The sequence below is a fragment of the Trachypithecus francoisi genome, unplaced genomic scaffold, assembly GCF_009764315.1.
Source record: "Trachypithecus francoisi isolate TF-2019V2 unplaced genomic scaffold, Tfra_2.0 Lachesis_group15, whole genome shotgun sequence".
Classification (NCBI taxonomy): Eukaryota; Metazoa; Chordata; class Mammalia; order Primates; family Cercopithecidae; genus Trachypithecus; species Trachypithecus francoisi.
The window spans coordinates 66236162-66380340 of NW_022681460.1; the positions used below are offsets into that span (position 1 = coordinate 66236162).

Genomic DNA, 144179 nt, shown 5'->3' on the forward strand with positions numbered 1-144179 from the left:
ATTCTGTAGGCTGCCTATTCACTCTGATGGTAGTTTCTTTTGCTGTGCAGAAGCTCTTTAGTTTAATGAGATCCCATTTGTCAATTTTGGCTTTTGCTGCCGTTGCTTTTGGTGTTTTAGACATGAAGTCCTTGCCCATGCCTATGTCCTGAATGGTACTACCTAGGTTTTCTTCTAGGGTTTTTATGGTATTAGGTCTAACATTTAAGTCTCTAATCCATCTTGAATTAATTTTCACATAAGGAGTAAGGAAAGGATCCAGTTTCAGCTTTCTACTTATGGCTAGCCAATTTTCCCAGCACCATTTATTAAATAGGGAATCCTTTCCCCATTTCTTGTTTCTCTCAGGTTTGTCAAAGATCAGATGGCTGTAGATGTGTGGTATTATTTCTGAAGACTCTGTTCTGTTCCATTGGTCTATATCTCTGTTTTGGTACCAGTACCATGCTGTTTTGGTTACTGTAGCCTTGTAGTATAGTTTGAAGTCAGGTAGCGTGATGCCTCCAGCTTTGTTCTTTTGACTTAGGATTGTCTTGGCAATGTGGTCTCTTTTTTGGTTCCATATGAACTTTAAAGCCATTTTTTCCAGTTCTGTGAAGAAACTCATTGGTAGCTTGATGGGGATGGCATTGAATCTATAAATAACCTTGGGCAGTATGGCCATTTTCACGATATTGATTCTTCCTATCCATGAACATGGTATGTTCTTCCATTTGTTAGTGTCCTCTTTTATTTCACTGAGCAGTGGTTTGTAGTTCTCCTTAAAGAGGTCCTTGACATCCCTTGTAAGTTGGATTCCTAGGTATTTTATTCTCTTTGAAGCAATTGTGAAAGTCTCAGGATACAAAATCAGTGTGCAAAAATCACAAGCATTCTTATACACCAGTAACAGACAAACAGAGAGCCAAATCATGAATGAGGCATGATTTTTAAAGAGCTTCAAACATTGCCGTGGTGTTGGCAAGGATGCCGGGAGGGAGCCCTTCAGAACATAGGACTCCACTCCTTTAACCTCTGCAAGGCGGGAAGAAAAGCACAATAGAAATTCTCTGGAGGGGAAGGCATTGGTTTGCTTCAGCTAACTGAGAAAGGAGCTGAGCAACTGTAATCTGCTTCGGTCCTGAATCCTTTTTTCTCTGTACACAGAGTGGCTAGAAACAGACTACCCAATTACAACTGGTGGTGTCCCTTCAGACCCAGGGACGCATGTCAGAACCAGAATCGACCAGTAGGTGGCGCCATTGTAACACAACAGCATTGACCTGGCTTGGCGACTATTCTGAACCCGCTCGCAGTGGAACTGCCACTGGCTCTCTCCCGTGTCATGGGGTTCCCACAGGCCTAGCAGCTCGGAGCCCCAGGTCAGCAGCCAGTGAACAGCTGAGGATGATGATGATAAAATACAGGAAAAAACACTGGCACTTGCACCCTGGCAATTACAGCTCTATGTGATGGAAGATGTAACAGCTAAGGCAAATTAAATATATTTTCATTTAAAATTCATAATAAACTATTTTGAACATACATAAAATTATGTGTATGTATGACTATTGTAACAAATGCCTGATTTTTTTTTTTGAGACAGAGTCTTACTGTGTTGCCCAGGCTGGAGTGCTGTGGCGTGATCTTGGCTCACTGCAGCCTCCGTGTGCCAGGTTCAAGTGATTCTCCTGCTCAGCCTCCCGAGTAGCTGGGGCCACAGATGTGCACCACCACACCTGGCTGATTTTTTTGTATTTTTGGCCATGTTGCGTAGGCCTGTCTCAAACTCCTGAGCTCAAGTGGTCCTCTTGCTTCAGCCTCCCAAAGTGGCTGCCTGACTTGAATTTTAACACCTTGCCATGTTTGCATTAATGTTTTATTTCTTTTAATAATGATTTGTAATTTTCTTTATAAATGTACGAGTGTATACTTTATTAAAATTATTTCTGAGTACCACGTAGATTTCTACCACTATTGTTATTATGAATGGGTTCTTTTTTCTTCACAGTCTGTTATTGGTGTATTTTTTGTGTGTGTGAATAAACTTTGAATTCCCTGAATGCTTTATCTAAATCTATTGAGATCATTACATTTTTCTCTTCCATCTTTGCATATGGGATAAGCCAGTTAATTTTCTCCTTTAGCACTGATAAAAAAAATTCTGTTTTTAAAAATAATATTATGGCCGGGCATGTGGCTAACCGCTGTAATCCAGCACTTTGGGAGGCCGAGGCGGGTGGATCACTTGTGGTCAGGAGTTCAAGACCAGTCTGGGCAACATGGCGAAACCCCGTCTCTACTAAAAATACAAAAATTAGCCAGGCATAGTGGCGGGCGCCTATAATCCCAGCTACTTGGGAGGCTAAGGCAGGAGAATTGCCTGAACCCGGTAGGGGATGGAGGTTACAGTGAGCCGAGATCGCACCACTTCACTCCAGCCTGGGCGAAAAGAGTGAAACTCTGTCTCTTTATAATTACGTGAGCATTTCCTCATCTTATTATAAACTCTGTAAGGCTGATCTGTGGAACTACATTTTCCTCAGTGGAGAGACTAAACTTATTGCACATTATCTCTTTTTTTGCTATTATAAATAAAAATACCTTTGGCATAAATTGACCCAATTAGATGCAAGCAAAGTATGTGATATTTTAAGGCCTCTGATGCCTGTTCTCAAGCTGCTTTTGTGAAAGCCGTGCAATTGCATACCATCACCATCACCAGCAATGCACGTCATCACTTCTTCACCAGCAAGACTTCATTAAAAACAATCCCCCAAACTACTGTCATCAGCACCACACCAACAACGTGATAGGTGAAAAGCTTCAGGTTCATTTCTCTAACTTTTTTCCCCATTGGATAGTTAACACGTTTAATTCCTCTTTGGTGAATCATTTATTCAAGTATTTTACCTGCTTGGTGATCAGAATCTTGGTGTTTTTAATTTATTCATGGTAAGAACACTGTAACTATTCAGAATAGCAGTCTTTTGTCTGTTTTATTTGTTGTGAACCTTTTCCTCTGCTTTTTAAAATTCGGCTGTTTTGACGTAGCGATGCTTCCAATTCTCCTGTTTCCAGCACTTTCTCTTGCTCTGCCTGGCTGTGAGTGCCGCCGCGGCTCTTTTTGTCTGGCCCCCTCCCATTGGCCATTTTACTCTGTGCTTGAACCATCATTGACAGATGGCTGCCTCTCTCTGGGAACACACCTCAGGGGCCCGCTGTCTCTGATGGCTCTATTGGATGTCCCCCTGGCATTGCGCTGCTCCTATGTACCCACTGCTCTCTGTGTTCCCTAAATCCACCAATGCCACAGCCATCCACCTGGCCACCCCCACCAGTCGTGGGCAACACTCCTGATTCCTCCCCTGTCCACTTTCTCACCAAACCTCCTGGTCGTTCTGCCCTCACCTGCCCATGGCTTCGTCCCCACCATGAGTTCTCCTGTGAAATTCCCTCTGGATTATGTAAATTGTCTTTTTGCCCCCCATACTTTCTTTAAAAAAAGTTTTTAAACATATAGAAGTGCAGAAAATGTCATAACATATACCTATGTGTCTACTACTCAGATTTTATAAATGCTACCATTAGCCATTACGTGCTTTGAATTTTTAAAAGAATGAGACTCCTATAGATGTCACTGAAGCCCTCTTTACAGCTTTCTGGATCCTGACAAGAAGAGTGAGGATGACGGTAAATCAGAAAGAGGGTTTCTTAGCAGACTCCTGATATGGTAATGAGCAATGAGTCTGGGCTTGTTTGCATTAGGGAGGATGGGGAAGGAGGAGGAGCCCGGAGCCAACTTCCCCCTGCTGCTGTTTGAGTGCTCCCCCATCACAGGTATTGTGACCAGTGACTTCCATACATTACCATTTCATCCTTGCAGCCAATCAGAAAGTAGGATTTAAGATGAGAACACGAAGGCAGGCAGGGGTAAATGACTTGCCCAAAAATCTCTTCTTTTCAGACATCACGGCTACTTTTACAGCTTTCTCTGGATCCAGAGCATTCGTAGGAATCGCCATCCAGCCAGTGCCATCCTGTGCCCTTATGAAGCCCTTTCTACCTACTGCCCAGGCAGAATACAGTTTAGGCCATGATCAGGCTATGGAGATATTTGAAATACATGGGGGGGGGGGGGCACAGCGGCTGCAGGGAGAGTGGAGTTGCTGTGACTGCTGAGCTGTATTGAGCCCCTGGAAAGGATAATAGAGCAAATGAGCAGTTTGAGGCTGGGTGTGAGAGCCAGTGGTCTCTCTGTAGCTTCCGAGGAGGCTTTTGTCTCCTGTGGCGAAAGAGCTGACACAGCTGACCAGTGGATTGAGGATCTGATAGTCCCAGGACTTTGGGGATGTTTAAATACTCAGTCAAGGCAGCTGTGTTGTGCTGAGGTCATTCATCTGGCTGGGAAAACACAGCCTACAAGCATGGGATGGGAGCATATACATAGATGCCTCCCAGGACATGGGCTCTGCAGACCCCTAGAGCTCTCGGAGCTTGCAGATTTGGCCCACCCTTCCCTAGTGAGAGGTGCCCTGTGCTGGGAGACACTGCAGAGGCCTCTGCCCAGCCACAGGTGCCTCCTTAGGAGCTGCAGTCACCTCCTCTCCTGGCTGCCAAACTGCAGACAGGCTTCAATCCCAGCACACACCTGCAGCTGCCCAGGGAGGACAGCAATTGTCCTCTAAAGGATCTGAGGGGTTGGCCAGCATGTGCCTGCAGGAGTCAGGAGAGCACCTCTGAGATTGCATTTTGAGGGGGCTTGATCAAGGAGGCCAGAATATAAGATTGGATAAGCAAGAATCCATCAGTTTGGGGGTGTATTTGGGGGACACAGGATTTAACACCCTGGCAAGGACTCCAGAGGACGGGGAAAACTCCTGCTATGTGCTGTTGGGAGCCTGGAAGTGTGACAGCCAACACAGAGAGAAGTGACAATGCCCACGTGGCTCTAACAGATAGATAGGAAGGAATAAAGAGCCTGCGGGGGCTCACACCTGTAATCCCAGCACTTAGGGAGGCTGAGGAGGGAGGATTGCTTGAGTCTGGGAATTTGAGGCTGCAGTAAGCTATGACTGCGCCACAGCACTACAGCCTTGGTGATAGAGTGAGGCAGAATTAAAATAAAAAAGAACCTTAGGGGAGTGGTCATGCTGTAAATCATCTTACTGAGGCCAGAAGACCCCTAGTTGTGTTCCACAGAGGGCCCTGGGGCACACTGAGGGCGTCAGGAATGCCCTGATGAGAGGGACAATGATGTCACTCGGGTGATCTGTGGTGGCTTCCTCTGCAGCCCAGGGTTGGTGGTGGAAGGGGTGGTTGCAGAGCTGTGCTCATTCATGGTCATGCCCCACCCCATGGTGTAAAGGAGCTGTGGCAGCCTAACATCAGGCTGCAGTGACCCTGGAGAGCAGCAAGATGGGAGTGGTGGAGGTGGTTATCACAGCATGGTGACCCTAGAGGCCACATGGACGGGTGGCCAGTGGGATGCTGCTTAACACCTACAACTAGAAAAAGACAAAAGTGGAAGAGCAGAAAGCTCAGGGCAGCTGTAGCTGCCCAAATAAAGTAATGAGCCTTTCCTCGGTCATGGACCAGTGTCTATTTTCAGATCTGGGACCAATTAACTGAGGAGGTGGCCACATTTCTAGGAAGGAGGATCTCATAACACTGTGTCACATGCATCCCATACTAAGCCCCTGAATTCTCCCCCAAAGGGAACCGTGGCCATTGACTCAGGTGGCTGGATGCTGGGGAAGGGGCAATGCTCAGACATTTTGAGGACTGGTGGACACAGGGTCTGCACTGACACTGACACCCATGACCCCGAGTAACTCTGGGACCCTGTTGTTGGAGAGGTGACTTACTGGGGTTGGGGTAAATAGATGGAATCTCGGCTACAATTTGGCTCTCAGTAGTCCGCTGAGTCCACAGTCCCACCTGTGACCATTTCTGCAGTCCGTGAGTGCGCAATTGGAATGGATGTATTTGGCAGTTGGTGTCACCACTATCTGGGGTCCTTGACCCGTGGGATTCTCTATTCCCACTCCCCCCCAACCCCCATCCCCTGCTGAAAACATACATCAAAAACACCATTGCACCCTAGGTGCAATTAATGGTGGAGATTAATAACCCCAGGAAAGATGTAAAGAGTAAAGAGGTGGTGGCCTCATCATACCTCCCTCCATTTCACTGACTGGCCTGGCCCCTGTGGGAACTGGATAGATCCTGGAGAGACAGCATGGACTACTGCAGGCTCAACTCCATAAAAGCTCTGATGTCAACTGCAGCGTTGGGTACGGTATTGTTAAAGCGCAATGAGAAGGCCTGAGGGACAAAGAAGGCCTTTGAGTTGGCAAATGTATCCTTTCCTATTCTAATTGGAAGAGAGGATCAGAAAGTTTGCATTCATGTGGATGGACAACAATATTCATTCACAGTTTACCTCAGGGCTATGTTAGTTCTCCTGCCCTCCCTCATAATCTAAGCCAGCGCGGTCTGAACTGCGTGGCCTTCCCATAGAACAGCACAGGGCCCAGTGCACTGATGACTTCACGCATGCCCATTGGGTAGGACGAGCTAAAGGTGGCGAGTGAGCAAAGCCTAGGTAAGACGCGGGCCCACTAGTAGGTGGGAGGCAAACCCCATTAAGACTCAAGGACCTGCCACTTCAGTGAGCTGTTCAGAGGCCCAGCAGTCAGGGGCATGCCGGCATATCTGCTCCCCAAAATTAAAGACAAATTGCTGCATCCTGCATCAACGATCACACAGAAGAAAACAAAGTGCCTGGTAGGCCTCTTTGGGTTCTGGAGGCAACACGTTCCACACCTAGGAACACTTCTGCAGTGCACATACCAGGTGACATGAAAAACTGTCAGCTTCACGTGGGCTCAGGAGCAGAAAGGGCTCCCTTGCAGGTCCAGGCTCCCGCTAAGCAGCCCTGCTGCTTGGACTGTAAGGCCCAGCCAACCTCGTGGTGCTGAAGGTGCAGGTGGTAGAAAGAGATGCTGGGTAGAGCTTACAGCAAGCTCAGTGGGAGAATCCCAGCGCAGAGCTCGGAACTTTGGAGAAGGCGGTGCTATCCATAGCCAAGAATTAGCCTGCTTTTGAAAAGTAGCTCCTGGCATGTTACGGGCCCTTGATCACAGGGTACCAAGTGGCCAGGCATCCAGAAGTGTCTACTATGAGCTGGGTTCTGCCAGATTCACAAGTTGTAAAGTTGAATGGCCCCACCATCAGTCCATTTCACGGGGGGCATGGTACAGGTAGGGTCAGGCCCAGCAGAATCAGATGGCACAAGGTTGCATGAGCCCGGGAGGGGGTCCTGACCTCCTGTCACTCCCTTCCTCAGCTCACACCTATGGCCACCAGGGAGGGTCCTATACAACCAGTTAAGGAGGGGGACAGAGCCCAAACTTGGTTTAAGCGTAGGTCAGCTCAGCATGTGGGTGCAAGCTGAAAATGCATGGTGACTACATACCAGTGACGTGGGGTGGCTGTGTCAGTGGAGGGAAAACTTTCTCTCTGGGTGGGACAACGAGCAGCGCCTCTGGCCATCCACTTTGAGTAGAAAGAGAAATGGCTCAAGGCGAGACCCTGCTCACCAAGGCCAACTGAGCCGCTCCTGCCTCTGACTTCCCAGCCCGCCAGCACCAATGCCAAGCCTCTTGGTGGGACGGCTCTGCGAGGACAGCCACCGGCGACTCCATTCGGTCCAATCTGCTCATACACCACCCCCTGCGACTGCTAAGCTGGGCAAACTGCCTGTAGAAACTCCTTCTGCACTCGGTCTCCGCTGCTGGGCAGGGCAGTGTGGAACGGGACCTGTGAAGTCACTATGAAGGGGATGCCATCCCCTGCTGGGCAGTGAGGGTGTCCGTGCCTGTGGGTAGGGCACACAGTGCCATGTCTGTGCCCAGAATTCCTGCAGGCTGTTTCTAGCCATGGACCGGCACAGTGGGTGCTGATGTAGGTCACCTATAAAGACGCTGGCCTCTTCTGATAGACACCTGCAGCTCGAGGGCTCCCACAGCCCTTTCTCAGCCTGGCACAGCAGCCCAGGAGCCTGTCCATCTGGTCTTTCCTTCTCCCATTCCCCATGTACCCCTTCTCTCTGTGCCTCTAGCCAGGCCTCGGTGGCTGCTGCAGCTGAGCTGTTTTTCGGATGTAAAAGATCCATCGCCGGCCCATTTCTCAAGGGGTGTGGGTCTATAACGAAATTTGAAAATGTTCAAATAAAAGACAGCCTTAAAAAATCAGTTAAGCTGGCCAGGTGCAATGGCTTATGCCTGGAATCCCGGTACTTTGGGAGGCTGAGGTGGGCGGATTACCTGAGATCAGGAGTTGGAGCCTGGTCAACATGGCAAAACCCTGTCTCTACTAAAAATACAAAAAAAAAAAAAAAAAAAAAAATTAGCCTGGTGTGGTGGCGTGTGCCTGTAATCCCAGCTACTCAGGAGGCTGAGGCAGGAGAATCACTTGAACCCAGGAGGCAGAGGTTGCAGTGAGCCAAGATTGTGCCACTGCACTCCAGCCTGGGTGACAAAAGCGAAACTCCACCTCAGAAAAAAAAAAAAAATCAATTTAGCTCTGTAAGAATTCAGTATTTTTTTTTTTTTAATTTTGCTACAAATCACTGAAAAAAAAATCAGTTCTGGATTGGGGATGATGTGAAGTCTGGCCTCTGAGAACCACAGGTATAAAACGCACTGGGCACTCCTGGTTTCCCCAGCACAGGTGGAAGTTTGCACTTATATGGTGGTAATTGATGCGTATTTTTCTCATGTCTGCTTTGTAGATGGGCACACGTAAGTGTAAATGCCCTAACACAGCAAATGGAGGTGGTGGGGAAGAGCCTATTTTAGGCAGAACTTCATTCTCATGCAGCAAAGGTGATGGCTTCACTCTGGTTTTCAAACAGCCTCTTCCGAGACAGAGTTGGGAGAGGATGGCAGGAGGGCTTGGACCCCGACTGCTCCCTGCAGCCCAGAAGCCCTGCAGTGAAGCTGTTGCTTCCTCTGCTTGGCACTCATGTCCTATGATCAATATTCAGGCGCTTTGAAGTTGGCTGGACCTCATTTGTGCTGTCTTCTGGAATTAATTGAAACCTTAATACTCTGCTTTAATAGTTTCTTTTGAACTATGGAAATAGCAGCCCTGTAAGAAAATATTTCTGAAGGGAATGCTGAAAGTAGCTTAAACTTTTCTCTGTAAAGTTTTTCCCGGTGAGCAATGTTTTCAACTGAAAATGTTCCCTTGTAATTATGCCTCTGTCTGTATTTGTGCTTTTCTTTTGCTTGACTTCCATTCTGTTTATTCAGCAGTTAAGGGCCATGCCACAGTGATCAGCTGACCAAAGGACAGCCTCGTGATGTGCTTAGAAAGCAAGAAAGTGGAGCCCAAATAAAGAAACCAGATGCACGGCTTCCCTCCCCAACACAGCAGTTAACGTGGAGAGGAATGATCTTTTTGAGATGCCCTCCACTCTCCCTTTCCTATTAAAGATGGGAGAGAGACAGAGAGAGAGAGCGTGAGCGCGAGCGAGAGAGAGCAAGAGATCAGATGATCAGATTTAGGAATGCATCCAACCTACAACAAAGAAAAAAGAAATCATCAGATGCGGCTGAGGTACCACAACTGCAAGACGCTGCTAGTGCAGTATCTGGAGCCGAAGCCGCCAGTCTTCAGGGAGTTGTGGCCCAAAGCTGTTACTTCCCATTTCTCTTTCCACCCCACCTCAACAATAGCAGCAACATCACAGGCAAAATCAGTACCAAGTGCTTAAAAGCTAATTTTTATTTATTTCTTTTTTTTTTTTTTAATTTTTAGCATTTAGCAACACCCCTTGACTAATGAGTTTCTTTATTATATCACAAAAAGCAGAAGCCAGGAAAAGCATTAAGGTTTTAGGTTTATAGTTCTTTTAGTAACGTTCCCATGCATCTATTTTTTGTTTATTATTAAGACAGGGTGGAGTGCAGTAGCATGATCATGGCTCACTGCAGCCTCAAACTCCCAGGCTCAAGGGATTGTCCCACATTCAACCTCCCAAGCAGCTGGGACGACAGGTGCACCACCACACCTGGTTAATTAAATTTTTTTGTTGTTGTTTGTAGAGACGGGGTGCTGCCCACGCTGGTCTCAAACTCCTGGGCTCAAGCAATCCTCCCTCCTTGGCCTCTCAGTGTTGTGGTTATAGGCATGAGCCACCGCACCTGCCTCCCTCTCATTTCAGAATTTTATTTATTCTTCTGGATTTGAACATATGCTACTAAAGAGGGAATCTACAATGAAAATAAAGCAAGACCATTCTCAAAGCACATGGCAGCACATGGAGCAGGGTCTTCAGCGTGCACAGGGTCTGACAGCCAGTCCAGGCCCGGGGGAGCCAGGACGGCAGGTGAACACAGGGGTCTTTGGGTCTTGGTCACTGCGGTATCCCCAGAACCCAGGCCAGGCTTGGCACATGGGATGGCACTCTGAGTGAAGCAAATAAAAGTAAGATTTCTAAATCAAGGCTTAACTCTGGGAAGCAGAGGTGTCTGATAGTTGTCTGGGATTTGTTAGGCAGCATAAGATGCTACATAGTGAATGTGACCAGAGTTAGTTTTATATAAAAGAGAATCACTGATATACAGTCAGTCAGCCCTCTGAATCTGCGGGTTCTGCATCTGTGGATCAAACATATTAGGAAGACAAACATATTAGGAAAAAAATACCATAATAGAATATAAGCTGGGTGTGGTGACTCATGTCTGTAATCCCAGCACTTTGGGGGAGGCTGAGGTGGGAGGATTGCTTGAGGCCACGGGTTCGAGACCAGCCAGGGCAGCACAGGGAGACTGCACCACTGCAAAAAATAAAAAAAGTAACTGGTGTGGTAGTGTGCACCTGTGGTCCCAGCTGCTTGGGAGACTAAGATGGGAGGATCACTTGAGCTGGGGAAGTCGAAGCTACAGGGAGCCATGATCATGCTACTGCACTGCAGCCCAGGTGACAGCGCAAGACCCCATCTCAAACAAAACAAAACAAACAAAAAAAATAAAGACCAATACAGTATAACAACGATTTACAGAGCATTTCCATTGTATTAGGTATTATAGGTAGTCTAGAGCTGACTTAAAGCGCAGGGGAGGATGGGCATAAGTTATATGCAAATACAACAATGCCATTTTATATCAGGAACTTGAGCATCCGAGGGTTTGGTATCCATTGAGGTCCTCGAGTAATACCTCTGTGGATTCTGAGGGATGACTGAATATTTTAATGGAAAAGATACTCGAAAACAGAACTAGAGGTAGGCAGCTCCCTGGAGAACATCTCTTTAACCCAAGCTGTGAGGAGGCCAGAGGCCATGCCTGCAGGACATCCATCCCTGACGTTGGTATCCCTTTATCGACCATCAAATAGTGGTTGCATGGGAGAGTGGGCACCACTAGAACAAGGCAGCTCTTTCCTCCCTCAAAAGAGTGATCCTCAGCAAGGACCGGAAGACCAAAGTACCAGGATGGCACGGATCTTGGTGTACATATGGCAACATTCACTTGCACAGTCAGTGGGTCACACTGAGCTCCCTGGAAGAAAATGATGACAACACAATGCTCCTAACACAGGGTGACCACAAGCAGTTATCTTTCTTAGCATTAATTCAGTAGTGTTATGGTTGGAGAAGAAAACCATGCAGATATGTGGTGATATATTATAGAGGAACTGGCATTATATATTACTAGTAAAAAGTGAGTTTTAAATAAAACCGAAGTTAGCAACAGTATGGGTAATGGACTATCACACAGGAGGGCGTCTCGTAGCTTTGGCTTTAGATACGATGAGGTTCTGTTTCACATCTGATCATTACTAAGGCAGTACCTCGTGGGTAGCTTGTTTTGTGTTCTCCTTTTCCCCTCATTGGTCTTTCTCATGGATGTAAACACAGTAAATGTTTCGCCTCCTAAAGATTTTTAAAAACATTATTTTTATTAATTTTTTTGAGACAGGGTCTCACTCTGTCACCTAGGCTGGAGTGCAGTGGTGCAATCTCAGCTCACTGCAGCCTTGACCTCCCTGTTCTTAAGCAATCCTCCTGCCTAAGCCTCCAGAATAGCTGGGACTACAGGTGTACAGGTACCCCATACCTGGCTAATTTTTTTTTTCTTTTTCTTCTTTTTTTTTTGTAGAGATGAGGTCCCACTATGTGGCCCAGGCTGGTGTTTGTTCCTTTTTACTGCTGAGTAGCATTCCAATATGTAGACACACCAGCATCTGTTTACCATCCACTGTTGATGAACATTTGGGTGGTTTCCAGTTTTTGGCCACTATGAATAAAGCTGCTCTCAACATTTAAGTCTTTATATGGACTGATTTCTGCATTCCTCTTGGGGAAATCATCCCCAAGCTTTTCATGGCTAATTTTTGCCCGTTTCATTAAGTACACTCTTACTTGTCCTCCACAGAATGTACGTTTTCCATCTTATCTTCCCCAGCTTTTAGCCAAACAAGGTTACCTGCAGATCCCTATACCACCCCTAGAGTTTCTAAACTCCACCATGGCTCACACTGTTTCCTGTGTCTGGAATGTTTCCCCCTCTGTCAGAGTCTCATCCACCATTTGAGTCTCATCTCAAATGCCTCCTTTTCATTAACTGTCCCTGACTCAACCACGAGAAATTGTCTCTCTTCACTGAACTTTGTAGCTCTTTGTACAGCACCTGCCCACAGTTAATCTCATTATTCATAAGTGGTAGTTATGTTCTACAAAGTCTCCACAAACACTGATTTAGCAAAGAGCGAACAGTGACTTGCTCCTAGGGGAAATGCAGGGTTAGGTTCCCATGAGCCTCTGCCCATGATATTTTCACCAGCCCATGAATACATGACCTTGTTTTATGTGTTTCTGTTTAAAGACACTTTATTCATGAACATTGAACTCATAACCATCGGGGCTATAACTTGCACATGAAGTTTTCTAACACATGTATTTTCTCGCTAAGGCCCATCCTGGCATTCTTGGGCTTACACTAGACAGCATTGCAGCAATGTTGAGGGCGTTTTAGACAGCAAAATCACCAATAAAAATGCAAAAAACGTATCCCTAAATAGACCGCAGAAAGGACACTTGGTTCACAGTACAGGAGCTGACACAAGAGGCAGACCATTGTGTGGTTTGACCTGAGATGGGAATACGAGCATTGGGTGACTGAAGTTTGTCACTGTTCTACACATATCTGCAAAGGACTATGAAAGTGCCATGAAAATTTGTAGTGAATAGGCAAATTCACAAATGAATCCACAGATAATGATTGACTGTACTTGCATGCTTACTTCTCCTTTATAAGCTCTAAGATGGTGACTGTCTCTCATGTCATCAAACACACTGCCTGACTTATGACAGGAATGTGATATTGAAAAGCATTTGGAGAAAATCATAAAAAAATATAGACCTGTCATCAAATTTATAACATAAAATTTGTTGCTCACGTACTATGTGCCAGGCCTAAGCTGGGAGCACGGTACAAAGCAGTGAAGGAAATGAGAGAATGTGGCTAAGATTAGGAAGACTAGCAAACGGAGGAAGTAGCAAAGTTGAAATGTGAAATTTTTGAAATATAAAGATGATTCTGCAGATTGAGAGCTGATAAATTACTATTGCTACCTTAGAACAAACTGGAATCAAAGGGACAAGATGACAGCTCACCTAAGGTTTTCAGTGAGTACTACTTATTCTTTACTTGTTTCCAAATTTGGGAGCCCCTTGTTTCTTGTAATGTGAAGCCAGTAGTTACCTGTTAACTGTTAGCATATTAATAATAAACAGTAGATGCTGGGTGCAGTGGCTCACACCTGTAATCCCAGCACTTTGGGAGGCTGAGGCGGGCAGATCACCTAAGGTCAGGAGTTCAAGACCAGCCTGGCCAACATGTTGAAACCCTGTCTCTACTAAAATACAAAAATTAGCTGGGCATGCTGGCAGGTGCCTGTAATCCCAGCTACTCGGGAGGCTGAGATGGGAGAATCACTTGACCCCGGGAGACAGTGGTTGCAGTGAGTCAAGATTGCGCCACTGTACTCCAGCCTGGGTGGCTGAGCTAGACTTTGTCTCAAAACAAAACAAAACATAATAAGCAGTAGAAAAGAAAGAGATTGTGGTTAATAGAGTTAATACAGGTGGAAGTTTAAAAATCTTTGCTGCGTGTTTTTGTCATTTTATATTGAATATAATCATGTTTTGAGATACTTCATAACAAAAATCACCTATTGTCATTCATTGGAATGGAAATTGCATATATTGCTTCTCATTCATTACCTTAGCAGAGGTTGGTTGTCTAGGTTAGCAAATTGGTGTTCTAAGATGTGTATGCTGTTTTATTACAAAAATTATTTGGCAGTTCAGCAAAAGGGCATGTGAAAGACTTCTGTTAAAAACTAAAAGGTAGTAGTTAAGACTTCAGGCCAGATAATAAAATGTAGGCTTGTATCATGTCACTCACCATCAGGCAATGTTTTGGTTATCAGACCCAATGGAGTATAACCAGTGAGTCTCTGCTCTCCACTGCTAATCCTTTAGTCAGAAGCCTGTCTTGTCACCTTTCTTGGGAAAGAAGACAGGATTATTACATACTTTGCATTTAATTTTCTTCTTTCTTTCCTTTTCTCTTGACCAGTGTTCTCCAGAAAAATATTCTCCCATGTCCCTGTGCTTCAATTTTGAGGGAAAAAAAAGGACATTCATTATGTCTAAGAAGAAGCCACTCAAACACTTAGGTCCATGAAAAAGCAAACTTTAAACTTTGAAGTAAAGTTAGATGTAACAGAGGCCTCAGGTTGAAATGCCAATTTCTGAATTTTCCAGAATATCCACAAAGATCTCTACTTCTTCATCCCCCTCTGGCACCACATGGAAGATACCAGAAACATTATTTCTTGGTTTCATTGTTACATTTATCTATCCCAATAGTATGCCTGTGCTTATTTCAGTTTTTCAAATGCAAAGCATTCCAGCTAATTAGTGGGCTGGCCTGGGAACCTACTGCTTGTAATACTAGTTCTAGGGGAAAATACACACTACATTCAAAATGGCTGTACACATTGGTTAACTTGAATAAATGTTAGAAATTAACTTGGACTTCACGTTAAGTAAGAGTCGTTATCATCAAGTCTGGGTGTGGTGGGGCGCGTTTGTAGTCCCAGCTACTTGGGAGGTTGAGGTGGGAGGATAGTTTGGGCCTAGGAGTTCAAGTCCTGGCTGGGCAACATAGTGATAACCTATCTTAAATAAAAAAAGAATCATCATCAACTACTGACCTTTTGCCATGTATGAAGGTATTTGCTATAGGGACACAAAGACACAACTGCCCTGACAGTCATACCTTGGAGATATTGCAGGTTTGGTTCCAGACCACCATAATAAGGTGAGTATCACAATACAGTCACAAGAATTTTTTGGTTTCCCAGTGCACATACAATTATGTTTACACTGTACTGCAGCCAATTAAGTGTGCAACAGCATTATGTCTAAAAACAAAATACACATTCCTTAATTAAAAATACTTTATTGCTAAGAAATGTTAACAATCATCTGAGCCTTCAGCAAGTCATAATCTTCTTGCTGGTGGAGGGTCTTGATGGTCGCTGAGCGATCAGGGAGGTGGCTGCTGAAGGATGGAGTGACTGGGGCAATTTCTTAAAATAAGACAACAATGAGGCTTGCTGCAGTGACTCTTTCTTTCATGAAAGATTTCTCTGTAGAATGTGTTGCTGTTTGGTAGCATTTTACCCACAGTAAACTGGAGTCAATCCTCTCAAACCCTGTGGCTGCTTATTAACTAAGTTTATGTAATATCCTAAATCCTTTGTTGTCATTTCAATATGTTCACAGCATCTTCACCAGGAGGAGATTCCATCTCAAGATACCACTTTCTTTGCTCACCCATAAACAGCAACTCCTTATTTGTTCAAGTTTGATCATGACAGTGCAGCAATTCAGTCCCATCTTCATGCTCCACTGTTAATTCTAGTTCTCTTGCTATTTCCACGTCTGCGGTGACTTCCTCCACTGAAGTCTTGAACCCCTCAAAGTCATCCATGAGGGTTGAAATCAACTTCTTTCAAACTCCTATTAGTGTTGATATTTTGACCTCCTCCCATGAATCACGAATGTTCTTAATGTCATCTAAAATGGGGAATTCTTTCCAGGTTTTCAGTTTACTCTGTCCAGATCCATTAGAGGAATCACTATCAATGGCAGCTATAGCCTTATGAAATGTATTTCTTAAGTGATAAGACTTCAAAGTCTAAATTATTCCTTCATCCACAGGCTGCAAAATGGATACATTAGCAGGCATGAAAACAGTAATCTCCTTGTACATCTCCATCAGAGCTCTTGGGTGACCAAGTGCATTGTCAGTGATTTTGAAATCTTTTTTTTTTTTTCTTTCTGAGCAGTAAGTCTCAACAGTGGGCTTAAAATAATTCAGTAAACCATGTTATAAACAGATGTGCTGCCACCCAGGCTCTGTTGTTCCATTTCTGGAGCACAGAGAGTGCATATTTAGCGTAACTCTTAAGAGCCCTAGGATTTTTGGAATGGTCAGTGTGCATTGACTTCAACTTCAAGTCACCAGCTGCATTAGCCCCTAACAAGAGAGTCAGCCTGTCCTTTGAAGCCAGGCATTGATCTCTCTTCTCTAGCTATGAAAGTCCTGGATGGCATCTCGACACCTTCTTCCACTTTAAGGCTGTTTCATCTACATGGAAAATCTGTTGTTTCATGTAGCCACATTATCTTAGTTTGATCTTCTGGATAACGATGTGGCATCTATATTGGCACTTACTGCTTCACCTGGCACTTTTATGTTATGAAGATGGCTTCTTTCTGTACATCTCATGAACCAACTTCTGTTATTGTCAAACTTTTCTTCTACAGCTTCCTCACTTCTCTCATAGAATTGAAGAGTTAGGGCCTTTCTCTGGATTAAGCCTTGGCCTAAGGGAATGTTGTGGCTGGTCTGACTTTCTATCCAGACGATTAAAACACTCCATATCAGCAATAGGCTGCTTCACTTTCTTATCACTTGTGTTCACTGAAGTAGCACGACTAATTTCCTTTGAGAACTTTTCCTTTGCATTCACAACATGGCTGTTCGGTGCAAGAAGCCTAGCTTTCAGGCTATCTTGGATTTCAACATGCCTTCCTCACTAAGCTTAATTAACCATTTCTAGTTTTTAATTTAATGTGAAAGATGTGTGACTTTTCCTTTCACTTAAAGTTAGAAGCCACTGTCGGGTTATTAATGGGCCTAATTTCAATACTGTTGTGTCTCAGGGAATAGGAGGCCCAAGGAGAGGGAGAAAGAGAGGGGAATGACTGGTTGGTGAACAGTCAGAACACACACATTGGCTGGGTACGGTGGCTCACGCCTGTAATCCCAGCACTTTGGGAGGCTGAGGCAGGTAGATCATGAGGTCAGGAGATCGAGACCATGTTGGCTAACACGGTGAAACTCTGTCTCTACTAAAAATACAAAAACTTAGCTGGGCGTGGTGGCAAACACCTGTAGTCCCAGCTACTTGGGAGGCCAAGGCAGGAGAATCACTTGAACCAAGGAGGCGGAGGTTGCAGTGCACCGAGATTGCGCCACTGCACTCCAGCCTGGTAACAGAGTGAGACTCCATCCCAAAAACAAACAAACAAAAAAACACGTATCACCAAGTATTGGTTAAGTCTCACACAGACTTGGTTCAAATATCAATTAAGCCTTAATGTGGATATGCTTCGTGGTGCCCCAGAACAATTACAATTATAACATCAAAGATCACGGATCACAAATCATAACGAATATAATAGTAATGAGAGTTTAAAATATTGTGAGACTCACCAAAACGTAATACAAAAGACACAGAGGTACATGCTGCTGAAAAAAATGGCACCAATAAATTTGCTCAATGCAGGGTTACCTCAATTTGTAAAACCTGCAATTTGTAAAAAACACTTCTGTGAGGTGCAATAAAGTGACACACAATAAAACAATGTATGTCTGTATCTAAGTGGAGAGGTCAAAGTAGCAATGAGTGCCCAGTAGGCAGAAAATATAGCAAGTGCTACGAGAAAAGGTGCAGTTTGGAAAGGTCTCACGATGGTGACCCTTGATCTGATCATTGGAAGTTAAATTTAATACAAAGACGAGGCAAATGGCATGGACAAAAGTACACTGGTGGGGAGGTGCAAGGCCTATTAAGGGAAGTGATTAGACCAATTTAGTTTTAAGAGGGCTCTGTTGGAAAGTAATGATCCTGAAGAGATGGGTAAGGAACAAACAAGTCTTACAAGTAAGCCCAGTGAACAATGGGGAAATAATAAAGATTTCTGAACAGGAGCGTGGGCATAGTGTTATTTCTGTAATATACTGTAATGTAGCTGCAGTGTGCAAGGAAAGAGTAAGAACTTGGAATCAATTAGTCACAGTGTGAAAGGGACAAAGCCTACCAACAATCTATGGATGAGTTCAAAGGTGAAAATTAAAAAAAAAAAAAAATCTGTAGCCAGGTGCAGTGGCATGCATCTGTAGTCCCAGCTACTTGGAAGGCCAAGGTGGGAGGACAGCTTGAACCCAGCAAGAGGCCAGCCCAGGTAACACAGCAAGACTTTGTCTCCAAAGAACAAAACCAAAAACCACTGGAAAGCATTTCCATGGTGAAGATATGGCAGTCTTTGTTCATGGCTATGAGGATCAATAAACACTTCTGGAATAAGATCAGTAAGCTGTATTGGTTCCACAACATGTCAGAGGAAGGCTGCCCTCAGAAGAGGAAGAAGGGAGTAAACAAGGGAATCCGTAAAGAGCAAGGCACTAGAGAGAAGTGTGCTTTGGGTTCATTTTAGGCTTAAAACAAATATGCAGACATGCAAACACTACAGTAAGTTCTTTATCATGGAGAAATAATTTGTTATACTCCATCATAAAATGTACATTCTTTAGACAGCTGAACATATAATAGAAATATAAACATACCTGATCTTCAGGTCAGCCTTCCAAAGTTTAATCTTTTCAAATCTACCAACCTTTGACATTAAGAGGGAAAAATTCAATCTCAGTGATTGAAACATCAAATTCTGATCCATTGAGATGTGCCTAGACCAATTCAGATAAATAGCAAACTTACCTGTTAATACTGTTGAGAGAAAAATACTTCAAAACCCATTCATGTAAAAACACGACCCACTTTTAGGACAACGCAGTTCCTAGTCAGAGAGAAAGGGTTGGCTCAGATGATAGTTTCACATTAATCCTTACAACACCCCTGTGAGGTGGGTTTAGCATTAATTACCTTCGTTCGACAAGGAAAGGCAATGCAAGCAAGGAACTGTGCCAGGATTACAGAGTAAATCCATGAAGACATCTGAAATCACAGCATTTTGGGCCATGAGGATCACTTGAGGTCGGGAGTTGAGGCCAGCCTGGCCAACATGGTGAAATCCTTTCTCTACTAAAAATGTAAAAAAAATTAGCCAGGCGTGATGGCGTGCGCCTATAATCTCAGCTACTGGGGAGGCTGAGTCAGGATAATTGCTTGAACCCGGGAGGTGGAGGTTGCAGTGAGCCGAGAATGCTCCACTGCACTACAGCCTGGGTGATAGCGTGAGGCTCTGTTTCGTAAAAAAAAAAAAAAAAAAGAAAAGAAAAATTGGTTTTCTTCGGCCTTTTCTCTCAGTTGTCTAATTGTATTTTCAGATGGAAGCAATACAAATTAAAATGCAGCTGAGCCATTTCAAGTAAATGGATATAAAATTGAAGCACCAAAAAAGCTGAAGCCAAAAATATATTCATCTGCCATACAGGAATAGAAGTACTTTGTGATATTATATGGGAAGCTATGCTGATATCCAGCATATAGTTATTAAATCTGGAGCAGTCCCTGGTGCCACTACGTTATTTTCTAGGGCAATATGGCCAACTTACATTACTCATGGGCTGAATATTTTATCTTTCTTTTTTTGTTTTGAGACAGAGCTGTGCTCTGTTGCCCAGGCTGGAGTGCAGTGGTGCACTCTCGGTTAACTGCAACCTCTACCTCCTGGGTTCAAGCGATTCTTGTGGCTTAGCCTCCAGAGGATCTGGGACTACAGGCGTGTGCTGCCATGCCTGGCTAATTTTTGTATTTTTAGTAGATGGGGTTTCCCCATGTTGGCCAGGCTGGTCTCAAACTCCTGGCCTCAAGCGATCCACCCACCTTGGCCTCCCAAAGTGCTGGGATTACAGGTGTGAGCCACTTGTGCCCAGTCTGAATATTTTCTCTCATACTGTTAACCTCTTAAACCTATCCGTGCTCACTAGAATTGCTTGTCAACATTACACTGGGATAGACAATACTGGTGACACATCAGCTAGTTTTGCTATTTATAGTTGCTTTAATTAAATAGGTTTAAAGCTAACAATGAGTTTTGGACTACCCGTGGAGCTGATTTTCTGCATGATTTCCCCAATATAAAGTTAATTAATATTAGATCAAAGGTGACACAGGTTGGTCATTTAAACAAAAATTTTAAAACTAAAATTTCAAATTTTTTTCCCCATAAATATCCGCAATGTAACACACATCTTTGTCTAAAGTATTAGTTGTCACAGGAGGCATTACGCTGACATTTTGTTAATATAAAAATTTTCCTGAGAAGTCTAGTTTACATGAACTGCCAATTCCTCTACCCCCGAACCCCAAATGACCAACATGTCCAGTCCTCATATTCATTGACAAAGAGTACTTCCTTCCTATTAAGTTTAAAAGATCACTTAAGGAAGACCTTTCTACAACTGCATCATGGCGAGATCAGCAAATGCTAGTTTGTTCTTTTCAGCCTGAGAAAAACACCTGAGTTTTTGTAACTTTTTGAAAACTGTAAATATAAAAGGTCTCTTCAAGAGAAGCACCACCATCCTCATGACCTGCATTATACATCAAGGGACAGAACTAATATTAACTAAGTGTTAACTTCAGGTTAAATGGTCCAATAAATCACATTTGTCTTTAACAATGGAGTAAGTTTTGAAAAATCCAAAGGAAATTAAAGGGAAAGCTATCACAAACTATGAAAAAAGAAGTCTAGGGAAACTGATAAAAATACTCCAAGAAATGCAGCTGAATGTCATAATGTCACAAGGAGACTCTAGAGAAGAAGTTTTCTCTGATTTCCATTAATGTTTAAATGATCTGATGTATAAATTATCTCCTGTCCCAAAAACTGAAAACAAGTCACAAAATCCACATTAGAATATAAGTTTTTTAATTTTTATAAATAACTTATCTGTTACAAAGATAGTTTACCCAGCTAAATCACAAAACCATCAACTCAAGATATCCAAATTACGTTTTATTAATAAAACAAGTAAAAACTGATTTATCAATCTTCACATAGAACTGCAGATGAAGCTGAAAAACAAGGCCTATTTTTAAAATAAAATGCATCAAACCTAAGGGCTTTGGGTCTACGGTTTAATTACCTAGGATTGTCTTATTTCTTCCCATATACAAAATGCAAAGCCTGAAAGTTAAGGCTCTGACATTCATAGAGATCAACTTTAATAATCCCATTTAAAACACAGCCACTTGCAAACATTTACAGTGGGTGATAGTCTATATTATCTTCCATCCTTTGCTCTATTTCAGCACTTCCCTTATAGCCCCATTCTAAGCACTCATATAATTTCATAATTCTCTTTTTAAATGCATACTGTTATTTTTTTCTTGATTTCATTTAGTTATATACATTCCTGATCATCTGAATATTTATTTTCCTTACAAAAATATATCAGCAAAATAAAGAGATGCTTGAGGTTGCTTCAGTGTTCAAGTTTGCTTGTTTTTCTTTTTTTCCAGCTTTTCTTCAGTTGTCCTAAATATGGCTAGCCTTGTTTTATAAATACACATGATACTGTCACGAAGTCAGGATTAGAAATGGACTGCCCCAACAGTAAAGCATTTAAACTTCTCTCCAAAAAAAGGGCTGTAGGTACTGCTGCTGTTGCTGGTTTTGAGACTGTACTTTCCCAATAACAATCGCTTGTGCAAGTTCTGTGGGACACCAAGCAGATGAAGTTTAACCTTGTTGTTCTGTCAGTGGGTTAAAAATCTCTTTTGTTTTAAGCTTCCCTGTGGAAGAAAAAACACTGTGTTGTGTCGCCCACTGCTCAAGTCAGTATTTAATGTGACCTACAGGCATCACTTCTGTAATATCATCTGCAATTCACTGTGCAGTATCTCCCTGTCTTCACACAACATTGGAACTTATGAGGGCAAAGTACAGAATAAGTAGAGGAAAGTTATTCTGTGCATAGTTTCATCTCATTAATGCTTTTTTATTTTAAGGCATTGTTCCTCTCAGGTAAGGCGTAAAAAGGGACATGATCGTGCTTAATTACTAAAAGGAAAAAAGAAAATTAGTTAACAAAAGGCTATTACACTATACATATAGAAATATAAGAAAATAATCAAGAAGAAAAGAAATCACTTAAAGCAGACTCGAGAGATCTGTACAGTAGGAAAAGCTTTGGGGGTATTTCACTGCACATTTGTACAGACAATGCATGCTGCTTTCCTTTGCATCTTTAGCCCCTAGATGCTGGCTTCACAGAGTGGAGACGTGTTCAGGGAAGACAAAGACAAGGCCAAAGAGTACCACAGATTTCTGAAGTTCTTCCCCTATCCAATGGCACTATGCGGCAGCAAACAGTTCTTAAATAGTTAAACCTTGTTCCTTTTCTTCATGTATGTAGTGTTTCACTGAAAGCTTTACAAATAAAACAAGCTATCATTCTATTCCTTCCTCCTGTCAAAATTCAGTAGTGACATGAGGGGAAAAAAGTATTGGGAACACCTAGGCGTTAACATATTGAGAATTATCCATAATGGGATACTGGTAACACTGTACACAGTTAGGCAGTGGGCAACCAAGTCTTTCAGCAGATTACTTTTCATGTGATGAATTTCAACTGCTTATGACATTATACTGAGGTATTATTAGCTCTGTGGACTGACATTTAACATTAGCACAACACCATCTTGTCACACCTTCAATTTGACAAAATCCTATGTAGCAGTGAAACTTTTTCCCGATGACAGACAAGTTTCTTGAAATTTAGATGTGGTTTTAGAGAAGATACAGGGCCATTTGGCTCAGAAATGCCTGGGCATCTCACACTGTTCACAGCGAATTAAGGCTGGATGGTTCAAAAAAGTACAGGCAGTACAATTCCACTGAGCTCCCTCATCATCTTCTGTGTCTTGAGTCTTTGGTGTTTTGATGATGGACCTTTGATCTGTAAGAAAGAAAAGAAATTATTTTATAAGTAAGAAATCACAAAGTCTAAAACATTAGACAACTTTAAACACCATTTGTAGTGCACAGCCTGAGGCAGCTTGCTCCCTAAATGAGGCATCTAGCTGAAACTGACACACATGCTTGATCACTACCAACCTCTATCGAGTTGGCACTTCTCCCTCTGGGAAATACAACATGAACATGATGTAATCACCTCCATGTCTCTTAAAGGAGAAAACAGCATCATTATCTCTAATTTATAGTCAAAGAAACGGTATCTAATTGCAAAGATTCCCATAACACTACTCAAGATTGTAAAAAGGTGTCCTGCTGCAAAACAATACTGTCAGTGCACATAAGTCTCATTAAAGTTAGAGTTTCGTTTCCCACTGCAGTAGTATTTATATTTGTTTTCTACCAGAAGGGGAAGTTTTTTGTTAATTCATGTTCTCTATCTGCTAAAAATGTAAGCCTTGGATGACACAAATAAATATAAACTAGTATCTAACGTCTTATCCACAGACTCTGGAAAAGTAAATCTATATAAAAATTTTACCATACTTTATGTTTAAAAATCACATTTGGTATGGTAGAGTAGAAAGAACATTAGAATTGACAGTTGTGAGAATGGAGTTCTGTTCCAGACTCTGCTACTAATTCCTGAATATTTTGCTCCGTGATCTCAGATAAATCATATACATTCTAGGTCTCTTTGTTTCTTACTTATAAAATAAAGGTCACTGGAACTCTAAGAGACCAATGTTCTAGAATGTTTATATGGATAGTGGTATCTTAAACACAGAAAGTAATTATATTCCTCAAAGATTGTCTCTAACAAGCGATCACATTTATAAAACTACTTTTAAAAATTTGGGTTCCACAATGAAATTAGAACAGTATTCCTACAAATTAATTTTGGGAGGTTTAAAGTAAAAGGAGTATGCATTGTTGAATTTTTCTTGTCAAGGTTATTAATTCGAAGCATCAAACCTATGTTAAAACAATGTATATTAATATGCAAATTCTACTTACCCTACTGATATCTTTTCTATTTTAAAAGAGAGACATTGTAACAAGTAGATAAAAATATAGAAGTCAAATTTTATGACAAATTTTAAATAATTAAATGATACTTGGTACTCTGTATCCCTTTAGCATCACCTTTCTTACTCATTATATAGAAATTTTCTTGCTAAGTCCTCAACTTTAGGTGTTGGCTTTCCATTGTCACAATTTTTGCCACATGCATAACCAACTTGAATAGTATTTATACAGTATTTTCCACAAACTGAATAATTTTCCACAAACTGAATAATTTTAAAACAAACATTGAATTAAGTCTTATCCTAAGTAAAAATATCTAAAAAAATCAAGGATCTGACAATACCAGTTACTATGCCCTGAAACACATGAAAAGAAATACTTTTTAAAAAACTGTGACTTTTTACCATGTAAAATCATTTCACATTCCACATCTGGGAAACATTTTACAGAATAATTGTTTTAATCTGGGGATCCATCCTACTTATTAGAATTTTGGTCTCAGGCATTAGAAAACATTTTCACCTAGCACGTTTTTAGTAAAACCTTGTTGATTCTGTTTAACCACAAAGGTTAAAATTTCAGGAAGAGTGATCATAAAGAAGTACCTTTTTACACCTCAATGAATTATTAAATGCCAGCATATTTTTCATTATTTAAGTAATATCTAAGGCAATCAATAAGGGATCTATAAATTTTTTTTTAAATGAAAAATCTCCAATGGTTTTCTTATAAACTCACTTGGTACTTAGAATTATGATTTTTTAAAAAAATTAGAGGTGTTTGGAAACTAAATCACCAAAAAATTGGAAAAAAGAGGAAATTAGATCACAAATAATGGTCTAAACACATTTAATTTTAGCTGTTAAAAAAATCTCTATATTGTGAAGCAGAACTGACTTCAAGGACTAAATAAATTTCTATTCATGAAGTTAATGTGTATTTTAGCCTTACTGCAAAAAATTACTGATTCCTTATTTCTCCCAAAACAGCCGGCATACAAACTTCTATCTTTCATGTAAAAACTTTTAAGTAATGGATGTTTTTATTGGAACTTTCGTATTTATTATGGAAAATTTCAAACATATATAAAAGTAGAGAGGATAGCAAAATGAACATGTACATGTACTCATCCTACTTCAACAACTGTCAAGACCAATTTTATTTCACTTATGTGAAATAACAGATTATTATTAATCTGAAGTAACAGATTATGTCGAAGCAAAACAGGAAACTTTTCGTAAGAAAAAATTCTTATTTTTCAACAAGAGTAGGAAGATTGTATTAAGGAAACTCACTCAGTGTCTGAAATACACATCTTGCATATTTTTTAAAGAGTTAGTGCTTCTACCGCTGTCATCTCTAGTGCTTTATTCAGTTAACATCCAAATAGCATCTAGTCTCTGAACATTTGCTTACTGTGTCAAATGCCCTAATCTCACTCTGATCCTCTGTAATAACTGTTCATTGTATTCTAGCTAGATTTAAAAACATTTAAATAAAATACGAGGACAGAGCTATGCCTAATTATACATAAAAATGCAGGTGGCTGGGTGAGGTGGCTCAAGCCTGTGATCCCAGCACTTTGGGAGGCAGAAGCGGGTGGATCACCTGAGGTCAGGAGTTCGAGACCAGCTTGACCAACACGGAGAAACCCTGTCTCTACGAAAAATACAAAATTAGCTGGGCACGGTGGCGCATGCCTGTAGTCCCAGCTACTCAGGAGGCTGAGCCAGGAGAATGGCTTGAACCTGGGAGGCAGAGATTGCAGAGAGCCGAGATCGTGCCATTGAACTCCAGCCTGGGCAACAAGAGCTGAAACTGTGTCTCAAAAAAATAAAAAATAAAACCAACAACAAAAAAATGAAGGAGTAGAGAGAGCACAATAAATGAGAATGTGAAAGGAGAATGTGAAAATTCTTGTAACAAACTGAAGACCAGTAATATACTAGTTCTTCCTTGTTCCCATTTCTTTTTCTTTTCCTGCAATAAAACTTTATTGACAAAAACAGATGGCAGGCTGGATTTGGTCCATGGGTCACTGTTTGCCAGCCGCTCGTCTAAAACCCAATTTAACATGGTACTCCTACCAGTATGTAAGCATGTGAACAACTGCCTGATTCGTAAAATGTTTTAATTTTGTTTTTCTCAACCTCTCCTTTTCCTCCCCTATGTAAGGCACTGAATTTCTCAATGACAGTAATCATACATTTTTTTTAGGGTGTCCTGTTCAGTTTCACAGGAAAAATGTACATTTTCCTATCCACAATTCATACTTTCCTATTCCTACAAACCATAATGTTTCTTATGAAGGAAGAAGTAACACAAATAATTTTTATCTCTGAAGACATTTGAAAATACAAACATATGTGGAACAAATTGTAAGTCTGGAGTATTTGTTGCAGCACACTAGTGAGGATGATGTAACCCTATATGAGTGCTGACCTGATTCACCACATGTCTGCTGACTTCCAGAATTTGTGTGAATGAAAACTGTTGTTTTGCTGTCTTTGTTTTGTCTCCCCCACAACTTTATTGATGTATAGTTGACAGTTAAAAACTGTAAGCTGTACAACTTGATGATTCATGTATATACTGTGAAATACTTATTACAGTCAAGTTAATTAACATATTCAACATCTCACATAGCTTATCTCCCTCCCACCCCACTGTGGTGAGAACACTTAAGATCTCCTTTAGCAAACTTCAGTTATATAATAAACTACTGTTAACTAGTCACACTGTTGTACATTAGATCTTCAGAGTTTATTTATCTTACATAGTTGAAACTCTGTACCCCTTCGAACACAATCTTTCCATACCCTCTTCTCCCAGGCCTTGGTAACCACCGTTCTGTTCTCTGTTTCTAGGAGTTCGACATTTTTGAATTCTACATACAGGTGAGATCATGCAGCATGTGTCTCTCTCTGGCTTATGTCACTTAGCATGACATCCTCCAGGTTTACCTATGTTATCACAAATGAAAGGATTTCCTTCTTTCTTAAGGCTGAATAAATATTCTACTGTGTGTGTGTTATGTGTATACTGCTCACGTTTTCTTTATCCCTATATAGACATTTATGTTGTTTTCATATTTTGGCTATTGTGAATAATGCTGAAAGGAACATGAGTGCAGATATCTCTTTGAGATACTTACTGAATTTCCTTTGGATATATGCTCAGAAGTGGGATTGCTAGATTATAAAATTTTAAAGTTTTTGAACCTCCGTACTGTTTTTCATAATAGCTGCACCAACTTACATTCCCATGAAAGTGTACAAGGGTTCTCTTTTCTCCATGTCCTCATCAATGCTTGTAATCTTTCACCTTTCTCATAGTAACCATTCTGATAGGTTTGTAAGGTGGTATCCCATTGGGTTTTAATTTGCATTTCCCTGATGATTAGTGAGGTTGAGTACCTTTCAATATACCTGTTGGCTATCTGTATACTTTCTTTTGAGAAATGTCTATTCTGGTCCTTTGCCCATTTTAAAATCTGGTTATTGGTTTCTATTACTATTGATTTGCATGAGTTCCTGATACATTCTGAATATAAACCCTTTAGGAGTTACATAGTTTGTGAATATTTTCTCCCTTTCTGAAGGCTGTCTTTTCACTGCTGATTATTTCCTTTGCTGTGTAGATGCATTTTAGTTTAATGTAATCCCACTTGCCTATTTTTGCTTTTGTTTCCTGTGCTTTTCGTGTCATATCCAAAATATCACTGCCTAGACCAGGTCAAGAAGCTTTTCACGTATGTTTTCTTCTAGGAGTTTTATGGTTTCAGTTCTTATGTTTACATTTTTAATCCATTTTGAGTTTATTTTTGTATATGGTGTGAGGTAATGATTCAATTTCATTCATCTGCATGTGAATATCCATTTACTGATGAGACTATCCTTTTCCCATTGTGTGTTCTTGGCACCGTTGTCAAAGATAAGTTGACCATAGATACATCAATTTATTTCTGGGCTCTCTATTCTGTTTCACTGGTCAATATGTCTGTTTTTATGTCAGTACCATATTGTTTTACTATAACTTTGTAATATTTTTAAAAATCAGGGAATGTGATGTCTCCAGCTCTGTTGTTCTTACTCAAGATTGCTTTGGCTATTCAGGGTTTTTTCTGGTTGTATATAATTTTAGGATTTTTTTCTGTTTCTGTAAAGACTGCCACTGGTATTCTGATAGGGATTACATTGAATCTGTAGACTACTTTGGGTAGTAAGGATGTTTTAAGAATATTAATTCTTCCAATCCATGAACACAGGCTATGTTTCTATTTATCTGTGTCTTTAATTTCCTTCATCAATGTTTTACAATTTTCAGTGTATTCCTAAGTACTCTTCTTCTTGCTATTGTGAATGGGATTATTTTCTTGATCTCCTTTTTTTGATAGTTCCTTGTGTACAGAAACACCATTGACTTTTGTACATTGTTTTCGTGTCTTGCAATTTTACTAAATTCATTTATTACTTTTAAAAGTTTTTGGTTGAATCTTTAGGATTTTCAACATATATGATCATGTCACCTGCAAACAGGGATAATTTTACTTCCTCCTTTCTGATTTGGATACCTTTATTTTTCTTGTCTAATTGCTCTGGCTAGGTGATATGGTTTGGATGTTTGTCCTCTACAAATCCCATATTGAAATGTAATCCCCAGTGTTAGAGGTAGGGTTTGGTGGGAGGTGTTTGGACTGTGGGGGTGGATCATTCATGAATACCTTGGTGCAGGTTTCTCAATAATGAGATACTGCTCTGAGTTCAAGCAATATCTGGCTGTTTAAACGGTGTGGCACCTCCCCCCATCTTGCTCACCATGTGACATGCCTCTGCTTGCTTGCTTCACCTTCTGCCATGAGTAAAAGTTCCCTGAGGCTTCTCCAGAAGCTGAGCAGATGTCGGTGACATGCTTCCTGTACAGAAAGCATGTGGATGTCCGTGACATGCTTCTTGCAGAACTGTGAGCCAATTAAACCTTTGTTCTTTATAAATTACCAAGCCTCAGGTATTCCTTTACAGCAACACAAAAATGGATACTACATTAGAACTCCCTGTACTACACTGAAAATAGGCGGTAAGAATGGCACCCTTGCTTGTGCTAGATCTCAGGGGGAAAGCTTTTGGTTTTCTCCATTGTTATATTACCTATGGGGTTTTTATATATGGCCTTTATTCTGTTAAGTTCCTTCCATATATATACGTTTTTTTTAGACAAGAGTTTCGCTCCTGCTGCCCAGGCTGGAGTGCAATAACGTGATTTTGGCTCACCGCAACCTCTGCCTCCCAGATTCAAGCGATTCTCCTGCCTCAGCCTCCTGAGTAGCTGGGATTACAGGCATTGGCCGCCATGCCAGGCTAATTTTGTATATTTAGTAAAGATGGGGTTTCTCCATGTTGGTCAGGCTGGTCCCAAACTCCTGACTTCAGGTGATCCACCCGCCTCGGCCTCCCAAGGTGCTGGGATTACAGGCGTGAGCCACTGTGCCCGGCCTGAGAGTTTTAATTATGAACAATTGCTGAACCTTTTCAAATGCTTTTTATACATCTATTAAGATGACTACATGGTTATTCCTTTACTTCAATGTGTGTGCTGTATCACATTAATTCATTTGTGTATGCCGAACCATCCTTAAGTCCCAGGGAAACCCTCCACTTGGTCATGGTGTATGGTCCTTTTAATGTGCTGAGTTTGGTTTGCCAGTATTTTACTGAGGATTTTTTGTGTCTATGTTCACCAGGAATATTGGTCTGTAGTTTTCTTTAGTTGCAGTGTCTTTGTCTGGTTTTGGTACCAGGGTGAGGCTGGTCTCAGAATGAGTTTGGAAGTGGTCCATCTTCTCATTTTTGGGAGAGCTTAAGAAGGGTTAGTATTAATTCTTGTATGAGTGTTGACAGAATTCACTCATAAAGCCATCTGGTTCTGGACGTCTCTTTGTTAGTTTTTTTTTTTAATTTCTAAATCCATGCTGGGTGTTTGTTAGGAGATTTTTGATTACTGATTCAATCTCATTTGTTATTGGCCTATTCAGGCTTTCTCATTCTTCTTGATTCAGCTTTAATAGGTGGTATGTTTCTAGGAATGTATCTTTTTTCTAGGTTATCTAGTCTGTTGGCATAAAATTGTTCCTAATATTCCCTTATGATCCTTTTATTTCTGAGGCATCTGTTGTCTCCATTTTCAGTTCTGATTTTGTCTTTTCTCTCAATTTATCTAGCTAAGGGTTTGTCAATCTTGTTGATTTAAAAAATCACCTCTTAGTTCTACCGACTGTTTTCTGTGTTTTTAAATCCTCTATTTTTTGCTGTAATCCTTATTATTTTCTTCATGATGCTAACATTAGGCTTAGCTTGCTGTTCTACTAGTCCCTGGGGTATCAGTGAGCTCTTTTTCTTTTCAACGTATGCATTGTCTCTATAAACTTATCTCTTAGTACCGCTTTTGTTGCGTCCCATAGGTTCTGGTATGCTGTGTTTTCATTTTTGTCCGAAGATACTGTTAAGATTCCCTTTTGATTTCCTTCTTGACTCAATGATTATTCAAGAGTGTGTTTAAGTTTCCACAAATTTTCTGGTTTTCTTGCTGTTACTAATTTCATTCCACTGTGGTTAGAAAAAAATACCTGGAATGATTTGTATCTTCTTAGGTTTGTTTAGACTCGTTTTGTGAACTAACATATGATTTATCCTACAGAATGTTCCGTGTGCGCCTGGGAAGAATGTATATTTTTTTGCTGTTGGCAGAGAGTTCTGTGTTTGCTATGTCCACTTGGTTTAGCATTTTGCTCAAACCAGCTGTTTATTTGGTTTCTGTCTGGATATTCTATAATATTGTAAGGGGGGTACTGAAGTCTCCTACTATTGCTGTCAATTTCTGTCTTCAGATCTGTCAATATCTGCTTTACATATTAATGTAGTCTGATGTGGGGTGTGTATATATTTATAATTTTTGTATTTTCCTGTTAAATTGATCCTTTTACCATTATATAATAATCCTTGTCTCAACAGTTTGGCTTAAAAATCTATTGTTTCTGATATAATTATAGCCACTTTTGATTTCTTTGAGCTACCGTTTATATATAAAATATTTTTCCATCCCTTCACTTTCTGCCTGTGTGTGTCTTTAAATATAAAATGAGTCTCTTGTAGATAGTGTATTGTTGGATCCTGTTTTTATTTTTCTTATTTCATTTTAAACAAAAAGTTTATTTAAACAAGAAGCTTGACTTGAAGGGAAAACTTTCTAGGATTCTTTCTTTTTTTCAGAGTAATTTATCCCTACTTAAAGACAGCTTGCCTTACATGTAACAGCTACATACACAAAAAGTTATAAAACTGTCCTTGGTTTTACAATGATAAACGGAAACCATTAAAATCCTCCAATTGAACAACGTATATGAGAATTTTTTTTTTTGTTAAAATAGTAAGAGCAAAATAACTTACTGGAATATAAAGATAGGAGCTGAATGAACATGCCACTAATGGAGAAAGGGGGTATTTTCACAGAATCACTATTTTTTTCCCATCCTGTCTCTACTTGATGTCAATCAAAACATACCACTGGCTGTTTGGTTTGAAGAAAAAAGCAATATGCTTATGCACATATATCAGTTATGTCATGGATAACAAAGGAATGTGGAAGGGGAAAAAAAGAATAGAGTAAACTATACTCTAGCAGTCAGAATGTGGTGGAACCAAACTGCAGTTTTCTAATTCAGAATGTAATAATCTTGGTCTTTAAAGAACAGCATTCTGGAGTAAAGAAGTAGGTTCCCTTTTCAGTAGACACCTCCCGTCTGCTGTTGAAACACATCAATTGTGTCTTCACCTTCCATTTCCAGCTGTGCAGGTGTGTCTGTTCCACTGATTGGTTGGCCATCAAATTGGAATCTGATCTGCTTCACTGACAATCCCTGTCGTTCACAATAGGCTTTCATTAGTTTACTAATTGGTGTATGCCTCTTAATCTTAAACAGCACCACAGAATCATCCTGTCCCACCACCTTCAAATTAATATGGTCCTTGTTCTCAGTCTTGATTCCTTCTGTGGGCTTTTCGTCAGCCATGGCGAGCACCGGAGTCTCCTCAGCTGCTGCTTCACAAAAGAGATGGCAAGTCCGCAACTAATGAGCACACAAGCACCAGCAGCAGCAGCAGCAGCAGGAGGTCACAGTGGTGGATGAGGGAGAGGGTGCGTGCACGTCATGGGCTCCCTCCCCTCCCACTGTGTGCACTAGCAGGAGTTCTTGGGGCCTCCTGTTGGCTGCTGCCAGATCCTGTTTTTAAAATACATTCATACAAACTCCTTGTGGGTGGTGAGTTTAATCCATTTACAGTTAAGGTAATTACTGATAAGTGAGGACTTACTATTGCCAGTTTGTTGCTTCCTGTCTATTTGACAACTGTTTTGCTCCTCTTTTCCTCTTATTGTCTTCCTTTGTTATTTGATGACATTTAATCGTCATTTACTTTGATTACATTTGGTTATACTCTTCTATTTTAAGTTGATAACAACTTCAATTGCATACAAAAATACTATTGTATCTTTACAACCTCCACCCTCCCACACTTATGTGCTCTTGCAGTTTGCTTCTTTTAATATTATATATCCATTAACAAATTTTTACTTTTTAATTAGAGTTGAAAGTAAATTATATACTACAGTTAAGTGTTAATCTATATATATGTCTATATCTTTACCTTCAGCAGTGATATTTATGTACCTGTTTCCATTTCTATGTACATTTTAATGCCTGGATCAAAACACACAGATATACTTTGACATGTCTTAGTTTGGTGTGCATGTATTCTGAGAATATCAATGATGTAAAATGATAGAAGGTAAAAAATTATTCATCTGGAATTTAGGGTATTTTGCTTACTTAAAGTTATATATAAATTAAACTGAATATTCATGGGGGGGAAAAAAACTTCCCTAAGGTATCTTCCTTATCATTTGTCTAAAGTTTTAAATGATACAAATTTTTGTACTTAGTAATTTTTTTAACCAAGACTTGCTATTATTGGTTGGGAGTATATACTGCTTCCTAAGCTCGTGCATATTACTCTTAAAAAGCTAAGAAGATTACATCTTTGCATCCTCCCCAACCCCAAGCATGTAAATGAAAATAAACAAACATCTTCTTAATGAATTCATTTAAGAATGCCACAGTTTGAAGCAATTTTAGAGAGGAAGGTTGCTGAACAGGAAAATTTTTCTAAAAGTTTGCTTTTCAAAAGTAACAGTTTTCACATTTAATGGATACACTAACCTTTGGGTTTTGGTGGCACAGGACCTACAAATCCAATATTGTCATAAAAGTTATGAATAGCACTGGGATTAAAATGTGGTCCTGAAATATATAAAAAGTAAATATATCAATGCTTATAGTTCAAAAACAACTTTACCTTTTAAAACAAGTATTTCTTTCTAAAAAAAAATCACGCTATAAGAAATGCTTTTCATTTATTTTGCTCCTCTAATCTCCAATTATATGTAAGATTTCAAAACATACTCAAATATATTATCTTAGGTATAACGTAGTACTCATAAACACGGGTAAGTGGTAAATTGCGAAAGAAGTCAAACTAATGCTGGTAAGACATTAACAGAAGTAGAAGTAGACCCTTGTTCTATGTGGCAAGTTAAAATAACTTAAAATTTCACAATTTAAAATGTAATTTTAAATGATCAAATACGGACTAAACAGCTTTACCTCAAGTAAATATAAAAACCTTGCACTCATGTAATAGAACGGTTAAAATTTTACACAAAAAGAGTAAGTTCAAGGATTGTAGTTTCTAGAACAGCACGAACTTTTTCTCTCCAGAGTTAAATTATGGTATTTTTCTATGAATGTTTAAAGATAAACAGCTTAATCAACATTTAAAAATAATAAAAATAAAAATAATCATCTTCCAGTTTTATAGATTCTGGAACACAGTCCCAAATGTATTAAAGACTTCTCTTTCGGTTAGATTCCTTCCCCTTCCTGTCTTTTCCATTTTATATCTTTTTATTATTTATCCAACTTCAGAATTAGGTTTAAGTGATAACATTTCCTTTTAGTTCTCTATGGAACTGAATTAAATTGTAAACATTACTTACTATAAATCATTGCTTGTCATTAACAGCTCAAGTATAAAAAACTATCATTGTCTAAAGAGTATATAAACCTTATTTTTATTATCTTCTCTATTTTATCAGTTAAGATAGTGCCATTGAGATGGGGGTGACTTTTTAAATATATTCTTAAAACTGTATCTGGTTCTAAAGCCACATGTTCTGAGGCAGTGAGATTATGATTGATAAATCTGTTTTTAGCCACAGGAAAACTGCTGGTGAATTAATACGATGAATTTCAGCTACGTATACACTGAACTTTACCTCGGGCTTGAAAAAGATCAATTTCTTTGGTTAGGCAGTCAATGTCAATCTGGAGTTGTCTATTACAACTTCTCAACTGCTGCATTTCTTCGAGCTGAAAAATAATTCTATGTAAGTAAGATTTGCACTGAATTCTTAGTCATTAGTTAATAAAGAATGGAGTTTGGCAGGGGAAAGTTAGGACAGAAAAACAAGTAAGAGTTAAGAACATCTGAAGAAAACTAGATCGAGATATTACACTTATGTTAGATGGCCTACTCTCACGTTCAAGCAGAGAGATCACAACAGTTACATAAAGACTTACGGAAGGTATTTGGGATATAGAATTTGATCTTTTCAGGCGCCTTCGAGTTAGATTATTTTCCATTTCATTAACCTCAGATTTTAATTTATCCAGCTTTTTCTTTTGAATCTCAAGTTCTCTTTGAAGTCGTTCCATTCTGGCCTTCTGGTGTACCAACAGAGCTGCAATACATATCAGTAAACATGAGGACCTACCCACTTTAATCAATTAACCTTGAAGCAGACTTGGAAAAACAAAATAAACAAGAATTTGTCAAAAATCCCAAAGCTACATTAAAACAAAATATTGTACGTTTAGGCATTTAAAATTTCAAGTTTTTTTTTTTTTTTTTGACACAGAGTTTCACTCTTGTTGCCCAGGCTGGAGTGCAATGGTGCAATCTCGATTCATTGCAATCTCTGCCTCACGGGTTCAAGCAATTCTCCTGCCTCAGCCTCCCAAGTATCTGGGATTATGGGCAACTGCCACCACACCGCACTAATTTTGTATTTTTAATAGAGATGAGGTTTCACCATGTTGGTCAGGCTGGTCTTGAACTCCTGACCCCAGGTGATCCGCCTGCCTTGACCTCCCAAAGTGCTGGGATTACAGGCTTATGCCACGGTGCCTGGCCAAATTCCAAAAATTTTTACTTAAAAACTGCTTCTTTAAATAAATGCTACTTTTAAAATGTTTTTTAGGATTTGGAGAAATTCACTTTATGAATGAAGACAGCATTTTTAGGCTACAACTTCTCTAAAGGTTTTAGTATTTTTAATTAATCTACTTACTGTATCTAATTCACATCTACCCTCGGAAAGGACAAGCTCTCTTACTTCAGAGTGTCATGTTTGGTCTATGAATGAAGCATTCTAATATGAAAATGTTATAGATATTTTAGAAGGGAATGTAGAACAGGTTGAATCCATTTTGATGTATGCAATAAATAAAACAGGAAGATTGATTTTACTCCAAATGAATGTTAACATTAAATTATCCCAATTGCCACTTATATTTTTGTATATTCAGATTATATTCTGTGAAAATATTTTCCAAGATCTTTAAAGAAACAAAATAAGCAATCAATCCCGCAGCATGAATGAACTACTTGGGAAACCATAATAAACTACAAATACTGGTATATGTTTTTGTGATCTATCCCTGGACATGAATCTCATCCTTTAGGATACTGGACTAGAAGTGAAGATACTGGAATCTACTTTTTATAAAGAAACAACATGGGATGATTCTATCTTGAGAAAAAAAAAAAAGGCAGGTTTGGAAAAGCACTTTAAACAATCTCTAGAAATAAAAGTCATTGAAATGAAAAAGCCAGACAGATTACATACAAAGACAGATGGTGACCTGCCAGATAGACGTAAGAATATTACCCAGAATGCACAGATAATGTGACAGAAAACATGAGAGAAGAGTTGAAAGGTCTCACATACATCTAAGAAAAAAATTCCAGGCTGGGCGTGGTGGCTCACACCTGTAAACCCAGCACTTTGGGGAGGCTGAGGAAGGTGGATCACTTGAGTCAGGAGTTCGAGATCAGACTGGCCAACATGGTGACACCTCATCTCTACTAAAAATACAAAAAGTAGCTGGGCGTGGTGGTGGATGCTGTAATCCCAGCTACCTGGGAGTCTGAGGCAGGAGAACTGCTTGAACCCAGGAGGCGGAGGTTGCGGTAAGCCGAGATCATGCCACTGCATTCCAGCCTGGATGACTGAGTGAGACTCTGTCTCCGCTGGGGGCGGGGATGGGGGTGTTGGGGGGGTGTGGGGAAAGACAGGGAGAAAAGAATTCCAGAAGGAGACAATAGAGAGGATAGACAAAAGGCAAGATGTGAAGAGATACAGGCTGAAAATGTTCCAAAATTGAAGGAAAAAAAGGAAGTAACAAATTTTAGAAGATAAAATAATTTGTTCACCTAATTAAATTATCCAAGAATACAAATGAATAAAGGTATTTCCAGACAAAGTCTGGGGAAATTCAACAATCACAGATAGCTGCTGAAATAACTACTAAAGATGTGTTTTGATAAGAAGGAAATTAAATACAAAAGAATGGAATAAGATGAGTAAATCTGAAAAAAAAAAAGCTCTGACAATAAAACAAAGGAAAAGACTATGGCAGGGCAGGGGAGCAGCAGACATTGTCTAAAACAAAGTGAAAATAAAATACAGGAAAAGAATAACAAGACATTGAAGTGCAAAGATCAGAGGTGAAGTATTCTAAGGTCTTGAAGGTATTTAAGAATACACTTAAATGTTGCTAAGCCAAATATACATGCTCAGTATTTAGGGATCAGTACTAAAGGGAAGTTCAACAGAATGTGTCGTTTCTAAATTAAAAGAACCTAAGGAGAAATGAGGGAAATTTAATTAAACCCAGATAGCAGGAAAGGAGGGGACAAAGGAAAGAAATGCAAAACAAAAACCCGACTGGGATAATTCCAAATATACTAGAAATAACAATGAATGCAACCTAATGAAACATATCTGTTGAGATGAGATCAGTAGACTGAATTGTAAAAACTCAGCTATATGCGGCTTATGAAAAACACTCAAAACATAATTCACTTATCTATTCTTGTAATAAGTTGAGGGTCAAGGTTTCAGGTGTTGCTGTAGGCATTTTGGAAGTCCACAAACAAAATAGGAAAAAATCAATGCCCTTGCGGAGCTCACATTACAATGGAGCAGAGATGGTGCCAGGGAGTAGGGCAAGAGAAAGACTCTAAACAAAGGGCAAACAGGTAGGCAAACGATGGCCCAGGGGCCAAATCTAGCCCACTGCCTGTTTTGTCATTACAGTTTTACTCGAAAATACAGCCTTGCTCATTTGTTTACTTGTTATCTATGGCTGTTTTCATTTTACAACAGCAGAATTAAATAGTTGTGACAGAGATTATGTGGCCTACAAAATCCTAAATGATATACTATCTGGCCGTTTACCAGATCATGTAGAGCCCTGCTGATCATATTAAGGACTCTGAATAGAATGGGGATCTATCATAGCACAGAAGGGTTCAAAATAAAAGGACTCAAGTAAAATAAATATCTTGCACTTCAGGCACTATTCTAAGAAGCATAAAGTAATAGCAGTCAATTGCTGGAAGTATCTGAAGACTGTGGTGCACTGAAGGCAACAACAAAACCCAAACCCAGCTCCACTCCTGACTAAATTGATGCAATGACTCATAATAATAACCTGAAAGAAAAAGAGATGTCCTCATTTCTGGGTATAAAATCCCATTTACTTTAGTCTCCTCTGTTCCTTTACATACAATGTGTGGCATTCAATAAAAAATGAGACATACAGAAAAGCAGGAGAAAAATGGAATTTATCATCAAGAGATAAAGTGATCAACAAAACTATAGTCAAAGATGATGCAGCTGGAATTACCTGACAGAAAACTTAAAGATTTAACTATGATTAGTATGTTAAAGGATCTAGTTTAAAAGGTGGACAGCATGCAAAAAAAGATTCACAATTTGAGGAGACCGGTGGAAATCATGAAAGGGTCAAATGCTAGAAATAAAAAATTATTTATCAGAGAGAAAGAGTTCTTTGGACAGACTGAGCACACTGGACACAGAAGAATCAGTGAACTGAAGACAGAAATTACCCAAACTGAACACGCCAAGAAACAAGTGAAAAAAAGAACAAAAAAAACCTTAAGAGTTGCAGAACCAATATCAAACAGTCTATGTGTAATTGGCAAAAGAGGAGGAAAAAAGGCAGGAGAAATATCTGATGTGATAAAGACCAAAAATTTTCCAACATTAATGAAATACAACAAATCACAGATCTAGGAAGCCTATAGATCACCAAAAAATGCTAAAACAAAACCCCTAGACACATCACAAAGTGCTGAAAACCAAGATTTTCATATATTTCAGAAAAAAATCTGACTTTAGGGCAAAACATATGAGATAAAGATGTTCTTTATTTAATGATAAAAGGAAAAAATGCTAGTATACAACTCTGCATGGAAAATCATAAAAATAATCTAATTTATTTTCCAACAAATACATTATAGAGTATACATTCCAGGATAAGGTTGAGCATTCTCCCAGTCACAGATCCATCAGCAATCCCCAACCCCATATCCCTAACGTTTTCTATCAAAACAAGAAAGTAAATCATAGAGTTTGAGAGAGACACAGAAGGCCAATATTAGTAGGAGCCAGACTTTAACAGCAGGCAGAAATCTGATTCAAAGATGATTTAGGAAACTTGAAAGAGCCACAGTTGCTACACATATGGTTGTGAGGTGTTTTGAGGTTCAAAAGTAAATTTTTCAGAATATATCTGAAATAAGTATTGCATCCTTAGATATTCAAAGGGGTTTCTGCAATGGCTGAAGATGTGGTTTACCTTTGGGAGTAAAGGCAAAGTATCTCTTATGATTAGTCTGAAGCTCTAAAGTAAAATATTGCAACTCTATTTACAATTACTTACAACTTATTTAGGAGGCATTTCTTTCCACTTTAAACAAAATTATAGAGTTATAATGACTATATTACCTAGAAATGACATACCTAGTTGGTTGACTTGTCTAGGTATGGCTGTTATAAACAAGCTAAAAATGCTATGAATATACTAGGAAAGCAGTTCTCTATTTCTTAGCAATTTTTTCTTCTAAGTGGCTGAATTTTTATGTGTCTAGTTCACTTTTCATTTGTGGTTTGAGATCTTTAGATAGGAATCTGAGAAAGATGAATTACAGAGAAAAAAGGGATCAAAGTGAATTTCTAAAAATCACTGTAAAAATTCGGCTAAAGTCGAAACTCTAGCTGTGAGTTTTGTCTGCAAATTTAACCTTGACTATACAAAATAATACCCAATATTTGTCCATTATGAAACAATGTGATTAGATTCGATATGAAACAATGTTGGTAGATAAACAGCAAAGACACTTTTGCTCTAATTAGCCTCCACTAAATGAAAAAATCTTCTGTCTCCTGAAACCCCATAAAAATGAGGTATGAATGAAAAAGGTACAATCTACCAACAAATAAGAAAAAGAAGGCAATTAATTGACAACAGATGTCAACAAATTTCTACAAGGCTAGAAGCAGATGAAATGACAGCTGAATGAAGGAGTGGAGAAAACTGAAGTCTCATGGACAAGGAGGGTGCTGTAGACAAAATGGCAGCTCATCTGCCTGGCAGAAACCTAAAAATGCTCTTGACTTTGGAAAAAGGAGGTAACAACAGAAGGCAGGAGTTAGGAAAGGGCCAGAACACAGAGACTTAATTAGCTATCTGTATATGGAACAGTCAACCTCTCCCCATCCTAAAGGGATGGTAGCTGTAGGTTTAAGGATCACCTCATAGTTGAAGAAAATCTGATACGAAGGCAGGTGGATCATTTGAGGTCAGGAGTTCAAGACCAGCCTGGCCGACATGGTGAAACCCCATCTCTACTAAAAATACAAAAATTAGCCAGGTGGTAGTGGCTCGTGCCTGTAATCTCAGCTACTCAGGAGGTTGAGGCAGGAGAATTGTTCGAACCTGGGAGGCGGAGGCTGCAGTGAGCCAAGATCGTGCCAATGCACTCCAGTCTAGGCGACAAAGTGAGACCCTGTCCGCTCCCCCCACCCCACCAAAAGAAAAAAAAAATCTGGTATCAATGTGAAAGATCTGCATAAACAGAGAAAAAAACTAAATCCAGATGAAGTGAAGACAACATAGTAGAGAGACGAGAACTTAAATTCTGATTATTATTATTAAGAGATTTAAGACACTACTGTACCAATAAAACAACAATCTTCTTCGAAAAGCAATCAGAGAACTAGCTCTTGGAAATTAAAAACATGAGAGTTGGAAAAAAACTTAAGGAAATCTACAATGTAGAATGGAAAGATAAGGAGGGGCCGGGTATGGTGGCTCATGCCTGTAATCTCAGTACTTTGGGAGGCCTAGGAGGGAGAGTCATTTGAGCCCAGGAGTTTCACCAGCCTGGGCAACAAAGGGGGATGCTGCCTCTACAAAAAAATTCAAAAATTAGCCAGGCGTGGTGGTGTGCACCTGTAGTCTCAGCTACTTGAGAGGCTGAGGTGGGAGGATCACTTGAGCCTTGGGAGGTCGAGGCTACAGTGAGCTGACAGCACCACTGTACTCCAGCCTGGGCAACAGTGACACCCTGCCCCTGCCCAACACCTCCAAGAAAGACAAAGACGTGAAATATACTGAAGATGTAACGAGAAATAGACAGAAAGCTCATTCAGGACATTAAACAGCTAAACAAGAGGAGGTCTAGAAACAGACAATAGAGAAACCATAGTGGGGATCAGAAAAGAATTTCCCAGGGCTGAAGGGAGACACTAGCCTGTAAAATGGATGAGTCCACTAAATGTGGGACAGGATGATTAAAAAAAAAAAAACAAACAAACCCTATACCATTGTAAAATTTCAGACTACTAAAGACAAAGAAAGATCTTAAAAATTTCCAGAAAGAAAAAAAGTAGATCACATACAAAGATACAAGAATCATATTGACATCATATTTCCTCAGTGATAAGGAAATCACTACATTTTTCTGTGGAGAAATGATATTCAACCAATAATTCTATATCCAGCTAAAAGTATGAGGGGATTTCCAGATATTTAAGGACTTAGAGAATTTACCTCCCAAGTCTCATTAGGAAAAGACTTAAAGACATGTTCCAGCAAATTGAAGGCATAAACCAAGAAAGAAGACAATATAAGATCCAAGAATGGTGACTTTAATTTATAACAGGGAAGAGAGAACTCCAGGAAAAACGAACAGATGGTATCTTGGAGGTGCCGAAAAGATATGATGAAGGCAGAGAACAACAACAAAAATTAACAATTTCAAGGAAAACAGATAAATACCTGGGCTTTGCAGTGAACAGATGATGAAGAAGGAATTACAGGTAAAGAAAACAATATTCAGTATCCTTTAAATCCTCTTTCAAAGTTAAATTTTAATGGATAAAAGTAATTTAAGCATGCAACTCTCTCTTGTGGTTGTTGTTAAAAATAAGTGAGTACTAAGTGAATTCAAGCACCAGGGCTCTTAAACCACTGCTACAAGCATTCTAAATGGTTTATACAGAAAGCTCAGTACTTACCCAACTTTTGTCAGCTCATGAACAATGGAGAAAATTTCTTCGTTACTCAATTTTATTTGAAATTTAAAAAACACACTTGAAGTTCCAGATGGTGTTTTATTAATTTTAGTTATTCTTTACTGTAAATAATGTCAAATTTCTCCAGAAGTTTAAAAACAAAAACACGAGAATTTGCTTACTGAAAAAAGACATACGTCATTGGAAAATATACTAGGGACTTGTAGATACAAAGATTTTAGGCTTGTTTAAATGAAAAAAGAAAAATTTTGCTATTGAACAACCTAATAGGTACTTACTTCTGGGATCTTTTTGTTTTTTGTCTGTAATGACAATTTTACATGTCTAAGTCAGGTACATGCCTAAGCCATGCCTAAGTCATTGTACCTAGGAAAGTACAATGTCAGCTTCTAAAATAAATCAAGATTTTTCTACGCTGCAACTTTTTGACAATAGGAATCATATCTGTTTTATATATCACTGTATTACCATAGTCACTTATTTGGTGATTGAGTCATAAAAGATTTAAAGATGGCAATTATAACTTTAAAGCAAACTGTTTTAATCTATTTTGTCATTTTTAAAGGCAATTTGAAATCAGATCAGTGCTGCAACTGGGCCCACAGTTTGCGCAACAGATGTAAAACAAAAGTATGAGGAATGATGCTTAATCTCTGTAACTATTTTTAATAACTTAATAAGAAATGAATTTTAGTCATTTTAGCGTAACTGGTGAGACCTCTTGCTAGATCATTTGCTGGCCTTTATTTTACACAATTAAGATTCTGCATGTAATCTTACAGCATTAAGATATAGATATTATCTAAAACTTTTATTTTAGACAGAAGGAAAACAGGCCTAGAGGCACCAAAAGGGCCTCAAAACAATAAAACTGGATGAATCATTACGTGACGTGGGCGTGTTTATGGTTTAGAAAGGTTTATACTTTTTTTTTTTCTTTGACGCAGAGATTGGCTCTCTTGTTGCCCAGGCTGGAGTGCAATGGCGCGATCTCGGCTCATGGCAACCCCCGCCTCCCAGGTTCAAGTGATTCTCCTGCCTCGGCCTCCCCAGTAGCTGGGATTACGGGTATGTGCCACTACGCCCAGCTAATTTTTTTTTTTTGAGACGGAGTCTCGCTCTGTAGCCCAGGCTGGAGTGCAGTGGCCGGATCTCAGCTCACTGCAAGCTCCGCCTCCCGGGTTTACGCCATTCTCCTGCCTCAGCCTCCCGAGTAGCTGGGACTACAGGCGCCCGCCACCTCGCCCGGCTAATTTTTTTTGTATTTTTTTAGTAGAGACGGGGTTTCACGGTGTTCGCCAGTTTGGTCTCGATCTCCTGGCCTCGTGATCCGCCCGTCTCGGCCTCCCAAAGAATTTTGTATTTTTAGTAAAGACAGGGTTTCTCCAGTTGGTCAGGCTGGTCTCGAATTCCCGACCTCTGGTAACCCACCCGCCTCGGGCTCTCAAAGAGCTGGGATTACAGGCATTAGCCACCATGCCCGGCCAGGTTTATACTTTAAAAGAGGATATGGTAGCTGTTTTCAAGTTTTTGAAGGGATGCCATGAGACCCGTTCAATATGGTTTCAAGGCAATACTAAAGAGAAAATATACCGTAAGATTTCTGGGGCGAGGTGCAGGGGCTCACACCTGTAATTCCAGCACTTTGGGAGGCCGAGGCTGGTGGATAATTACGAGGTCAAGAGATTGAGACCATCCTGGCCAACATGGTGAAACCACGTCTCTATTAAAAATAAAAAATTAGCTGGGCGTGGTGGTGCGTGCCTGTAGTCCCAGCTACTTGGGAGGCTGAGGCAGTGGAATCGCTTGAATCTGGGAGTCAGAGGTTGCCGTGAGCCGAAATTGCACAACTGAACTCCAGCCTGGGTGACACAGCAAGACTCGATCTCAAAAAAAAAAAAAAAAAAAAAAAAAAAAGATTTGTTTTTGTTTTCAAAATCTTGGAATATGGAAAGGCTTTCTAAATAAGACACAAAACCCAGAAGCCGTAAGAGTCAATTCTGAGAAGTCTGAATATGTACAAGTAAAAAATTTATAAGGCAGAAAAAATTTTATTGACTAAATAAAAGGTAGTAACAAAGTAGAAAGAACAGACTAGGCATTTTACAGAAATAGGTAAGTTCACAAGATGAGAAATACAAATGGCTGGAAAAAGAACACATGAAAAGATGTTCAACCTCAATCATATTTAAATATGCAAATTTAAGCTCCCAAGAAAAAGATGAAAATTTAAAAAACCCAAAGCAACAATATAGTTTTACCTATTAAACTGACAGATATACTTTTTTCAACCACCTTTACAAAATATGATGAGTGGAGAAGGGGAGGAGGAAAGAATATTCTTATAAATGTTACCAAAAATGTTCCCCATTTATAAGTACGGGAGTATAAACTGGTAAAACCTCTTTAGAGAGCCTCAAAATTGAAACTGGCAACATTTACTGGCCGTCATCAGTGTCCTTCCCCACATTCTTCTGGCTGTCTGTCTCCCAGGTATGTGGTAGAACTGTGCCTCCCTGTTGCTGAATTAGGTGTGGCTGTGTGCTTTGCTTTAGCTACAGAGCAACATGCATTGAGGCAGAGGCTTAAGGAGCCACTGCTCACCCTCTATGTTTCCTTGGTCATGGAAGCACAGAAATGGAGCTTCCCTTAACCTGGGTTGCTGGGTGAGGGTGATGCAGAACAGAGGCCACCAGCTAACCTTATGGGATAAGAAATGTGAGATAAAAATAAATCTTTGTTTTTAAGACGTGGTTTGTTACTGCAACATAACCAAGCCTAAATGATACATCTATCAAAATTAAAAACACATATATCCTTGGACACAGCAGTTTCACTCCTAGTAATCTCACAGTCTGCCAAGATACTTGGACATGGGTACAACTATGTATACACAAGGATTTTTATTGTAGCACTGTTTGTAAAAACAAGATTAGCAACTACTTAAGGTCTATCAAGAATGGACTGGTTAGATATTACGGTACACAACACTATGCAGCCATTTCTTAAAAAGCAGATCCTGCTGACATGGAATTTTCTCAAAGAGATAAAGACAAAAAAAAGGAGACATAATCCTAGAATACAAAATGAACTATTTGAGAAACTAGTTATCTCTAGTGAGCGGATTTTTTCATTATATACCCTTTAGTTCTGTTTTCAGTTTTTTTAAAAACCAAGTATGTAGAAAAATATTTTAACGCAATTCCTATTAGAATTCCAGTTGACTTCTATGTAGAAATTGACAAACTGATTCTAAAATTTACTTACAATTTCAAGAGACTCTAAATAACCAAGCCTACCTTGAAAAAGAACCAAGCAGGAGAACTCACATGTCCCAATTTAATAATAAAATAATTATAGTAATTAAGGCCATATGGTATTGGCATAAAGAACATATAGAACAATGGAAAAGAATTGAGAGTCCAGAAATGAACCCACACATTTACGGTCAACTGGTGTTTTACAGGGGTGCCAAAATCACTCAATGAGGGGAAAAAGTCTTTTCAACAAATGGTGCTGGAATACTTGGATAGCCACATGCAAAAGAATGAATTTGGATCCTTACCTCATGCCATGATACATCAGAATGGATGAAAGATCAAAGGTTAGAATATAAGAACCAAAATTATATAACTCTTAGGAGAAAAAACAGGGGTAAATCTTCATAACCTCACCTCACAGTTAGAAACTGATTCTTAGGACACCAAAAGCAAGAGCAAGAAAAATACATAGAGTTTGGACTTCAGCCAAATAAAAAACTTGTGCTTAAAAGACACCATCAAGAAAGTGAAAAGACAATACACAGAATGGGAGAAAACTGCAAATCATGTAAGGGACTTATTTCTAGAATATATAGAGAACTCACACAACTTAACAATAAAGATCAATAACCTAATTTAAAAGTAGGCAAAGGATATGAATAGGCATTTCTCCAAAGAAAATATGCAAATGGCCAGTAAGCACACGAAATGATGCTTGACATCATTAGCCAATAGGGAAATGCAAATCAAAATCACAATGAGATACTTTGCAGCCACTAGGATAGCAAGTGACACAAAGTCAGATAAAAGTGTTGGTGAAAATGTGGAGAAATCAAAACCCTCATACACAGCTGGAGAGAATGTAAAATGGTGCAGTGACTTTGGAAAACCGTATGGCAACAATTCCACTGCTGAAAAGGTGGAAAAAACCAAAACGTCTATCAACTGATGAATGAATAAATGAAACGCAGTATATTTATATAACGGCATATTTGGCCATAACAAGGAAAGAACATCTTGCTACACCACAGATGAGTCATGAAAATCAGATTCCATTTTATATCAGGTGTCCAGAATATGTAAATTTATAGAGACAGAAAGTAGATTAGTGGTTCCCTAGTGCTGAGGGTGGGGGGTAATGGGATAGGGAGGTGATAGCTTACAGGATATGGGGTTTCCTTTACAGGAGATGAAAGTATTCTACTGGCTGGGTGATGGTTGCACATATCAGTGAATAAACTAAAAACTGACGTTTACTCTAAGTCAATTGCACTGTATATTAACTATATCTCAATAAAGATGTTAAAATAATGTCTGAACATTTAAAAAATTTAAAGGATCTACAAAACTTAGTGTACTGTTCTCACATTTAGTGAATGTCTGTCAGACATACTGTAGAATATGTATATATTATATACACCCACGTGTTCACAGACCCATGTGTATAGTGTGTTCCTGCTTTAAGAAGTGTGTGTATACACATATATACACACATGTATGTGTATGTGAATATAATGTGAATGAATGTAATGGGAAGGGGAATATAATGGGAAGGGGATAAGTAACTGTTAATGGAGAATATCTCTCATAGTTAAATAATGGAAAAGCTAGAGGAAGTGACAGCTCAAAGGTTGAAAGGAGACACATTTTTATTGCATTTCTGTTTTTTATAATTTCTTTTACTGACTGGTATTTTCATAATACTTTTTAAAGGTATTGATTTAATGTAAGAAATAACCAGCTAGTAGGTAGAGCTCTCCAAAACCAGAATACGCTACCTTAGGAGGCAGTTTGTGTCTCATAGGAATTTAAAGTACAGAATGGATTTACACTTGATAGGCTGGATGGGTACGTAGACTGGATAACCTCTGGAGTAGAATTCTTCATGTCCTTTAAAGTCTCTTCCAACTCTGACGTTTACCCCAAATTAAAAAGGTATTTAGTCTTAAGACTGAGAAGAACCTACAAGTAGTAGGGCTAATTTGAAAAAAATATTCTGTAAGTGGTCCAATGTCAACTAATCTTAATTACTGAGTTTATTGTTATTATTTTAGAGACAAAGTCTTGCTACATTGCCCTGGCTGGTCTTGAACTCCTGCACTCAAGCAGTCTTCCTGCCTCAGACTCCCGAGTAGCTGGAACTACAGGTACATGCTACTGCACTAGGCTTTTATTTAATAATGTGATTTCAATGTCGACAAAGAACAACAAAACGCATTTCCAATCAAAAGATACATAAAGTTAAACAAAGTACATGTTTTAGAATCTGAACTAAGTAAAATTATATTTCCTGTTGAAAAGAGTATCTTACTGAATTTGTGCCACAATAAACATTTTTTATTAAATCTCATTAAAAAGAAACGTGTTGTGATTTGGATAGATGTACTAGTGAAAAATGGTAAGGAATGAGAAATACAAAGTCCAAGAAGCTAATTTTCAACTCATAATTTTTCTTCCTTGTATTTGTATTTTAGGTTCAAAGTCAAGGCTACTGCTTAACACTATGGTAGGACTTTAAACATAACTGAGGAAAAACCGTATTAAAGTATCATTAAAAATATTTATGATTTTATATATGTAATTTTTTTCTTTAAATAATAAAAACAGTTTACCAGCTAAGTCAATACTACAGATGGAGTTCTGTGGAAATCGTATTTGGCAGCAATCTTAGTTTTTTAAGAGTTCCTGGCTCCTGTAACAAAGTAAGAAGGCCCTTTTCTCTCCACCACGAAAATTTGTTGGAATGCGTAATGCACTTTGTCCTCCATACCTATAAAAGTTGCCAGTGTTATAACAGGTATACCACTATGAAGACACTAGAACGTCTCAGAATATGCTGAATGATAGTTTTCAATATTTTTTGGAAGCTAGAGTTGGGTGGTATAACTTAAGGGGGAAAAAATGTAGCTATATGTGACCACTGACTATCAGCAAGAAAATTTCACTTCTATACTTGTTCTTAATGGGTAACATAAGAATTTCCTTCATACCTTTAAACTGAAAATTTCTCTCCAACCTTAATTTGTTCTTTTCACTTTTGTCTCTGATTCCTGTAGTACTTTAAGGAATCAAGTTTCATTTATTTCCTTTAGGAAGGATGATGGTGCTCATAGACTTAGTGCTGAGATGAGTGGGGTCTTGATGTTTCATTAATTTACTTCTTTTGCTTCTGATCATTCTATAGTAGAGGCTGTATCAAACAATGTATCTTTCATAAACAGAAATTCTCACTTTTGATAGTTTTTATCACAGTATTTTTAGATTTCAAATGGTAGATTAAAAGAAAAAAGAAAAAATGCATTTTGGTTACCAAATTTATGTATGTATGTATGTTCCCTTCTCAATTTGGAAAAAATATTTTCCTGTGATTCTAGTGCCTGGCTCAACTTATTTTTCTACTCTAAAACGGTATTTCCAGGAGCATTAGAAAAATCAGTTTCACTGCAGGAGACAGAGCTATTTCTTTCCTTTTTCTTACCATACCACACAGAGTTTAGAAAAGATACTTGCTTAAAGATCGGGATTACCCAGGCCATCCCATTTAGTAACTGCAGAGAGTGTCTGTGAACTATGTAGGGTGAAAGCAGAAAAGATGCATTTTCCAGCAAAGGCCTCCTTTGTCTTGAATTAAGTGAATGAAACACTCGATCAAGATTGTGTCACTGAGCCAGGCGTGGTGGCTCATGCCTGTAATCCCAGCACTTTGGGAGGCTGAGGCAGGTGGATCGCCTGAAGTCAGGAGTTCGAGACCAGGCTGGCCAACATGGTGAAACTGCGCCTCTACTAAAAATACAAAAACTAGCTGGGCGTGGTGTCATGTGCCTGTAATCCTAGCTACTCAGGAGGCTGGGGCAGGAGAATTGCTTGAATCCAGGAGGTGAAGGTTGCAGTGAGCCGAGACTGCACCACTGCACTCCAGCCTGAATGACAGTGAGACTCCATCTCAGAAAAAAAAGACTGTGTCACTGGGTGATAGGTCCATCTGGATCAATACCAGTTCCATAGTAAACAGAAACAAGGAGAAAAGTTGGAGAACACTACCAACCCCAAAACTGTGCACACACACACAGATAATGCAAGACTATGTAATCATACAAATGTTATAAAATTCTGTATGTATGTAGGTATGTTTAAAGGAGGTGATTATCAAGGTTGTTAGAGCTGTCCGAAGGCTGTTAAGCAATTTGAGTGGCAGATTCTGGAGATATCTGCTTTCTTGGTAGGCTTAAACTCTCAAACCAGAGACTTCTCTCATCAGAAAGTTTTTTTATTTTTACTTTCAGGTACCCTCCAAAGGTGCTCTCTACTTCTATCCAGGGTGTTACTTTATTGTTTTTTTTTTTTTTTTTTTGAGGCGGAGTCTCGCTCTGTCGCGGGGGCTGGAGTGCAGTGGCCGGATCTCAGCTCACTGCAAGCTCCGCCTCCCGGGTTCACGCCATTCTCCTGCCTCAGCCTCCCGAGTAGCTGGGACTACAGGCGCCGCCACCTCGCCCGGCTAGTTTTTTGTATTTTTTTTTAGTAGAGACGGGGTTTCACAGTGTTCGCCAGGATGGTCTCGATCTCCTGACCTCGTGATCCGCCCGTCTCGGCCTCCCAAAGTGCTGGGATTACAGGCTTGAGCCACCGCGCCCGGCCTACTTTATTGTTTAGAGTTCTTTCTTTCTTTTCTTTTTTTTGAGACAGAGTCTCACTGTGTTGCCAGGCTGGAGTGCAGTGGTGTGATCTCGGCTCACTGCAACCTCCACCTCCGAGGTTCAAGCAATTCTCCTGCCTCAGCCTCCTGAGTAGCTAGGACTACAGGTGCATGCCATCACATCCAGCCAATTTTTGTACTTTTAGTAGAGACCATGTTGTTTCACTATGTTGGCCAGGCTGGTCTTGAACTCCTGACCTTGTGATCCACCCAGCTTGGCCTCCCAAAAGCTGGGACTACAGGTGTAAGCCATTGTGCCCAGCCCCTAGTTAGAATTTTGACTTTGCCACTTGTCCTTTGACAAGTTCCTTAACCTATCTGTTCTTCAATGTTTTAATCTAAAAAATAATACTAGTGCAAGTAAAAGGGCCCTAAGGTTTGCCTTCTATGTTTAAGGAAAAGAGTAAAGCAAGGAGGGCTGGAACACAGTGAGCAGGTTGTGAGCAAAGGGAAAAGAGCTGGGGGGAGAAGCTGCTGATCCTGGAAGGCTTCATAGCTGTTACGCTGAGTGCAATAGATAGTGATCATGTGCAGAGAAGTGATATGATCTGATGCATGTTTTTAACAGTATCTCCCTGGATGCTGAGTTGAAAGAAGACTGCAAGGAGGCAAGGACGAGAACAGGTAGGTCACTGCAATAATCCATTTGAAAGGTGATGATTGCTCAGACGACAGTAGTGATGATAGGGGAAGTAAGAAGTCACAGGCCACGTGTGGAGATAATGCCTGTAATCCTAGCACTTTGGGAGACTGAGGCAGGCAGATCACTTGAGCCCAGGAGTTCAAGACCAGCCTGGGCAACATAGGGAGACCTTGTCTGCAAAAAAGTACAAAAAGTTAGCTGGACGTGGTGGTGTGTACCTGTAGTCCAGCTACTAGGGAGGCTAAGGTGGGAGCATCACTTGAGCCCAGGAGGCTGAGGCTGAAGTGAGCCGTGAACATGCCACTGCATTCCAGTTTGGATGAAAGAGCAAGACCCTGTCTCAAAAAAAAAAATAAATAAATAAAAAAAAAAATAGGAGGAGGGGAATTGGAGATAGCAAGTTTATGAAACACTTTATTTTCACATTCTAATGAACATGAATATAATATCTTTTTAATATCATTAAATGTGAATGCCTACTTTACTTGAAAATTTCCCTTATCAAATTATCTTCATAAAAAATTTGGTACTTAAGAATCAGCAACTATCCAACCATAGGACACCTAATGTTTTGATGGACGGAGAGGAAGAGAAGACGATTTTGGGAAAAGAGGAGAAGTAAGTTATCAGTGGAAAAAATAATAGTATATAACATTTATAAACTGCAGAAACTAAACAAAAATGTTTGTAGTTAATCACAGATATATGGAAAATAAAAGTTTTAACATAACTTCCAGGGCAACTGAAATCACTCATGTACTCCTAAAATGCACACACACAAATACATGCACACGCATACCTAGGATTCACTTTAAGTTTGGGTAGAGCCCTGGGTACTTTATTTTTGAGATAGGGGTCTCGATATGTTGCCCAGGCTGGAGTGCAGTGGTGTCCTGCAACCTCAATCTTCTGGGCTCAAGCAGTCCTCCCACTTCAGCTTCTGAGAAGCTGGGACTACAGGTGGGTGCCACTGCGCCCAGTTAATTTTTTAAAGCTCCAGGAATGATAATGAAATTCGAAAGGACCACAACCCAGCTTGGATTAAGAATCACTAGTGTAGCTGTTTAAAACATAAAATAAGGCAAAACAATTAGGACTCCCTAAGAGACTCAGCAGTGAAATCACTTGATCAGAAATGTAAAAAAGGATGAGGGTATCAGTGATAGTAGGGGCTGCATGCTGCCTAAGGGTGATGTTGTAGTATTTTCCAACCTACAACTGATACATGAAACAATTCACTGCAGATACATATATGACTAAGATATGCCTTTACTCTAAAAGATTCAGTTCATCTACAAACCGGCATAAATATTCAAAAAAACGAATAACTTCCACCTTCTTATCTAAATGAATTTATTTAACAGTCCTACTGAAAATTATGTAACTTAAGAGGTTAGATAAAACAAATGACAGAAATTTCCCTATTTGAATTAGTATAGACATAATGTAGTATTATGCCAATACCAAACAGTCTATTTCAGAAAAGGATAATCAATTGAAATGGATCTGAAAGTAATGTCCTTACAATTCCATATAAAAAGAAATACATTAACCAACATTTAAGGGAGGATGAAAGGGAAAAATATCAGGAACAAGATTCAAACTTCTTTGATGTAAATTATTCTAATACTTATGCAATAGATTTAATAAAATAAGTCTAAAATGTTGTATTAGAAAAACGACGAATTTCCCCCGACCCCAGAGAAGGGTCTCACTCTGCTGCCCAGGCTGGGCAGAGTGGTATGGTCATAGCTCACTGTAACCTTTGAACTCCTGGGCTCAAGCAATCCTCCTACCTCAGTCTACCGAGTAACTGGGACTACAGGTGTGTGCCACCATGCTTGCATAATTTCTAAACTTTTTGTAGAGACAGAGTCTCCCTATGTTGCCCCAGCTGGTCTCAAACTCCTGGGCTCAAATGATTCTCCCACCTTGGCCTCCCAAAGCACTGGAATTATAGGTGTGAGCCACCATGCCCGGCCATGAATTACTTACTCTTCAAATATCTGGTCAAAGAAGGCGAATTTATCATATTAGTCAAGAGAGTCAACTAGTTGCTTATTAAAATGTGTTTCTAGGAATTTTTATTTACAGAAAATTAAAGAGAAAGTCAGCATCACCATAGGTATAAGAAAAGAAAGTGTTATCAACATTAACCAACCAACCAACCAACCAACCAGAGTTGGTTACTCTGAAGAGCTGATAACCCAATTACTCAAACTTCCAGTTTTATAATAATAAAATAGAATTAAAATTAAAACGTATGTATATAATACTCTCAAATGTTACAATAACATCATTTGGGGCAATATTTAAACAATGAAATAATAATGCTAACACCCATTTCTGTTGTGAAATCAAACGTACACCAACAAGCCCAGCATGGAAAACTATCCCACCTTTAGTATTCATATTACCTTGTGTGTAGGCAGCATCGTCAGATCCCATACTCAGTTTCCGTGTTTCACTTATTCTATCCACATGTGCTAACGTAGGGTCCGTGAGGTGCTGAATATTCTCGGTTTCTACATAATGATCAGGATGATTTAGAAGATTTGTAAGTTCAAAGGTAGGGGACACTACCCCTGGTGAAACTGCAGGGGGTTTATTGGGAGAAACTGTAATTTTGAAAGTGTATTTCGTATTGGGCTGAGTGACTACCACTCGAGGAGAAGTTGCAGAGTTATTGCCTATTGCTCGACTTTTGGGTGGATGGTGATGAATAAAGGCAGGACCCATGCTCACTTGCCCAGACATGTTCCTGGAGGCAGCAGATGCTCCAGAGTTTGTGGATATGAAGAGTGTGGGCTGATTCCGCATGACCTGTTCATCTCCTGTGGTGGCATTAGCTGAAATATAGACCTTAGGTTGACTACGGGACATCAGCTCATCTGTATTTGGGGGGCTGGCAGCTATGTAAACAGTGGGCTGATTTCTGTTTAAAGTTTGGCTGTTGACTGAAGAGGAAGTGCTGGAGGTTCGAGGTCCAGAAGAACGCAGTTTTGAAGAATTATTTCTTTGTGGGGGTTCAAGTTTGATTTCAATCTGGTTTTTTCGAGGTCCTGTTGAAATATTCTGAATGTTATATTGGCTATGGGCAGAAGACTGTGAGCTACCAGATGAATGAATGGTGGGTGGTTGTGAAGTAGTAGGTGAACTGATTGGCATGTAGACATGAGAGGTCTGGTGGCCCTGCTGATTTGGCTGTTGAGATGAGGTATGTGACAGAGGATTAGATGCAGGACAAGTAGTCCAGGGACCAGGCTGTGAAGGTTGATAAACTTGCTGAGGGTTCATGGGATTAAACTGAGATACCCAGCCAGAATGCTGTTGTGTCTGTCGAGTTGTACCACCAGGAGTTGTAATGTAAGGCCTAATATAGATAGAATTTCCCTGTGGACTGTTAAGTACAGGTGGAGGTACACCATGTATGTGCAAAGATGTAGGAGTATTACGACCAGTCTGGATATTTGGGGCTAAAGTTACCATAATGGGATTAAATCTGGGAGTTTGTTGAGAAAGGCTGGATGTTCCTTTGCTGCCTAAGTGAAATCCAAGATGTGGTGCTGAATTTGAAGCACCAGAAGAACTGGACATTCCAAAAACATTAAAGCCTTGAGGAACTTGAGCTGGTGCTGTCTGTGGCTCCTGCTGAAATAGTTCACTATTGGACTGGCCACCTTGAAGTTGTCCATCACTAATGCTGTGCGTTAGAGTCCTACTTCCATTCATCCTACTTCCTTCTCTTCCATGGTGGTAAATGTTCTGTGATTGCAAGTCCAAGTTGAGAGAAGTCATGTGATTGCGTAGACCAGAAATTCCAGAATCATCTGAAAAATTCAAGTCTCCTTCACCATAAAGATATCTTGTACTCTCCTGAGAGAGAACAGCACAGCAGGCATCCAGGTTATTATTATTCTATGGAAACAAAATAAATTTATTGATGTTAACAATCAATGCTTGTATTTGCATCTCCACAAATACATGATTAACAAGTGACTGGCTAATACAATTATATCACATATTTGGATATTTAAATTTGAGAAGTATTTTTATGCAAATTATTGAATTAAAAATCCTTACTACTAACGTAATGGAAAAGCTCTGACTAACAAAGTGAATCAAATCATTGTTCCACTTTAGCAGCTACAACGGATAAAAGGAATAAAATGGATTCAGACAGATATAGTAAAATTATAATCTAATTTAAAAGGCAATTTTAATGTTGAACAAAATATAATCATTCAACGTACGTATATAATACTGTATAATTAAACATTTTTAAAAAAGCTAAATGGAAAAAATATCAATGTTTGATATATAGCACAATGTATCAAGTGCTATACACATTTGTTTAAACTAATAAATGTTTAAAAAGTTACATCTGCAGCATTTAAAGTTCTGAAATTCACACCAAAGTCATCTCAATTCTTCCCATGCTTCCTCTTAACTTGTAATCTCTCTCTCTCTCTCTCCCTCTCTCTGGAGGCTCAAGGTAGCCTCCAGAAGAACTAGTTTCTATCTCTGCCTTTAGAAAACATCATAAAAATCTACTCCGGGGCGGGGCGCGGGGGATCCTCAGATTGTTTTTAAAGAATTCTCAAAAGACACTGACTAACCAGTAGTCATAAATCATCCACGAAAATGTTTGCCAAACACCTCCTATATGCATAGCACTGTGAGCCTGTGGAAGAATCAAAGACATATAAAATCAAACTTTTCCCCTAGAAAGGGAGACAAACCACAGATTTCTGAAAAGATAACATGAGTACATGCCAAATATTAAGTGATGATGAAATTCAACAGAGAATTAATATTGCAGGCTACTGAAGAAAGGAATGGGTTAATGAGGAAGATATGGCCTGATGTTTCTCATAGAATATGCAGAACTTCAACAACAACAACAACACAACAACAACAACAACAATTCTTAGTGAAGCGAATGGCACGAGTAAAGAAGAACATAAACGTGAGAGTTAAGTAAAAGCATGTTCCAAACAAGGTGGCTGGAACAGATCTGGCTGGAGCTAAAGATTTGTATTGAAAATGTTGTTGAACAAATTGTTGCAAAAGCAGATTGGATTTAAATAACGAAGGAGTTTTGAAAAATGAGTCACACTAGAGTTTGACTGTATTATAAGCAATGAGGAGAGCTACTGAAAGTGGATGAACAGAGAAGTAAAAACACAAAGGGTATTCAGGGAAGAGAAGTCTACTGATACTTAAGATGAATACAAAGATGAAAAACCTTTGGCAAGATGACCAGTTAGAAGACATAAAGTAATGAGAGTTTGATAATGGAAATAAATTTTAAAAGAATATAAATTGTCAACACAATTTGGCCACAAGAGAGAAAGAATTCAAATAAGCCTGGAAGATTAAGAACCTGACAGAAAGGAGAGTTTTAGACTTAAGAAATATGAATAACACCAAGTTAAAATGTCCACAGGCAGTTTGATATGAGATAAAATAATATTAAGAAAGAAGTGGACTAAAAAGGCATCCTGATGCCTTGTTAAGGAAATGACAGTTCACATTTTTTCAACCGGTAATTTAAAAGGATAGTGAGCAAGGTTTGACCTCCCCCTTCTAAAACCAACAACTTAAATCTCTCATGCTGTAAAAATCCTTTTATCCTACTAATAACTCTGAATTGATACATACTAATTTTTCAAATAAAGTTGAAAAACTGATCACAATCTTTATCAACGATTCCTTATTAAAATTAGATCTTATCTTTTGCCAAACCTGATTGGCACTTTTTGCTTTAAGTTAAATTTATTGCCATTCAAAGTAAATTCTTCTTCCTTCTTAGCCAAAGCTCGGAGACTTTATCTTCTTCTCACCTCCTCTCTGTCATCATTCTCAAATTAAAATTTACATTCCCTACCAAATCCAATTCCACACCTCCTTTGTAAAAGCTTGATATTCATATTTAGTCTTCCTCTTTAATTCTCCTGAGCACTCAAAAATCCCTTTAATCCTTTGTAATCTCTGTAATTATTCAATGTGTTCATATTAAAAAGCAATATTCTAGCTCAGCTATGCCATAATTTATGTGCACTCAAATTATTTTCACTCTACCGACATTACTTTCTTATCAGCAAAACATAAAAGAACTTACAAGGGTTTTATAAGGTTACAAGAGGAGAAAAGGAAATGTACTTTTATTAAAATTTTTATTTTAGAAAATTTTAAACATATATAAAAGTAGAGAGGAAATATGATAAACTCCCACATACTTATCACCCATCATTTTTCATTTGATATATATGCCTTAGCTACTCCCCCTACCACAACTAGATCAAGTCTCAGACATCATCTTGTTTTCATCTGTAAATACTTCAATATGTACTGTAAGAGATAGGGACTTTAAAACATAATCACAATGCCACGATCATACCTTAAAATAATCAATAATTCTTAGTATCACCTAATATTCAAATAGCATTAAATTAAAGCATAAAAATGTCTTTGTACAGTTAGTTTAAATCGGGATCTAAATAAGGCCCACATATTTCATTTGGCTGATAACCCTTTTAGGTTTCTTTTAATAACCAGCCCATCTCCTCTTTTAAAATGTTTTCCAGTCATTTGTTTGTGAGAAAACTTGGTATTTGTGTAGCAGAATTTCCCCTATTCTGGACTGCACCCCGTGGTCAATCAATTTCCCCTGCATTTCATTGTAAACTAGTAGTTGTATCTACGGATGTGATCAAGTCCATGTTTGAATTTTTGGTGACCATCATAGACGTCCCCTATCAAATCACACAAGGAGACACAGGAATGTTTGCCTGTCTTTTTGTGATTTTAAACCTGACTGGTAGATTCAGATGTTGTCAGCTGGATCCAACTAATGATTTTTAGCTGTTATTGATGATCATTGCTTAGAAACACTATTTCATTAGGGGTGCTAAACAGTAATACTGCAATGTCCCAATTGTAAGATTTTGGCCAGGCACAGAGGCTCACACCTGTAATCCCAGCATTTTGGGAGGCCAAGGAGGGATGATCGCTGGGCCCAGGAGTTTGACACTAGTCTGGGCAACACAGTAAGACCCTGTTTCTAAAAAAAATTTTGTTTTTAATTAGCCAGGTATGGTAGTACACCTGCAGTCACAGCTACTCAGAAGGCTGAAGTAGCAGGATCACTTGAACCCAGGAGGTTGAGGCTGCAGTGAGCCACAATCATCCTACTGCTGCATTCCAGCCTGGGTGAGAGCGAGACCCAGTCTCCAAAAAAACATAAAAAGGATTTAATCTTCATTCTTAGCAGCAATTCTTCCTTGAACACTTGCTCTCTTCAACTATTTGGTTATGTTCTGCACAGAAGAGGCAGGATAAAAAAATTCTTTTCACCAGTTACCAGAATAGTAAATTTGGTCCCTAGGAACCTCCAAAGGTGACTATGATTTATTTTTAGTATCATTATAAACTCGTGTATCTTTAATATTTTGATGTGTTTCAATCACTTTTGGTCATTATGTCCCCTCTTCAGGTTACTGTGAACAGCTTCAAGTTGGCTCCTGGATATATGACATGAATCCAGTAGTTTTTCAAAGTTTCTCTGCTTTCTGATATGACAAGATGTTCCAGCTCATCATATGCATCTACTCCAGACTTGGAATCAGCCATTTCTCAAAGAAGCCCTGGTTACTTTTAGTGAGAAAGGGTAGAGGACTCTCTTGGAGTGTATCAAAAGGGGTGGGATATGAGTTTTTAAAAGGTGGAAAATCACTGCTTTTTGGTATACAGCCACAAATCTGCATTCTCTTTAACGCTGTAAAAAGGTCCGAATCATTAATTCCAGTTCCTCTTTCATTTTTCCCCAAACTCCTGCACAGACACAGAAATTACAGATAGTATCAAAGTATATATACCCTACAGCATTCATTCACTCCTTTAACCAACATTTACTGAGCAAGGAGCAAGGAATATGATCGCTGATCGCAAGAATCTCACAGTCTAGTGGAGGAGATTAACGTGAACACAAATGAAATGCAGCATGGTAGGTGTTATAGAAATATAGGTAAGGACGATGGGTGAAGGTCATTTGAGAAGGTTCCACTAAGTACATGGCACTTAAATATTAAGCGCTGCATATACTGAATGAACAATACTTATTAATGCAGTACTTTGAAAAGAAATACCAATTTTAAACTTACAGATTCAATCGCCCTGTTAAGAGAATTTAAAAACAGTAAAAAATTCAGTTAAAAAATCAAAGTGAAAACTATGCAATATTTTCATATTCTTCTAAGTTTTAAGATTTAATTCTCAAATATAAAAATCAACTTTAAAGATACAAATTACACCTGCTGGTTATAAGCTATCTTAGAGAATTCACAGCAGAAGGAAAAGATATGAGTAGTTTCAAAAAGAGGGAACTGTGCAACAGATAAACTTAAGAGAACAACAGAGGATAGACACTTTTGTTCTCTTCCTGACAAGCAAGATGTCTATAAAGAACGTGTACACAGAATTGGTAGCATGGCATGATCCCTCACTAATTTTAAAAAGTTCTGAACTAGTATACTGTAGGAAGGGTCTGTCAGAAGAACAGAAACCCACCCAACTGAGAAAGGAAGAGCAGCCCCAAAAGAGACGCTGTCATTTAGAGGTAGCTTAAATTGCCTTTTCAGTTTAAAAATATTGCTCTAAACTTGGGAAAACTTGCACCCTAGTTGTAACCACAGAAGAAGGAGCTCTTCCTATGCCTTTCTTGTCAGATTTCTTGTTATATCAGCTAAAAAGTACATTACCTGGATACCCTAAATTATTATCAACTCACTTTTAAAAAGTGTGGTCTGTTTCGGGCAAGCAAAATATTTCATTTTAGTTAACACGAGGTGCTGGGAAGCATGCTAAGTAGAGGAGTTTGCTTCTGTAAAGCCAGATTAACATTGCGAAGGTGATATTACTAGATGCCCAAAGGAAATGGAAAACCATTCATTTCTTATTTTTGGCTTAAAGCTGAAAACATGCTTAATTATTTTACTTTAAAATAGGTAATTCATTGACACAGGTTAAAACATAAAAAAAGATACCTGTTGAGAAGTCTGAGTCCTAACTCTGTCCCATTTGGCCTGTTCCCTCTGGCCTACTATGGATAACCATCTTTTATTAATTTCGTTTTTAATTCTTCCAGTATTTCTTTATGCAAACAGGGACAAATACATGGGTGTGTAGATATTTATTTGCCTCGTTCTCTCTATATACTCTGCTCTGCATCTTGTCATACTGGAGATTATATTGTAAGAGTGCATTAGAGCTTTTTTTTTTGAAAATATTTTCAAGTAATTCTACAAAAGGCTCTATGTTTTACTCCCAGTTAGGGTATTTCAAAATCTCTGTATCTGTACTATATGTAGGGAAATGTTCTGGACAGTTCTTTCAAAACGAAGTCTACAGAAATTTATCAAAGAACTTATAGTATCTTCCTGTTAGTTTTTTAATAACCTACTGAATAGCATAGCTTTTACCACAAAATTCTCTTTTATTTGAAAAGTTAGGGAGAAGTTACTTGGGTTCTAGGGGGTGACTATTTTTCCCCACTATCTCTGCTCACTTTCTTTTAACTTCTGACTCCATCCTTATTACATGTTTTTATTCTCTCATTTTTTTTCACATTCTATATTAACAAATGTAAACTACTGATTCATTTACGAAGTATATATTATGGGCTTTCTGCTGTTGTTATTCCTTTTAGTACTGGCTGCTAACATTTATTGAATACTCATTATGAATTAGTTACCCTATTGGTTGTTTTACCTACATTGTCAAATTTAACTCTGTTTTTTTATTCCCACTGTTCAGTTGAGGAAATGAAAGTCAGAAAATGAGGGTCAGAGAAGTTAATTACGTTACTACTAGTAACTGTCAAAACTTGAACTCAGTCTGGTTTATCGCCAAAAGATATGCTCTTAACCATTATACTATAAGAAAAGGCATTGCTGGTGGGAGAATTCCATGCAGCTCAGGATAACTAGAGCATACAGTATGAAGAGGAAGGACTGGACAAAGACTAGGGTGTAGAAACAGCCAGGATTCCAGATCACAGACCTTGTATGCCCTAGTCAAGCTATATGAGCGTCATTCAGAAGGGCACAGGGAACAATCAACAGGTTTTAAAGTGTGTGAACAGCTCTGCAGTCTGGCAGAAGAGGATAGATTGGAGAGACCAAAACTGGGTTAGGTAAAGCAGGTAGACCAATTAAAAGGTGATAACGGTGATAAGGGTGTGAACAAAATGTAGTCATTTAATATAAAGTATAGATTCAATAAAAATTTCATATAATTTCAAACTTTAAAAATCACTTCAAGAGTAAATATGCTTGACTGAGCCCCAGATGCTTTTTTTTTTTGAGATAGGGTCTCTTTCTGTTTCCCAGGCTGGAGTGCAGTGGCGCAATCCCAGCTCACTGCAACCTCTGCCTCCTGGGTTCAAGCAATTCTTGTGCTTCAGTCTCCTGAGTAGTGGGACCACAGGTGTGGGCCGCCACGCCCAGCTAATTTTGGTATTTTTAGTAGAGACAGGGTTTTGCCATGTTGGCCAGGCTGCTCTTGAACTCCTGGCCTTAAGCAATCCACCCACCTCAACCTCCCACAGTGCTGGGATTATAGGAGTGAGTCACAGCACATGGCCCCAAATACATTTCTGATACAAACATTTTCAGTTTAATAAAACAGAAAGGCACAACTATCATTCAATATTTGGAATTGTGAATTTCTAAAATTGGGTATACTAAGAACAATGTACAAATTAGAGGGTTAGTGATATTAATTGGAAAACTTACAAATTAAATTTAAAAATATAAAAACAGACTTTTTTCCCCCCTTTGGAATTGGGACCTTAGGCATTGTCTAGTCAAACTCTTTTATTTTACAGATTAAAAAAACCTAAAGCACAGAGGGCATATTCTTTATCAGATATGCTTGGGGTGCCCATTTAGGATTATAACCCAAGTTTCCTGACTCCTTAATCATTTTTCTCACTTTCATACTAAGATCTGAAATTAGCTCTCCTGGCAGAACAGGTGGGAGAAAAGTTAAGACAGCTCGTATCTAGTAAATACAGAGATTATCAATGCTTTACATTCAGATCTCATTTAACTCTCACATCTACTCTACAAGTCAAGTATTATCTATACCACAGATGGTACAGAAAGCTCTATCTTGCTAAAGGCCACATGACTATCAGACACCAAAGCTTATCTCTTTTCATCATAGTACACTAATACCAACAAGAAGATAACCTAAAAGAGTTTTTCTTCCAATGTTTAAAAAAAAACAGGTTTGTATTAACAAATTCAGAAATCATTGAACACTGACCTGTAACATGCACCTGGATACAACAACTTCAGGTACTTCAGGGAATTTTTGTCGCAGGTCATGTAAAACCTGAAAATCAATTTGGTGGCTTCCTTGGGCCATTCGTATATTGCCTGATCAGGACTATTTGTACAGTAGGCAATTCTAGGCCTTAGTGGAAATAGTACTCATCTCTTCTGTCCAAGCATTTTCTGTGAAAGAAAGAAAAAAAAAAATTTTAATGAGAACTGATTATAGAAGGAATATTGTGGATTTAAAATTTCAATACAAAAGAATATGTGCTTTAGCACTTAACATTATAAACTATAAAAATATTTAGACCTAAAGTGCTTTCCACAGAGTTATACTATCTTTTTAGTATCAACTCTGATGGTAAACTTTTATGTTGTCTAACTCCTGTATATTTATATGCTCTAAAATGGCTAAGCCAAAAAGCATTCAAATAAGAAATTACTGTCAAGGTTGTCTTCCCAGATTCTTTTAAAAAGGGAGAAGGAATAGCATCACTGATATTTTTCTTAATGATTACCTCGAGGTGAGTAATCTAAATTCTTAAAGTTGGGATACTGAAAAAATATGTTACGACAAATGACTCTGTTTTGTCTAAAACTTAATGATTCAAAACCCAATGCATTCAATATTTTGCTTTATCTTTCAAATATACTTAATCCTTAAATGCACAATCAATTCATTCTCAGGAGCTTAGTAGCATTTTATTCCCTCTGCTTCTATTAAATCAGTATTTTAAAAATACTAATTTTCCCAAGGGGTTTGACTTAATTGGCTGAGGAGTGAGCAGCCTGGGCATATGGAGTTTTATAAGATCCCAAGGTGATTCTAATGTGTGGTCGAAGTTGAAAACTACCTACCTTATTTTTATTCCTATTGTTGGTAATGTAAACCATGTTTAATGTTGAAAAATCTTTTGGGGATATAAATAGAAGATAAGTACATTAACTTAAATAAAATATTAAGACATTTAAAATCATGCTATTTGAAAATATCTTTCATTAGGACAAATTTCATAAGAAGACAATCTCTTTAAAACTAATTTCTTATTTGTGGTATTTCTCTTTTAACCTCATTAACATAAGCCTAAAAATACAGGTCTATACATTCCATTAATGTAGGAATTGGGTCTCTTTTATTATTGTGTATCTAGCACTTCATAAACAGTCTTCAGCATAATAGTAGATATTTAAAATAGTTTTGAGTAGATTTAGTTATAGAACTCCTCAGTGCTCAATAAAATAAATGCTCACTTAGATATCATGCATAGTAATAAGCCTTTTAGTTTTTTATCATCACTTGATTAAATTGTACTTAATTATTCTGTCTGTGTGGCTTTAGCTTAGTTTCATCTCACGTATAAAATCACTGCCACATCAAATTATTTGCACTATAGATTTTCCAAACGTATTTCTATGTACACATACACACACAATTTTCGCATTCAAAAGTAGTTTTTCTATAAATGGGTTGCAGGAGAGAAAGTACTAGAAATTAGTAAGTGACATTTTAAAATAATTTAAGTGGCGATAATCATGCTATAGAACTGCTCATTTTAAGGAAGCCTTCCTTGACTCCTATCAGCTCATTTCTCCCCCTTCCCCCAATTTTGGGCTAAAACTCCTGGAAAGGGTTGTTTATATGTTGAGTGTCTTCACTTCCTCCCTCCCTCCTAATCTCTTTTAAACCTACCCCAGTCAGGCTTTCATAGTTTTTCTCCACTGAAACTACACTTATCAAAGCCACCATACACTTTCAGTTTATGAAACCCAATGGTGAGTTCTCAGTCCTCAACTTACTAGATCTGTCTGTAGCTCAGGACCCATTCAACCACTACTGCCTCATTCTTTAAACAATTTCTTCATGTGGCTTCTGAGGTTTATACTCTTCTGGCTTTCCTTCTACTTACTGGCAGATTCTTCTAAGTTTACTTTGCTGGATCCTTTTCCTTTTCTGGACATCTGAATGTGGGTGGCTGGTAGAGTTCAGATCTATGGTTTCCTTTCAACTATATCTACATTCCTCTTCAAGATAATTTCATTCAAATATATTGCTTTAAACAATATCTATATATGGGTGCTTGGCAAATTATTATCTCCACTTCTAATTTCTTCCTTGAGACTAACATATCTAACTGGCTAACGGACATCTCCTTTTGTGTATCAACTTAGTTCAAACTTGGTTATGTCCAAAATCGAACTCTTAATTCCTCCCCCATCCAAATAAATCCTTTCCCAGTCTTTTCCATGTCAGTAAATGGTACCATCATTCATCCAGTTGGTCTTTCTCTCATCCCACATCTAATCTACCATCAAGACTTCTTCGCTTATATACAAAAAGTGTTCTGAATCTAACCAATTTTTCCCAGTTCTTACTGCTCTTGTCCAAGCCACCATGATAATTCATCTAGACTACTACTGCAAAGGCCTCAATAGGTCTCCTTGCACCTTCATTCTTTTTGCCAACATACCACCTCTTCCCCTGCCCCCAGTATTTTCTTTACTGAGCAGAGTGATCTTTGTGAAAAGTAAATCAGAGTCATCATTTTCCCTGCTCAAAATAACAAGGCTATCTACCTGGCTATCTACCACTCCTCTAACTTCATCTTCTACCCTCTCCTTGTTCCCTCAATTAAAATGGCAGTCTGGTGATTTCTCAAAGAAGCCACTCTTGTTCTTTCCTTAGGGCTACTGGATTTGCTGCTCCTTTACTACTGGAACAATTTTCCCTTAGATCCACCTGCATGGCTCCCTTCTCTTATGTCATTAAGAATGTCGATCAAATGTCACTTCTTCAGAGACAGTTTCCTTGACCAACCCCTCTATCTAAAATAATATCATAACTCTTCCTATCTCCCACCATTGCACCCTCATACTGCTTTTTCTTCACAGCCTGTATCAATACTTGTGATATATTTTATTATCTCTCCATCCCCAAAACTTTAGCCCAACGGGATCAAGGACTCTGAAGTTCATTGACCTATCTCCAGGATCTAGATCATTCCTGGTTCACAGAAGATGCAACACATTTATTGAATAAAATGAATATTTTATTATAAGGTTTCTTTATAGTTTCTTTCTACAAGGCTTCCAAAACATATTTCAAATGATCTAGATTTGAAAAAAAAAATTTATAAACAATTTGAGGGAGAGGCAAATAGTCTGAGACACATTTTTATTATTTAAAGGAGGATGAACCCTGAAAACAAATTTCAACATATTTCATTATTAAAACATATACTGAAATCTCTTACCATACTTGCCTGCTTTTCTAATAAAGACTATTACTTACACAAATGATAACATTCTTCAATTGTACAATTTTATTTTATGGGTTCTACTTCCTGTAATGGCTGAATAACGCCTACCAGACCAAATCTCTCATGAATAACAACTATAAACAGCAGAAATGCATAAAAAAGTACCTGAAGGCAGAAACAAATTGGGGGAGGGAAGAAGAAGGGGTCAGCACTTGGAAGAAGGAAACAGCAAGGGTAACTTTCTATTTTTAATGGCTTTTACTCAGAGAGTAGGTCCCAATTAGTTTGGGTAGCTAAAACTCAGATAAAAAACCTGCAGTCTTACTTGCTTGATGAACCAAAAAGGACAGACGATGGCACAATCACAACAGCTGAAAGCTTAGTGAGTAGATCACAGGAAGGAGAGAACCACAGAGAGGAAGCCCTAAATTCTGTGCATAAACTCTGTATATATCTTTGATCTCCAAACTATACATACGTATGACAGATTCCATTCAAGCAGCAAGGATAAGGTTAAAATAACTGAACTGAGATTTCAGAGCTTATACTTTAAGTGTAGTCAAGTTATCTGGCTTGAAACAAGTAACAAACCAAACACCAATACTCACTGGAGGAATAATAGAATCCAGAGTCTCTACATGGCATTCATAATGTCCTAATAAAACCCAAAATTGTTACACATAAACAGAAAAAAAATGCTCAAGAGAAAAGGCAACCAATGGAGACCAAGCCCAAGATGAGCCAGCTGCTAGAATTAGCACATAAGTATTTTAAAGTAGCTATTTTAACTATGCTGAAGGATTTAAGTGCAAATATGCTTGGAACTCTCAGCAAAGAAATGGAAATTATACATATATAAAGCAAATAAAAATTTAAGAACTAAAAAATAAAGTATCTGAAAAACTTCACTGGGTAGACTTAACCATGGATGGGAAATGACAGAGTCAGTGAACTCGAAAACAAAGCAATAGAAATTATCCAATCTGAAGGATGAATAGAAAAGTGACTATGGGTGGTGGAGAGGAGAGAAACAGAACCTTAGGGATCCATGATAAGGTATCACAAGCTTTAATATACCTGTAATTGGAGATTCAGAAGGAAAGGGGAAAAAGAATGAAGTAGAAAAAAAATCTGAAGACATTAGGGCTAAAAATTTTGTTAGTAAAATATATAAATTTACAGATTTAAAATATCAGCAAATCCCAAATAGAAAAAAACAAAGACTACACACAGGCACAAGACAGTCAAACTGCTAAAAACCAAAAAGAAAATCTTGAAAACAGCCAAAGAAACAGAATGACAATAATTCAAGTGAACGATGACTTCTCATCAGAAACAACAGAGGCATCAGAAGATAGTGAAATGACGTAATATAAGTGCTGAAAGAGGAAAAAACCAAACTGTCAACCCACATACTATATCCAGCAAAAGTAAACTTTAAGAGTGAAAGCAATATAACTATTTGAAAATGTAGCCTTTGTGGAGCAATAAGTCATTTGTAAGGACAGCCCAAACACATTACTGAAACAACCGGTATGTACTGAATTTCAAAATAAAAACCAAGAAATACCTTATAAACTTACTCTGTAAAATTATTTCTCATAATAAACAGACACACATTTCCTAGGTTAAGATGCAAAATAACCCCTCTCCTGAGAAAAAGAATAAAGAAATCATACTTTATAAAATGTTTGCAGCAATAGGTATAAAGTTTTGGCATCTAAACTTCCACCAGCTAAAATGATCTAGGAGGGTTAATTCCTTAAGGATTCTAAATAGCAGAGTACATACAGTACTACAAAACATAAGTAAACATACTGGAAAGGTTTATAAAATGTGCCATATTCTTTCCTTTCTTAAACAATTTTTGATTTCTCAGTAACTACAACAGTGAAGAGTACTAGGCACTGGTTAATGGCTCATTCAGACTACAAGTTATGCTTCATATTCAGTGCAGTTTATCATGGTGGATGTTTCTAGGACCATAAGAGTATACAAAAGCTAACTGTTTAACACGAGACTATGTCTCCAGATTAAAAAAACAAACAAAAACAAAGAATGCAACTGGTTATACAGGTCTTATGAAAATTCTAGGCATTTATGCGACAACTAGATAAAAGTATTTAAAACTGGGACTATCATCATCTGTTTATCTACCAAGCATACATTTAATGAGTGCCTAGTATGCAGGAGATACCACGCTGGAGATAGTACAACTATTAGAGTCAACGTCCTTGCCCTGCCCATCACAGACATTGCTAGGTTAAAGGCACACAAATACAAGCTTATAATTTAGATAACTATTTTAACTTGCCCATTATTTTATCTTCTGTCTACCTTCTTCTGCACTGGGTCTGCTGCCTGCCATCTCTCTTGTGGCTATCACAGCCACCGTTTTTATCTCTTTCACATCATGACAAAGCAGAGCATGGGGACATGGTACATTAGAAAAAGCTGTAGAGAGCAAAGATCAAGAAAAATAGGTAGGGCCCACATCATGAAGTGCCTTATAGGCCATTAAAACTTGGGGATTTTATCTTAAGAACAATGGGAAGCCATTGAAGGATTTAAAGCTCAGAGGCAGGAAAGGTGACATGATCAAGAAATCACGTGTGTATAAAAAATGGCTATTGTACGGAAAAAGGGTAAAAGAATATATGAGAAGACCAGTTAGAAAACTACTGCTGTAGTCCAGTCAGGAAATGGTAATAGCTTGTACTGTGGATAGCAATGGAGACTAAGTAGAGAGGAGTGGAAAACCTTAAAGGATATTTAGGAAGTAAAAACATATAGAAATTTGGTGATGGATTAGAAATTGGGGTAAAAGCGAAGGAGGTGTCAAGGCTGATTTCTGATTTGCTCAACTGGACAGTGGTTTCATCTCTGAATTAGGAAACAAGGGGAAAAATCAAAGAGTACAAACAAAGAGAAGATTACAGACTTGTTTCTGAACCTGTGGAATCTCGGGTACCTTTAAAACATCCAAATAGAGATATCATACAGGGAGTTGTGGTATACGGGTCTAGCGCTCAAAGGACAGATCTGACCTGCAGAGAAAAATGTGAAAGGCATCCTTGATACTGGTGTTAATTAAAACCTGTGTGTGAATGAGATAATCCTACCATACAATTTAAACATATCATTAGTTATATTATAGATAAAACATATAATAATTATTAATTTTTTCACAATGGTCAACATTCTATCCTCAAAAAACTGAAGAGCAAGTTTAAAGATGGATTTTCAAATATCTTAATGTTTTGTTCAGAAAATATTTTAATGTGGCATTATCCTGTAATGAAACTTTAAAAAATGTTTAAGAAAGAAAACATGTAAACAGTTTAAAAAGCCAGCAAGTGCTACAAAGCTCATCAGGGAAACTTTCCCTGCCTCATGTCTCCACACCTTTGATTCCTACTCTGTTTCTCCACATTCCTATCTATTATTGGAGGTGGGGCTTGGTGGTGAATGAATCATGGGGGCGAATTTCTCATAAATGGTTTAGTGCCATTTATGAGAAAATAAAGATTTACCTTTATTTTATATACCATACCTCTCCACTGCTATACTCCTCTGCCCAGTTGCTTATTTTACAATTTTTGTTTAATCAATATTATAATACATTTTTTCCCCCTATAAATACTGTTACCCTAGATACTTAGTCAATAATGAGGGATGGACTAAATCTCCAAGGTCCCTTCCTGTAGTGGTACTTAGGGAAGAAAAGTATAATTTTAATTTAAAAAACTATAGAATATTAATCATATGTGACCAAAGCTGGTATTCAACCAAGTCTGATAAAATAACAAAGCTTTTGTAATTCTAACACTAGGGAAAATGGGGAGAAATGGGAGGGAGGGGACAAGGCAGAAACATGACTATTGTACTTAAGTTATAGATTTAGATTAGATGTATTATTTTCTAGAAAACAAGCTGCCTTGATATTAAAAACAAAACAAAACACCAAAACAATGACTATAAAAACATGGCAATGTCTGTCAAAGACTGAAGCTAACTGCTCTTGACTAGTCTCCTCTTCCCCAGTACACCAAGCCAGATGGGATAGTTTTCTAAAACTTTCCCAAAAAAGGTAATTTTTGTGTAGTTTAAATTGTTTCAAGTCCAGACAAATTTCAGCTTTCAATTTACTTTAAAAGGTTATAATATAGTTTGGGTATTATCCCCCTCTAAATCTCATGCTGAACTGTGATTCCCCGATGTTGGAGGTGGGGCCTGATGGTGAATGAATCATGAAGGTGGACTTTTCATAAGTGGCTTAGCGCCATCCCCTTAGCGCTGTCCTCGCGATAGTAAGTTCTTGTGAGATACGGCTGTTCAAAAGTGTGTGGCACCTCCTGTCTCTTGCACCTGCTCTATGTGATATCCAGGTTCCCCCTTTGCCTTCTGCCATGGCTGTAAGCTTCCTGAGGTCCCACCAGAAGTGGAGCAGATGCCCAGCACCATGCTTCTTGTACAGCCTGCAGAACCATGAGCCGATTAAACCCCTTTTCTTTCTGAATTACCTAATCTCGGGTATGTCTTTACAGCAATGCAAGAATGGTCTAACACAGAAAACTGGTACTGGGAATAGGGCACTACTATAAAGACACTTGAAAATGTGAAAGCAACTTGGGAACTGGATAACAGGCAGAGGTTATAAGAGTTTGCAGGACTCAGAAGAAGACAGGAAGATGAGGGAAAATCTGAAAATTCTTAGAGACTGGTTAAATGGTATAATCAAAATCTTGATAGTGATACGGACAGGGAAGGCCAGGGTGATAAAAACTAAGATGGAAATGAGGAACTTATTAGGAACCAGAGCAAAGTCATCCCTGTTATGTCTTAGCAAAGAGCTTGGCTGTATTGTGTTCATGCCCTAGGGATCTGTGGAAGTTTCAACTTAAGAGTGATGATTTAGGGCATCTGACAAAGAAATTTCTGATGTGGCCTGGATGTTTCTAATAACCTATACTCAGATGTTGGAGCAAAGAAATGACTTAATGTTGAAAGTTATATTTAAAGGTGAAGTAGACCTATAAAAGTTTGGAAAACATGCAGTCTGGCCATGTGGCAGAGAAAGAAAAGGCTTTTTCGGGAGAGGAATTAAAGCAGGCTGTAGAGTAACCACTTGCTATACATTGGCCTGACTAAAAAGGAGCCAAGTGCTAACAGCCAAGACAATGGGAAAAAGGCCTTGAAGGCATTTCAGAGATCTTTGCAGCAGCCCCTCCCATCACAGGATCAGAGACCAGGAGGAAATAATGGTTCAGGTGGCCAGGCCCAGCCCTGCACAGCTCAGGACACTGCTCCCTGAATCCAGGCCGCTCCAGCTCTAGCTGTGGCTCAAAGGGCCCCAAGAACAACTTGGGATGCTGCTGCTTTGGAGAATGTAAGCCACCATAAACCCTGGCAGCGCCTATGGTGTTAAGCCTGCAGGTGTGCACAGTGCCAGAGTGAAGGCGGCTTGGCAGCCTTCACCTAGATTTCAGAGGATGTATGAGAAAGTTTGGGGGGCCAGGCAGAAGCCTGCTGCAGGGGCAGAGCCCTCACAAAAAAACCTCTACTAGGGCTGTATGAAGGGAAAATGTGGAGTTGGAGGCCCCACAGTCTCCACGGGGGCACTGCCTAGTGGGGCTGGGGAAAGGGACCCCTGTCCTCCAGACCCTAGAATGTTAGGTCCACCAGCAGCTTACACCTTGTGCTAGAAAAAGCTGCAGACACTCAACTCCAACCCATGAGAACACTTGTGGTGGTTGAACCCTGAAGACAGAGGCAGGGCTGCTCAAAGGCCTGGAGGTGGGACATGGAGTCAAAGGAGATTATTTTGGAGATTTAAGATTTAATGACTGCCCTACTGGGTTTTAAACCTGTATGAAGCCTGTACCCTCTTTCTTTTGGCCAATTTCTCCCTTTTGGAATGGGAATGTTTACCCCATGCCTATACTCGCATTGTATCTTGAAAGTGAATAACTTGTTTTGATTTTATAGGCTCATAGGTAAAAGGGACTTGGCTTATCTCAGATGATACTTTGGACTTTTGAGCTAGGCTGAAATGAGCTGAAACTTTTGGAGGACTATTAGGAAGAAAAGATTATATTTTGAAATGTGAGAAGAACATAGATTTGGAGAGGCAGGGGCAGAATAATATAGTTTGGATGCCGTCTTCTCTAAATCTCATGTTGAATTATGATCCCCAGTGTTGGAGATGGGACCTGGTGGGAAGTGAATGGACCATGAGGGTGGATTTCTTATGAATGGTTTAGTGCCACCTGCCTTGGCACTGTTCTCATGATTGAGTTGTCATGAGATCTGGCTGTTAAAAACTTTCTCCTCCCTTGCTTCCGCTCTTGCCATGTGACACAATGGCTTCCCCTGTGCCTTCGGCCATGATTGTAAGCTTCCTGAAGTCTCACCAAAAGGTGAGCAGATGCTTAGCAACATGCTTCCTGTACAGCCTGCAGAACCAGGAGCCAATTAAACCCTTATTCTTTCTAAATTACCCAGTCTTGGGTATTTCTTTATAGCAACGCAAGAACAAACTAACACAGGCTAACATAAAAAAAAAAAAAATTCAGAAAAAAAAGGCTATCATCTTCTGATGTAAAAATCTAACATGCAAATAAAGTAAACAAAATACCTATATATCAAGAGCATTTACTTTAAAAAAAACTGGCACAAAAATTTTGAATAAAAGATTAGGAAACAGTATACAAACTATAGAGCTGGATTTATTACAGGTATCTCAGTTTAAAGTAAACTTATTAATGTACTTCCATTATATTAATAGTTAATGGAGACTACTTATACTATTATCTCAATAGATACTAAAAGCACATTCAGGAAAATTTAAATCTTACTTTTGGGAGAAAAAAACTTGGCTTCAGTTCTAGAATGATAGTGTACTGAGCTAGTTCAGAACTTCCTCTGTTATGAAAAACCAAAAATAACGAAAAAATGATTGACTTTGTTTTGTAACAGCAGAGCTTGCAAGAAAAGAATTCCCTGGTGCCAGAAACAAAGACAGAATTAAAAGCCACTATAATAAGTGTTTAAGTTAAAATACTGTGGTGATGTGTGGGGGAGAAGAGTTTCGAAGGAGAGAGAGATAGTTATTAGAACTAGACATACTGGAGCTGGAGTTTTAATGCTATGTGGAAAGAAGACACACTATTGGACCACACCAGGAAGACATTTTATTTAAATGAAATAGTTGCATAAATAAAGCCTAGATTCTGGAAGGTCCTTCCTTACTAGGAAAAAGCAGCTAAACCTCTATCCATTGCCACATAGGAGCCACAAGAACTGAAATTCATTAGAGCCATGAGTGGGAAGGAAACATCTCTCTCACAAAATTAAAGACATGCGCCTGCACCATGCACAGGTGTGGAATCCAAATTTACACTACAGGTGTAAAAAAGAAACTTGAAATTAACAAAAAAATTGGTCTGAGGCTGGTAATACCATAGGATTCCTGGCAGTAACAAAAGCAAAACTGCTATGGACTTACTTCTGTAACCCAGGAAGCAAAGGATTTCTAGAGGTAAAACATGAAAAACAAATAACATCATATTGAAAATTAGCTCATGTTAAATAAAATTCAAAAGCACAAAGAAATAATCCACCATGAGTAAAGATCAGGAACACTAATTAGATAATTAATATCTAAGAATGTAAAAGAACAGAACCTGAAATAACCTATAAAATAAAAATATTTAAAATGACTGTGGAGATAAAAGGAAACCATAATAATAAGATATAAAGTGAAAAGGCAAGATTTGAAAAAGAATCAATGAAGACTTCTAGCAAACGTATCATCATAAAATGTAACAATCAATGAATAGGCTAAACAGCAGAAGGTACTTGAGACCACAGAGAAAGGTGAACTGGAAGATGGATAAGAGAATAGCAACCAGGAAGCAGCAGAGCTTATAAAGCAATGGAATATATGGAAGAGAAAATGAGAAACAGAATGAAAATATGTACTGCATCTAATAGAGGACTTGTACAAAGAAAGATGTGAAAGAATAAGGGAAAGGCGAAATTCAAAGAGAAAATGGTTGAGACACTGACAGTATGTTTCCTTATAATATACTGAAAACCCGCACGCGCGCGCACACACACACACACACACACACACACACAAAGTTCTGAAGAGAAAAATAAAAAGAAATCAGCAGCTAGATATATTGTAGTGAAACTGCAGAGTACCAAAGACAAAGATTTTATCTTTAAAACAATCAGAGAGAAAAGAGCCATAATCTACAAAGGAATAACTAGACTGACGAGCTTCTAATTAGTCACAGTCGATGCCAGAAGACAGAATAATACAAGTTGAGCATCCCTAAACTGAAGATATGAAATACTCCAAAACTGAAAACTTTCTGAGTCCAACAGGATGCCATGAGTGGAAAATTTCACGTAAGTACTTAAGATAAACTTTGCTTCATGTACAGAATAACTTAAAACATTGTATAGAATTACCTTCAGGCTATGCGTATAAGGTGGATATGAAATATAAATCAGTATCGTGTTTAGACTTGGATCCCATCTTGAAGATACTATATATATACAAATATCCCCAAATCTGAAAAAATCCAAAATCCAAAACACTTTTGGTCCCAAGTATTTCTAATAAGGGATATTCAACTTATATATACACATTTCTGAGAGAACATAACTGCAGATCTAATTTAATTTGCAGACCCTATAATTCAGCAATTTCACTTCTAGGAACTTACTTGAGAAAACAGACAATCATGTAAAGATATATATATGAAAAGGCCGGGCGTCGTGGCTCATGCCTGTAATCCTAGCACTTTGGGAGGCTAAGGCAGGTGGATCACTTGAGGTCAGGAGTTCGAAACCAGCCTGGCCAACATGGTGAAACCTCGTCTCTACTAAAAATACAAAAAATTAGCCGGGCTTGGAGGTGGACGCCTGTAATCCTAGCTACTTGGGAGGCTGAGATAGGAGAATCACTTGAACCCGGGAGATGGAGGTTGCAGTGAGCCAAGATTGCACCATTGCACTCCAGGCTGGGTGACAGAGCATGACTCTGTCTCAAAAAAAAAAAAAAAAGATATATATGAAAACATGTTTATTAGAGTATAATTTATAACATGATAAATACAGAAACAAGCTAAATGTTGTAAAGTATTAAGTTCATTTAAATGTACTGACATGGGCAGATGTTCATTACAACTGTTCAAGGGGGCATAAGTATATGACTAAACAACGTATAATGTAATCCATTTACATATCAATAAAGACTCTCTACTATTACTTTATACCCATCAAGGCTAAAATGTGTTTCTTTTATTTATTTTTTTCTTGAGATGGAGTCTCCCTCTATTGCCCAGGCTGGAGTGCAGTGGCACAATCTTGGCTTACTGCAACCTCCACCTCCTGGGTTCAAGCGATTCTCCAGGCTCGGCCTCCCAAGTAGCTGGGACTACAGGCACGCGCCACCACGCCCAGTTAGTTTTTGTATTTTTAGTAGAGATGGGGCTTCACATATTGGCCAGGCTGCTCTCATACTCCTGACTTTGTGATCCACCCACCTTGGCCTCCCAAAGTGCTGGGATTACAGGTGTTAGCCACTGTATGCGGCTAAAATGTTTTACACTGAAAACACACTACTTTTAAAAAGTAAAAATGAATTAAAAGTAAATAATAAAGATATGACTATTTCAGTTTTCAGCCATTAGACTGTTGTCATAATATGTCATAATACTGGTGAATGAAATAATTTGAATAGTCAAGGTATCTGTAAAAAGTAATGTATGCTCTTTTGAACTGACAGGTGCATTTTTATAAATTACTGTAAAAAAAATCTATGGAAAGGTGAAAGTCTGTTCGTAGCAAATTAATCATATAAGAGATTTTGTTTTAATGCTGGAATTCATTTCAAACCAAACAAAATCCTAAATTCTACACTACAAGAGTGAATACCCAACATCTGATGTCAAGATCTACAGATTAAGTCTGGAAAAATTTATTTGCTTTAGATCCATTCTCGCCTGCTATGGTCTGAATGGTCATGTCCCCTCAAAATTCATATGTGACATCCTATCCCCCAAGATGACAGTATTGGGAGGTGATCAAGTTTGAAGAAACCTACATGAATGGGATTAGTGGCCTTATAAAAGAGGCCCAAGGGAGCTCAGTTGCCCCTTCTACCATGCGAGGACATAGCTAAAAGGTGTCACCTACGAACCAGGGAGTGGGAACTCACCAGACATTCAATCTGCTGGTGCCTTGATCTTGGACTTCCTGGAATCCAGAATTATACGAAATAAACTTCTGTTGTTTATAAGCTACCTAGCTTATCGTATTTTGTTACAGCAGCCTGAATAAGATTATCATCTTATTTCTGTAACCTTGTTTAATGGTTGCTTATTTTGACAATCCACATCTATGTGTATATAATGAAGCTGAGTCTCACTTTCAGTTAACCCCCAATTTTAGTCACAGAAGCACTGTGAAATCTTGCCTTTAATAAGGCCATACTAAGTTTTCTACAAACACCTGTTGAATGGCAGTTTCCTACATTTCTATGTGCTAAAGTAGAACTACCATTACCGTTACTTAGAAGGAAATAAGCATTTGGAATTCTCTAGGACATTAGGAAATATGATTAAATTAGGAGGTATCAGAACAGATTCAGTAATTCAAATTTTACAAAATCTATTTGAAAACCCAACATATTACTTTGTCATTTATCACTTCTCAAAGTGCCCTTCGATGGCTTTTGTTAAATGTTACATGGAAAAATAAGTTTTTTTTTTTTTTGGCAATACGTTTGAAAACGCTATTACTTAAAGTTAAGGAAGTTTCTTTATTTCTGGACTTTAACCTCCACTGTGAATCTTTGGGTAGCCGCAACAGATGCAATATTTCCCAAATTTAGTTGCGCATGATCCTATTTACCCAAAAACATCTTGAGGTAGGAAGCACATAGGTAAACAGTGTCATGTAAGTAAGGTAATCAAAAGACAGCAGTACCCTTCTCTCTTAGGAATTTATGCTAAGGAAGTGATTCAACATAAGTTTAACATAGTTTTTTTTTTTTTGAGATAGAGTTTCGCTCGTCACCCAGGATGGAGTGCAATGGTGTGATCTCGACTCATTGCAACCTCCACCTCCTGGGTTCAAGCGATTCTCCTGCCTGAGCCTCCTGTGAAGCTGGGTTTACATGTCTCTGTCACCACGCCCAGCTAATTTTTGCATTTTTAGTAGACACGGGGGTTTCTCCACGTTGGCCAGGCTGTTCTCGAACTCCTGATCTCAGGTGATCCACCCACCTCCGCCTTCCAAAGTGTTGGGATTACAGGTGTTAGCCACCACGCCTGGCCTAAGTTTAAAATAGTTTTCTAACAGTAAAAACCAAAAAAGAACCAAACAGCTTAACTTTTGGAAAGCAGCTTTTTGAACTGTAATTTATTAATACTTGACTATTATGCAGACATTAAAACTTATTAAAACCTCAGAAAACGCAAGGAAACAGTCATGTACTATTTGGTAAAAACAGAAAGACATTATCATGTAAAAAATTTTCACTGGGGAAAATTTTAAATTGGATATAAAACAAAAAAGTATAGGGGTGGCAGATCATGGGAGCTTTGATTTATTAAAAAATAATGATCTTTAATTAACATCCAAATGTCTGTTAACACATCACTTGGTGAGGGGAATCCTCACCTCAGAGTGCAGTCTCTATAGATGTCAATTTGGCAATCTCTATCAAAATTAAAACTGCATTTATCTTTTCACTTCACAATTCTACTTTTATGAACCTGTTTGCAGATACAGTCACACAGAAAACTATATATATTTACCAAAGCATGTCTGTAATGATAAACAACCAAAAATTACTTAAGTATCTGTTAATAGTGATGTGTAAACTATGGTCATTCACAAGAGTATAATGTGCTACACAGCCATTAAAAAGAATGAAGTGCTAATATGGAATAATCCCCAAGATACAATACTCAGTTAAAAACTACCACCACTAAGTGCAGAATAGTGTTCTGCATTCTCTTACATACAAGAACACACACACTTTTATGTGCACAGAATATCTTTGGAAGGATACACAAGAACTGGTAACACTGGCTGCCTTTAGGGAACACAATTAAGGGAGATTTACTCTTCGTTATACATCTTCTCTAATAAAAAACACATAAATAATTTAAATTAGAAAAACCTATTTTATTTAATACATTGTTTCTGTAATAAAAAATATTCAATAGAAGTAAAAATAATCTGTTTTATATTTCATCTTACAATTTAGACTTGGGGAAATGAAGATGCTTCAAAGTGTTATGTAGTCTGAGATTACCTGAAGTTCTAAAATTGAGATGACATTTTATGACATGATTTTGTGACACGATCTACCGTCTAACATATTAAGTACTTATTTAATCAAAAGTTTTGAGATTTGCACAATCCAAAATGAGGCTTTAGAGAGTGCTTGTTTACCTACTTCTCTTTCGATTTCAGGATCAAATAAACAAACTGATGTGATAACATAAGAAGGCATACAGATACACTAATTAAGGTAAGTAGGTGTTTGTGTTCAAAGGGCATGATTGCATTTTAGATAGCAGAAGCTGGGACCAATTAGATGCACATAATTGAGGTTTTGATGAATGTTATAAAGAAACTAATATCCAGTAAAGGATACTGTAGAGAAATTTAAATTTTATCTAGACATCTGTCAACACTGAGAAGCAAGCAAATGGAGAAGGAGGATTTAACTTTTATGCATAAATGTAATTTGAACTCCAAAGTTTCAATGGGTTAAAATTTTGGGGTTAAAAAACATATACGTGTATGTATGTCTCTTTACATATGTATACACACACAAATATATAAATATATATATATTTAATCTCTCACTCTCTATATATAGAGAAACAAAATATACACCTGAAGAAAAGTTAGAAAATAAGCATTGTTTTAAGTGACTGCATAACAGTCCATCAGGTCAATATATTACTATTTAGCCAGTCTCGTAAACAAATAATTAGGTTGTTTCCAATTTTTCTATAGAAAGCTATGCAAAAAGTTTTTTGTACATGGACAATTTCCGTATTTAAATTATTTCCTCAGAACATGACTTCATATTCATAACGTCAAGGCAACAATATGAAGATCAACCTTTAGATTTTACCTTTATTTTATAAAGACTTAAAGGGGTCATTCCCCACTTAATTTAATGCCTATGTAATATCCTGCTTGCTAGCACTAAGTTAGTGTTTCTCCATTCTGGATGCACATCTGAATCACTTGGGGAAGAAACTGGTAACAATGATTATCTGAGGAAGAAGAGGTAATCTGGGAGAATAGGGGCTGGGCAGGAAGGCTTAAGAGACTTTCTCTTCACTGCACACTTTTTTGTGCTTGTTGAATTATGTATTATATTCCTGTGTTACCTAGTAAAAGAGGGAAGTAAGGGGAAGGAGTAAGGTGGAGAAAGCATCAGCAGCAGCAGCAACAACCCAGCAGCAGCAGCACCTACAGAGCTTTGAAACGCACAGTCCAAAGTTGGGGAGGTAACTCAAACCTAATAATGAGTATTAGAATTTCTGGACGTAGGGCCTACACACGCATCTCTGTTACTCAAAGTAAAAACAAGATACTCCACCAGTAACTGTGATGGGAAATCAAGGTAGAGAACCATGGAATCAACAATTCCACTTTACAAGTCTGATGATGTTCAAAACAGGTAAATCTTAGAGCAAACAAAGTTGAGTGTGTAAACAGGAGCCAAAACCTTAAAAGCTCCTTAAGATTTAAGATATGGTACAAAAACGACAACTCTCTCCTCATCAAGAAAAGGGTGTGTTTCCTAGACCAGCATTTTTTAGTTTGGTCTGTAGACCATCTGAAACAAAATCACTGGGCTTCATCCTGGACCTACTGAATCAAAGTCCCTAAGTATAAAGTCCAAGTATGTTCACTGATTCATCTCTGAATCCACTGTGATGAGCCCTCTCATGACAACTGCTCATCTGAATGTTTCTTCAAGTAAAGTTTACTCCAGTTCCTGTAAGACTTCTAGTTGATAACACAGTAAATGAAAGGTAGGGAAGGGACTAATCAAAAACCAAGATGACTATGGTCAAAGGATCACATATAAGAGGTGCTTATAGTAAAATATTGATTTAAGGAAGGAAAACAGAGATGGAAAGGAGTGTGGAATTTCATGAGTTTAAAAAACTAGGTGAAAGGCAATGAAATAAAAAGAATTACTAAAATGAAGTCAGTTACCAACAAGCCTACAACAGGAATGGTTAGAAACTTTTATGTAACTTGATTCAACGGGAAAGAAGTAACTAGGGGAAGAAAAAATTACCTCTATTAAGTATACACAAACAGGTTCTGCAGCTACTATATATTTAAGAATGTAGGAAAATGTAGTTGTACAATAAACACATGTGGATCACCATAGGTCAGCTAAAAATGAAGCTTATTATAAAATAAAAGCTGTTTTTGGGCAGGTAAATTTATGAAAAATCTTTTACTATCAAGAAGGTGCCATACAAAGTAAATGGTGGAGCAAAGCTAAATTCCCAGAGATCTAACCTTTAAAAATAAAAGGAATAACTAGTAACGTATCTCACATAAACTCCTCAATTTACATAATTTAAACTTGACAAAGTATTGGCCTTTACTATTAAAATCTTAACAAAGAAAAGGAACCAATGAATAAATAAAATGTTACTCTGAGACAGGCATAAACTTTCCTGAAGAGTAGAGTTTCCTAAGAGTAGGATTAAAAGAAACAGCATTCTACCTTAGCCATGCATGCTTCTAAAATTTTCTGGTGAAAGAACATGTTAATAGTTTAAAACAGAGATAACCTAATGTTGCTTAATATTTCGACCTCAGTTCCATAACTGCACACTGTCTTATCTAACTAGATGAGACAATTATGATATAATGTATATAAAACAGTATTTGATACATAGTGATAGCTGGTTAAGTGTAAATTCTAGGATTCCATGGGTTCCTTTATGAAGTTTAATATGCTACTTACTTGCAGTAACTTCTTGGGCAAATCATTTAATTTCTCTGTGCCTCAGTTTCCTCATCTATAAAATGGTGATGACAGAGTAGCTACTTCATAGGATTGTTATGAGAATTAAATGAGTAATCCATGTAAGATAATAAAAAAGAGTACATAGTAAGTACACATGTAAATAAAATATCAATACTATCATTTCATTCTTCGTAAAATGGAGAAAACAACTCGAAGAGCTTCAAGGATTAGTGACAACATAATTAAACCCAATTGCATTATATCTGTCCTGCCTACAGCAAAAAGTACAAACTGCTAGTAGTAGTAATTATTTATTCTAAATATCATGGACTTCCACAAAGTACAAAGGAACAAAACCTTATAGGGCTGCACATTACCCTGGTTGCAGAATACTGTAGGGCTGGATTGAGCCTTTAGGGCCTTCCTTTTCAATGTATATGGGACAAAAAACTTGCAGCTGGGGAAATCTGACAAAGCTACATGACAAACTCAACAGTACTACGTTGTGCAAAGTACTAGATAAGGGGCATAAACTGTGTTATAATAGGTCTTTAAAAGGATCTCGCTGGGCTGAGGAGGAAGTGGGAAAGTATTGAAGCATAGGAACCTAAAGTATAAAAGAAGACAAGTAAGGCAGATTCTGAGGATCATGTCACCTGTCTTGCAGGAGAGACAAAGAAGAAAGAAGGGGATTATGAAGAAGGTACTCAGGATGGGGAGTAGTTACAGGAGAAGATGAGAAGATGAATGAAGGTTTCAAGGTATAGTGGTCTTTATCCAAGAAGACCTTGAGATATGCTAATGCTAAGGTTTTAACATATGTCAAACTATATATACATCATTTTATCTTTGCCCCATTCTTATATAATTATGAGTTTTGTTGGAACAAATTTAATTACGCTAACAAAGTAAGTTGGGCATGGTGGCACACGCCTGTAGTCCCAGCTACTCGGGAGGCTAAGGAAGGAGGATCCATTGAGCCCAGGAGTTCAAGGATGCAGCGAGCTATGATTGTGCCACTGCACTCCAGCCTGGGTGACTGAGATCTTTAAAAAAAAAAAAAAAAAGACATAAAATATGGTTCACGCCAAATATCAAACAATAGTAGGAAGAAATACATAAAATTCACTTCTCAACCACATTAGGATTCTTCCTTAGCTTGTGTACAAGAATGTAAGGAGATTTTTCCATTTCAACATATGCTAAAAGCAAATTCCGGTTTCTAAAGTAACCATTAGAGGTAAAATTTTTTTCTGTAAATCATAAAATCCTGAATTGGACAGAATTCTAGGAAGTTATCTTGTAAAAGTATAATTCAAGATGTCTGAAAAATGCCTTGGTTAGCCCAGTCGTCTCCTTGTTAGACTTCCTCTTCTCCCAGTCAATCCAATTTACCTCTTAAAACCAAGCCCTGGTCACAAAGAAAATTCTTTATGTGAAAAATATTAGTTCCCAGCCGGGCGCGGTGGCTCGCGCCTGTAATCATAGCACTTTGGGAGGCCGAGGCGGGTGGATCATCTGAGATCAGGGGTTTGAGACCAGCCTAGTCAACATGGTGAAACCCTTTCTCAACTAAAAATACAAGAAGTAGCTAGGCATGGTGGCAGGCGCCTGTAATCCCAGCTACTCTGGAGGCTGAGGCAAGAGAGTTGCTTGAAACCAGGAGGCGGAGGTTGTAGTGAGCTGAGATCGCGCCACTGCCCTCTTGCCTGGGCGACAGAGTGAGACTCCATCTCTGAATGAATGAATGAATGAATGAATGTATGTTAGTTCCCAAGCAGGGAGACTATTTTTCACTGGTGTATCCTAACTACTTAGTATATGTCAAGTGGATGCTCAGTAAATATTTGTTGCAGTAAGTCTCTAAATAAAGATCAGAATACATATAGCTTTTAGACTACTGTAAAAAGTGTTTATCTATCGCCCCAAACTCAAGCGTTTTCCTTAACCTCAGCTATAAGTCAGTGCTGCTATATCTGTTTTGAAAATGTAAATATGCTCCATCACGATTGATATGAAAGAACAATTTGAACATTAAGTGAATTTTGCTGTAATTTCATTTGTAAGAAACACTAGGTGAACACAAAAAGCCATATCGAGCTAAAACGAATATATGAATATACAAAATGTATATTCGTATGAATATACAAAATGTATATTCGTATGAATATACCAAAAGTAAACATGAACACATCTGAAACATTTACCACCTACCTTAGCTTAACACATCTGCATGTTATTAATCACACCCAGCCACATTACTGATTTCAAAAAACTCTTACTTTTTTTTTTTTTTTTTTGAGATGGAGTGTCGCTCTGTCGCCTAGACTAGAGTGCAGTGGTGCGATCTTGACTCGTTGCAACCTCCGCCTCCTGGGTTCAAACAATTCTGCCTCAGCCTCCCGAGTAGCTAGGATTACAGGTGCATGCCACCATGCCTGGCTAAGTTTTTGCATTTTTAGTAGAGATGGGGTTTCACTGTGTTAGCCAGGATCATCTCAATCTCCTGGCCTTGTGATCCACCCACCTCTGCCTCCCAAAGCACTGGGATTACAGGCGTGAGACACGGCGCCCAGCCGTGACTACTTTACAATAACTCACAACCTGCAACTCTTCCTGTGTTCCCTTCCATAAGCAAACTTTAGGTCTTATTCAGGGAAAAGTACAATATTCATTGTAGTATTTACATATTTCTTAATTTATTTTACATATTTCTTAATGTATTTATTTCTTAATTTATTTAACATGAATAAAATTGTTATCTGGAAGTTTTTTTTATTTTTTTTGAGATGGAGTTTTGCTCTTGTTGCCCAGGCTGGAGTGCAATGGCGTGATCTTGGCTCACTGCAACCTCCACCTCCCGGATTGAAGCAATTCTCCTGCCTCAGCCTCCCGAGTAGCTGGGATTACAGGTGCCTGCCACCACACCCGGCTAATTATTCTGTAGTTTTAGTAGAGACGGGGTTTCATCATGTAGGCTAGGCTGGTCTCGAACTCCTGACCTCAGGTGATCCACTCGCCTTGTCCTCCCAAAGTGCTGGGATTACAAGCATGAGCCACCTCGTCTTGCCTTATCTTTTTTTTAATGTTCACAGGTGACGTTTCCAAGTGTTATACCCATAATTCCATTTTTTCCCCATAAGCCCTGTGTGTTTTTTTGCGTGACTTTACATAGCATGGTGATATTTAGGAACATGCCTCTGGCTCAACAACTGACTATTAAACATTAACCTCTCCAGGATGCCAAATGGGATGGCAGAATGTTTCAGTCTGTCTATTTAGTTGTCAATATGATGCTAACAGTTTCTTTTTCTTTCTTTCCTTCTTTATCTTTCTCTTTCCTTCTCTCTCTTTCTGAGACAGGGTCTTGTTCTGTCACCCAGGCTGGAGTACAATGACACAATCATGAATCATTGCAGCCTCAACCTCCTGGGTTCAAAGGATCTTCCCTCCTTAGCTTCCTGAGTAGCAGGGACTACTGGTGCACACTACCACAACTGGTTAATTATTAAATTTTTTTGGTAGGAGCTCCCTGTATTGCCAAGGCTGGTGTTGAACTCCTGGACTCAAGTCATCCTCCCACCTTGGCCTCCCAAAGTACTGGGATTACAAGTGTGAGCCACTGTGCCTGGCCCAGCTTCTTATTATTAATTACAATTTCTCTCTTCTGTGAATTGGCTGACATTATCACACTGCCATGAATTACTCTTAAATAATATCTTTACCACAGAAAGAAGTGTTGATAACGTAGTCAGAATAGCTGGATGATGCTATAATAGTTTTGAATTAAAGCAAATTTTAAAACCTTTTGACTTCAAAGAACATTTCAAAATTACACATAAAATAAGAATCATATTACCTAAGTACATATACTATTTAAATACCTTTTACGTTACTGACATATTATACAAGTATCATATCATATACCAGTTAGGTAATACTTGATGCACTTCAGATTTAATTAACTTTAAAAGAATTTATAAATGTTAATTTAACAAAGTTTTTAAACTTACTTTTTAGAGTAAATTATTGGAATTATATTTCTTGGAGCATGATGTTACAATTCTATCAAGGCAAAGCAAACTTTACTTAATCTCCATTTAAGATAAAAATGAGATAACTATAATTAATCTTTACCATAAACTTTATCACAAAAGTTATAATACTAAATCATTTCACACAGATAATCAGTTATCTGCAAAAATAATATAATCCAAATGCTACTTATTTTAAGTTAGCTATTATGTTCAGATTTAGAGTGATTTAAAACTTAAAGGGAGCAAATGATTATGTTACTAAAAACTAGATTTCTTAATTTTTTTAAGCCTACAATAATTTACTTTCTAAAGAATAACAATAAACATTAATAAATAAAGTAGCATAATAATCCACACTACTTCCTCTTAAAGAGAGAATTTCCCATTTTCTCATTTAACGCACTGCCTTAAGGCCATGAATGCTGACAATTTCTGATGGTTAACAGGCTTACCAGTTATAAGTTCTTCTAAAAGGAATGTGCAAGTCGGCCACACTTGGCAATTTATGTATTGTGGTTTTGTGGTAGGTACTACATTTTCTAAGGATCAAGAAAAGTGCAATAAATCTAAGACGGAATGGTTATACTTCATCAAAACATATTATATAACTGACTACACCTTTTGTGTATTTTATAATTCATATCTCATTATTGTTTTGCAATACATTATCGTTCACTGCCCTCTTTCACTCTAATTTTTGGATAATCTATCCTGTGCATAAATATCATCTGTAAAAGAAAACAGGAGCTAAGTATGATAATAAGTTCCTATTTATGGGTAAAAGGGAAAGGGCACCCGAAGGAACCAATTTTCATCTTACATCAACCATAAACATTTATAACAAACCAATTAACGCAATGATGTGTAGAAATTTTAATAATTTGGTTAAATATTAATTTAAAATGGCACCTTAACATTCAGAGAAAGTTAAAAGTATCACTGGCTGGGCACGGTGGCTCACGCCTGTAATTCCAGCACTTTGGGAGACTGAGGCGGGCTAACCACCTGAGGTCAGGAGTTCAAGACCAGCCTGGCTAACATAGTGAAACCCTCTCTCTACTAAAAACACAAAAATTAGCTGGGTGTGGTGGCAGGTGCCTGTAATTCCAGCTATTTGGGTGGGTGAGGCAGGAGAATCGCTTGAACTCGGGAGGCGGAGGTTGTAGTGAGCCGAGATTGCGCCACTGCACTCCAGCCTGGGTGACAAGAGCGAAACTGTCTCAAAAAACAACAACAAAAAAGTATCACCCAACTGATACCCATGCAGTTTCAGTTCCTTACTTGATCCCATGTTTTTTCCTGTTCATCTCATATAATTCTGCTCATTTTCTTTCTAATGTCATGGCCCTCAGCTGCCTTTTCCCATAGTCCCATAGTGGACTACTGACCAGCTGCTAAGGGAGAGGGGTGTGTGTGTGCAAGCGCACGCGCGTGTGCGGGCATGTGCACAACAGCACTAGGAGTATGATAATTAGTCCACACGTTAGACAAAGTGTACATGGATATTTGCTACTACTAATAAGGTACCAGAGTTCTGGCTTTCTATCCATCTATCCATCCACCCATCCACCCCTTCCTCCCTCTCATCATCTATCCAGCTATATGAATTAAAGTATCTAATCTAGAAAAAAAACACGTGTTTAAAGTGGCGTAAACAAGAACGGTCATCCCAGTGTGTGTTTCTAAAAACAACCTCAATGGCCATGTAGGAGGAATAAATAAGTACACTATTGCATAGTCACACTAAGGAACACCATGCAGCTTTTTTGTTGTTGTTATTGTTATTTAGTGGAATATGATATCCAAATAATTATATGGACCTATAAGCTATTATTGACTGAAAAACAATCAAGATGCAGATTCCATGTATAACACCTTTTGTGTAAAAATAAAGATACACAAAAGATGTATTACATGAAAAAGCTTTTAAAAAATGTTTTGTCCTTTCCTATGATGCTGAAAATAGATGTATTTTAAACAGATATTTTTATATGATTGTATAGGAAGTATTCTGAAAGTATACACACCATAATTATTCTGGAGAGGCGGCTGAGTAGAATGATACATGGATGAAAGGTATTCCAAGGAGGTTTAGTCTCTGTTCCAATTTTTATAATAATACATTGCATTACTATCAAGTTATTCCTTATGTATTTCTCCACAACATTACTTGTATTCTGATATGCAGATAGAGTAAGAATAGAACAGAATGAGTTATTTGAAAGTAACCGTATTAGCCAACCACAGGTACTTTCAAATAACTCAAAGCCTGTGTTGTCTATGCTAAAACTGTTATGGATATGCAGTTTACAGCTGCAGCACTGACCAATCATCAGGATGCTTGATAGATGAGATTTACAGTTACTTTCTAACTTAAATGTTACTTATGAATTTATATATGTAGGTCCATCCATGATTAACCATGTCTAAGCTTAGTGTCATAATTTGTAATCCTTGTTTAAAACAAAGAAGCCAGGTGACTTTTTTTTTTTACCTAAAGGCTAACTCAAGGTAAACTATTTATTACTCAAGCACTTAAACTGACTAAGTATTACACATCTACCAATGAGATAGTTTAATTAATTAAAGGAAAGAGGTATGGGGTGGTAGAAAGAGAAGCAGGCTTATTGTTACTATTAAATGTAAGAGTCCCCCAATAAACACAATATCTTTATGGAAAGTTATTGTACTATCATACACAAAGGTGGACAAGACACACTGCTTTCTCTGAGCCTAGAGTATAATCACTTTGGTTCTACACTTACTATGAGCCAAGTCCTGTGCTAAATGCCTTAAACATGTATTATTTCAGTTACTTTTTACAATATTCCTGTAGTGAGGATCAAGTGAGAAGCTGAAGGTAAAACTCTTTACACAATGCCTGACAGAGTAAATGTCCCTTATTAGGCATTACTACTGCCTAACCTCTAACTTCATCAATTCAACCTTCACTCTACAGTAGTCAGCTTTTCAGAAGATTCACTGACTTAACATGTACCAGTTCTGAGAAATCTTCAACGGATTCCCACTGCCTACTAAAGTCCAAACTTCTTCATCTGACATTCAAAAACATGTCATAGCTCCATCTCCCATCACACCCCTCTATCCAACTATTCTCTATGCATACTGGACTGCTCACAATTTCTATAATATATTAAATGCTTTCATCTTCATAACTTAGAAATACTCTTGCCACTTTCTCTAAAGAATTTTATCTATCCTTCATGGTTCAGTAAAAACATTACCTTCTCCACAAAGCTGATTCTCTCCAGTACTCTTAAGTATGCTGTACACATCTCTACTATGACACTTTCATATTACTTGTCTGTAAGCTCACTAAAACAAGGTTTATTCATTTCTACATCCCTGCTGTGTCTAGCATACTGTTGTACACACAATTTACAATGAATAATGGAGAAAAATTTCACCATTAATAGCACCACTGAAAATAACTAAGACTTGATATTTATATGTAATTCCTTCTTTAATTTCTACTTCAATTCACACAACAGTGGTAATGACCCTAACTAGTAGCTCCCTTTCCAGCTCTAATTAAACACTCAGTGACACATAATTCTTTCAACACCAAACAAATAATGTGGCACACAATCAGTGAACTAACACTGACTAAATTGCCAGATATTAAATTCATTATGCATTAATACTGCAGAAAGGGATATAAGGAAGGAGTTAAGCACATGCTAGAATATTAGGATTGCCTTTTAAATTCACAATTGGGATACAAAATTCCTCTTCAATTTTGGGTAATCTCTAACTTAGATGAACTGAACTTTAAAATCAAAAGACATGTATGATTATCCATCCATTTAGTAAATAAATTCACCTTAATCAGGGATTTTGTTTCTGCATCTATATAAATTGGTAAAAGGAATATCCTTAAAAGCTAATTGATGTTGGCCCTCTAGCCATTCATGAGTAGCTTTCTCTTGGTTAAAATCTAAGGCATTAGGAAACCTCAGTTTTTGGTTTTGCTGTTACACTTCAGGATGATTCCGACCATTTATAATTTCCTTTGCTAGGTTCTTTCGGGTAATCAAGTAAAAAAATTAGCAAATATTAGTTATACACTTAGTTTAAAAATATAGCTAAATTCTTCAGGTAAAGTACTATAAAACATTGCTTGGTTCTATCCAGAAATAATATGCATAATTTCCAATTACTGAAGAATATATTAACCTTTTTTTTTTTTTTTTGAGACGAAGTCTCACTCTGTTGCCCAGGCTGGAGTGCAGTGGCGCAATCTCAGCTCACTGCAACCTCCAACTCCCTGAGTTCAAGTGATTCTCGTGCCTCAGGCTCCCAAGCAGCTGGGACTACAGGCGCAGGCCACCGTGTCTGCCTGATTTTTTTGCATTTTTAGTGGAGGCAGGGTTTCATCATATACAAATATATTAACTTTTTAGGTAAAGGCATTAGTAGTGTAGAATAGTTGAGGATCTCAGGAAGAGGGAAGTAGTTTCATTAATCGAATTCCCTATACTGCTTGTACTCAATGTAAACCTTTTAAAGAAAGGCAGTTTTGTTGTTGTTGTTTTTCAATTTTTTTTTTTTGTACGTTTATAGGGCTTCACTCAGTAGCATTTCAAATTTATTTTTCTTATGTTTTTGCATTAGTTTGCTAATACTAGCAAACAAGTTAAATTAGAAATATTCAGGCAAAAGGTATGTTAAACTCAGTACTAGCTGCATGTTACCTAGATGTTAGTGTTACTATACTTTAAAGCAAGATGACTATACATTTTGAAAGTCAAGTTTTAGTTACTATAGATTTAATAATAAGGCAGTTACACAGGCTAAGCTTGACTGGTGCCATGGACTTTAGCATACCTGGAAATAGAAAAATTCAAATTGTAGCTGTTCTTGGTTGGCCCATTGCCATTTTTGCAGCTTACAAATTGTTAATTAAGTAACTGCAGTGAGCTCATCTCTACGGGATACTTCTTTTCCAGGGCAGGTCCAGGAACTGGGTCTGGAGCCTTGAAAGCAGAAGAGAAACTAGAGTAAACTAGAGGTAGGCAGAACAAGAAATGTGACCAGATAACATTATGAGATGTAATAGCAGTAAGGTAGTCCCCAAAGTCTCTCACATAAAATATTCTGAAGGGAAAGTGGGTCTCTTAAATTGCAAGTTACCAAAGGATGCGGTTTACTTAAGTCATTCTTTTAACCTACCCAACGCTATTCTGGACTCTCAATTCCAGTAACTCAAAAGAGTAGTTTTTATGAAATCTCTAATGGCTTTTAGCAACAGACTGTCCAACAGGAGACCACAGAATAACTCTAACAGAAAGAGAAAAACAACAACAAAATCCAAAATTGGAAATGTAAAGTCCTCATTTTCAGGTCATTTTGCTCTTCCCTTTCACTATCGTATTTCCAATCATCTTCTAAATGCTCCCCTAATTTCCTACGATCAATTCCCAGGGGTTTCTAAAGAAATGCTTTAGATATATCCAAGCAATGAACTAAATGTTAAGTTCCAATTTTTAAAAATACTTGGTAATTCTTAAAGAGGGAGGCAAAGAACAGCTCATAAGATGTGGTTCTTAACCACACTGGAAAATCTTTTTTTTCCATTACCAAAATAGATTCAATGGATTTTTTTTAAAAAAAATTTTTGTTAGGGCCATATAAAACAAAAACCAAAAACACACTTGCAACTACGAAGGTTACAGAAATGATAGGATATTACAAATGGTAGAATGTTGTACTATTTGATTACTAAACCTGGAAATGATGTCCTTATGCTTGGTAGGCTGGTACCCTTAGGAATTTCTCTAAGAAACTAATCCCACAGGAGTCAAAATAAATAGAATTTTCTGCTACTCTCAAATGATCATAGATATTGTGAAAATTATAATAGGACAAAAAAAAGTAGTGAAGACAAAGATCCAAAAACTGAACTCCCTGCATTTCCAGTAACTAGCAATATAAACAGCAAAACAGAGTAAAAGTAGTTTTTGTGAAAAATGTAAATTTCCCATCTATTGTGATGGCACATTATAGGACAAAGAATTCTGCGAGAGAGAAGTCTAAGTTCAGATCTGACTTCAGTATGGCCTTGAATTTAAACTGCAGAAATCTCCCTTCTATTAAATGGAATGTCACTACCCACCCTGCTGTACTGTCCATGAGATTTAGCTAAAGTGTATGTAAAACACCTAACAGTGTGGCACATATAGGCATTCAATATATTTTTCTGCATTATTAAAGAATGTAACATACTTTCCTGTTCTAAACATGTGGGTATACTTAAGTTTTCATTTTCAAAAATGCTAAAGCAACAACCAGGTAGCAGGTTTTCGGTTTAAATAATTCAACTATAATCACATTCTAAGACATATAACTGATTATCTTCCAGAATAGCCACAAAGTGAGTATACGAAAGAGGTCAATTTTGAGAGCTGATGATAAATAAAAATATAACAATTTATATTTAGGATATAAAAAGAGTTACTAGTAAACAAGACGACATGGAATTCTTCTCCTTCCAAGTAAAGTATAAAATACTTCTGTCAATACACCTCTTGTTAAAAAGTTATATATAGATCTGGTATAATGCTCTTTAAAAAAACATAAAAGCAATCAATGCATGATAAAATTTGGTCTTTAAGTCAGGGAATGTTTTAAGGGCAAAGAAAAGCCTTATATATGGGCAATAATTTTCCTCTTACTGATAGAACAGTAGGTTCCACACAAAATTATTATTTACCAAATATGGCTCAAAGATCAGATTACACCCTCTCTAACATTACCAAGTAACAGATCAAGTATCACAAGCCACAAGGAATTTTTAAAAATGATTTCCTTATAGTCGTTTTAAGTGTATTCTCTGCCACAACTTTATTTTAAAAGTTTTTAAAAGTTAACATGGAAGTGTCTTATTCAAAATATACTAAAACTTAGATAAGACTGAATTACTGTATTCCTCAGAAAGAAGGGGAAAGCGTATTTAAGTTTGAAGATTTCCATTCAGTAACCCATACGGATAGGCTTTCAGTTTAAAGACCATCAAGTAAAAACACCACGTCAGATAAACCATTACCTTTTAAGTTTTTTAACTAGTCATCATGCTGAAATCTCATTACTTACAGCAATATTTCAGTTGATTCTCTTGGCTTTTCTAAGTATACAATGTTATTTACAAATTATAATGAATTTGCTTTTATTCTTTTAAAAAAACATATTGAGTAATTTTTACCCATTATCAAAACTCCAATAAGCAGCAGAGTTAAAACCAGAAATGTATCTGTAGCTTTCTAACCTCATGTCCAAGGTTCCTTCTTTATTGCACTAGCTTGACATTACTAATACTTTTCTTTCTGAAAACTTCTTTTCCGGTCAACACTCTGCATTTTAGTTTCTTAGAATTCTTATTTCTATGCCTCTTATTAAAGTTTGCCAAAAGGATGTAGGTGTAAAGTTGTAACATTCATTCTCTCACTTGTTCCTCTGGCATCTTATTTACACTCACAGCATAATCTAAGGAGAATCTCCTTTAAATTGTAGTTTAAGCTTTTTATTCTACTTGATGAAACTTAAAAGATTCCGAATCATAGATCTGATGTTGAAAGGAGCCTTATAGATTATCTAGTCCAACACCCTTATTTAATAGAAGAAAAACATAAAGTTCAAATAATATGTCAGTAGAATCTGAATAAAAGTTTAACACAGAAAAAAATTAGCCTTATTACTTATGAATTGTAATGTAAATGCCTACAGTTATATAAAATATAAACAAAGCAATTAAACAAATTTCAAGAGTAATTATTGAGGGCGCAGGCATGGTGGCTCATGCCTGTAATCCCAGCACTTTGGGAGGCCGAGGCGCGTGGATCACCTGACTCAGGAGTTTTGAGACCAGCTTGGCCAACATGGCAAAATCCCGTCTCTACTAAAAGTACAAAAATTAGCTGGGCGTGGTGGTGTACACCTGTAGTTCCAGCTACTAGGGAGGCTGAGGCAGGAGAATCACTTGAACCTGGGAGGTGGAGGTTGCAGTGGGCCGATACTGCTCTTCAGCTACAACCCCCTCAGTGTGGTTTTCATTGCCTTCTCCAGTTTGGTTCCACTAGATCAGGGGTCATGAATCCCTTTGGCAGTCTGAAGAAAGCTACAGAGTCCCCCTCAAAGTGGTTTTAAATACATAAAATACAATACCTAGGATTATAAAGAAAACCAGTTTTACTAAAATATAGTTGTTTTTGAAAGTATAGTTTTAAATACATAAAATAAAATATATATTACCAAGAAAACCAATTATACTGAAACAGTTATCAAGTGCTTTTAAAAACCTTGTGATATATTTATACATATGCTTCTTTAGTAATACTTAATACAATAAAATCTAGCGGGAGTCTAATAAAAACCGTAATTCTGAAGTAGTAATATGCATAAAATATATTTAGAGATATCAACTGTAATCTGAAAATATCTGTGCTTTTTTCTATTAGTAATAAAAAGATACAGGTACTGCTAATACTACTGCAGTCTGCCGCTTAAACTCTCATTAAAAGGAAATGCTAAAATTTCAGTTCAAAGTTAATAAAAATATAAAGATGTCATTTTTTTCCCTCATCTAAATGCATGCAGCCCTCTAAATTCTATCCCTGGATCCCTTCAGGGTCGTGCAGATTAAAACTACTCTATTAAACTCACCTGCTTCTATTTCCCAGCAGTCCCCATACCCTTAGGAATCTGGGCAGACTTGTCTGAACATGTTCAACCCACACTTTCCTTTCTTTGCTTACTATGCTACTGGCCTTGCTCCGAATGTTATGTCTTCATCTAGAGGCTTATCAAAATCTTAACTACCTCTTCAAAACCAATTCCAATTTCACCTTCTACTTGAATTATTTTTATCCTGCTTCAGCCCACATGGATCTTTTCCTAGAACTACTAATGTAGCTGTAGGTCAATGCTTTATGATTCAACATTTAATTATTTTCTTACATAGTTCTACTTCTGTGTCTCTACATGTAAGTTATAAGATCCCTGGAGACATGTGCTATGTGCTTATGTTTACAACACTGCCTGTACACAATGTAGGCACATATAAAGTACTCAGCAAGTGCCCCCAATAAATCAAGCACAGAAGATCATCTGTTTGGCAACTTTCAGTACCAGAAAATACATCAAGATAAGCCAAAAGTTCCACTAAGGAGTTAAAATAGACATAAATTATGCTTATAGTTCACCTCTATCAGAACCTAGATACTCCTATTTAATTAAGAACCCAGAAGCTTGTTTACTAGGCAGCAATGAATTCCAATAATAAATCAAGGAAGGAGCACTAAAGTCAGCACAAGACAATGATTCATTCCAAACATATTGGTTAAGCACTACTACATGCCAGGCACTGTTCTAGAGTCTATGATTCAGTTCTCATATAGCAACTTAGTGCCAGGCCTTGGACTAGAACCTGGGTTCCTGACTCATTCTGAAGCTGTGAAACAAAAAATTATTTCTATCTTCCAGAAAAGGTTTATTATGCAGGGTAAAAGGGTGGGGAGGGGAGGAGGTGTTACTATTTCAGAAAGCAGCAAAGTATGTGAAACATTATAAAGAAATAGATTTGGAGCTATGAATATCTATATTTACCTACACACAATATATATAATATATTGTAAAATCTCTATAAAATCTCTAAAATAGATTTGGGGTTTCAATCATTTTATGTACTTACTACCTAACTATACTAGATGAATGAGGTGTTACTCTGCTTATTAATAGTTTAACCACAAACACTTCATAAAATTGCATTTTTCTTCAAAGAGCCCTGCCAAGTTGCTTCATTTATTTGATATAAAAATAAAACACTAGGCCAGGTATAGTGGTTCATAACTGTAATCCCAGCACTTTGGGAGGCCAAAGCAAGAGGATCACTTGAGCCAAGAAGTTCGAGACTAGCCTGTGCAACACAGCAAAACCTTGCCTCTACAAAAAAGTTAGAAAAAATAATATTAGCCAGGCATGGTGGCTGGTGCCTGTAGTCCCAGCTACTTGAGAGGCTAAGGTGGGAGGTTAAGGCTGAGCCCAGGAAGTTAAGGCTGCAGTGAGCTATGACTGTATCACTGCCCTCCAGCCTGGGTGACAGAGTAATACACTGTTTCAAATACATGTATGTATGTGTGTGTGTGTATATATATATACACACACACACATAGACAAACTTTTCTACCAATTTCCTGGAGGGTGGGGTGGTAGTAATGATAGTAGTAGGTATTATTCTAAATAATCTTAATCTTTTTTCCTTGGGGAAACAGACCAAAAGAGGATAATGAGACTGTGGGTAGGAAATGAGGAATTGGCCTCCACACATTTCAAGCTCTACTGCTGACTGTGACTAAAAAAAATTACTTTTCCTAAAGGAAGTTCTTAGACTAATAGCAATGGAATTCAGTGAGTGAGTGAGGGAGGGAGGCAGAAGGGAGGGGTGGGACTGCAGCAAGTAAACTAATAGCCTGACAATACCATGCTGGCAACCTCAAGTCATCTTGTCCAAAACTCAACTCACTGCCTCCTACTCACTAATGTATTTCTCTGTTAATTATAAATGACATGCTTCTAAAGCTAGAAACCTCAGAGTTCTCAATTCTTTTCCTCTCCACATATAATCAATGGCAAAGTGTCACTGATTACTCTCACCAAAATTTCTCTATTCCACCACAATGTCCTTGTTCAAGTATCTGTTACCTGGGCAATCACCTAACACCATAACCTCTTGTCTGACTGCTTGTTCTACTCTTAAAAAGTTTTTTTTTTTTTTTTTTTTAAGCGACAAGGTCTTGCTCTGTTTTCCAGGCTGGAGTGCTGTTGTGTAATCACAGATATGCAGCCTCGAACTCCTGGGCTCAAGCGATCCTCTCAACTCAGCCTCTTGAGTAGGTAGGACTACAGGTGCACCTTACCTGCACAGCTAGTTTTTTTATTTTTAGTAGAGATGGGGTTTTGCTATGGTGCCCAGGCTGGTCTCAAACTCCTGGCTTCAGTAATCCTCTTGCCTCGGCCTCTCAAGCCACTGGTATTACAGGCCTCATGCCCGGCTAAGCCTTTCTAAACTGTATTTCACAGTGGTAACAAACTTGGCTACCTTCCTAAAATACTGGCTGAATCATGTCACTTTCCTCCCTAAGAAAGGCAAGAGATTTTGTAGAGATAGGCTGTAGTGAGTTTCAGCAGAAGGTGTTGACACTGACGTAGGAAACAACGAAAAAAAGGCAAGAGAGAGGAGACCTGAGGATGAAGAATTTAGAATAAGTCAGAAAAATTAGGCAGAGAAAATGCTGGAAGAATGGTATCAAGAAAGCCAAATAAAGAGTTATAACAAAAATGATTATAAAGTTTAAAGTTTATTATTTTTATAATTTTATAGCAATAAATTTTCTATTAATAGCTTACATTTACTAAGTGCTAAGCACTAGGTCAAATGACTTACAATGCATTCATTCATTTAATGCTCTCAATAATCATGTGAGGCAGGTACCTCTATATGAGACTCAGTTAACTACACAGTTCTGTCCTACTAGAAAAATTATTATTTTATACAGTTCCCTTTCCTTAGTCTCTGAAATGCTTAATGCAAAGCACTTAAACATTCTTACTATGTTGGTGTCAACAATACCAGAGAAAGACATTCTTCTTACAAACTTCATTAATTTGCCATGGACTAACACAACATATGTATCTGTACACACATATACACATATAGACACACACACACACACAATGGATCTGGAAATAAAAGAATATGTGGTTTTAAAAATACCGAATCTCCTAATATTTAAATCTGCATTGGAATAGTAAGGGCTAAGGGTATTTTTGTCTTGCAAAGCTCAAAAGTGAAGAGGTATATAAAAACACTGAAGAGAAACTTGGCCTATACATCTACCACCTACCTGAAAATGGGCAGAAGGACTGGGTAGAAGATAGTCGGATGAACATTCCTTTCTTTTAAAATGTGCACAAGAAATTTCCTAGGAGACATGCTATTATGGACTCAACTCTAAACCTAGCCAACTATTTGCAATGTGTACTCCATTCAACACAAGAAGTCTGGGCCAAAGTTTAGATGAATTTGCAGAAATCCATTACCACTAGGGAAAAGAGAAAAAAGAGAGGCAAAAATGTACGCCTCACTACTCCTGGGTTGGGGATGCTGCCTATGTATGGGTGCAATCTCTAGGGGTAGAATGCTTGTTTGGAAGCATCAGAAAGACATTCAGCCGCAACCTGTACTCCAGAATCGCAAAAGCTCATTTACTTTCGAAAACGATCAGGTTTACTAGCTTTGAACTCTAGTAGTCTGTGTCCACTCACTCACAAATATTTACTGAGCACTCAAGTGCCAAGGTATCATACTCATGCTACAAAAACTGACATTTAGTGGGAGAAACTGAAAGGTAAACAGATAATTAGAATACAACATGGTAATCTTGCAATGGGGGTAAATAAAACAAAGTGCTAGAAAGATATAAATTATCAATAAGGAAATATTATTGGAGTTAATAATCAGTTACAACAGAAAAAACTTGTGGCATTTAAAAAATTTTCCAAATTACATTAATTTAAAGTAAACATGGTCAGAGCGGGACTCAGAAGATATGTCTTTCTACAAATTCTCTGTGACTAAGACTGACCTGCTCCCTTTACTGATGTATTTCTGGCCTAAACCTCTCCTTGCTAGCTATTTTACATTCTTGTTTTTCATCTTTATTTTTCATGTATCTCTCTGGCTGTTTTTATCTGTAAGATAAATGTTGCCACAGAAAGTCATTCGGGCACTTAATAACAGTGTCAAACCCCTTCTTTCCACATGTAGTTACTTCATTTTATAAAGATTTAGGGCAAAGCTCTAAAAATCAGTAAGATACCATTAGATGACCACTATTACAGCCATTTACCTATCAAATAAGTATGATTAAGAACATATTAAATATACATCCCCAAATCACCTCCCAATCCCATAATTTCTGTTGCATTTCATGTCACATACACAGCAGAACTAATCCAAATTTTCACAAAGCTCTTTCACATGTTAGAAGAGTCTGGCTTTTTGCTAATAAATCTGAAATTACAGTAACTAGAAAGCAGTCACAGGTATAGTTTTAAACAAATACCACTGTAACTTCTTTCACATCAACTCCACTGATACTCCCAAATTCATATTTTTAGTCGGAATCTCTTGCCTGAATTCCATTATATTGAATGAATTGCCTAGTTGATATCACCGGTTATATGTCTAAAAGGCATTTCAAAGTTAACACGTCCAAAAAAAAGGCTCCTGATTGCTCAATCTAAACTTGCTACTTTACCACGCTCCCAAACTGAGTCAATGGCAACTCCATACTTCCAACTGCTTGCGCCAAAAATCTCGTCATCCTTGAATTCTCTTTTATGCCTCAGATCCAATTCATCAGCAATTCTTTCCCACACAGAGTTTGAAACATATCCAAAATTTGATCTGTTCTCACCCTTTCCTATTACTGTCCTGGTCCCAGCCACCATCCTCTCTTATCTAGAGTATGACAATAATTTCTAATATATTTTCCCTGTTTAAATCTTTGCTCTATCTCCAAAGTCTACTCCACACACAACAGAGTGAATATTTAAAAAGGTAAGTTACCACTAGTTACCAGCTTAAAGAAGAAAAGCCATATGACCCTATCAATTGATGTAGAAAAAAAAGCATTTGACAAAATTGAAGACCTACCCATGATAAACACACTTAACAAACTAGGAATAAAAAGGGAATTTTCTCAACTTGAAAAACAGCATCTACAAAAAACCTACAGCTAACATATACTTAATGGTGAAAGACTGAAAGCTTTTCCACTAAGATCAGAAACAAGCTTGTCAGCTCCCACCACTATTATGAAACAGCACTGCAAGTAGCAGAGCAAGAAAAGGAAATAAAAGGCATACAGATTGGGAAGAAAAAAATGTAAATAACTGTCTCTATGCACAGGCACATCACAAAACCCAAGGAATCTACAAAATAAACCTCCTAAAACCGATAATTTAGTAAAGTCTCAGAATATAAGGTCCACTCACAGAAATCAACCAACCATACTGCCACATATCAGACATGAACAATTGGAAATCAGAATTGAAAACACAGTATCACTTCCAATTGTTCTAAAAAATATACATCTAGGTATAAATCTAACAAAATACGCATGGGATTTTTATGCTAGAAATGAAAAAATGCTGACAAAAGAAATAAAAGAATTAAATAAGAGACATACCATGTTCATGGATTGAAGACTCAACAAAATAAACATATCAATTTCCCCGAAACTGACATTGTTATAGATTCTAAATTTCACATGGAAAGGAACTATAATAGCTAAAGCAATTCTGAAAAGGGAGAATGAAGTTAGAGGAATTTCACTATCTAATTTTAAGACTTATTATATAGTTATAGTAATCAGTGTGGTATTGGTGGAAGGACAGGCACAAAGATCAATGGAACAGAACAGAGAATCCAGAAATAGATCCTCACAATTATGACTATCTGATTTTTGACAAAGGTACAAAAGCAATTCAATAAAGGAAGGATAGTCTTTTTTCTTTGGGACCTAAGGTTAGCCAGTGTTCTCAGACTTGACAAGAAAGGCACAATCCGTAAAAGAAAAAATGAATAAAATGAACTTCATCAAAGCTAATTTTTTTTCCTGCTCTGCAAAAGACCCTGTTAAGAGACTATAAAGACATGCCACATACTAGGAGAGAGTATTTGTAAATCACACATTCAACAAAGGACTTGGATCTAGAATGTGTAAAGAACTCTCTAAACTCAACAAGAAAACAAAACAATTCAATTAGAGTATGAGCAAAAAGGCTTGAACACATTTCACCACAGAGGATACGTAGACAGCAAAGCAGCACATGAAAATAAGTTCAACATCATTAGCCATTAGGGATATGCAAATTAATGGTCACTACATACTATTAGACTGGGTGAAATAAGAAATACTGACAATACTAATGCTGGGGAAGATGCAGAGAAACTGTAGGTTTCTCACCTACTGGGGGTGTGAATGTAAAATGGTACAGCTACTCTGGAAAAGTCTGGCAGTTTCTTATTTAAACATACATTTATCACACAACCCAACAACTGCACTCTTGGGAATTTATCCTACAGAGATGAAAACATATTTTCACATAAAATCCTGTAAAAGCTGTTCACAGCAGTTTTATTTTTACAACCCAAAGTTGGAAATTCCAAAGTCAAATTGTGGTACATCCATACAATGGTAAACTCTGTAGCATTAAAAAGGAATGAACTATTGATACATGCAACAATTTGGAAGGATCTCAAGGGGATTATATTGAGCGAAAAAAAGCTCATCTCCAAAGATAACATCATGTACGATTTCATTTATGTAACATTCTTGAAGTGACAATTACAGTGATAGAGAACAGAAGCAGGTAAGTGGTTGCCAGGAGTTAAGGCTGGAAGGAAAGGTGAAACTTAAGGGGTAAAACAAAGGAGTCTCTTTACGATGAAACAGTTTTAAAACCTAATTGTGAAGGTCACATGAATTTATACATATACATAATAATGTTACAAAACCACACACATACAAATGCCAAGAAATAATGTTCTAAAAAGTGAGGGGGGGAAATATAAATTAGATTTTATCTTAAAGCCCTTTGGTGACTTCTTACCCCATCCTGAGTAAAATCTAAAGTCCTTATCACAATCCAAACACCCTACATGAACAGCATACAAAGTTGGGTATCATCTACCCTACTTCCTCCCTACAACCCCGCTCAGCTCCAATTATATTTGCCTTCCTGCTCTTAGAAGATGGCAAGCACATCCCACTTAAGGGCCACTGCATTTGCTACTGCCTCTATTTTCATTCATGTACCTGCTCAAATGTTATCTAGTCAGAGAAGCTTTCTCTAATCTCCTCCATATAAAGTGAAGTCTTCTTCTTTCACCCTCCACAGAACCTTAAAATCAACAAACAGAACTCAAACGTCTTCCTCACCTGTTGCAACCCTGGTCTGTTACGTATTGGTGAATATCACCATCACAACTATGCACCCAGGAACTAAAGCCAGGGCATGTGCGATCTTCACTGCTTTACTTCACATTCAGTATTTCCTTCTCAAACACGTTACCTATACTTCTTAATTACCCCATTATCAGTGCCTTAGTTCGAGTCCTAATCAACTCTCAAATAGATACTTATATGCCTGCCTCTTCCTCCCAAGCCTGGCTCTTTTCTAAAGTATTTTGTGCACTACAGCCAGAGAATCTTTTTAGAATGTTAATTTAAGAACTTGTCTTCCATCACTTGAAGGATGAAGTCAAATCTCCTTTATGGAGTATACAGACATCTTAATGTTCTTTTTTCTAATTTTCCACCTCACTTTCAGCTAACCCACCACTGGTACCTAATGCACTGTAGAACTACTCACAGTTACAGTGTACATGTGGACCTTCCTACCTCCATCCTTCATGCATGGTGTTTCTCTGTCTAAAAAGACCTCTCTATCTGCAACCTGTAACTCTCTTCCTTGCCTATCTGATACACACTCAGATTAAGTGTCACCTTTCCTAGGAAGATTTCCCTGTCATATCCTTTCATCCTTTACTGAACAGGAGATACTGCCTAATCCTTATCCATAGGAGATACTACCTCCTATGGATTCCTAAAGTATTTTATGTTTAACCCTGTCACAGTATTTGTCACAGTATATCACATGCGTTTGTATATATGTCTCTTAAGGACAAGAACTGTATCTTACACATCTGTCCACCCCTTTGACCTAGCAAAGTACAGGCACACAGTGGGAACTCAAAACTATTGGATAAGTAAGGTAGTTTGAATAATAAGGAATGTAGAGGCCGGGTGCAGTGGCTCACGCCTGTAATCCCAGCACTCTGGGAGGCCGAGGCGGGCAGATCACGAGGTCAGGAGAGAGAGACCATCCTGGCTAACACAGTGAAACCCCGTCTCTATTAAACATACAAAAAATTAGCTGGGTGTGGTGGCATGCGTCCGTAGTCCCAGCCCCTTGGGAGGCTGAGGCAGGAGAATGGCTTGAACCTGGGAGGTGGAGGTTGCAGTGAGCTGAGATTGCACCACCGCACTCCAGCCTAGGGGACAGAGCAGACTCCGTCTCAAACAAACAAACAGAATGTAGAGATGAGACACAATGGAAGAATGAGTAAGGCAAGATTTCTTGGGTTAGACAGCTATTCTGCACAAGCATGTCATAGAGGACATATGAAATATGCTCTATGGAGTTTCTGTTCTTTTGATAATGTCATATTCTATAAAAGTTGATGTACTGATAAATAGTTTGGTTAAGATCACCACTTCAATCTTCCCATGAACTAATTACCTTCAATAAGAGTACTTACTTCTTGTTCCACTTGTAAAATTACAGCAATGGCTCTATCATCCTTTAAATGTATGGCATTGTTCATGAGGGGAAATATCTCATGAGGAGATTGAGTATGTCTCATGCAGGCCAAACAATTACCTTAGCTAGACAAATCTCAAAGGGCATTCAACATGTGTCAATGTACTTTTATATGCAAAAAAGCAGAATCGTCATATGTGGAAGTGGGAATTTTCTTCTGAAATCCCCATTTCCATGTGCTTATATTTCCATTTCCTATAAAATCATCCTAAGAGTAGCAAACAGTACTTCAGTCAAGTACAATTCAGGTACATGCTAAGCATAGGGTAAACAGTAACAGTTCCTCTCAACGCAAATTATAAAATATCTGTATTTCTAGCAACTTTTACTTGACATGGATCCCTTGGATGGTTCCTTGAGCACATTTTCTCGTAATTCTAAACTACCTAACTGTGACACCTACATATATCTGCAACATACAGCTGCTTAACTTCTGAAGAGCAGACGCTCATGTTTGTCAGGTCACTAATTGCCTTTTAAAAATTAACCAAGTTGCCAGGTTCAGCGGCATGCCATACATAGTCCTAACTACTCGGGAAGCTGAGGCAAGAGGATGGCTTGGACCTAGGAACTGAGACCAGCCTGGGCAACATAACGAAATCCCTATTTCTAAATAAATAAATAATAAATCAATAAAATTAACCAAGCAACTATGCCATAATTTGTGCTTAATGAATTAAAAGGAACATTTAATCTGTCCTAAATTTTTAAAAAACAACCATCTTGCCTATTTTTTATAATGATGACAACACTAACAGAAACCTACAACCAGGAAATGCTAGTATAAAAGAAAAGCGTCAAAGACAAAATAGTCCATAGGATATCAAGAATGTGGAAGCAAATATCTATATAATAGGCTTTATACCACAGATCTGAATATTAATATTTAAAGGGCAGTTTCTCCCAGTTAAATTTTTATGCAAGTATTAGCTCTGCTGAACATAAGAGAAACTCTTGCAAACTAAAAAAAAGCAAAATTAATTTGCTGACCTAATTACTACTGATATTAAGTGACCTATCCAAAAGGATTTGAAAATGTTAGGTTTTCTAAATAATGGCATTTCATCAAAACAAAAATAAAACTTCTGTGCATAATACTTCACTCTGCATGTCGACTTTTCCAACAGCAAAAGCTAAAAACCACTTAAAAAAACATGGCTGAGGCTGGGTGCGGTGGCTCACACCTGTAATCCCAGCACTTTGGGAGGCTGAGGCGGGCAGATCACCTGAGGTCAGGAGTTCGAGACCAGCCTGGCCAACATGGTGAAACCCCATCTTTACTAAAAATACAAAAATTAGCCAGGCATGGTAGTGGGTGCTTGTAATCCCAGCTACTCAGAAGGCTGAGGCAGGAGAATGGCTTGAACCCAGGAGGCGGAGGTTGCAGTGAGCTGAGATTGTGCCACTGCACTCCAGCCTGGACAACAGAGCAAGATTCCATCTCAAAAAACAACAACAACAAAAAAAACAAAACAACAACAACAACAACACACACACACAAGGTTGAAAAGACCAACATGTACCTTACAATTCTTTCTGCCATGATAACACGTCATATATCCAATGATTAACGGTTCAATCTCCTATTTGTGCTTCTGGTTTTATTTTACAGATTGCACAAAAACTGCACATGTGTAAGATTAAAGAGTATTTATTACCTCTAGGCTAAGAGATTCCATGTATATACGTTACAGAATGTTCTAAGCCTATGAACTTAATAAAACGCAGTGAGGTTTTTTTTTTTTTTTTTTTGAGATGGGGTCTTGCTTTGTCACCCAGGCTAAAAATTTTTGTCTCAATCTACTGAGTAAACCAGTGTACCTGCTGTAGACTATTTTGCTGTAATAATCAGTATTGAATGCTATTTGTGTAACTAACATTTTAACATAATAATACCATTTGTTTACTCTTCCTGGTACTACAGTAATACAGATAACTTATTACCGAAATATAAATCCATTGCTATAATGTTAAAACAGACTGGGTGTGATAGCTCACACCTGTAATCCCAATATTTAGGTAGGAGGCCAAGGCAAGATGATTGCTTGAACCTAGGAGCTCCAAACCAGCCTAAGCAAAATAGGAAGAACTCTCCTCAACAAAAAATACAAAGTAAGCTAAGCATTGTGGTGCGCATCTGTAATCCCAGCTACTCGGAAAGCTGAGGTGGGAGGATCGCTTGAGCCTGGGAGGTCAAGGCCTCAGTGAGCTGTGGTTGTGCCCCTGTAGTACAGCCTGGGCAACATAGCGAGACATTCTCTTAAAACATAAATATAATAGAAAAGTACACAGATCAAGTGGCACAAGTTTTATAGTATTATATTAAACCTCGTATTTGAGGTGTTTTCAAAATCTTATCCATGCCAATTTTCTAATGCTTTTCCTACAAAGAACTATATTATAGATTTGTGGACTAATTTCAAATAGAAAATGCAGCTTTTCCCCACAGGAATAGGCAAGAAAAATACAAATAATTAATAATCCGCATGTTTACTTTGTAGTTAAAAAAATAATGGTGATGTTCTGTTTGTTTCATCTTTGGTCTAAGGAGTTACAGTAAATTAAAAAGTATAGAAATTCTTTTTCATTATATATGTTGAGGAAAAATGAAGTGGACAGATACCTTAAAGAAAAAACCTAACAAAGCAAAATTCCAAATGTAAAATTACTTCCCATTATTTAAGCTACATATCCTAATGTAACTAGAACAAGAATTCACCTGTTCTATGAAAGGTAGGTAATACTATATCCATTTTTCTGAAGAAAACTCCTTGGCTCAAAGATTGTGAATGATGCCTAAAACCACATAGCTACAGTCAGCAACAGAACTCAGATTTGAACTTGGGCTCATATGATTTTAAAGCCCAGAGCTTTTCTTATTATACTTCACTGACTCCCAACATGGTAAAATTAAGATATTTAGTTAAAGTGGTGGGGGCTGAGAAGCTGACAAATTAACAAAGAGATCAACTCAAAATCAAAAGCAGTATTTTCCTAGCCTGGGCAACAAAGGGAGATCCTGTCTCTACAAAAAATTTTTAGAAATCAGCTGGGTGTAGTGGCGCACACTTGTTGTCCCTGCTACTCAGGAGGCTGAGGTGGGAGGAAGGCTTGTGCCCAGGATTTTGAGACTGCAGTGAGCTATGATTGTGTAACTACACTCCAAAGGAATATTTTACACAGTTTAAAACCAGGTAAAGTCTCTTCTACCCCATGGCCCCAGTTCATATCAGAATTACTGCTTTTGCTGATTTCTCTGACTAAACAAAACTTGCCTGGCCTGAGGACAATGTTCTGCAAGGTCAAGTTGCCGAGTTCAAGTTTTCATTTGCATTAGCAAGTATTTTCTCTCATTGATGAGGAATGGAAAGTCACTCCCCTGAACTGCCACTGGCTCTATACTGATGAGCCAAGCAATATCTTTGGCCTGCTTCACTGGCAAACCGACAGGAAGCAAACTTGTGATGTGCTCAATTTTGCTAACATTAAAAAGGTAAACATTAAGATATTAAAGGTCAAAAATAATTTTCCTTAATATCAATGTGAGAGTAAAACTTTAAGCTAAAATTCAAAATATGAATAATATTATTTAATGATTCAGATGATGGTTAATAAACTGGGGAATAAAAATTTACAGAGCAAAAATTACTCTTTCACACACACACAAGGCAATTAAAATACTACAAATTCTTATACTGCTCTTGTTTCTTGTACTTGTTGGAGGCAAATCGGACTTTCTTTCTGAAGCCACTCAAACTGACACCTTGTAGGAATTATTTGTCCTGTAGTATTGTTCAAAACAAGCAAAGAAACAAAAAAATTACAAGAGTATAAAATGTTCAGTTGTATGTATTTCTATCTGATTTCTAAAATTGTAATGTGGCACACCAAATACTAAAATGATATACTTTTCACCCTATTTGTTCATATTCAAATATAAAGCACACAATACATGCTTTGTCGGGAACTTTTTAAAAATCCAAGAAATATTTTGGGTAAAAGACTAAAAGCCTCAGAACTTGACAGAAGACTTAAGTTTGGGGAAAGCTAAAATTATTATTCTTTAGGTGGAGGATAACTTACAACAGAACAGGAAAGAATTGACTGGTACTAAGATTTAAGCATCTTAAGAATGGTTACTGTGAAGATGGGAGGTGGGATGCTGGTGGATGTTTTCACTTTTCAGTGAAAACACCAGTATTTCCTGTATCACAGGATATATTGTAAGTAAATGACCAAGCTATTTAATCCATAAAGCCAGGACAAATCTACACTTTCATGAAATTATCTTAAAAAGATAAGGTAAACTTGTTCTTTAACAGTTAAGAGCAAATAATTATTCATGAATTTTCTTCTACTGTTTTAAAAACTTCTGTATTACTTTTTCACTTTGCTGCCAACAACATCATAGAAATAGGTTAATGAAGACTAATCTAGCTACAAATAATTGATTTCTTCCTCTCAATTTCTAGAATATTTTTTGAACTTTTGGCTAGATTCAAATAATAGCATTTAAAAGACTTTGCATAATAATATCTTGTCAGTGCTTAAAATTAAAAGTAGAGATTCCAGTGCAGCCACTTTTCAGACTCAGGAGTTTACTACAAAAAGAGCTGTAATCTACGAAAAATGATCACTAAGAACCATTCAACATTTAACACACAGTATTTCTTGAGCTCTTAACTACAGGACAAGCACTGAAAACAACGTGAAGTAAAGACTGAAAGGAAGACATGTTTTGCCCTTGAGGTGCTGTTTCGTGATCTTCCAGTCTAAACATGAAAATAAGTATTGCAACTTGCATGGTTATTCCACTTTTCCTCAAAAGTCCCATTCACAATTTGAGTTATTTTATCTTTGCAAAAACGTTCCTTAATAATTTATATAACAGATTCTTCGAATTAACAAGTAAAATAATGACAAAAAGCAAACATTTACTCTATACTTACTATGTGCCAGGCACTGTACTAAATATTTTTAAAGTATTTACATGAATTGGAATTTTATACAGTATTTGTTGTTTACTTGTTAAAATGCTGAGATACAGCTCATCAACCTATTCAACAAGATATGACACAATGTTCCTTCACCAGAAAAAAAAAGATATCATATCCATTTTACACAGAGGAAAACAAGCTCAGAGAAGCTAACGAATTGTAACTGGTCCCAAACCTAGTGGCAAAGCTAGTAAGTGGCAAAATCAGGATTCAAAATTCCAATTTTCTATCCAGCCATAAAATAGTTTTCTGAAGTACTAACAATAGGAATTACGGTTGAAACTCTAACTTTGAAGTACAAATATAATTGTGTTCTGAAATTTGAAGTGTATTCTTAGAGCAAAAATTTTATGTATGGGATAGGTTTTGCTTTTTGAAATCAAGGATAATACCCATTACACAGCTTTTAAAAAGATCAGTAAGTACTGTTCATTCCCTAACTCCCTTTTCTGTTTTATTTTTCCGCACACTACTGTTTTCTCCCAGGCATATCACACTGTACTCATTTATTAAGTCTTTTACCACTAAATGTAAACTATATGAAAACAGCTATTTTTATCTGTTCTTCAATACAGCACCTCTAGCATCTGGAAGAGTCCCTAGCACGTAATAAGTGCTCAATAAATATTTTTGAAATGAAGAAAAGCTTGGCACACAGTAGGCATTCAATAAATATTAGTTCCTTTCCCTTTATTATGCAGGATGTCAATCCCTGGGTATCATATTCTTAACTGGTATACATGATTAGAAATTAAATAAAATTTCTTACTAAAGTTTTACATTAAACATGAATAAGGCAAATCAAAAGTCACATTCAGCAAAGCCTCATTTATGAAACATAAAGGTAAGGGGGTGTATGTAAATTAAATTTTGAACAAATGCACTTTTAAGTGCCAAAACTTTAATCAATTTTCATAGACATCTTTTACTCATATAAACATACACAATTTTACTTTGTGATAATTCTGACTTGGATGTCCTGAAACATCACTCATCAGCTGACACTTCTCACTGTGCTCATTCCTTCAGGAATAGGAATAAAGTAAACATATTCTGTAAAATGAGCCAATAAAAATCCAAGTAAAATGCATAACCTCAATTTAGGAGCTGTGTGATCATTATTCTGGCATCTTTTTCTTTTCTTAGGAGGCTGAATGAATGTAGGTAAAGTACCACTTGCTAGTAAACAGGCTGTTTTGAGAGACGGGATACTTAGAAAAAGATAGCACCCTCTTAGCAATCTCTAATTCCTTAGTTTTATCAAGATCAGTCAAGTTTAGTGATTAACTAAAGAAAACATAAAAAGTATAACTTCTAAGAGTACTTACTCAGGTTTTTTAGCTTTCTGAGTAAACAGCCTCCTTGATTTTTTAGGACCAGAATAAGAAACAAAATGTTAAAATACTTTAAGTATACTGGAAATATGAGCCAGAGGCAAAAACACATGAATATGCATACATTTAAATTTCATATAATTTCAATGTTTCCAAATTCTTATCATTTTAATACAGAGGGTTTTAAATAAGATGACATATAGAGAGTGCCAGAACCTATGAAACGGTTCAGAGACAATCTCCTTCGTACAGTTCAGCATGATCATTTTCCTGTGCTTGGCAGCCACCGCTGCCCATATCTCCACATTCCTAGCTGCCTAAAACTTTTCATCTAATTCTCTGCTGGCATCTTATCCTCTGTTTCTCCTCCTTATTACTGTTTTGCCCAATCTTCACATGTACCTCTGTTACTACCTCATAATCCTTCTATTCTAGAGAGACCCAATATTAGATCAAATAAAGATGATACAAGTGAAACAAAGGAAAAGTGCTACTAGTGTTCTGGGTCATGGGAACCTGGCCAGAGAGAGATATAATGGAATTACAATTTCGATTTTTCAATTACAGTTTAATTTATGAACTTTATATATTGAAAAGATTATCAGGAACTTCCCCCAAAATATCTATAACAAGGCAAAAATTCTAAAATATGATAAAAAATAAACTTTTAGTCTTGATCTGCTTATATAACTTAAAAAAAATGCTGTTTTAGAAAATAGACATTCCTCAAGGACTTTTTTTTGCAAGTAACTCATAAAGTAAAATAGCCTACATTATACTTACTTTTCAAAATGCAGTATGTTCACAGATACATATATGTACATTTCATTTTAAACAGTATTTTGTGAAAACAAATTTTCCTTATTGGGAAAACTACGGATGTAGAATAAACTATTTCTGTCAAGACACAAATGTAATAAGACATTTACCCAAGTGTAAGATGTTGTTAATATTAAAGAAGCAATTCTCAATACTGACCTAAGTGGGGATCTGCTTACGTAACTGCGGAGTTTAAAAACCTCACTTCATTAGGTGTCTGGGAGGCCGAGGCAGGTGGATCAGCTGAGGTCAGGAGTTCGAGGCCAGCTGGGCCATCACGGTGAAACCTCGTCTTTACTAAAAATACAAAAATTAGCCGGACGTGGTGGCGGGCGCCTGTAATCCCTGCTACTAGGGAGGCTGAGGTGGGAGAATCGCTTGACCGGAGGCGGAGGTTGCAATGAGTCAAGATCGCACCACTGCACTCACTCCAGCCTGGGCGACAGAGAGAGACTGTCTCAAAAAAAAAAAAAAAAAAGAAAAGAAAACAAAAACAAAATAAAAAAAAAAATTGTTTCCCAGTCTTAGCAATACCCTCAGCTGAAGGCAAGTGCTTTTTTTCCATTAAATAGAGGACCAAGCGTAAATGTGATTTCAATCAAATGTGATTAAGTTAAAATTTATTTTTCAGAAAACACGTATTTGATGAGGTTCTCATTATTTTACCCACTTCTTAATGAGTCACTAAAGCACACGTTCTACTATGAAACAGTTAACTAAAGGGGATTCAATAGTAGCATTTCATTGGTGTCCTTAAGAGAATACTTTTAAATTCAGGAAAAGTTATTCGATGCACACAAGAGAAAAAAGAAATAATGGAGTATACGCAAGGGATAACTTATTCATCTATAATTGATATATTCAACTTTTAGTTTGATTCTTGAAAGATTTAAAACTTACGCACCCTCTATTAGAAACTGATTAGACTTATGAGGGAAAAACCCAAACAGAAGTTCTGAATCACTGGAATTTTTGTTCTATTTCCTGTTAACACATTGATAGTACCATCGTTCAACATATTCGTTCCATACATGTTTTTTAAAAGCAGTAGAATCCTTAAACTAACTGTACCCTAATTTAGCCTATAGCTCACGTATCTAACAATTCTTCCCATTGTTTCTAATTAAAATGCTCAGCCAAAGCATACAACAAAAGAAAAACAAGTCTTCCTTTATTACAAACTGCCATGGTTTCAAAATTTAAAGTTTCAAACCGTCAAAGTTTAAAATCGTGATTTCATTGTTACAAAGAATGCAAAGATATTTTTGAAAAGGTGTCAATACTCTGCTACTGTATGAAGAGTGTGGTAAGCAGAAGTGAAAAAAATGAAAGCAATTCATTTTTTTCTATTCCATGCCCACCAAATTTCCCGGTCCAATCTGGAATTGCAAAATGATCATCATCATCTTTAGAGTATGCTAAAGCGGAAACGAAATTCCTTTTCTAAAATGGGAATCAATCTGACCCCCAAATTAAGACACTTTACAAACTTACCTAAAACATACAAAATGGATGCAAAATTATATTGCCGTACAGTTGCTCTGAATACGATCTTAGCGTTCAAGAAGTTTCCAATGAATAAGGGCACTCAACAGCCTGCACTGGGGGCCTGAATTTCATGAACTACGGAGAAACCCCTGTGAAGCTGCGAATTCCCTCCACTCTCCTGGAAACCCCTCTTATCAGAAACATTTGAAGAATTTATCCACAACAATTAAGCTGACTTGAAGAATGGAAACCTAACATCTCAAATATACTATATATGGAATGAAACATGGCCAAACACATAAATACAAACTCACACGGTCTCTGACACTTTAGTGCACAACTCTGCCTGAACATCTCACAGCATCAGCAACAGAAAGATCCACCTGTCACCTGTTAGGCACCGCCAAGAGACCCTTGCAGCCTCCCTGCCTCAACCACAATCATAGGGTTTGAGGTTGATGGGACAGAAAACTAGAAACATCCAGTGAGATCTAAGGGGCCACATATTCACAGCAAGGCTTGCCCCCACTTCAAAGAGCTGCAGAAAACCAAGATGGGCAAGGGAACGATGTTCTCCCCCTCGCCCGACCCTCACATAACTGCCCCGTGTCTCTCCCCTAAAACCCCCGCCCCTAAATTATCTTTAACTAGACCTCGGCTCCCCAAAAGGAGATTTTTCCTCCCCCGCCCCCATCTCACACATGCCTGGGGGCGGGTCGGGGGCGCCGACGCAGGGAGGGGCCCTCCCCAGCCCCTTGGGCCCTCCCCCCACCCCGGGCTCTCCCCGGCGCACGATTCCAATGAAGCTCCCCCTCCCCCCTGCACGGACGCCCCGGAGCCCAGGCCCGGCCCGATGCTCCCCACCCCCACCGGACTGGGGGACTCAGGGGGCCTCCCTCTCCGTCTCGCCACTGGGGGAAGGAAAGAGGCGGAGGGAGGAAAAGTGTGAGTTAGAAGCGGACGCCCCGCACGGGCCTCGCGAGGCGGCAGAGCCCCTTCCAGACGGAGGGGGGTGCGGGGCGATGAGGGGAGAGCCGAGCTGGGGATCCCGCCGAGGCCCGGCAGCGCTGTCCGCTTACCCTTCGCCGCCGCCGCTTCCCCCTCCTCCTCCTCGGCCGCCGCCGCCTCTCCCACTAGGGCAGCCGTCTCCACCGTCGCCGCCGCCAGCGCCGCCGCCGCCTCCGGTTCCACCCGGCAGGGGGGACACCTCAGCCCTCCCTCCCTCCCCGCTCAGCCCCCTCCGCTCGCCCGCCGCCGCCAACTCCCTCCGGCCGCCGCCGCCGCCACCGCTCCTGGCTGAGGGGGAGGGGAGGGGGTCGGGCTGGGTCGCCCCGCCGGCGGCTGTAGCAGATCAAAAACGACGGCTGGGCGGCGTCGCCGCTCCCCGATCCTCGGCTCCGGCTAGCTCGGCCTCCCCACCTCCCTCTGCCCCCACCCCCCTCGCGCTCGCCTGCCCTCCCCCCACCCCCCCAGCTCTCGCTCGCTCTCGCCGCGGCTCTGCCAGCCCAGTCCAAATCAAAATACTGTCACACAATATGGCGGCGCGGCGGCCGGCAAACACCGCGAGATCTGCGGCCGCGGCTGAGGCGGCGGCTGTGATGAGGCCTCCCCTAGCCGAACGGCGGGGGAGCGACCGGCTGCGGCGGCGGCCCGGGGATGCTCTACCTCCGCCCCGTACCCCTCCCCTGACACTCGCAGTCTCTACGCTTGTCTTGCAAGGGCTGGATGGAGGACGCGGGCCGCCGCTGGGGACGTGCGAGGGGGGCGCCGGTGCGGGCAGCCGGCGGAGGGCCGGGACCCCCTTTCTCGGCCTGGGCCCCCCATCCTTGGGGGTAGGGTGCGGGTCCCACCTCCTGCCACGGGGGCCGCTAGCAGTTTGGGCTGAAGGAAGAAAAGAACTGAGCTCGCGTCGCAGCTGCACCTCGCGGAGGGGCTGGCCGGGTCCGGAAGCGGGTGGCGGACTTGCGGGGCGGCCGGCGGCGCCGCGCGGGTGGGGTCCGGGAGTCCGGGCGGACCCCGGGGCGCAGCGGCGGTGGAGAGGAGCAGGTGGGCCCGCGGCGGAGGCGGGCGCCGGGTGGCTGCGGGCCGGGACACACCCCCTTGGAGCCCGACCGCACTGGGGCCGCCGGCTAACGGGAGGGACCCGTGCGGAATGGTCCCTGGCGTGTGCGGGAGACGTCTTGGGATCCTCACAATTGGCAACTTCGAAACTTGAAAAAAGTGTCGGCTTCTGACTTTTCTTGAGCAGTTGAGGGGGAGAAAAGAAATCTAAATGCTGCGAGGGTTTCGTTGTTTCGATTTTATTTTAATTGCACGTTCCTAGAAGTCCTAGAAGCAGAGCCAAAGACGCTTTAGCTTTGAGGGGAGAGCGGGGGGGGCCTTCAAGTTTCTATCTCTTTAAATAAATATTTGTTTAGTTTCCCCCTAGGGAAAAAAAAAGAGTTTAACACTCAGACATGTCTCACAATGTAAAATATTTATTTAAAAATTCTAGCGCTTTCATGGTGTCCAAAACACTAGGGCATTTTTCTGCCCCTGTCCAAAATGTCCATATCCCTGCCAGTTTCTTCCTTGAAACAATTCGTACTCCCGAGAAAAATCCTAAAGGACCATTTTTATTCTTTTATTTCCAGTGTGAGCACTGTAGCTACAGTGAGAATTTTTTTAAAGCGTCTTTTAAGTAGCAGCCTTCCCCACAGTTAAAGTTCTTTCTCCCCACTTCCTTTTTCCTCATTCATCCTTTAAAAATACCTGAAGTCTGGGCTATAGCACCAGTTCAAATACTTTGCCACTTCAAAAGCTGAACGTACTTATGATTTACAATATCGGAATTTAATTATTCTTCATTGGTGATATCATTAAGAGAAGCAGAAGTAAAATTAGGGTTTGCAAAATTGGAAAGATTCTAGTTTTACTGGCAAGAAGAAATCATGAACTTTAGTACTTTACAGCAGTTCTCTAAGGAATTATTTCCATACTCAATGATAAAATAATTGATTAAATAATTTTAGATAAATTGAATCCATTCAGTAAATTTAACTAGTCTTTGAAACCATTATAAAGTACAGAGCCAACAATTGCTTTTGAAATGGTAGGATAATGTATTTTATGCAAATTTAAAAAAATTTATGGAATGTATATGTACGTATTTTAATAGAAATATAATGCTTTATAGACTTACAGGTGTGAGTAGGTCAAGTCTAAAAACCAGTGGGGGGCAGAGAAGGTATGTATAAGAAATACATCCTTGCACCAGCAGTGAACTTAGATCTATCTAGTCATGAGGAAGCATCAGACAAACCAAAGTGGAGGAAAATAAAATATAAAATAACTAGCCTGTATTCTTAAATCATGGTCAATGTCATAAAAGACAAACACCGCAGACTAGAAGAAACTAAAGACATGGTAACGAAATGCAAAACGTGACCCTAAACTGGATCCTTTACTGGAGGAGAAAAATGTTATATAGGACATTATTGGGATAATTGGTGAAGTTGAAATATGGGCTGTAGATTAAAGAATTGTATCAATGTTAAGTTTCCTGAATATGTTTGCATGAGAATATCCTTGTTTATAAGAAAACACACTGAAATATTAAGGGGTAAAAGAACATGATATATGTGATTTTCTCCCAAATGGTTCAGAAAAAATAAATACATGCATATACACATATACACACATCTCTGTTATACACATACACAGAAAGAAGAGATTGATACAATTTAAACCTTGGTGGTGAATCTGGGTTATTTTTAAAATAAAACAATTAAAAAGTGGTGAATCTGGATGTTTCTGTACTGTTCTTGCAGTTTTTTGGTAAGCGTGAAATTATTGCTAAGTAAATAGTTTTTTAAAACCCAAAAGCTTTAAACTTCAGAGAGTTCCTTTATCTCACTAAGAGGAGGACTGTTATAGAGGGATGATAGATCCTTTTACAATGGAACTATCCCTCTGTTCTAAGTAACTAACCGGAATTTTGGTCATTCAGCCTTTTCTTCTTCCTTATTTAATCTGTTTGAATTTGGGACAAAAATAGTTAGAGGAGTCTTTGTGTATTTGGGAAATGTGATTTCTGTATTTATTGATCAGTAAATATTCAGTTTCTTTTATCCTCAAGACTGGAGAAAATAAAAAGGAAAAAACAGGACTGTGGCTTTCAGGTGCTCTCTGTAGTCATTACAGGAAAAAAAAAAAAAAAGATCCTGGACTAGGTTCAAGAGCTTTTTAGTCTGGTATGGTCCTGATACAGTAGCCACTTGCTACCTGGGGCTGTTTGAATTTAAATTAGCTAAACAAAATTAAAATTCAGACCTCCAGTTGCACTAGCCACATTTCAAGTGCTCAATAAAACATGTGTTCCATCTGTTCTATCAAACAAGGCTTGTAGTAGAACAGATTGCACTATATAAATAGCATTGATGCAAGGTAGCTGGCAATAAATACCATTGAAACTTAGGGGAAAAGGGATTACTTTGCACAGGGTGGAAGTGGAAGAGATACCAAGGAAAGTTATATTGCACATAAACAGGTGAAAGTGAAGCAAGAAGCAAGAGTATTCCAGGCAGAGAAAACATGCACATAGCAGAAAAGGGAGGGATATCTGTGAGAGCCCTTCATTCTGTGTGTCTGTAACAGGAGGTAGGTAGAGGAGGGAGAGTAGGGCTGTACGAAACCACAAATGCTGAGCTGCTGAGCCTGGACTGTTCTCTAGGCAACAGGAAGTTTATAAAGGTCTTTGAACAAGACAAACAAAATGAACAAATGGTTCTTTAGGAAGGATAATCTAGCAGGTACATGAAATAGATTAGGTTCGAAGGCACAAAGACCAGATAGCACTGTAGTAGTCCAAATGAGAGATAATGGAGAGTTGATATAGTGTGGTCTATTGCATATGTTTAAAGTTAAATCCCAATCTGTAATGGCTTAAGTAATAAAGAATTTCATATCTCACAAATTTGGAAATTTGGAAATTCCAAAGTAGCATAGACCAGGTCTGAAGGTTCAGAAACTCAATAACATCATCAAGGACCAGGTCCTTTCCATTTCTGCTTTGCTGTCTTGGGTGCAGGCATCATTGTCTGAAGATGGTAGTGGTCATTCCAAGCATCCAAGTCCAGAAGAAGAGAGATCATCTTAAGAGAGGAAAAATGTTTCCTAGAACTGCTCCCCACACCTCCTGACTGAATTCCCTTCCCTTCCTCTCCCATCTCCTAGGCCATAGTTGGATCACATGCTCATTCCTGAATCAGTCCCTGGTCTACATGGTAGAACAAGTGTCAAGGAGTCAAGGATGGAGAAGTAAGAGTTAAAGATGACTCTGAGGGTTTGAGCCAAATGACTAGGGAACAAGAGAAGAGAAGAAGTTGTGGGAGGAAAGAAGAAGATTTTTGTAATAGTCCTCAGTTTGAGATGCTAAAGAGATGTCCAGCTGTATATAACCAGCAGGTGAAAACATGGGACTGGAGCTCAGAATGAAGATCAAAGTTGAGGATGTATATTGGAAGTCATCTGCAGAAAGAGAGTAAGTAAAGCCATGAGATTGCCAAAGGAGAGGAAGGGTGAGGAGGGCCCACAAAGCAACCCTGGAGGGAGAGGTGCAAACAGGGAAGGCACGGTCAGCAAGCTAGGCAAACCTGGGCCATGTATAGCACAGAAATCAGGGGCAACAGATGGAGTTTCAGGAAGGCCAACAGTGTTAGGAGCTGTGGAGAGAGAGGCTGAGGTGGGAGGATCTCCTGAGGCTGAGGTGGGAGGATCTCTTGAGCATGGGAGTTTAAGGCTGTAATGAGCCATGATTGCATCACTGCATTTCAGCCTGGGTGACTGAGTGAGACCCTGTCTCAAAACAATAAATAATAATAATAATAATAATAATATATCTGCATATATTTTAATATATTAGGTGGCAAAGAGAGAGGATGGTAATCTGATGGAACTGTAAGGTTAAAAAACGTCTGTTTAGGCAAGAAATAAAATGCCACGGCCATGTTTTTAGGCTGAGAATAAAATTCAAAGGTGAAAGATTGAGAGTACGAAAAGAAGAGATAATGGATACAAAATTTCAGTTAGACAAGAGGAATAAGTTCAAGAGATTTATTGTGCAACATGGTGGCTACAATATTGTAGTCTTGAAAATCAGAGAGTAGATTTTAAGTGTTCTCACCACGAAAAATAACTATGTAAGGTGATATGTTATCACAATTCAGCCATTCCACAAGGTATACACTTCAAGATCAATATACAGAATTTTTCACCCAGCAGTAGAGAGGTTGTGGTGGCCTCCATCCTCTCAAATATGTGAAAAGCAAAGAATCTTAGGGGTTTCAAAATACATGGAGGCAGGGCACAGTGACTCATGCCTGTAATTCCAGCACTTTGGGAGGCTGAGGCAGGTGGATTACTTAAGGTCAGAAGTTCAAGGCCAGCCTGGCCAACATGGCGAAATGCCATCTCTACTTTAAAATACAAAAATGAGTCGGGTGTGGTGGCACGCACCTGTAATCCCAGCTACTCAGGAGACTGAGGCATGAGAATCACTTGAACCCGGGAGGCTGAGGTTGCAGTGAGCTGAGATTCTGCCACTGTACTCCAGCCTGGGTGACAAGTGAGACTCAGTCTCAATAAATAAATAAATACAAAAAAGTAAAAAAATAAAAAACCATGGAAAGGAGATATCAACTGATGTGACATAAAAGAAGAGCATCATTCATTCATTTTTGTCTTATTTCTCTAACATAAATGAGGTAATTTATGTATGCATGCTCTTATGTGCACAAAATGTGATATGTATGTGTTGTCTGATGCCACTGTAGGGAGAAGCACCAGAAGTTGTTATGAACAATTAGAAAATTTATTTCAGAGAATACTAACAGTGGGGTCCATGAGAAATCAGCAGTCCTGTTCACCTACTCAGTTACCCTTTGCATCAGGACTAGACTTGAAAACAGAAGGAATTAGAATGAGCTAATCTTCTCATCTCTCCCTTCCTTTCATGACATATTGTAGTCTCTTTCATAAAAATCAGAATGGTGTTGGTCAATCTGTCATAACATCACCTATCTTTAAGCTGAACTTGGGTGCTCAATACATTTAAGGTTCTTCTTCACCTTTGGATAGCTATCAAACTTATTTAAAAATTCTGTTATCTTCCCAACTGGCCAACATTGATGGTTTCCATTTTTGAGACTAGGTTCCAATATAAGATCTTAGAAAATATTGCTAAATGTAGGACATGGCATAGCGATACAAGGTTGTAAAGCACAAATGTGATAGGAATTTAGGGCATACAAAATTTACTAATTATAAACCAGTTACTACGACTAGCATTGATAGTGGTATCATTACTACTACTACTAATTCACAACTAAAGATAGGGAGGTTTAAGAGGTTAAATGACTTACATAATCTAAAACAACTAGTAAATGAACAGCGGGGCTTTGAATAGATCCTCTGACCCCATACATTGGGTCCCCTCACCATACCATCATGCAAGACATATTCTCTGTGCTTTAACAATTTTCGAACAACTATTAATGACAATAATAAAATGGGTAGGCAGTTTAAGAGAAACTAAGTTACTCTGGGAGTTTCGAGAGGAGAAGATCACAGGAGAGGGTTATTGGAGGTGATATTCCAGATGAACTTTGAACAAGAGTTGAAATTTCAATTGACAGAAAAAACAGGAGGGCATTTCAGGTGTCTGTGATAGCTGGAGAAAAGACAGAGAGTCAGAAAAGATAGAGCATATTTAGGGAACATGAAGTAGCTGATGTTGCAGAACTGTAGGAAAAATGTAGGATAGCGGTGGGAGACAAGACAAAGCAGGTAGCAGTGTGAACTAAATTTGGTAGGTGGAGGTATACCATTCAAGTTTAGTGAACGATGGAACATAATTAGATCATAATTAGATCTATGCTTGATCTACCCTCAATTCAGGTGGAGAAGGAAGAGAGAGGAAGTAGGGAGACCACGGAGTCAGTCATCACTCAGCAAAGGTCTGGGGAACCCAAACACACTTGTGGCAATAAAAAAAAAGAGTGAGAAGCAAGATACATTTCCATGGTAGATTTTTCTTTTTTATCACTTTAGACAAATGAAGGAAAATACGGGGTGAGGGAGAAAGGTCTCAAAGAAGACTATGTGATTTTGAGACTGAATAATGGAGAACTGTTATTCTATTAACAAAAATAGTAAAGTAACGTAGAGATATTGCTTTTGATGGGAATAATGAGTTAGATTTTTTCATGTATTCAACAATGATTTTAGTTCTCCTGGGGACCTTCTTGAGCCTTCTATGTCATTCAGATAAAAGGATGAGAGGCCAAACTTACAGAGAACGCAAATGGGCAATAAACGTACAAAAGACTTCAGCCTCATTGGTAATCATGTAAATGCAAGTTTTTTTTTTAAAGAATATATTATTTTCCAGCCTATTACATAAAGGTTGAGAAAACAAACTAGACAAACTACTCAGCAATAAACTTAAGAAAAATGTAGGATTTGTAAGAAGAAATCTAAAGGGTCTATTGAAAGACAAAGAAAGTTGGAGATAAATAGAAATAACATATACTTGAATAGAAAGTTTTAATATTTTAAAAACAAAAATTTGTTTTTGTTTTGTGATGGGGTTTCACTCTCACCCAAGCTGGAGTGCGGTGGCACGGTCTTCCTTCACTGCAACCTCCGCCTCCCAGGCTCAAGCAATCCTCCCACCTTAGCCTCCTCTGTAGCTGGGACCACAGGTGCGTGCTATCATGACTGGCTAATTTTTTTTGTATCTGTGGTAGTAACGGGGTTTCACCAGGTTGCCCAGACTGTTCTCAAATTCCTGGGCTCAAGCAGTCAGCCCATCTCAGCCTCCTAAAGTGCTAGGATTTCAGGCATGAGGCACCGCGCCCTGCCCTGCAATTATAAACTTAACTCAGTCACAGTCAAAAGTTGACAAAATGAGTTTAAAAGCACCTGGATATTTTATTAAGTGAAATAAAATAACCAGGTTGCAGAACACTGTGTATAGCATGCTATGATTGCTGTAAAGAAAGGAAAAATCACACACACACACACACACACACACACACACACACACTGTCCTGGGAAGGGAAGGGAAATGGGTAACCAAAGTAGAGACAGACATCTCATTTCATCCCCTTTCTTATTTCTGAGTTTGAAAATGTAAATACATTATGTATCAAAATTAATGAAATCAATGAAGAAGAATAGTTAGACCATTTTTTTTTTTAAAGAGGAATAATTGAGGCCGGGTGCGGTGGCTCACGCCTGTAATCCCAGCACTTTGGGAGGCCCAGGCAGGTGGATCACGAGGTCAGGAGATCGAGACCATCTCTGCTCACTGCAAGTAGTTTCAAGGTGAAACCCCGTCTCTACTAAAAATACAAAAAAATTAGCTGGGTGTGGTGGCACACCACTGTAGTCTCAGCTACTCGGGAGGCTGAGGCAGAAGAATGGCGTGAACCCGGGAGGCAGAGCTTGCAGTGAGCAGAGATCGTGCCACTGCACTCCAGCCAGGCAACAGAGCAAGACTCTGTCTCAAAAAAAAGAGAGGAATTATTGGTGTTGGGGTGGGGAGGCATTGGTATGACATACTTGACCACATAAAAGACTTGTTACAAGGATTAAATAAACGAACTATATGTAAAGCATATGTAAAGTATATGTAAAACAGCATATGTAAAGGCTTTGCACATGAAGTATCACATAAATATTTGTTGCTATTATTGTCATAATCTTGATATGTGAACTGTATGACTTAAATGCCATCTGTCACGAAGGAATATATCGATAGATTTTTACTATATGAAGTTTAAAAACTTTTGGAAGGGAAAAAATAAAAAAAAAAGATGAAACACAGCAAATGGGGAAAATAGACTTAGAACATATATGATGAGCAAGGTCAGTCATTCCACAAATGTTTTTTAATAGCTATCCTGGGTCAGGCGTTACACTAGAGGCTGGCTATATATATGGTGATTAAGAAGATGGTCTGGCCCTCATGGAACTTATAGTCTACAGAAAGTAAGAGTTAATATTCTTAATATGCAAAAGGTTATTAAAAATTGTAATTGAGAAAAACCCACAGGGTACAAAGAATTTTTTAAAAAGAAAATATCGGCTGGGTGCGGTGGCTCACCCCTGTAATCCTAGCACTTTGGGAGACTAAGGCGGGTGAATCATAAGGTCAGGAGTTCAAGACCATCCTGGTCAACACGGTGAAACCCCCGTCTCTACTAAAAATACAAAATTAGCCAGACGTGGTGGCACATGCCTGTAATCCCAGCTACTCGGGAGGCTGAGGCAGGAGAATCGCTTGAACCTGGGAGGCGGAGGTTACAGTAAGCTGAGATTGCGCCACTGCACTCCAGCCTGGGTGACAGAGTGAGACTCCATCTCAAAAATAAATAAATAAATAAATAAAAATAAAATATCACTAATGGTTAAAAATGTAGGAAAATAAATTCAATCTCTGTAGTCAATTTCACTCGAAAAAACTAATAAGATACATTTCTTTCTATGTTTGTTTATTAATGGTAAAGATTTTTTTAAAAAGCCAAACTCTAGTGTTGGTATGGTGGAGACAGAGGCATTCTTGTATCCTGAGAGTGGGAGTATAATCAGCGTAAGCCTCCTGCAAGGCTGTTTGACGACATGTATTGGCATTTTAAATATGCAAACTGTTTGACCCCTTCCACTCCTAGGGAGAAATAACTGGATGTATATTTGAAGATGTGTGTCAAAGGATGCTTACCTCAACATTCCTTAATAATAGTAAAAAAAAAAAAAAAAGAAGACAACCCTAATACGTCTTACTAGGTAATGAGTTAAATTATGGTGCATTGGTACAATAAAATATGATGTAGTGGTTAAAAAGAATGTAGATTTATACACATTGACATGAAAAGATGTCATAATATAATATTACAGGAAGGAGGTAGATTTCATGATAGATTGTCAAAAATACTATGATCCAATTAAAAAAATGTGGGTGTATGTCTGAATGTGGGTATATATAGAAAAAAGTCTGGAAAGATAGATTCTAAAACATAACAATGCTTTGGGGTGGTAAAATTAGGAGTGATCTTTGTTTTATTCTTTGTACCGTTTTGCTGGTATTTTCTGAATTTTTAGCGATGACTAGATTACTAAGATGTCAAAATAAAATTATTCAAAAGTTGTTCCTAAATATTTCTGAAAAACTTTTTGGGAATAACTTTGGAATAACTTTTGGAATAACCAAAGCCATGATAACTGAAATTTTTATGATTTGGACTCTCAGGTTTTGCACATTTATATTTTTTCCTGTCCTAAGTCAGTATGGAAACCTTTGTAAATAATAAAATATTCCAAGAATTTGGAACAAAATGACAATCACAGAGTACTGACCTCATTTCCACAACGGTTAAAAGTATTGAAGAAAAAGAAATCGTGAGAGGGCAGCAGACAAAAAAGTCTGAGCAGCACTGACCTCTCTGAAATGGCTTCCTTGGCAGGGATGGGGGTGTGGTGGAATGGAAGATAAATGAGGATTTCACGTCTTCCTTGGTTTGCTATTGGCCTTATTGTTCCCCAAACTTCATAAATTTCCCCAAATAGTAGTCTTTAGGAGAACTACTCACCTTGTCCGTGTCACTCTTCTCCCATTCTGGTTGAATTTCATCTTATTTGCCTTGTTATCTGGACATAGAGTTCTCTTGGCTTTGCAACTGTGCTAAGGTGGCAGAAAAATTCCCCAATTCAACCCAGTCTTTTGTGAGACTCGGGGGCCTAATGCTGATCATATTTGCACCAGAATTGCTCTGTAACTCACAACACTACCCATCCATGAACAGACAACAAGGATGCCTCAGCCCCAGATCTTGGGGCTGGAGGAGGGGCAGCCTTTGGGGACTATGGAGTGATTGTAAGGAATCTGTGATTTCATATAGGTCCCAAGTTTAGAAAACGAAATAGACAAAAAGACAATTACTGTCATGTGGGGATCAACATTTTGAAACACAGATTAAAAAGGAGTTCCTGTTTTCAAAAGTATACAAACTACAAATTAAGAAAACAAACTCTGTATGGTCTTTCCTGTATTTGTATTTCTGTACATGGAGTTTCCCTCTCCCCATCCCCACCCGCAACTTTCCTGCCCTGCTGAACCCAGCAGGGGCAGGATGCCCAGCAAACAGCAAGTGTTTTTTTTGAGACAGAGTCTTGCTCTGTCGCCCAGGCTGGAGTGCAGAGGCGCGATCTCGGCTCACCGCAAGCTCCGCCTCCCGGGTTCACGCCATTCTCCCGCCTCAGCCTCCCAAGTAGCTGGGACTACAGGAACCCGCCCCCACGTCCTGCTAATTTTGTTTGTTTTTTTAAGAAAAGACGGAATTTCACCGTGTTAGCCAGGATGGTCTCGATCTCCTGACCTCGTGATCCGCCCGCCTCGGCCTCCCAAAGTGCTGAGATTACAGGCGTGAGCCACCGCGCCCGCTGCAAGTTTTGTTTTTTTTTTTTTTTTGAGAGGGAGTCTCGCTCTGTCGCCCAGGCTGGAGGGCAGTGGCGCGATCTCGGCTCACTGCAAGCTCCGCCTCCCGGGTTCGCAAGTTTTCTTTTTTGAGAAGAAGTCTCACTCTGTGGCTTAGGCTTGTAGTTCAGTGGTGTGATCTCTGCTCACTGCAACCTCCGCCTCCTGGGTTCAAGCGATTCTCCTGCCTCAGCTTCCCGAGTAGCTGGGACTACAGGACTGCGCTACCACACCCAGCTAATTTTTGTATTTTTAGTAGAGATGGGGTTTTGCCCTGTTGGCCAGGCTGGTCTCCGGCTCCTGACCTCAAGTGATTCTCCCGCCTTGGCCTCCCAAAGTGCTGGGATTACAGGCGTGAGCTACCATGCCTGGCCACATAGCAAGTTTTCAACAAGACTGTTCAGTCCAAATTGTATAGCCCTGTAGAACAGCCCACCCACTTATTTCCCTTCATCTTAGAACAAAATTCTAACATGAGTTACAAAAAAAGGGAAACAAACTGATTGTGGTGGTACTTAAAGGTGGACGAAGGAGACGCGTTGATCATCTTCATATTCCTAGGCCTCATTATTGCTTTACCGACTAGAAAAATTCACAAAATTTTCTGAACATTTCTTTTCCAAAATAAATGTGGAAATGCTTGCTATTGTAAAATGGAAAACTTTATGCGTTCTGAAAAGCTTTATAATCATAAGTCTGTGTATCTGAATTGGAGGAAAAAATGACATGTGAAGGAAACATTTGTAGACTCCAGTTTCAGCTACTATAGCATTTCTTTAAATAAAAGTGAAAAGAATATTACCTCAGATTTATGAATAACTGCTTTGTCTATGTTACTCTCAAAGTCAGCATTTCACGAAAGAACTTTGTGTTCTATTGTTTTTTTTCTTCTTTGAACTACTTTTCTTTCCATGTGATAATGTCAGGATTTTTAGTTTCTAACAACTCATCTATTAACAGCAAAGAACAGGCAGGCCATTTGAGATAAGGAAGTAATTAGAAGGTACTTTTATGTGTTTAATGGTTCCTGAGTCTGAACAGTCTTGTGAGATTTGGATAGGGCTCTTTGAAAAAGGAAATGTATTCAAAGTGACAAGCTAATGCAGGATTTCGATTTTAAGCTTACGGTGAGCCCAGTAACATAGACTCATGTAGCAGAATTTGACATTAGATTATGTTAATAAGGCACACTCCTACCCTGACTCTATCCCATTTATACTAATAATCAGTAATCAGACAGGCATACGAACAGGAAGAAAGACATTCTATTCATGACAAAACAATTTAAAACATTTTCTGAGTGATGTTTCCAAACTTGGAAAGACTGCAGTACAGTCGGCCCTCTGTATCTGTGGGTGCCACATCCACAAATCCAACCAATTGTAGATGGAAAATATATAATAACAATAACAATAACAAAACAACAACAAGTAACAATATAATAAAAACTAATACAAGTAAAAATACAATAGGTAGCATTTACGTTATATTTGGTATCATAAATCATAGATTGTAACTAATCTAGAGATGATTAAAGTATATGAGAGGATGTCTGTGATATGAAGATACTATGTCATTTTATATAAGGTACTTGAGCATTTGAGGATTTTGGTATCCATGGGGACTAGAGGTGGAGGTATTCTTGGAACCAATCCTCCCAGGATACTGTGGCAGGAGTGTACTAAGCCACTTTTAAACAAATGATTCTAGTCCTTTAGATAAAATGAAAGGCAATTCTGATAATGGTGTACCTATGCTGTTTTCCATAGAGAAATCAGATGTGTGTTGCATATTTGTAAAGCCAACTGCTTTGTGAAGTGAAGGCAGAGTGTCAGGACCTAGGCTTTTGCTGTTGTGTCTGCCATTTCTTCTGTTTTTACCCATCAGTATAGGACCTGCTCCATAACATGTCTTCTTCTGGTGAGCCCGGACATGTCCCACTTTTGAAGCTCCAGAAACAGAGCTGATTCAATTAAAGCAGGCACTTTCAGATGGAATTCACAGTTTTGTTACTGAAGGAATAGGGAGAGCCAGCAGGAAACTGGGCTGCCTGGCAAAACCCACGGTGACCATCAGTAGAAAGGGAGATGTGATCACTATAAAAAAGAAAAGCATCTTTAAAAATAATGAGATTGCTTTTAAACCTAGAAAAGAATGTGAGGAAACCACATCAGGTGGCCATAAAATCAAGAGTACTGTAACCTTAGATAATGACTCCCTGGCTGAGGTTCAGGACTGGGATCACAAGGAGACCTCATCGGGAGAAAGTTCGTGGGTGAGAAGATGGGGGTGGAAAGTGCCGTGAGCAATATTACCTGTGCTCAGAAACAGGGGAGAGAATGAACAAATTCAGTCTCAAACTCCTAAGGACTCCTAAGCTGTGATCCAAACTGCAGAGGTTGTTTAAACAAAATTCCAAATTAAAAAGAAAGTTTCCTGTTCCTTCAGTGTCTAACTGAAATGCCACTTCTGCACTCACTCTTCCCAGTCCTCCAGACAGATACTCTCTTTTCAACTTTTGAACCTTTAGCACTGGCTTTGCGCCTCCCTAGAGGCATTCACCACTCATCGCCATTTAGAGCCCCACTTTCCTGACTTCACTGATTCACCTTTGCCTTTCCATCTGCCATTGCTCCTTGCACAGGACCTCGTCCATAGTAGGCATAGCAAATATTTCAGTGAAGAAGTAAATGAATATATTGATTCTTTAAATAGTCTGGTAAAATGCAAAGTTAGGTACAAATAAATCTGTTGTGGATTGAACAAAATCAATACATGTAAAAGTTTACTTTTTTATTGCACCATAATACATATTTATTGTAGAACTTTAAGAAAATACAGGCAAGTAAAAAATTACCTATAATTATTCTATCAAGAGAAAGCCACTCTTCTGTCTTTTCTTCTATTCGTAAACATACATAGATATATGTATGCTTATATTTATATGTATAAATATATAATGTGAACACAAACGCACACAGATACATTTTTTCCAATCAAAATATAATAATGGGGTATCCTGCTTTGTAGCCTGTGTTATTTCAGCTTCTCTGAGAAGCAGACATCAAGACATGATTAGATGCAATGGTCCTCAACACTTTTAGCACTAGGGATCGGTTTTGTGGAAGACAATTTTTCCACGGACTATGGAACAGTGGAAAGGATGGTTTTGGGATGATTCAAGAGCATTACATTTATTGTGCCAAGGCCACAAGAGCATTACATTTGTTTCTATTATTATTACATTGTAATATATAATGAAATAATTATACAACTCACCATAATGTAGGATCAGTGGCAGCCCTGATAGATAAACCTATCTGGGGTTGATGGCAGACAGTGACAGATCATAAGGCATTAGATTCCCGTAAGGAGTGCACAACCTAGATCCCTTGCATGCATAGTTCACAATAGGGTTTGTGCTCCTATGAGAATTTAATGCTACCACTGACCTGACAGGAGGCAGAGCTCAGGCGGTAATAGGAGCGATGGAGAGTGGCTGTAAATACAGATGAAGCTCACCTGCTGCTCATCTCTTGCTGTGTGGCCCAGTTCCTAACAGCCCCCAGACCAGTACTGGCCTGTGACCTGGTAGTTGGGGACCCTGATAAGATAAGAATCTGTGAAAGAAAGTTGGGAGAGGCTGAGAGATAGTTAGATAGATAGATAGATAGATAGATAGATAGATAGATAGATAGAGGAAATAAGTCTGACCCCAAGTGAAGCAAAGAAAGGTAGGAAGGTGAGTGGTAATATCCTAGACTGCCATGTAGTGCAGAGAAAGTTCAGCAAGACCTTGTGGAGTACTTTAGTAGAAGAGCTGGGAGATGTGGACTCCTCTGCCATCAGAAGAGTCTACATTTCCCAGGAAGGAGACTGCAATAGTAACTCTGTCAGGTTCAATCACTGTGGCCTTGGCACGAATGCAGAGACAGATTGTCGGAGAACAGCAGCAGAGGCATTTGGGCAATTATACTCCCTGTAGTTGGAAGTGCACTACCAATTAACCACCTTTTATTAGGGCCATCTTTCCAAGCCATGAAATACTCATATATAGGGTTTCAGTAAATATTTATGCTTCAAAAATAATACATAGACATTTTAGAAAACCTGGAAAATGACTTGAAAGAAGATAAAATTTATAAGTAAGTCTAAGTCTAGAATTGCCCACTGTTAACATTTTGATATATGCCTTTTCAGGTTAAAGTGTATATATGTAATGTTATATGCTTATATATTTGTATAAATACAAAATATAAATACATATATATGTTCATAATTTTCTAGCATTTGGGAAAATGACAGTATCTGCTCTTTAGTCTATCTTGGACATATTTTTGAATACCTATATGAAACAGAACAGGCTGTAAGTTCGTAGAAGCTGATTGAGAGATTATTAACATATACAATGATAAGACGTTATATCTGCTGAAGTGGTTTTCTGCTTGGATTTTGGAGATAGGCTTGATTTCATACCTCTTCACCAAAGTTATTTTATAAATTATATATATAGTTTTGTATTAAATGATATAAGAATGTAATGAGCAAATGTGCCATAATCTTTCAAAGTTTACTTGTGTTTTCCAAAGTAGTAGCTTAGTGACTAAGCCAATAGCTTTATCAAAGTGATTTATTTTGAAATTATAAAAATAAGATTTTAAAGGTTGTAACATGTTCGGTAAATAGTGTTTGTTGAAAAGTCGTGGTTAAATACATAGAGCTCTTCTTAGTCACAACATACATGACTAAAGAAGAAATGTTATGTGGAAACATTCAAAGGAAGATATAGTTCTTGTGATATGTAACAACTTTTACGTGAATGAAACAAACAAATAGATTTGAAAATGTGAACTAGTATTCATTGAGTTAGCACCTACAAGGATGGGTTCTTATTTCTCCCCACCATGCTTTCTTGATGAATGTGTATGTGTAATGTACAGAAATGATCATTTCATTCTCTTATTAACTTCCTGCTGGCCTTCACTTTAAGAAATTTTTATAGTAGGCCGGGCGCGGTGGCTCAAGCCTGTAATCCCAGCACTTTGGGAGGCCGAGACGGGCGGATCACGAGGTCAGGAGATCGAGACCATCCTGGCTAACACGGTGAAACCCCGTCTCTACTAAAAAATACAAAAAACTAGCCAGGCGAGGTGGCGGGCGCCTGTAGTCCCAGCTACTAGGGAGGATGAGGCAGGAGAATGGCGAGAACCCGGGAGGCGGAGCTTGCAGTGAGCTGAGATCCGGCGACTGCACTCCAGCCCGGGCAACAGAGCAAGACTCCGTCTCAAAAACAAAACAAAACAAAACAAAAAAAAAAAAAAGAAATTTTTATAGTTGAAAATGTAATCTATATAGGCAGGCTTCAACAACCTCAATGTATAGATAAGATTATAATTCCCTTAATACCCCAATTTATAATGGCCACAAGCACCCACCACTTGACTAGCAGGCTTTCCAGCTTTCTTCTAGCATTGTTGTAGTTCCCCTGTTACTATCTGCTGGTGGAGAGAGAACTCAAATGTCCCTTGAGGCTAAATTCAGTAACTGCTGGCTTCTTGTTGTGCCTTCTGGTTTTGGTTGTCCTAAGTGTGAGGGATTTGTCCCTGGTAATGTTCAGTGGTTGCTGACTACCCTGCCAAGAACCTCTACTCTCCTGCAGAGATGTGATTCCAGCCATCCCAATGTGGACCTCTGCCTATTAGCCTCGTTCATGATAATTCCAAGGGTGAGAAGGAAGATGGCTTCTCATCATCATCCAAAATCTACCAGGGTTCTCCCACAGCAAAACTCCCCAAGCTCTGAATGGCATAGCACCTGATATAGCAATTTCAATTTGCATATAGGTTCGTTTTTGCCAAGTTGCATCCAATAGGCTTGAGTAGCTGAGTCAGGATTCTCTCTTTCCAGGAAGCAGGATGCAGAGACTGGGATACTTTAATTCCATGATTTAGGTCTTGAAGCTAAGAACCAATGGTATGGACTCTTTTCACCCCGCAATGCCCTCCTGGCTTTCTGCCCACTCTTCCCTGCCACTGCCTCCTTAGGATGAATTTCCTCAGTCTGACACTGGGTCTTTCTTTTAACCACAGTAGAAAGTTTATGTTAGGGAAGAGGGTGAAGGTGAGGGTGGGGAAAAAGATGGTTCCTAACCAATGATTGACAAAAGGTTATGTTGCATAACACTAAGCTATGCTCAAGGATTAACACTGAATCAGGAAAAGGCTGAAGGAAAGAGAATGATCCCGAAGAGTCATCTTCAGTCCAATATTAAATTTTAAAATACCTCACGGAATTGTGTAATTTTACAACTGGAAGGGATTTTAAAACCTTTTCATCCAACTCCCTTATTTTATCTGTGCAGAAACCGATGTGACTTGCTCAAGGTCAGAGTTATTGACAGAACCATCTCTATAACCAAAATTATCTGACCCTGTCAACCTCGCACCCACAATTCAGCAAACACATCTTATGGATCAAAACCACTCTGTTCTATTCTTACTTTTATTAGAATCAAACATACAAACAAGGGCTTTAACTTTATTTTTTCAATCAGAATAACTGTTAGCAATGTATAGATGTTTTAGGATGGATCCCTTACCTGGATTCACCAGGATTACAGTGATCTATTTTTAGTTTTCCATCTTCCTAGTCCTATGCAAGATACTGTTCCTATATTGTTAATACATTGAGACAAAAATTCTTCAAAAATAGTAAGAAAAAAGGTATATTTCTATCTTTATCCAGAAGCTTTTATTTAGCAAAATTTAAAAAAATTTTTCTTTTTTAAAGACAGGTTCTAGTTCTGTTGCCCAGAGTGCAGTGGCACAATCATAGCTCATTGTAACCTCAAATTCCTGGGCTCAAGTGATCCTCCTGCTTCAGCCTTTAGAATAGCTGGGGCTACAGATACGAACTGCCATGCCAGCTAAGCTAAAAAAAAAAAAAAAATTGTAGAGCTGTGCTATGTTGCCCAGGCCAGTCTTGAACTCCTAGTCTCAAGTGATTCTCCTGCCCCCCCACTCCCAGTGTTGGGATTACAGGTGTGAGCCCTGCCCCTGGTGTATTGAAAATTTTATCTAGTTTATCTAGCTTTATTTAGCTTCATTTTAATCTAACAAATACCTGAGTACAGGATAGAATAGGTTTGCCCTAATTTATAGCACATTGTCAGGTGTATTCACTTTCCTTCTGATGTGAATTATTATTGTTATTATTTTTTGAGACAGAGTCTCTCTCTGTCACCCATGCTGGAGTGGAGTGGAGCGATCTCAGCTCACTGCAACCTCCCCCTCCCGGGTTCAAGTGATTCTTTTGCCTCAGCCTCCTGAGTAGCTGGGACTACAGGCCCATGCCACCACGCCTGGCTCATTTTTGTGTTTGTAGTAGAGACAGAGTTTCACCATGTTGGCCAGGCTGGTTTTGATCTCCTGGCCTCAAGTGATCTGCCCACCTCAGCCTCCCAAAGTGCTGGGATTATAGGCGTGAGCCATTGCACCTGGCCTCTGATGTGAATTATAATGGCTGCTGGTAAGACCAGCGGCCAATAGACACTAATGTAGTTACTATAATTTCTTGACCAGAATTAAACATTTCTTTTTTTTTTTTTTTTTTGAGACGGAGTCTCGCTATCACCCAGGCTGGAGTGCAGTGGCCGGATCTCAGCTCACCGCAAGCTCCGCCTCCCAGGTTCACGCCATTCTCCTGCCTCAGCCTCCCTAGTAGCTGGGACTACAGGCGCCGCCACCTCGCCCGGCTAGTTTTTTGTATTTTTTAGTAGAGACGGGGTTTCACCGTGTTAGCCAGGATGGTCTCGATCTCCTGACCTCGTGATCCACCCGTCTCGGCCTCCCAAAGTGCTGGGATTACAGGCTTGAGCCACCGCGCCCGGCCTTAGAATTAAACATTTCAAGCCAATGCTATACCATGAAAATTTTCTACTAAAATCAGACAGATTCTTAACACAGTTTTTCTCTTCCACTGTAATACTTTCATTTTCTGCTATATATGAAGTACATAAAAAGGTTAATAGTTGTGCAGTCAAGGAAGAAAAATAACTCCCATATTCATTTAGCATGAAAAGATTCTTTAAGCAAATCCCCAGTCAAGAGTTATGATTGATAGTAATAATAGAGATAAGCATGTTTTTAATTCAAAATTAACATAAGCAGAAGGAATGTACTTTGCCAGTTATGGAATTAATCCCTCTAGCTGAGATTATCTTCAAAATTTTCAAACAGGTTCTGTCAAGCAGGAGAATATAATATCATTTTACAGAATTAGTGTCTGAAATAAAAAAATTAACATTTCTTTGTGTGTGTGTCTTAGATTTTGTAAAACATCTTCCACATTCTAATTCTTCCTTAGAATAAACTTAAAGAGTAAATACTATAATCTCCCAATTTATAAATGAAAAAAGTCCTGAAGTTCAACAAGGTGAAATGACTGTTTTAGGTTACAAGTGTAGTAAATAGTGGAGTCTTTTTTTGTTGTTGTTGAGACAGGGTCTCTGTCATTGTGGTGTGATCACTACAGCCTTGACCTCCCGGGTTCAAGCAAGTCTCCCACCTCAGCCTCTGGGATAGCTGGGGCTACAGGTGTGCACTACCACACCTGGTTAAGTTTTTGTATTTTTTGTAGAGATGGGGTCTCCCTATATTGGCCAGGCTGGTCTAAAACTGCAGTCTCAAGCCATTGCCTACCTTGGCCACCCCAAGTGCTGGAATCACACATGGCTGAGCCATGGGCTGGGCCAATAGTGGAGTCTTGATTTGAAATAATGTTTTCTGATTTTATTTTTCCTTTTTTCTTTCTCCTTTTCTTCCAGTGATTTTAAAACTATATGCCTTTTCCCAAAGAATGCCTTTCTGAGGAATAGCATGCATATTTTCAGATACCTAGACTAGTGCCACTTTACTACAAAATGCTATTGTAGCTTTGAATATAATCTCCTGAAATCCTTTAAGATTGCTTGTTTTTTTTTTCAATTAAATTGTGATTTAGTACCAATGGGTTCTTTGAGTATTTTAAGTTGGTGACTCTACTTTTTAGGCAAAACAGACTAAATTTATAATGGCATTGTCAAGTATAAAGTAATTGTTTTCAGAATTTTCCTAATCCAACATATTGTCCCAGAAAATCAAATATTTTTTAGCAAATAGGGAACCTGCAGTATAATAAGAAAAAAATCTAAGCAGAAATATCAATATTTCATGAACATCATAAATTATTTTAAAAAGCAGTCCTTCACTAAAACGTATATTGGTTTAAGGCCAGGCATGGTGGCTCACACTTATAATCCCAGCACTTTGGAAGGCTGAGGTGGGAGGACCACTTGAGGCAGGAGTTCAAGATCAGCCTGAGCAACATAGTGAGACCCTGTCTCTCCAAAAAAAAAAAAAAAAAAAAAAAAATTATCCAAGTGTAGCGGCATACCCCTATAGTCTTAGCTACTCAGCAGACTGAACTGGGAGCCTAGGAGTTCAAGAATGCAGTGAGCTATGATCATGCCGCTGCGCTCCAGGTTGGACAATAGAGCAAAACCCAATCTCAAAAAGAGAAAAAAAAAAGTGTGCATATATATGTATTTAAAAATTACATAAATTGGACATGCTAGTTGAAAAAAATTAAAACAATGCAGCGGGTATGAACTAAAATGTTTGCATTCCTCTTCTCACCCAAATCATTATTTGTGTGCATGTATCTTGTCAAATCTTTCTAATTCGTTTTTAAAATGAGAAGTCATAGATATGACTAATAAATGAAATGCATGATCCTTGATTGGATCCTGAATTTAAAATTGATTCTATATTGATAATGGCATTGTATCAATATTTACTTTCTTCAGAGTGATAATCATATTGTGGATGTAGAAGAATGGCCTTGTTTTTAGAAGATATGTGATAAAGTATTGGGTTGAACTGTCAAGGTGTCTGAGTCTAACTATCAAATGGAAGAGGAAGGTATGGAAAAAGGAAAAGAAGAAGAGAGGGAAGGAAGGAGGGAGGAGGAGAAGAAAGACAGATAGAGAGGATGAATGAAAGAAAAAGTAACTGTGGAAATTTTACCAGCTGGTGAATCTAAGTAAAGAGTATCTGGATTTTATTGTATTATTCTTGAAGCTTCTCTGACGGCCTAAAATTTTTCGAAATGAAAAGAACAAGAGGGAAAAAATAGAAGATATCACAACAATGTGCTATAATGAAAATAGCTATTTGGTGCTAGAAATATCTGTGTTGAATTCCAGACTCCAAATTACTTAATAGCCAGGTGACCTTGGCGTAGCTAGTTAACCTCTGAAGAAGAATTCAGCTTTACCTCTTTAAAATAAAAGTACTATCTACCTTGAAGCATTCTTTTAATAATTGTATGAAAGAAGTCCTAACCTACAATATTCTCAATACATATCGGTTCTCCTTTCCTCTGAACTAACACCCATTTTCTTTAATAATAACTTATGTGAGAACTTTCTGTTTATAGTAATGTTGATCTAAATTATTCAAATCAATTTCCCCTCTCTATCCTCCAGCTGAAGACAACTAAAAAGGCTGGATATAACATTTTAAAACATTTCTTGAAATATTGAAGAGATAACAAGACAGTAAGACATTTTTAGGCCAACAATGGAAGGAAAATGAGAACCTAGAGAGAAACGCAAGAAAGAAGTCACTTTTGTGTTGACGTCATTTTATAATTCTTTAATATTAGAACCTTCATTTGACAGGCTTGAGGACCTGGAAGACAAAAATCAAAGTCCAGATCTTGCTTGGAGTGGGGGTTGAAGCAGTGATGCCTCTCACAAATAAGATGAGCCAACCAGCTCTGTTCAAATCCCCTAGTCAGTCTGAATTGCCTCTGACCCTCACGGGCAGGAGCAAGCACAGATCCTCTCTTGAGCAAAGTTCTTTCACTGTAAGCCTTAAATTATTCCTATAAATCCTTTTAAAAATGCATTTGTAATGCATCAAAGATAACCAGGGATGGCCTGGTGCAATGGCTTATGCAGGTAAGTCAGCACTTTGGGAGGCTGAGATGGGCAAATCACGAGGTCAGGAGTTCAAGACAAGCCTGGTCAACATGGTGAAACCCCGTCTCTACTAAAAATACAAAAATTAGCTGGATGTAGTAGCATGCACCTGTAGTCCCAGCTACTCGGGAGGCTGAGGCAGGAGAATTGGTTGAACTGGGAGACAGAGGTTGCAGTGAGCCGAGATCGTGCCACTGCACTCCAGCCTAAATGGCAGAGCAAGCCTCTGTCTCAAAAAAGAATAAAAAAAGATAACCAGGCACAAAGATAAGTAATAACTGAGAAGAGTAAATACGACACATTGGAAATAATCAAATGTAACTACCAAAAGCAAATTAAAAGCATAACTAAAAGTTTTGAACTTAGCAGATAGTTTTAACATTAGAGGCAACTAAAGATGAAGTCAGTGAACTATAAAGTATATCAGAAGAAATTATCCTGGAAACAACATATAGAAACAATATGAAAGAGGATTATAAACATAAAGGATACTGTGTGAAGATCTAACATAGGTTTAACTGGAGTTCCAGAAGGAGGGGACAGAGACAAGGGAAAAGGTAATATTTGAAGAGGTAATGGCTGAGAATTTTCCAGCCATGAAAGATAACAATTCACAGATTACAGATGACCAGTGAATCTCAAGCTGGGTAAATTACAAAAAAAAAAAAAAAAAAAAAAAAAAGAAATCCTTACTTAGAACCCACTGTAGTGAAACAGCAGAAAAAGTCTTAGTGCAGAAAAAAAGACAGATTATCTTCAAAGGAGAGATAATGGGGCCAAGTAAAAGCCTAGATAGCTTCACTGGCAGCTCTACTAAACATTTATGGGCCGGGCGCGGTGGCTCAAGCCTGTAATCCCAGCACTTTGGGAGGCCGAGACGGGCGGATCACGAGGTCAGGAGATTGAGACCATCCTGGCTAACACGGTGAAACCCCGTCTCTACTAAAAATACAAAAACTAGCCGGGCGAGGTGGCGGGCGCCTGTAGTCCCAGCTACTCGGGAGGCTGAGGCAGGAGAATGGCGTGAACCCGGGAGGCGGAGCTTGCAGTGAGCTGAGATCCGGCCACTGCACTCCAGCCCGGGGGACACAGCGAGACTCCGCCTCAAAAAAAAAAAACAAACAAACAAACAAAAAAAAACATTTATGAAAGAAATCAGGTCTCTCACAAATTCTTCCAGAGAATCTTGACCCTGTTTTAGGTGTTCACCATACCCTCCACTCAAGATGAAAACGCTATTCAACTTTGTATGGGAGGTTTTGGCAGTACAGTAAGGCGAGAAGAAAACATAAAAGTATAATTACTGGAAAGAAGAAACAAAACTGTAATTTACATGATATGACTGTATATTTTTCTTTACCTGTGTGTTATATTTCACACTAAAAATGTTTTAACAGCCTTATATTTTCATAACATTTTACGGTTTTCAAGGCACTCTTACAATAATGATCTTATTTGATTGTCACAGTTCTATGAAGAAAACTAAAGTTCAAAGAAGTTGAGTCACAAAGCTGGCCAGTGGGAGAATTTGCACCAGAACGCAGATCTACTGTGCTTTTCCAGTTTGTAGGTATCTTTCTATGGCATTCAATTTAATGACAGTTGTTCATAAAGTAATCCATTTGTTTGGGAACATAATTTACATTATGTGATGTGCTATTGATTATAAAGTGATACAAAACTGTACATGACTGTGGAATTAGATAGGAGGAAGAAGCTGTAACTTAACCAAAGCAGCTGTTTTACTTTGCTTATGAAAAGAGCAGATGCTCAAAGTATATTAGAAGCCATTTATAGCGTTAGTGTTATAGGCTAAATTGTGTTCCTCCAAAATTTGTAGGTTGAAGTCCTAACCCTCAGTATCTCAGAATGGGACTCTATTTAAAGACAGGGTGTTTTCAAAGAGGTAAAGTTAAAATGAGGCCATTAGAATAGACTCTAATCCAATATAATTGGCGTCCTGAGAAGAAAAAATTTGAACACAAATGGGCACAGAGGGAAGACCATGTGACGACACAGGGAGAAGACGCCATCTACAAGCCAAGGAAGGAGGTCTGGAACACATCCTTTCCTCAAAGTCTTCAGTAGGAACCCACCCTACCAACACCTTGATCTCAGACTTCTAGCCTCCAGGACTGTAAGAAAATACATTTCTGTTGTTGAAGTGACCCCAGTCTGTGGTACTGTTATGGCAGCCCTAGCAAACTAACATAGCTACTGACTAAACTAAAATAAAGGCCATTACTCTCTAGCAAAGTCAGATATAATCAGATACTGGATTTATACAGCAATTCTTAGGTTTTTTTTAGCTCTTCACTTATAACTTTAAAAACCTATTAATTTTTTTTCAGGGAAAATAACTTTGCTACTGAGTGTTTGATACTCTCTAGTCTCTGCCTTTTCACCATTGAAACAAATTTTTTATAACATTATATATTGAATCAATTGAGGTTTCATAGTAATTAAATTATTATGTTATAGCAGAATAGCCGCTTCTATGATGGTTCTTTTCATATTATCAGATGATATAAATGAGTTCGTATTATCTGTGAAGTGGTCCAACAACATTTTGGAAGATATCATAAATTTCACTTTAACAGAACATATTAAGCTTACATTTAGGGGGACATATTTTTGAAGAGTTAACATGAATACTAATATATTAACTATCTGAAAAGGCACTGGGACCCTGTCATTTATGCCCTTCTCTACCCAGGCTGAATGTACCTGGAACATCTGGTCTTTCATTCATTAAATTCAACTTTCCAGCAGAAAATGCTATTGGAATGTGCAAAGATTCAAACAACAAGCCAGGACAGCTGCATCTGAGACCAGTTCTATTTTGAAACCAGAAAACCCATGCAAATAAACAATAGCAACACACATAAGAAGTGAATTAATGACAGCTTACTGGAGATGACTCAAAAAGAGAAAAATTTCAATTGCACTTTCCAGCCTTCTCTAAAGGATTAAAAGAGGTAGATTGCTAATCATCCTGGATCAGATGGTAGATTTATGTAAAACAAGTTTATACCATATTACAAAGAAGAAAACATTTCAGAACATTTTATACTCAATGATTTTTTCTAAATGAAATAATTCCATTTACACTTCCCCCCACATTTCTCTCCCAACAGTTCTAAAAAGAGGAAGAAATCAGAAGTTTTCTAATGCATTGCCATTATTGGACCCCTCTAACTGAAGGCCTGAGGTCACAAAGCCTGGCCTGAGAAGGCCATTTCTGGAGTTCTCATGGTTGTTTTCATGGGAAGCAAAACTCAATGGGAAACTCTCAACTTGCCAACATTTCAATCAGGAAGACTAGTGAAAATATGTACCTGGAGAAATTAATTTATTCATCTGGCCAAAGAATTTTAATTCAGTCCTCATATATTGAGTAACAATGAAAACTTTAAGTTATATGGTACTTTTATTAATGAAAAACAAAGGAATTTAATTCGGATTAAGAACATTCAAGAAATAGGTCATACGGTTAGCTATGAAAAAACTCCAGAGAAAGCTCATTGTTGCTTAACTAAGCTACAGTATATTGATTTTAGAAACTTCAGGGGTGCTTTTGTTCCAAATCAAAAACATGCTGTATTTCTTATATGTCATTTTTATGCTCCTTAATTTACCTATTTGAATACTGTCAACAACATAGTTCAGTGTTTTTTCAAAAATAAAATTTAATGACTGGTTCTTTTTCCATTTAAAACAATTTCTTTTAATCCCTTTTTCAAAGTTTATTTTATTCTCTTTTTCAAAGTAAGGGGAAATTCTAGAAATGCTTGCTGGCATAGTCTCATTGTTTAAACTTGCTACTTTATAGCCAATCTGTTGCTTACTAATAATTTTAATTGCATCAATCACTCATTCTAAAATTGTGCTTTTTATCTTGACTTGTTCAGTTCACATGCACTCCTGATTATGAAAGAGTTTTTTTCTGATGCTCCAACTCGCTGGAAAATGAGGGGAATCAGTTTTTCTTGTAAAATATGTACTAAACCATTTACTCTTTACAGAGCATTGTACTAATCAGAGGCATTATGCCTCTGTCTAGTGAATCAATCTGCTTAACATTCTTATACTTACATTCTGCAAAACCCAGTCCCTGATCACATCTCTAGAAGTTTCTAAGATTACTCCTTTATAAAGTTTCTCATTTAGGTCTTAATTTGCAAAAATTTTAATGAATGTTCATTGGTATGTTGCTTTATAACTTTTCTAATTATTTAGTTCTTATGATCTGTCTTCATAGCTTGACTATAAATTTTCAAGGGTTGGCACCTTGTCTTCTACTATTTATATGACTAGCAACATCACTGTGATTAGTACTCATTCACCTAGAAATCTAAAATAACATACAGAGTTTTTTTTTCTTTTTTCTTTTTTTTTTTTTTTAGAGACAAGGTCACATTCTGTCACCCAGGCTGGAGTGCAGTGGTGCCATCTTGGCTCACTGCAACCTCCACCTCCACGGTGCAAGCGATTCTCCTGCCTCAGCCACTTGAGTAGCTGGGATTACAGGTGCCGACCATCACGTCTGGCTAATTTTTGTATTTTTAGTAGAGATGGGGTTTTGCCATGTTGGCAAGGCTGATCTCCAACTCCTGACCTCAAGTGATCTCCCTGCCTCGGCCTCCCAAAGTGCTGGGATTACAGGCGTGAGTCACCGCACCCAGGCCAGTGTGAGAGTTTTGACCTGCTTCATTTCCAGCCTGGTCAGGTTCACCCCTCCCTAGGCAACCTGGTGGTTCTCTGCTCCAGGGAGGTCACTATATGGATGCCAAACTTAGTGCAGACACCTGATTGGCTTAGAGAACTATGGTCCAGATCTCTTGTGCTCAGGTGATCCTCTCACCTGAGCCTCTGGGTAGCTAGGACTACAGGCAGGCACCACTGTGCCTAGCTTAAAATAATATTTCTACCGATGACATCCAGTCACAGTAAAATTCTGAAGTGTGTTCTGAATAATTGAAGAAAATATGAACTGAATTTCATGCTGTAGTCCAATATTTTGAATTTAAGCAATCTTGAATTATAAATGTATGTCCTCATTTTCAGATCCCAGATTATGTTCTCCCCAATCATTCCAAATAAACCAGAGTTCACTATGTGGTGTTCTGCATAAAGCGGGAACTCAGGGCTTGTGTTTGATTTTAACAGATTGGAACAAAACCCCAAATAGAAGAAAAACTTTTCAATTTACATCCCATTAATTTGTACTTTGTGATTAAAAAAAAAAAAACAGGGAGTAGGCTGAGGTATACCTTTGTTTTAGCTATGAAAATAGGGTTTACCCTGTAAATTTTTAACGTAAAGAAGGTGAAGAAACTTAAATAATTCATTCATTCAACAGCCAGTTATTTAGCCCCTACTAAATACCATATGCTCTTCTTCTTTTTTATTTTTTATTTTTGAGACAAGGTTTCACTCCTGTTGCCCAGGTTGGAGTGCAGTGGCACGATCTTAGCTCACTGCAACCTCTGCCTCCCAGGCTCAAGTCATCCTTTCACCTGAGACTCCCGAGGAGCTGGGACCACAGGTGTGCACTCCCCCACCCGGTTATTTTTTTGTACTTTTAGTAGAGACGGGATCTTGCCATGTTGTCCAGGCTGGTCTCAAATTCCTGAGCTCAAGCAATCCGCCCACCTTGGCCTCCCAAAGTGCTGGTATTACAGGCGTGAGCCACCACGCCCAGCCTAAATACCACACACTTTTCTAGACTCTTGGGATATATAGGAAAGCAGAAGGGACAAGGATTTCTGCCTTTGTGGAGTTTACATTCTAGTGAAATAGAGTGGGGCAGGAAATATAATTAAAAATTAGTAAATCTATAGGATGGTGATAATTGTTATTGGGAAAAACAAGGAAAATAGAGAATATGTGGGGTGAAGGGTGCAGAAGGTGGTTAGGTATGGATCCTCTGAAAATACGATGTTTGAGCAAAGACCTGCAAGAGTGAGGGATGAGCCATGAGTTCCTGCAAAAGCACTGTTAAGCCCCTCCAACATCTGAATGGACTTCTCCTCTCAGACAAGGGAATTCCAAAGTTAACCTGAAAAACTAGTTCAGGCCATGGTGGGAAGTGGAAGTTGGACATGCCTCACAGCTGACCAGCATTAACATCAACACAGAGAACTTAAGACTGATAGCACAGACTCTTTTTAAGTCTAGTAAGAAACCTTTACAATCTTTTCTCTCTGAAGCCTGGAGGCTTCATCTGCATGATAAAATCTTGGTCTTCACAACCCCTTATCATAACCAGACATTCCTTTCTCCTGATTCCAGGTCTTTAGATAATAACCAACTGCCAACCACCTACGACCTGGAACTCCCCGCTACCACTGTGCCCCCCACCCCCACACCCCACATGCTTCCAGTTGTTCCTTCTTTCCGGACAGAACCAATGTCCATCTTACATGTATTGATTGATGTCTTATGTCTTCCTAAAATGTATAAAACCAAGTTGTAGCCTGACCAACTTGGGCACATGTTCTCGGGACCTCCTGAGAGTTGTGTCACAGACCATTGGTTACTCACATTTGGCTCAGAATAAATCTTTTCAAATATTTTACAGAGTTTAACTCTTTTCATCAATAGCAGCGAGGTGTGTAGTTTCCGGGCATAGGCCCAGCAAGGGGCCCAGTGAATGGAGTGGACTGGGTGAAGAGAGAGTTGGAAAATGAGGTCAGGTCAGGCAGGACTGTGATTCTCCACATGGCTGCACGTAGGAAACACCTGTGGAGCTTTTAAAGGACTCTAGCCCAGGCCCTGACTCACAGTCTCTGGCTTTAAAGGTCTCCCCAATGATCTACGAGGTACTTTAGGCCGTGGTAAGGACTTCGGCTTTTTTCTTTTTTTCTTTTTTTTCTTTTTTTTTTTTTTAGAGACAGAGTCTTGCTGTGTCACTCAGGCTGGAGTGCAGTGGCATGAACATAGCTCACTATGACCTTGTTCCCCCTGGGCTCAAGCAGTCCTCCTGCCCTTGCCTCCCAGATTGCTGGGATTACAGGCATGAGCCACTGCACTCTGTCTGATTTTGCCTTTTATTTAGAGCTAGATGGAGGCCATTGGACAGTTTTGAGCAGATACACGGTCTATCTTTTAAAAATAATCACTTTGACCAGGCATGGTGGCTCACACCTGTAATCTCAGCACTTTGGGAGGCTCAGGCGGGTGGATCACTTGAGGCCAGGAGTTTGGGACCAGTCTGGCCAACATAGCGAAACCCCATCTCTACTAAAAATACAAAAAATTAGCTGGGCGTAGTAGCACACACCTATAATCCCAGCTCTTCTGGAGGTGGAGGCATGAGAATTGCTTGAACCCAGGAGGCAGAGGTTGCAGTGAGCCAAGATTGCACCACTGCACTCCAGCCTGGGAGACAGAGCGAGACTCTGTCTCAAAAAAAAAAAAAAAAAAAAAAAAAAAATCACACCAGTCCTTGTGTTGAGGGGCAAGAGCAGAAGCAGAACCCATTGCCTTAAAATAAAGCTATTTGTGTGCAGTCTTACAAACAACTAACATTAATTCAAGTGACTTATCAGAATATAAGACATCCTATAAGTCCTGCCATCAATTATTGCTTAGTACTTATAAAGTGTATTTCAAGCTCCTTCATGCATAGTACAATTGCATTATTTGAGAAGTGTTCTGGAATTAAGCTTTTCACTAATTGGACTTACTTTTTCTGCAGTAGTTGGGGTTGGTGAGGTTTTGGGGAGCAAAGGGGAAAAGGCCCTTTTCCTGATGTTGTGGCAGTGCCACATCCCTCTGCCTTATCATTCACACCTCAGGGGGGCTGGGAGATGGGCAGGACTAGAGAAAAATGAGCTGGTGACAGATGATGGGGCTGCAGAGGAGCCATGTCTGCTTGCTGCCGTTGCCTGGAGGAGTGCAGAGTCTACAAAGGGGCAGGAGGCCCATAGTCTCTGTGTACTTGTAACTCTGTTCTGTGCTATTTTGCATTGAGGTGAATGGAAAGGCAGAGGGAACCATGATAACATCTACTCTACTCTAAGCAGATTGTGGTGTGGGGACTGATTGACACAAGGACCATTTTGCTGGGATATTTGCACCTCAGGTTTGTCATCTGGAGACGATAAACCACTTTGTAAAGCGATTTGAGCATTTAGAAGATAGTCTGCATATGGTAGTTTGCATAGTACTAGGCCCATAGTAAAGGCTTAACAAAATTTACTATTATCATGCTATTTCTTTATTGCTTATGTGTTTAAAAATTTAACTAACAAATCATAAGCATATTTTAATTCTTTGCTTAACATAATTTTATGATTGATTTTAAACATTTAACGTTTTTAGGAATGCATCAAAGCTCCAAATACTATATACTGAGAAACGATTTAGTGAAGCTTTGCCATATCGAGATTAATGCTTAAGACCTCCTTATAAATAACATGCCTCATGAATAGGTGCTCAGGGCTTTTATTTATGAATCCATTTGAGCAAATGTGTAGTACTAACCTGCCTTTTCCTGAATTTCTCTCTACAGGGAATAGTGATATGTGGCAGTTTAAACATGCACAATGTCTTTATTTTTAACACATACAAAAAATAAAACGAGGCACAGTACCACATTGAAAACAAGTTCAGTAACAAGCTGACTGAGAGTGGCCCTGTGTTTTGTCTGCTGGCTAGGAAGTTAATATATACATCAACAGTTTGGATTCAAAGAAATGCCTTACAACAACTTTTAAAAAGCAGAATTCATCGACCATTTGAAAAAGTCACAATTTTCTAATATTTTCTTAAAAAAAAAGAAAACAAAGTTTGCTTGTTATATTCCTTTGTAACTTTATGTGTAGGGGAAGTTTATTATTTCTACCTATTTAATATTTCTGGGAGCATTTCTAGCTTGGGCATAAATGTACACAGTTCAGGGTCTTCTCCAGCTTTATCTATTTGTTTTTAAAACAGTGCTTAGGCCGGGCGCGGTGGCTCAAGCCTGTAATCTCAGCACTTTGGGAGGCCGAGACGGGTGGATCACGAGGTCGGGAGATCGAAATCATCCTGGCTAACACGGTGAAACCCCGTCTCTACTAAAAAATACGAAAAACTAGCCGGGTGAGGTGGCGGGTGCCTGTAGTCCCAGCTACTCGGAGGCTGAGGCTGGAGAATGGCGTAAACCTGGGAGGCGGAGCTTGCAGTGAGATGAGATCGCGCCACTGCACTCCAGGCTGGGTGACACAGCGAGACTCCGTCTCAAAAAAAAAAAAAAAAAAAAAAATTAAAAAAAAAAAAAAAAAAACAGTGCTTATTGTTTCCCTATTATAAAAGTAATACATGTTCAATGTAGAAAAATATAAAGAAGCAAACAAAACTCACCTCAAATACGACTCATGTCAATATTTTGTGTTTTGCTTTCAGGCTTTTTTCAGTATACACTTTTTATGGTTACAGAGCTGAAGTTAAACAACATCTAAATTTTTTTTTGTTTTGTTCTTGTTTTTGAGATGGAGTCTTGCTCTGTCACCCAGGCTGGAGTGCAGTGGCTCCATCTCGGCTCACTGCAAACTCTGCCTCTCCGGGTCAAGTGATTCTCCTGCCTGAGCCTCCGAGTAGCTGGGATTACAGACGCCTACCACAACTGTTGGCTAATTTTTTTATTTTAGTAGAAAAGGGGTTTTGCCATGTTGGCCGGGCTGGGCTTGAACTTCTGACCTCAGGTGATCCACCCTCCTCAGCCTCCCAAAGTGCTGGGATTACAGGTGTGAGCTACCGTGCCCAGCTAATATCTAAATTTTTTAAGTCTTTTTTTCCCTTAATATTATAAGTATTTTCTCATGCTGCTAATAATTCTTCATTTTTAAGAGCTGCTAAATATGCCAATGTATGTTGGAATCGTAGCTTACTCGATGAATTTCCTATTGTGATAACTGAGTCTACAGGTTTTGCTATTATAGATAATGCAGTGATGAACATTTTTGTGCATAAACCTTCTGTCAGATTATTCCCTCCAGACTGGTTTCTGGAAGATGAATTAAGGAGTCAAAGCGTCTGAAACCTTTTAGGGGTTGTGATACATATTGGTAAAGTTCTCTCCAAAAAGGTTGAACCAGTTCGCACCAGTGCTTCAAAAGATGATGGACTCTCTGGCTTTAATTTTA

The 144179-nt window shown here is 38.5% G+C and overlaps 1 protein-coding gene across 4 annotated transcripts; it reads right to left on the reverse strand.

Annotated features, from left to right (window-relative positions):
• Positions 1 to 21229: 21229 nt before the first annotated feature.
• TAB2 (TGF-beta activated kinase 1 (MAP3K7) binding protein 2) lies at positions 21230 to 111871 on the reverse strand. 4 transcript variants are annotated; one of them, XM_033235120.1, is made up of 8 exons: positions 111589 to 111871; positions 89254 to 89402; positions 62055 to 62245; positions 53141 to 54641; positions 35019 to 35179; positions 34715 to 34808; positions 33600 to 33680; positions 21230 to 23282 (listed from the first exon to the last, which is right to left on the reverse strand). In XM_033235120.1, the coding sequence occupies exons 3-8, from the start codon at positions 62154 to 62156 to the stop codon at positions 23140 to 23142; spliced, it is 2082 nt and encodes a 693-aa protein (XP_033091011.1). In that variant the 5' UTR covers positions 62157 to 62245; positions 89254 to 89402; positions 111589 to 111871; the 3' UTR covers positions 21230 to 23139. The 4 variants fall into 4 exon arrangements, with proteins under 4 accessions (XP_033091011.1, XP_033091013.1, XP_033091012.1 ...); XM_033235123.1 differs by lacking the exon at positions 21230 to 23282 and adding an exon at positions 30270 to 32240 and having other exon boundaries at positions 111589 to 111642; XM_033235122.1 differs by lacking the exon at positions 89254 to 89402 and having other exon boundaries at positions 21234 to 23282.
• Positions 111872 to 144179: the final 32308 nt, after the last annotated feature.

Bases quoted from the DNA above. Each gene is read 5' to 3' on its own strand.
- TAB2 (XM_033235120.1), bottom strand. From the start codon at position 62,156: ATGGCCCAAGGAAGCCACCAAATTGATTTTCAGGTTTTACATGACCTG. The intron at 54,642-62,054 runs GTCAGTGTTCAA...TTGTTTCCATAG, and splicing joins TATCCAGGTGCATGTTACAG to AATAATAATAACCTGGATGC. The intron at 33,681-34,714 runs GTAAAGTTCAGT...TATATATTTCAG, and splicing joins TGATCTTTTTCAAGCCCGAG to GACCACATTTTAATCCCAGT.